The sequence below is a fragment of the Lepus europaeus genome, chromosome X (assembly GCF_033115175.1).
Source record: "Lepus europaeus isolate LE1 chromosome X, mLepTim1.pri, whole genome shotgun sequence".
NCBI lineage: Eukaryota > Metazoa > Chordata > Mammalia > Lagomorpha > Leporidae > Lepus > Lepus europaeus.
Window position 1 is genome coordinate 130,774,900 of NC_084850.1, and position 110,306 is coordinate 130,885,205.

A 110,306-nucleotide genomic window follows, 5' to 3' on the forward strand; every position below is an offset into this window, starting at 1 on the left:
AAATAAACCTTTTTTTTAAAATAAATCAAGTATAAAATATATCAATAATTGACGCAATATTCTAATTTCCCTAGCATCTTGAAGCCTGTCAAATGGTGAGTTGCTAGGACCTCTTGGAGAAGATAATCATCTTAGCTTGGGTACCTCCATAAGCTGACCTAGACACAAGGACTCAGGTGCACGTAGCTGATTGGAAGTAACACCGAAGGGAAGCAGGAAAGTGAAACAAATGAGGGAAGGCAGCTAATAAGTGATATGGTTTGAAGCCAGTTATCACCGTGGGCCACTGGCGTTAATTCCCCAGCTCTTCCTGCCTGCCACACGGGAGGGCAACACATACCTTGATGGCTAGAAAAAGCAAAGAAATAGAAGTTTTGGCAAGTGGAAGCAGGCTGGGGTGCACTGAAGTGGTAAGGAGGGGAGGACATAGGCTGAACGGTGATAATGTTGACGGAATAGTCTGGGCCTTTGAAGTTGTTGATAGGGCTGCGCTTCTAGGGACCAGGTGTCATCTTACAAGCCGTACTGACAAGCAGCAATTCTTCATTTTCCAAATCATTTAGGTTGAGACAAATGTGATGGTTCCCCTAGAATGGTAATTGCATTTTCCTGGAAATCAACACAGGTTTGTTTATGTCACTTACAAGTTGCAGCACGTAGCACATGCAGATCTTGAACATCTTGAAAAGGCAGCACAGGGACCCAGCACAAGTCTGTTCCCAGACCTGCCCAGCAGATACCAAATGGCATGTTATTTCCTCCTCTCAATTGCATGTCACCAACAAAGGAATCCTACATGCTGGAAGTGGTGCTTTTTGAAGATCTTGTAGCAGGCTACAGACATGAGATTTCTGCCAGTAGAAGGTCTGGCATCCTTTCTGCAATGTGTCAGTGGCACGGATGAATACTATTTTAATTTACATGCTCTTGCTACCCGTTTTGGCTGGCTTACCCAGAATGCCCCAGATACCTATTTGAATGGGAAGTGTTCCATATTTGCAAGACAGACCATCTTGTGGAAGCTGGTGTTTTGTCACTCTCCTGAACAGTGTGAAGTTAGGAAAATGGCTTGTGTGTCTTATTTGTGTTATAGAATTCTAGCATTTTTCCCTCTCTTTCTTTCTTACAGAATTTTTCTCAAGGAAGCTGAGAAAAGCCAAAAGAATCCTTTTTACCATTTTTTCAGAACCATTCAACATGAAAAATGTAACCTTCTGTTATATATTAATTATTGTTTGCAAAAAATATAAGTAGTTGTATGCCATGATTTCTATATACTACTCAAACTGCCCAGTAGAAATTTGAAAGCTACCAAAATTCATTTTTGTTTTTGGGAATGTCTTCTTTTTATTTTTCTCTTGGAATATTGATATATTAAATAAAAGTAGTCCTTTGTCCTGGGCCCAATATGATGCTCTGATTTATTTTAGGTATTTACTCTTAGAAGCCATATAATTCTTTTATATTCTAACTATTATTTTATGAGATATTTCTGTGCTTTACTGAGTTATCACATTTTTCAATTTCATTTTGATACAATGAATTTTGTTTATAGAACACTTCAATTGTCATATATAATACACATGCATATTTAAAATGATAAAGAGAAGCATTCAAAATTCCAACAAGAGTCTCAAGTAATTGCAGTGATGTAATATACTATAATGCAATAAAAATGCTATTTATCCCAAGGACATAGTTGGCAGAATACAAAGGTCACTATTTTCTGACCTTAATTGTCAAACTACTTTCTGACATTTACATTGTATATCATTAAGAGCAGACACAAGTGTATCATGTCTTTGGGGGGCTGATTTTACATAAATTATGTTTCTCTGATTTGTGTAGATGATGGGGTATCCAGTCTATATTAGTAATGTCACATAGAGCAACCCCCATCACAAGAATGCTGGAAGCATGTAAATGAGAGGAGAGACTGGAGAGCCCTTCTGAAGCATTCTACAAGGATTCAAGAGCAGACTTCCAGCAATAAGACCCCTGAGCTCATGTGTCAGACACCTCCTATTACTGACATGTAGGATTTCTGGGGAAAACATACCCCCAGAATTTAAATATATAGATGAGTTCCAAACAGGGAAATAGGGAAATTCCCAGGTGCTGGGGAAGAAAAGAATCAAAGGCAGAGCAGTGAGACCCAACAGGTCCCATGGGGCCATGAAGAGTGCACAGCCATCAACAGGCGCTGCAGGCTGGGCTGGAGCTCACCTGCTGGTGTGGTACAGGACAGCAGGCCCAAGCCCTTGATGGTGCAGAGGAGCTAGCCTCTTAGGAAGCTGTCCCTTCTAGGTCTAAAAAGGGAACTAGAAGGGGAGCTAGGGAAGCAGCTCTGACCCAGGGAAGTTATAAGGAGGCCCTTGGGTTGGAACAAGTCATCTGCAGAAAATTCAAACCTGGGATTGCACTCCTAGAACTTGAATTTACTCTACTTGTATGGCGTGGGAAATCCAGGCCAAACAATTCACATAACAGCAGATCTAGAACCTTTGAAACTTCCCAGCTGAAGCAAATGCAAAATCACTCTGCAGGTCTGTTTTTCACAAGCAGTGACAAAGACTCCTCCAGCTTAAAAAAATAACCTGCTAAAGTTCACAATAAAAAAATTATAAACGTATAGAAAAATGCATCCATCTTGAGGGACAGCTAGAAAACTCACCAATGAAAGGAATTAGTACCCAAATCTGGATGTAATAATCTTAAAGAGACAATAATATATATTTTAAATGATTGAAGAGATAACAAAAGCCATACCCCAAAACAATATGAAAGAAAGAAAGAAATCGGAAATATTCAAATAAGAACCAGAGTTTCTAGCAAAGAGGAATAGAGTCTTGGAAATTAGTGGACAAGTTAAACAGCAGTCTAGACAAAGCTGAGAAGAAAATGAAATGAGTGAACTAGATGATAATGTGAGGAAAATGTCCAAAATGTGGCACAAAGGAAGAAAGAGAAATGAACTACTAAAATGGTTTGGTGAAAATTCCAACATGTTTAATTAAATTTGCAGAATTAAAAACTAAAGGGGTATGAGAGAGAAGCAATATTCCCAGAGATAAAGGCTGAAACATTTTCAGGACTCTAAAAGGACATGAATTTTTATATTAAATAAAGCCTATCATGCCTCGAGCAAGATAAACTAAAATGAGTCCATACGCAGATAAATGTGGTAAAACTGCAAACATCATAGAAAAGGAGAAAATCCCCCAAAATGAACCAGAGAGGAAAGAAACAAATAACCTGCAAAGGAACCATCCTGGATATTGGATTCAGTCAGGCAGCCATACTAATTATAAAAGAGGCTGGGAAATCAATGTATTCAAGACGATGAGACTGTGTCTTTCGCAGACTAGGTATGTGAGAAAACTTCAAAAAGTTTGTGGAAAAATGGAATTAAAGATAAGTTTACTTTGACACAAAAAATTGAAATCTATTTAATTTTCTCATAATATGCATTCCACGAACCTTTTCAAGAACCCCTGTATACATGGGTTTCAACATTTTTGCACCAAAATAAGCTGAGTTACCCAACTTAGCCCTGGTTGATGCCACCAGAATAAGGAATGTGTCATTTGTGAGTGCAACATAGCGAGAATATGCTAAAGCCAGTTGAATCCATTCATTGATTCTTTTACTCATCAGACATTTGTGGATGGGCACACCACACCATTGTTCTAGATCTGCATTGTCCAATATGGTAGCCATCAGTCACATGGGACTATTCAAATTTAAACTAATGAAAATTAGAAATTCATTTCTTCAGTCACACTAGCCACATTGTAAGTGCTCAATACACACATGTGGTTGGTGGCTACGATATTGGAAAGTACCAGTATAGTATATTTCCATTAGCACTCTAAGTTCTATTGGACAATACTCTTCCAGGTGCTATAGAAATAGCAGGGAACACAATACACAAATTTCTTGCCCCAAGAAACCTTTTTTTAAAAAAGATTTATTTATTTATTTATTTATTTGAAAGTCAGAGTTACACAGAGAGAGGAGAGGCAGAGAGAGAGAGAGAGAAAGAGAGGTCTCCCATCTGATGGTTCACTCCCCAATTGGCCACAATGGCCGGAGCTGGGCCAATCTGAAGCCAGGAGCCAGGAGCTTCTTCCAGGTCTCCCACGTGGGTGCAGGGGCCCAAGGACTTGGGCCATCTTCTACTGCTTTCCCAGGCCATAGCAGAGAGCCAGATCAGAAGTGGTGCAGCCAGGACTAGAACTGGCGCCCATATGGGATGCCTCTGCTTCAGGCCAGGGCGTTAACCTGCTATGCCTAAGTGCAGGCCCCAAGAAGCCTATTTTTTATGGAAGGAGGCAAACAATGAACAAAGAAGTGAGTTAACTATGCAGTATGTCACATGGTGGTAAATCCTTGGAGAAAGATAAAGCTGGAGTGGAACCTGGGAAGTAGATGTGGATGGGCAGGGGAGGTATTTGCAATTTTTAAATAAGGCATTCTGGGAAGATCTTACCGAGAAGATGACTGTGTTAGATAATGTAATGAGAGCTGATTTAAAAAATAAGGCCCCAAATCTCAGCGACTGAGCACAATATTTTGTTTCTTGCTCCAATCACTGAGTTTGGGGAGGAACTGTGGGATCATGAGGTGAAATCTGTTCCATGTGGTCATTCAGGTTCACAGGCTAATGGTGGCTCTGCCATTCTCAACATAGAGCTTCTCAAGTTGCCCTGAGTGTTAACATCAAGAGAACAGATGGGAGAAAGAAATAATGTGGGACTGCTCAAGAGGCTTTCACAATCTATGGGGCACATCTGGAAATGGTATTTTCTCCCCCAGTCACTTGGCCAGAATTCTGTCACATGTAGGGTGACCAACTTCACAACTTTACCAGTTTGTCAGTTCCTGAGATGTGGAACTTTTAGTTCCCAAACCAAGAAAGTTCCAGGCACACAAAGATGAGTTAGCTACCTTAGCGTGTGTCTTCATCTCAATGCCATGGTAAATAGGCGACTTTCTAGAAATATTTCTACTATATGGAAAGGGCACATGAGTCTTTGGTAGACAGCTCGCTGTCTGCCATGGTAACATTTCCCTCCAGGCAACGAGGAATCCAGCATGCAGATGTGGGGGAAGGGGAGAAGAGCAGTCAAGACAGAGGAACAGCATGTGACAAGGCCCTCAGGCAGATGTGTACCTGGTGTGGAGGTAGAAAAGCAAAGATGTGAATGTGGCTAGACTGGAGTGGGTAAGGTAGCAAACCCAGAGCACTCATTCAGGTTCCCATTGGTCCACCAGCAACCCTCATGAGATGTGGTTGCTCACTTCCACCCAACTGGTAATAATTTGGTCATAAAGAAATGATGACAGTGTTGGTTAACTCCTTTGCTAACACATCTAGATACTCAGCCCATGACTGTTCCCTGATTTAACAATTTGATAGCCCTGTTGAAACAGTAAACAGCATGGGCAATGATGGGTTCACAGTGAAACTAATGAAGCAGGCATCTAGGCCCTTCGCCTGCACAGAACCCTTCCAAGCCCCTGAAAGAGTCCCAGCAAAATGTTCACATGCAGCATGTTTTCCCACATTTTTCAGAAATAACTTATTCTGTCCACAATCTGTTAAGTCCTCTGTCTCTTTCCAGTTCTGTTTCCCCTCCATCACACCTCCCTTCAAATATGGTGGTGGTGTGTAGCCAAGGACATTTTTGAGATCAGACTGAGAGGAATTTAAATTGACAGTACTTTTAGTTTACAGTCAGTGGGAGATATTTGTGTGGCTCATGGTCATGTATGCATATAGTTAACTTATTGCTAGCCATCCCAGTTTGGCTTGTACTCTGAAGTCCTATGCACTGTGCCAACACATTCAATATTGTGACTCAAAGACTTGGGATACATGACTCCTAGCCTTACTGAGATGTCAACTGCCCTATGGTACCCAGTACGGGAAATGTGTACATAGTGGAGGAGCAGCAAGATTTGAAAAGTACAAAGCTCGATGCTCTACAAAGCCCTCCCAAACTAGAAATTTGCAGGATTCCGTTCTCCTAGATGCCTCATCAGTAAGGAAGTTCCCTCCCCTCTTTGATGCACTGGGTTGAATAGTGCCCCTCAAGATTCATGTCCACCTGGGGTCTCGGGATATTGACTACATTTGGCAGTAAGGTTTTTGCAGGCAAAAGTAAGTTAAGTTGAGGTCATACGGGACTAGAGTGGGCCCTAAATCTAATAACTGGTACCTTATAAGAGGAACAGGGGCCGGCGCCGTGGCTCACTTGGTTAATCCTCTGCCTATGGCGCCGGCATCCCATATGGGCGCTGGGTTCTAGTCCTGGTTGCTCCTCTTCCAGACCAGCTCTCTGCTGTGGCCCAGGAAGGCAGTAGAGGATGGCCCAAGTGCTTGGGCCCCTGCACGCATGTGGGAGACCGGGAAGAAGCATCTGGCTCCTGGCTTCGGATCAGCGTAGCTCCGGCCGTAGCGGCCATTAGAGGGGTGAACCAATGGAAGGAAGACCTTTCTCTCTGTCTCTCTCTCTCTCTCACTGTCTACAACTCTACCTGTCAAAAATAAATAAATAAAAAGAGGAGGAGCAGGCTCCAAGACACATGGAGACACATGAGTAAGGATGGAGGTAGAGACTGGAGTGCTGCAGACGCAAACCAGGGAAGGCCAGGGAGCATCAGGAGCTGGAAAAGGCAAGGGAAGATTCTTCCCTGAAGCCTTCAGAGGGAGCATGGTTTGGCCAATACCAAAGTGTCAGACTTCTGTCCCCTAGGACTGTGAGGGAATACATTTCTATGGTGTAATGCCACCCAGTTTGTACTCATTTTTATGGCAAGCCCTAGGTAACGAATACACCTAAACACAGCATTTTTTTAAGGCCCCAATGTGTCGATTTTCTTTTATTAATTGGAAGACAAAGAATTGCTCCAAATTCCTATACTTATAGGCACAAGCTTGCAGTAATACTATAAGCAATAAGGACAGCTCTGTAAAGTTGCATATTATGTGCATTCCAGCTATCAACAATAAAACCAAGATTTTCAGTCATCCATGATGGACATAAGGATGGATTATTTCTATAGAAAACAGTATTACAAAGTTTTTGGGGTGGACATTTGTTACAGTGGTTAACTTGCTGCTTGGGAAGCTCACATCCCATATCAGAGTGCCTGGTTTGTTTCATTTTTGCTAAAATAAAAAACACATATATGTTATAACTTTCCCTTGTAATATAAAATATATCCTGCTGTGTGCCTTACTTTTTAAAACTTTATGATATTCCGTATCTTTTTTTAAATAAAAAATTAACTTTATCTAAGAGACAGGGAGACAGAGAGAGCTCTCATTTGCTAGTTGACCTTAAAGTGTTTGCAATGGCCAAGGCTGGGCTGGGCCAGAGCCAGGAGCCAAGAATTCAATCTAGGTCTCCTGTGTGGATAACAGCGACCACTAGCTGAGCCAGTACCTGCTGCCTACCAGGCTCTGCATTAGGAGGAAGCTGGCATCATGAGTTGGAGTGAGGTACTACACTGAGGTACTCTGTTATGGGATGTGGGCATCTTAAATGCTAAGCCACAGGCCTGCCCCATCTCTCACCCTTTTTGCAACTGCATAGTACTCCACAGTGTGGATGTACCATGGTTTATTCAACTGTAAACCAATGAGCATTAGGGTTGTTTCCAACTCAAGCCAAACTGAATAATCTTATATATGTAGCTTTTGTATATATAGAGGTGTTTCCTTGGGGTGAATTTGTGGAAGTAAGACTAATGCATCAAAAGACAAATAGAAATGTAATTCTGTTATATATTGCCAAAGCCCTCTCCAAAGTGCCTATGTCATCTTTTACTTTAACCGTAACTATAGGAGACTGCCTGTTTCCCCACTGTCTAGCCAGCAGAAAATTTTATTAAACTTTTGGATTTTGCCCTAAAAAAAATGAAAATGTGATATAAATTTTAACTTATTGCAAATGAAATTGAGCTTATTTTCTTATATTTAAGAGTCATTTGTTCATCTTTTCTGTGGACAATCTGTTTCTATCCTTAGTGCATTTTTTTTCCAGTGTCTTTGTTTTTTTTCTTCTGTACCTTTGAGACTCTTTATATATGTGAGAATAAGAGTTGTTTATATGTGTGAGAGAGATTAGCCCAGGAATAGGTTTTACTGAATCGAAAAGGAAGTGTTAAATTGGGAGAGAGAAAGACACAATCAAGGAAAAAGTTGAACAGTCTGTGCTACCAAGGAGGAGGGACCATGAGGATAATTAGGTGAAATACAGACAAATACTTTCACACGAAAGTATCGTGTGACCTGTGCTTTACACGATGCATTATGTAAGGCCAAGGCTCCAGCCAAATTTCAGATGCAATGGACTTTTCGTGGTGGGCTTCCTGAAAGTAACACCTGCGGCTGATTTAGAGCAGATTTGCCCACCACTCCTTTTCTTAAGAACAACATGGTGATGTGGTCTCAAAAAGAAAACTTCCCAAGAAGAAAATGTATTTTTGTTTTTTAAACATGTTCACTGGAGGCGCGATTAGAGGACAGCTATTTAAGTATCCAAAAAGCCAGGTGTTTCATAGCTCACAGTAACACTCTTTTGGCCTCGATTTGAATTTTAGAAGTATGTTTAAAGCAGAAAATAGCCATGGAAAGCTGTGGAAGTCAAGCTATTGTCTCTAGATAAACGTCTTGCAGCAATGACAACTTGGGAACGTTCTGAATTGCGAGGGTTTGAACTCAGTAATGCGATTGTGTAGAGTCTGCACACGTGTTCTCTTTGATGGGGCTTAAAAAGGCAACAGGAAAATCGATCAGCCACTCTATGCCAAGGCAACTTGATTCTTCTTTTGAACCTTTGTGGTGGCTGAGGCATTCTCCAAGAAGGGCCTTGGGTGAGACAGGTGCTGGAGAGGTTGTTTCAAGTTCCATTCTGAAGCTTAGAAAGAGATAGTGACAGCCATGGGGGCTGCCATGTGAAATGATAAGGAATACCAATGGCTGCTGGGCCAGCCCTGTCTGGGAAGAAGACAAGACAAAGGGATGCCCAGGATCCAGCAGTGAGAACATTCAGGCCTTGGCTGTAGAGGCAAGGGAGGTGGATGTGTGTTGAAGTCATGAAGTCTTTTCAGCACTGCGGTAAGCTGGTTCATGTTCTCCAGTACCCTGGGGCAAGCTGCTGATGTAGGAGAAGGGACTTCTGGGGCAATTCCTTAAGCAGGCATGTTGTGTGCCCTGTGTAGATGGCTAGGGCCCCGCCCACAGAGGGGTCCTGCACTTGTTCTTAGGCTTTCTTTTGTCACTATCTTGCAATTCTTCCTAAATTCATCTTTGTAAGTGCAGTCTGAGCTTCTGAGCTCCAGGCCCGGGGCCTGCCTCCCTCCACCTCCCTGTGACAGGTGCTTGGGCACCTGCTCCCCAGGCCTCTAGTGCCCCAAGCCTTTCCTGGCCTTCTGTTGCTTCGCCCTGCCCCATGAGCCCACTGCCCTCTCTTGGGACAGCACCTAGCTTGACTTGGTGGGGAGAGGGAGTAAAGGCCCAGTTTCCATTGTCATCCTTCACCTGCACTGGAGCCTGGGCACAAAGGGCATGGGGCTCAGGTGCACATCCAGGGGCAGCTCAAGGCAGGTGTGCTGTGGCTGTCCTACCCCGGTTTGCCAGTACCTGGGCCTATCTGTGCAGCTTAATGGAGACTATACCTTGGCAGGGCCAAGACCTAAGCCCACCCTAAAACCAGGTACCTAACATGCAGAGCTTTATAGACCCCCGAGGGTCTTCCAGCTGCTAAGGGAAGCTGGACTTGACATACTCAGAGCCACCCCACACCTCAAGGCAGTAGGTTGGTGTGGCCACATGTCTGCAGAAAGCTTGACACCAAGAAATGAAACCTTTCATTTTGTCCTTTACCTACAACAACATTAGAAAGCAAATAAAAGTGTCATGATGAGAAAGAGAAAGAGAGAGAGGTCCTGGGAAAGGAAAAGGCTTATATTCTTTTTTTTATTTTTTTTTAATTTATTTTTTTATTTATTTATTTTTTTTTTTAGACAGGCAGAGTGGACAGTGAGAGAGAGAGAGACAGAGAGAAAGGTCTTCCTTTGCCGTTGGTTCACCCTCCAATGGCCGCCGCGGTAGCGCGCTGCGGCCGGCGCACCGCGCTGTTCCGATGGCAGGAGCCAGGTGCTTCTCCTGGTCTCCCATGGGGTGCAGAGCCCAAACACTTGGGCCATCCTCCACTGCACTCCCTGGCCACAGCAGAGAGCTGGCCTGGAAGAGGGGCAACCGGGACAGGATCGGTGCCCCGACCGGGACTAGAACCCGGTGTGCCGGCGCCGCAAGGCGGAGGATTAGCCTGTTGAGCCACGGCGCCGGCCGGAAAAGGCTTATATTCTTACACATTTTTTTAAACCAAGGTGCCCCGCCTTTTCATTCTGCCCTGGACCCCACAAAATAGAGTGCCAACCCTGCACATCATTAGAACTTCAAGTCGACTAAATGTCATCTATGTGCCAGGCACAGCATTGCTTGTTTTCACATAAACGATCTCATTAGATTTCCTGGAAATTCCACCTGAATGACTTTGTTCTTCGAACTCGGGAAGCATGTCCTTGGGGAAGCAAGATGTTTAAGGAGGCAAGGAAACAGGTCTGCCCATTTTCCTGGACAGCACCTTGAAATCTGACAGCTAGCAGAAATGATACAGTGCCTTGAGGTGAGTCTTTATCTTGACATTGTAGCCACTCATTCATCTCTAAAGAGTTGGGGTTTTTTGATCTTGCTTTAACACATGTGTGTTTCCAAAGTTTGTGAGGCAAGAGGGCTTTTGCAGGTGGCATGGTGCTGCCAGATAGAGAATGCCTAGATGTTTGTGGTAGGATAAGAGACCCTTGCTGCAGCCTGAGGGGTCCTGCCCGCCCTGCTGGGGAAGCCACCAGCTCCAGCACTGCATGTGAACATCACAGGCACTCTGTCTAGCCTGTGGTCTGGACTGGAAGTGCCTGGAAGATGAGCAACGCTAGCAAGTATCTGCTGTGCCCACACTGTGGCCAGCACTGCCTGAGGCTCGGCATCTTGGGAGGCACATCCAGTCCCACTCTGGCAAGAGGCCCTGTCTGGGTGCCAAGTATGACATCACCTTTATGATCCAAAGTGTGGACTTGGCTTCCTGGCGTCCTTGATTCTCTAGAAGACAATGCCTTTACACCTAAGCACCTTCTCAGGTCATCTCAGGGAGAGACCTGCTCATCCTGCCAGTAGCCCCAGAGGCTGGGTAAGCCTGAGATTCTCTGCAGGAGAGGCTGGCCCCACAGCCAGGCATCATTTGTTGGCTCAGGGCTGGGTATGTGTCTCAAGACCTAGACCCAGGCAGGGCCATTGGCATGGATATGCACCTTCTGATTAGAAGGGCCCCATGCTTGGTTTACTGCTTTGCTGTTGGTGGCTTGAAATTCTTAATTTTTAAAGAGAGCTGCGTTTCCATTCTGCACAGCACCTCACAAATTGCACAGCCAGGCCTGCAAGTGAGGATGAGATCCAGGGCACAAAGGAGGGTTTATCCATAGTAGAGAAGGGGAAGGCACAGATGCGGGCAGCTTGGTGGATGCAGTGGTGGGAGCCTGAGGGAGTTCTCCATGACTGCTTCTGCCTTTGCAGTAGCATAAGAAACGAGGGCGTTGGTTGAGGGTGAAGAAGCGGAGCGGCAGTGTCTGCAGTTTGCTGAAACAGGGTCAAGTGTGAAATAGTGAGGCTGGAAGCTGGTGGGCTGCTTCCCAACATGTGGATAACTCATGGGCCCCTTAGGGGGCACTGAGTTTACCTGGTGTTTCAGAGGGCCAGCTAGCCTGGTAGGACTTCTGGCTTACTCAGTAAATGTAAGCTTTAACAAACAGATGCACCTAACTAGTGTAGGAGCTGGCTGAGCTGTCCCAGCAATCCCCACTAGTCCCCAAATGGGAACGGAGTATAGCCAAAAATAAACCACAGAAACTGCTGTTATCAAGAATGCTAGTGGGCCGGTGCCGTGGCTCGCTAGGCTAATCCTCCACCTGCGGCACCGGCACCCCGGGTTCTAGTCCCGGTTGGGGCGCCGGATTCTGTCCCGGTTGCTCCTCTTCCAGTCCAGCTCTCTGCTGTGGCCCGGGAGTGCAGTGGAGGATGGCCCAAGTGCTTGGGCCCTGCACCCACATGGGAGACCAGGAGGAAGCACCTGGTTCCTGGCTTTGGATCGGTGCAGTGCACCGGCCGTAGCGGCCATTTAGGGGGTGAACCAACAGAAAAAGGAAGACCTTTCTCTCTCTCTCTCTCTCTCTCTCTCTCTCTCTCTCTCTCTCTCTCACTGTCTAATTCTGCCTGTAAAAAAAAAAAAGAATGCTAGTGACTCCCATGTTGCCAAATCCTGTTCTCAGTTCTTAGTTCTCATCCCACTGGACACATCAGCAATAGTGACACTATTGACCACTCTCTTCCTTAAAACTCCGTTTGCTCTCTAAGACACTGCCTTTTCTTGGTTTGCCTGTTTCTTTACTGATTTTTTTTCCTCCTTGCTATCCAAAACTGGAATTCCTTATCTTCCTAAGCTCTAAGTTTGGAGTGCCCCAGACTTAGTATCCCTGTCTCTCACTCCTTCTCTGATTTAACCCAGGCCTGCATCTGAAAGCAGCCTCTGTGTACGGGTGCTTCCCAATTGTGAGTCACTAGTTCAGACCTCTCTTCGAAACTCCATACCTGCACCACCTCCTGGACCTGAACTATACTCTCGACATCTTTGCAGGAAGGTGTACCACACATCTCAAACCTAGCATGTCTAGAACATAACTACTAATCTGTCTCACCAACCCTCCCCCCACCCCACCCAGTTAAGTGGCAGCTGCACTTTTCCGAAAGTAGCTTAGACAAAAATCCGTGGAGGTATCATTGATGTCTTCCTTCTCTCATTCTTCACATCCTATCATCCATCAACAGATCCCAGTGGCTGTACTTTCAATGTCTAAACTCTATCATGCCCATTGCTGCTGGAATAGTGCAAGCCACCACACTCTCTGGCTGGAATTATTGCATCCACCTCATAAATGACCTCAGCTTTTCTACTCTTGTCCTCCTATAGCTCTTTGCTCACCCAAAAGCCAGAGTATCTTTTTTAAATAGAAGGGAGAACATATTATCCTGTTCAGAAGTTTATAGTGGCTTCCCAGATCACTCAGCATAATAACGTTCAGTCCTTACTATTCTCCCATAAGACCCTATGTGAATGCACATACCAATCTCTCTCACCCTTCGGTCATCTTCTACCACCATTCTCATCGCTTATTCCATTTGACCCAATGATCCTTCTTGCATTGCTTTGGACACTCCAGGCAAGCTTCTGCCTCAAGTCCTTTTCTCTTATCTTTTCCTCTACTTAGAACATGAATTCCCAAATATCCAGTATGACTGACTCCATTTCCTCATTCAGGTCTCTGCTCATAGCACTTTGTCAGAGAAGCTTTTACTGATCATTCCTCATCATTCTTTACACCTCTAGCCTATAGTTGTCTTTGTGTTCTTGTCACCACCTAAATATCATAATTTTTATTTGTTTATTGTTTCTCTACCCAGACCAAGATGTAAGCTTCTTCATCATCATTATGTCTAAATCAGTGTCTGGCACCAAGTAAGTGTCCAGTAAATATTTGTCACTTCCCTCTTAAATACTGATTCACAGAACCTAAATCAAAGGATACTGGGAGAATAAATTCTGGTTTTTACATTGAGGAGGGAAATTCTTCAAACCTAGGATTTCTCAAAAGTTACTAAGCAGTAGCCACAGCTTACAATTTCTTCTTATTTGTGAGGAAATATTTGTGTAGATTCCTTCTTGAACATTTTGATATCTATCCAATCTTTTACAGCTGAATTCACTACATCCTACCCAATAGCCCTTTGTTTTTCTCCCAGGAACTTGTCTGAAGTCTAGGCCACATCTAATTAGATCACAGATTTCTAACAGCAACTGTAAAGTATAACCAGGTTTGGTAACAAACTCAGTTCACCCTTTGCTAAATATACAACTTGATCAGTGGGGATAGAAGTATTCTGGCACCTTAGAGAAGAGCCCTCTTGCCCTGAGCAGTTGTGGGCCCTAGGCCCACAGTGTTGTTTCCAGCGGAGAACATGGGCTAATCAGGTGACTCAAGTAAGTGGAGGCTCTTATGTACTGCCCACCCCTATGCTCAGGGCAAAGCTGGTTCTTTTCTCTTTCAGAACCCCTTTTGTCAGCCTATTGCCTCCTAGAGAATAATTTGCATTTCCAGCTCAGTTCTGAAACAATCAACCAGCAGGAAGCACATTTGGGTGGAGAAATTATATAGTGTATAAAATGTATCTTCTGTGAGTCAAGGAGGGCACTAACTAAAAATTAGGATGTGACAATAGGTATAAAACTTGGGCTGTCTGTCCTGGCAAACCGGGACATCTGTTCACCCTGATACATGGAGTGCTCATGCAGTGTCAGTTTTCTTCAAAGCTCCTGGGTAGGCTTGTTGGGATTGTTAACATGGTAAGTTTTGCTTATCGTATACCATATGGGAGAAGGTAAACAGTTTTGGCTATGATACAGTAGCATTCAGAAGAACACACTGCCTGGGTTAGACATATGGGATAATAAAATCCTATCTGGTAAGACTCTGTCCCATAGCTGGAAAGCCAACATCTGGTTCTGGTTCCAAACCACTGAGTTCTGGTATGTATGTACTCAGACTGTGCCAACCCAAAGAATTGGAGGGTGATGGATACCAGTTTTTTATGCTTGAAAATGCCATAGCCTGCAATTGCATTGTGTATTGTATAACTCCCAAGATTGATGAGGTGTACCTGGACCAATGGTTTGAGTCTTCCCAGCGCAGGTGCCAGATTATGTGAATAAGCTTTCAGATAATTTCAACCTCAACCATCTGCAGCCATCTGGGAGCTCCTGGACTAAAAGTCGCCCAACCAAACCAATCCTGAGTTCCTGACCCATAGAAACTGAGAGATAATAAATGATTGTTATTGTTTGAAGCCACCAGGTTTATGGGTGATTTGCTATACATTAATGAATAACTAGAACAGTTACATGGGATGTCTCAACAGAATGTCCAATAATCAGTGGATTTTATGAGTTAAAACTTTAAGGGAGTGATCAATGCTGTTGATGATAATCTGGGGAAGAATCTGCATATACATGGTATTTTAAAGGACCAAAGATGAAACCAGAAGCCAATGAGTTTGTTTAAAAGATCAAGGAAGGATGGCCAGGGTTAGGTCCTGGTTTCCAAAACCTTGCTTTCTTGTGGCTCTCCTCTACCTCACTGGCCACTGCTTCTCAGTGTCTTTGCTGCTTTCTCCATGTTTCTCTGGCTTTGGAGCCTGGGAAAATTTGGAGCCCCAGGGCTTGGAGTGAGGCTGCTGCTGCTGCTTTTTTTTTTTTTTTTTTTTTGACAGGCAGAGTGGATAGTGAGAGAGAGAGAGACAGAGAGAAATGTCTTCCTTTTTGCCGTTGGTTCACCCTCCAATGGCCGCTGCGGCCGGCGCATCTCGCTGATCCGAAGCCAGGAGCCAGGTGCCTCTCCTGGTCTCCCATGCGGGTGCAGGGCCCAAGCACTTGGGCCATCCTCCACTGCCTTCCCGGGCCATAGCAGAGAGCTGGCCTGGAAGAGGGGCAACCGGGATAGAATTCGGTGCCCCAACCGGGACTAGAACCTGGTGTGCCGGCGCCGCAAGGCGGAGGATTAGCCTGTTAAGCCACGGCGCCGGCCAAGGCTGCTTCTTTTCTGTATTTGTTCCTTAGGTAATCTCATCTAATAAACCCATTATTTAATATTATCTATGTGCTGATGGTGCCTTGATTTAATTCTCTACGTTTAACCTCTTTTCTTAATTCCATACTCATGTATCCAATTGCCTGCTGCTCTGCATATGTACTTGAGTATCTAATGGGGAAATCTCAAACTCAACCTGTTCAAAATCAGACTACCAACTTTCTCCCCAAACATGCTACTCTTGCAGTCTTCCTCAGCTGAGGAAGTCATAACTCCTTCAGCCAGATGGCTCAAGAGAAACCTTTTATTTAATGTTTTATCTGTCAACAAACTATTTTGTTTTGACCTTCAAAATACACATAGAAGCTGCCTACTTCTTACAATTTCCATCACTTCCTTCCTAGTCCAAGTCACCATTGACTCCCATCTGATAGATGATATCAGTGGTGAAGAGACATTGTGACTGGAACAGCCAGAAGATAATGATTCTTAAGGCAGGAGCTTTCATTTATATTTTTATTAAATTTAACATTTTATTTCAGACAGTGATAGGTTCACATGAAGTTAAGAAGTTCAAGAGGGGCCAGCACTGTGGCACAGCATGTTAAAGTCCTGGCCTGCAGTGCTGGCATCCCATAGAGTCCCAGTTCGAGTCCCAGCTGCCCCACTTCTGATCCAGCTTTCTGCTATACCCTGGGAAACAGCAGAGAATGGCCCAAGTCTTTGGGCCTCTGGACCCATGAGGGAGACCTGGAAGAAGCTCCTGGCTCCTGGCTTTGGATTGGCCCAGCTCTGGCCATTGCAGCCATCTGGGGAGTGAACCAATGGATAGAAGACCTCTCTCTCTCTCTCTCTCTCTCTCCCCACACACACACACTCTCTGTAACTCTTTCAAATAAATAAAATAAATCTTAACAAAAACATAAAAGAGGTCCCATATATCTTTTATGTAGTTTATGCTCATGGGGATATCTTGCAAAACTATAGTGCAATATCACAACAGGATATTGACATTGACACATTGACATGTAGACCATTTCCATCACCACAACAATCCTTCCTGTTGCTCTTTCATAATCATGCCTACCTCTCCCCCACCCTTACCTCAGCACTAACCACTGGAAATTTCCACTGTGTTCTCAAAGTTCTGAAGTTTTGCCATTCCAAAAATATTATATGAATGGAATCATACAATTTTTAATCTTTCACAGTTGACTTTTCCCCCCCACATGGCATAATTCTCTGGAGATTCACCCAAGTTTCTTGTGTCTCAATACTTCATTCATTTGTATCACTGAGTAACACCATAGCTTGTTTAACCATTCCCCTGTGGTGGGACATCTGGGTTGTTTTCAGCTTGGGGCAATTATGTATAAGGGACTATGGACTTTCATGTACAGGTTTTTGTGGGAACATAAGTTTTCATTTTTCTGGGATGAGTGCCCAAGAGTACAATTGCTAAATCATATGATAGTTGCATGCTTCATTAAAAAAATAATTGCCAAACTGTTTTCCAGAGTAGCTGTGCCATTTGACTTTTCACCAGTAGTATAGAAGCAATCCATTTTCTCTGTGTTCTCGTCAGTGTTTGCCAGCATTTCCTGATGTCACTATTTTTTATGTAAGCTAGGTGTAGTGGCATCTCATTGTGGTTTTCACTTGTATTTTCCTAATGGTTCATTATGTTGATAACTTTTTCAAGTGCTAGTTCACCATCTGTATATACTCTTTGGTGAAATGTCTGCTCATGTCTTTTGTGCATTCTATATTGAATTGATTGCGTTTTTCCTGTTGAGTGCTGGGCATTCTTTCTATATTTTAGGTACTAGTCCTTTGGTGGAAATGCATTTTGTAAATATTTCCCTTCAGTCTGCAGCTTGCCTTTACTTTTTCTCACAGAGTTTTCACAAAGCAAAAACTGGGTTTGATAAACTCCAATTTTCCCTTTTATGGATCAAGTCTAAGAACATCTTGCATAGCTCTAGGTCCCCCAAATCTCCTGCTATTCCTTTTTTAAAAGGTTTTACAGTTTTAGATTTTTCATATACGTTTATGATCCATTTTGGGTTAATTTTTGCATGATGTGTCAAGTTTAGGTTGAGGTTTCTTTCTTTTTTCTTTTTCTTTTTTTTTTTAGGATGTATAGTTGTCCCAGTATCCTTTGTTGAAAAGGCTAGCCTTCTTCTTTGGAATTGTTTTAGCATCTTTGTTGGACATCAGTTGAGAATATTGATGTGGTTCTGTTTGTAGGTTCTCTGCCATATTCTGTACCACGGATCTATATATCTTTCTCTCCACCAAACCACACTGTTCTGATTAGTAAGCACTAATATTAGGTAAAGCTATTCTTCCCACTTTATTCTTCTAGTTCTAGTTCCTTTCTCTTTTCAGATAATTTGTGGAATAATCTTTCCTATAGCTACAAAAGAGAACTTACTAAGATTTTGACAAGAATTGCATTAAACCTGTGTATCAATTTGGTGAGAATTGACATCTTTTAAATTTTAAGTCTTTCAGTCTTGAGCATGGTATGTTTCTCTTGAGCACATTTTATTTGATTCCTTTCTTTAATGTTTAGCAATTTTGTGCATACAAGTCTCGTATATTTTGTTAGATTTATACATAAACATATTTTTGGTGATTGTAAATGGTATTATATTTTTAGTTTTGGTACTCATTATAGAAATATAATTGACATTCACATGTTTTTCTTGTCTCCTGCCACCTTATTGAATTCATTTATTCGTTTTAAGAGTATTTCGTAGAGTTCTTGGGATTTTCTACATAGACAATTATGCCATCTGCAAATAAGGACAATTTCACTTCTTTCCAATGTTATTGTCTTTAGTTGCTTTTTCTTTTCTTATTACATTGGCTAGAACTCCTGGTACTACATTGAATAAGAGTAGAGAGAGCAAATGTCCTTGCCTTCTTCCAGATCTTAGGGTGAAAGCAGCCAATCTTTCATCAAGCATAATGTAAGCAGTAGTTTTGTGGTAGATGTTCTTTATCAAATTGAAAAAGTTCCTCCTCTAGTTTTAATTTTAAGACTTTTATTTTTATCATGGTTGAGTGTTGACTTGTCAAATGCTTTTTCTGTACTGGTTGATATGATCCTGTGATCCTTCTCTATCTTTTAATTATGGTGGATTATGTTGATTGATTTTGAATTTGAACAAGCCTTACATCATCAGAATAAGCCCTATTTTGTCATGGTGTATAAATCTTTTTATATAATAGTGAATTTATTTGATAACACATTATTAAGGATTTTATATATTTATGACAGATATAGTTCTTTTTTTGGTACTGTCTTTGTCTGGTTTGCTGTCAGGGCAATAGTAGTTTAACGAAATGAATTGAGAAGTATTTGCTCCTCTTCTATTTCCTGTAAGAAATTGAAGAATTAGTGTTAATTCTTTAAACATTTGGTAGAATTCTCCAGTGAAACCATCTAGACCTGGATATTACTTTTGGGGGAATTTTGAAATTACAAATTCAATTTCTTTAGTAGTTGTAGGGCTATTTAAATTATCTATTTCTTATTTGATGAACTGTAGTAGTTTGCATTTTTTGAGGACTATATTTCATCTAGGTTGTCAAATTTGTGTATGTAGAGTTTTCACAGTATTTTTTGATTAATCTTTTGATGTCTAAGGGTCTGTTGAGATAAATCCTGTTTAATTTCTGATGTTGGTAAGTTGTTTCTGCACCCTTTTTTTTGTCAGTCTTGGCAGAAGAAAATTGATTTTATTGATTTTGTTTTAAAACATGACTTTATTTCATTGATTTGTTCATTTCTTTTTCATTGATTTTTGCTCTTATTGTTTCCTTCTTCCTGATTGCTTTGGGTTTATTTTGCTATTCTTTTTCTAGGTTCTTAAGATGAGTATTTAACGTGATTTCAGACTTTTCCTCCTCACTAATGCAAATATTGAGTGCTATCAATTTTCATTTCAATTTTAGCTTGGTCTCACATATTTTGATATGAATAATTTCACTTTTATTCAATTCAATTTTTATTTTTCTTGAGACTCTGGGACATAGACTATTTAGAAGCACATTGTTTTAATTCTAATTGTTTATCTTAACTGACTTCTAGTTGGAAATCTCTGAGGTTGGAGAACACATTGCATATTACCTGTATTTCAATTCTTCTGCATGAGTTGAAGTTTGTTTTATGGCCAAGATATTATCTATTTTGGAATATGATGCATGGGCACTAGAAAAGCATATGTATTCTTCTGTTGTTGGGTAGTGTATAATATAAATGTCTATTCCATCCTGTTGGCTGTTGATGTTGTTGGGCTCTTTTATATTGGCTCAATTTCCTGTTCTAGTTGTTCTATCTATTGTTGATAGATGGATATTGTAGTTTCTAAATGTTTGTGGATTTACCTATTTCTCCTTTCAGTTACATATTTTTTGTTTCACATATTCTTCAACTCTGTCATTTGATACATATACACTTAAAATTGCTGTATCTGCTTAGTAGGTTGACCTTTTTATCATTATGTAATGTGCTCCTCTGGCAATTTCCTTTGTACTGAAGTCTAATTTATCTAATATTTGTATAGCTACTTCTATTATTTTTTACTGATATTGGCGTCATATATCTTTTCATAGCTTTTTACTTTCAACCTACCCCTATCATTATATTTGAAGTTAGTTTCTTGTAGACACCATATAGTAGTATCATATTTTTAAAATTCACTAAGCCAATTTCTGCCTGTTAATTGGTGAATTTAGACCAGTTACATTTAATATAGTATTGGTATGTTAGGGCTTAAGTCTTCCATTTTATAATTTTGCTTTCTATTTTTCCTCTGTTTAATATTTCTTTGTTTTGCTTTTTCCCTGCCTTCTGCTGGTTACTTGAACACTTGTTAGAATTCATTTTTGATTTATCTATAGTGTTTTTGAGTTTATCTCGCTGTGTAGCTTTTTTAGTGATTGGTCTAAGTATTACATCATATATACATAATTTACCACAATTCACTAGACATTTTATCAGATCAAGTTAGTATAGAAATCTTACCTCCCTTTATGTCTCTTTGCTCTTTTCTGTTTGCTATATAATTATCTTAAATATTTTCTCTACATACATTTTTTTTTGACAGGCAGAGTGGATAGTGAGAGAGAGAGACAGAGAGAAAGGTCTTCCTTTTTGCCCTTGGTTCACCCTCCAATGGCCGCTGCGGCCAGCGCATCTCGCTGATCCGAAGCCAGGAGCCAGGTGCCTCTCCTGGTCTCCCATGCGGGTGCAGGGCGCAAGCACCTGGGCCATCCTCCACTGCCTTCCCGGGCCATAGCAGAGAGCTGGCCTGGAAGAGGGGCAACCGGGATAGAATCCGGCGCCCCAACCGGGACTAGAACCCGGTGTGCCAGCACCGCAAGGCGGAGGATTAGCCTGTTAAGCTGTGGCGCCGGCCCTCTACGTACATTTTTAAAAGATTTTTCATTTATTTGAAAGGCAAAGTTACACGGTGAGGGTGGAGGGGGTAGATATTTTCCATCTGCTGGTTCATTCCCCAAATGGCAGCCATGGCTGGAGCTGGGCCAAACTGAAGCCAGGAGCCAGGAGCTTCTTCCGGGTCTCCCATGTGGGTGCAGGGGCCCAAGGACTTGGGCCATCTTCTACTGCTTTCCCAGGCCATAGCAGAGAGCTGGATCAGAAGTGGAGCAGCCGGGACTCAAACCCATGCCCATATAGATGCAACTGCTGCAGGTGGCATCTTTACCTGCTACACCACAGTGCCAGCCACTGCATACATTTATAAACACACCAGTGATAATTTTTGCTTCAAACATCAAGTATAATTTAAGGCTGAATAGAAGAAAAAATGTGTATACAGATATTTTTAGTCTTTCTGTTGTTCTTCCTTCCTTCTTAGTGTCCTAAGGTTCCTTCTTTGATCATTTCTGTTTAATGAGCTTCCTTTAGTCATTATTCTAGAGTAGATCTTCAGGCTATAGATTCTTTTTCTTTCCTTCGTTGGAGGTTGCCTTGATTTCTCCTTCCTTCCTCATGGATACGTTCATTGCATATAGAATTCTGAATTGACAGTTCTTTTCTTCTAGCAATTAAAAATATGTGCTGCTTTTTTTCTGGCTTCCATAGTTTCTCATGAGGAATCTTCTGTCATTTCAATTGCTTTTCCTGGAATAGGTGATGTGTTGTTTCTCTCTCATTGCTTTCAAGATTTGTCTTTGGCTTTAGTTTCCAGAAGTTTGACTATTAGATGCCTTGGTATGGATTTTTTAAAAGATTTATTTGTATTTATTTGAAAGAGTTACAGAATGAGGTAGAGCCAGAGAGAGAGAGAGGTCTTCCATCTGCTTGTTCACTCCCCAAATAACCACAATGCCAGAGCTGAGCTGATCTGAAGCAGGAGCCAGGAGCCTCTTTCTGATCTTCCACATGGGTACAGGCACCCAAGGACTTGGGCCATTCTCTCCTGCTTTCCCAGGCCATAGCAGAGAGCTGGATCAGAAGTAGAGCAGCCAGGATTCGAACTGGTGCCCATATGGGATGCTGGTGCTGTAGGCCGCGGCTTTAACCTGCTGTGCCACAGCGCTGGCCCCCTTGGTATGGATTTCTTTATTCTTTTCGGGGTTTGTTCAACTTTCAGGGTCTATGTATTAATGCATTTTACCAAATTTGGGAAATCCATTATGTTTTTGAACACATTTTTCAGTCCCATTCTCTTTTTCCTCTCCTTCTAGGACTTCCATAATCCAGACATTAGATCTTTTGTTATAGTTTTGTTCATTTATTTCTGTTCTTCACATTGGGCAATTTTTATTATTTGTTCAAGTTCACTGGTTCTGTCCTCTTTCTTCTTGATTCTGTTATTGGGTGTATCTATTGAGTTTATTATATTAGTTATCATAGTTACAACCCTATAATTTCTGTTGGATTATCTTTATATCTTTATTTATTTTTTGATATGTTCTACTTTTTCATTTGTTTCAATAATGTTATTAATTGTTCATTAAAGCATTTTTATGACGGCTATGTTTAAAACTTTGTTGTATAAGCCTAACTTCTGCCATCTCAGCATTGACATCTATTGATTGTCATTTTCATTCAAGTTGGGATTTTCCTGGTTCTTTTCATGACACGTGATGTGTTATTGAAACCTGGACACCTATTCTACGAATCATGGGATCTTCTTTGAGTCTTCTTTAGCTGAGTTCTTCTGACACTCAGGAGAAGCAGAAGTGACCCTATGTATGCAAACTGAGAGTCAAAGCCCAGGTTCCCCACTCAGCTCCATTGCCAACTAAGGGAAGCTCTGGCTCAGTGCAGGCTGCACTGACCCTGACACTCTGGGCTGATTGCTTCACTATTGTTGAGAGTGAAAGTCCTGACTCTCCACTAGGCCTTCTCTGATACCACCCAGAGGGGAGGGAGAGGAGTGCCTAGTTACTGCCAAGTAGGGGATAGGAGTCCAGGCTTCCTACAAGAGGAGTGTGTTTGTTACCAGCGAGCAGGGATGAAAGGCCTGACTCCCTACTCAGTCTCCTCCGACACCACCCTGGAGGCAGTGAGGCTTCATTTTGGCCTTTGTAGTAATCTAGGAGGGTGAGGCCACAATTCTTTCTATGGTGTTTAACTGGAGTAGAGTAGAGTAGTTATTTTCTAAAGTTTTGTCTTGTTAGGCTACTTTATTAGTACTTCCCTGGAGAGAGAAGCTTTTGTTTGGGCTTTTTTGTTTGTTTTTGTTCGTGTTCCCAGATTCATAGCTTGTTCAGGTCCAAGACTGGGATATAGGGGGCAAAAAGAAAACCTAGGGCATTCATCACCCTATTGTTCCTCAGGTCTGGTGGTCCCTAGCTGGTCTGCCTTCTTCTCTCCACTTTTCAAGGTCTTCTTATGTTTGTTGTCTAGGGTTTTAAGTCAAATTTAGCAGGAGGAATAGGGAAAAATGGGTTTACTTCATCTTCCAGAACGGGGAAGCTTAGGAGGTTTTTATATATAAAACGTGGGAGAAGGACAGGTGGATGATGAGGATATGATGAGGATAATCTCCATGAAACCCAGCAGAATAAACACCATCCGCCTAAGGGAGCTTTTAGAAGCAGAGCTTCATGGAAGATCCAGATTTGAATTAACACTAGATGATGGAGGGATGGGAGTGCTCAGGACTACTGATGACAGAAAGGAGAGTGGGAGTTCCAGGAGACACTGTGAAAAGAATTAGGAGGGCCAGGAAGGACAAGAGGGGTGAGAATCAGAACGAAGAAATCCTTGGCTTGGAGTTTGAAAGGGGAGAGTGGGTTTATGTTTGATAAGTGACACAGGTGTGATAAGCAGGATTGACTGCTTTAGTAGAATAGATAAATTTAGTCACATCAAGGCCTGAGCACAGTACACTCCTTGCTTCCTTGTGACTGGGAAATGGCTTCTGGTACAATGGGGTGCAGGTAGGTAGGAATAGAAATAAAGTCTGCAAAATTTGAGTTCCATTTTCTGAGCGGCACACCCAACTCTGATACAAATAACCTCAAATGAAGAGTTTAATTTCCAGAATGTTCTGGGAGAGTAGTGGACCACTCATTCATGAAATCCTTACCCCTTATTTTATCATTCTAGTAAGGGTTTCAGACAAACCAGTATGATACGTTTTTACCTAGTTATTGTGGGGCATAAATTTTTGGAATATTTTAATATCAAGGTTGTCACCTTAAAACAAATTGTTGCTCCAATAATATAATAATAAATGTATTGAGTGCTTATTAGATGTCATGGACTATTCTAAGTGCTTGACATGTTTTAAATCATTTAATCCTTTCAGTGACCCTATATGGTAGATGCTAATTATTGTATTAGTTCCATTTTATGCATGAGAAAATTTGAGATGTGGCAAAGGAATTAGAAATATGTTCAAAACCTCCATTGAATTAAAAACTGGCATAGCCATCTTCTCTGTTACCACATTCATTACATGAGAATCACAAAGAATGATGTTTTCCAATTCTTTCCCAAATAATTACTACAATACTGCTCTTGTATTTATTTCAGTTGCCAGGGTAAAAAGTAATGGGTGCTAATCTGATTCTTTTCATCCCTGGCAATTCACTTGATCCATTATCCCTATTTTTCCTGCCTTTAAAACTGGGGCAGTCATACCAGGCCACCACCCCTCTAGCCACAGAGAACAAAAGCAGTAAGATTTTATTGCAAAACATTTTGAAAAACTTAGACTTGTGCTAATTTATTATTCAACCCATAGGGAGTTGGGTGGTGGCTAAAGGAAAAGAAGAAAAGCAGGAAATGGGGGTGGGGAACAGAGAAGAAGAGAGGTTGCCTAGCGAGGTGGAACTGAAGAGAACAAAGGCCCAAGGAACCTCAGCAGTGCCAAAGGTTGGTTTGCCACTTGACCCACTCCCAGTTGGGTCTAGGCTCCATCAGGCAGGCCTGGGGACTTATCTCTGTGCCTTACCAATGGCTACATCAATGTCAAATAGTGACTTGAGTCTTCAAAAGAGCTTCTTTGGTCTGTTTCCAAAGAATTTGCCCTTGGCTCTCATCTCCTCTTTCACCTGCCCTTCCAAAGGCTACCGACAGATGGTTCTCAGGTTCATCCACACTGATTTTGCTTCATGTCGAAATGTGCTCCAGCAGCTCTCTCAGAGCAGAGCCCCTGGCCAGTGCTCAATGGTGTGTGCATGTGCCTGTGTGTCCTCAGAGAGTACTTCTCTTGTCCGATATCTTCTCAGAGGGGCGGAAAAAAGAAGACAATTCAACATGACCTTATTATAAGCCATGTTTAAACATTGAAAATTCCCCCTTAGTGATGCACTTCCAGGGTGGAGCAAATCTGGATCATTTTTTGAGTCAAAACTATAAACAGAAGATTCCTCACTCCTGGGTTGAAGGCCATCACAGATGAACTTACTGCCTGGAAATCCACTGATTCTCCCATCAAGTTGGTGCAGACTGGGAGAAGACTTGAGGAGTTCTATGCTGTCACTTTTGAGGAAAACTTGAATAATGGAAGACTCAAGCTCTGACTCCACTGTGTACCTGCCTTCTCTCCCATGAGGAATGCCAGCCTGTGCTTCTCATCCAACTGTAACCCTTCAGGAAGTTTGTTCTCCTCACCTCTGTTTGGCATACAAATAGACATTTTAAAAACTCGAATAGACTCCAAGCTCTTACATGGCCTCTCTGCACCCATGTCTTCCCCGACCCTGCACCACACCATGGATTAGACTGATGACAGATAAAGTTTCTTTCGTGCCATGACACTCACTACTCAAACACATTCAGCGACTCCCATCTGCCTACAGGATCAATTCCAAAATCCTTTACATTCTTTTCCGCCACTCTTTTATTGTATAGCCCCTTCACTTCAGAATCCTCCTAAGCATGGCTCCCCCCTTTCCATGCTCATTTCCTTCAATGCCTTCTTCATGTTAACAACCCTTGACATGAACTTGTACTGAGTTATTATTTAACCCATAGGGACTGTTGAAGGCATACACCCTCTACGTATCTAAAATCCTTCAGAGAAGTGGCTGTCAAAATGTGGTCTCTGGACCCCCAACCTGACATCACCTGGCATCAGGTTAGAAAGGCAAGTGCTGAGGCCCCACTGCAGACCTGCTGACTCAGAGGCTCTGGGGGGTCAGAAGCCACACTCATCTCATAGCCCTTCCACGTTTCAGAAACCTTTTGAATTCTAATGACACCTCTTCCTTGATGCTTCGCTGACCAGCACAGCTTGTGTCTAAGTTATTGATGCGCTTCCATGTTTGCCTACTTCCTTTGAGAATCAGCACATACAGCCAGTCTTATTTGCAGTTAGCCGCCTTTTAAGGAAGTCAAGGATGATTTCTACCCCTTCTTTCTTTTCTTCCTTCCTCCCTTCCTTCCTTCTTTCCGTCTTTGTCCTCTCCCTGCCATCTTCCTTCCCCCCACCCCTGCCCTTTTCCTGCCTTGCTAATGCATCACAGGCCTTAGCATAGACACTCAGTTGGCAGTTGATCATCAGCTGTGGTTAGGGGGCAGAGCGGAGTTCACATATTTTGGGAGTATTTTTCTAGTCTTGAATTTTGCAAACTGTGTCCTTTAGTTCTCATGGCACAAACAGAATTACCAGGCTGATGGCTCAGACCCTCACTCTTCTAGCATGTTTGGAAGCTTAATATTCTGGAGACATAAACGACTGATACACATAACCAATGAATAACCAGGTACCAGAAAACTGTGACTCAGCAAATGTTGTTGGCTCAGTCTGGCTGCTTATGACAAAGGGCCCCTAAAGGGTGAATCAGAAAGGTCAGTCTGATCAACCAGTAAGTGCTTGTGGCTCTCCACCACCTTCCCTCCCCCACTCTCGGGGGAAGCAGGATGCTCACAACACGATAGAACACCATGGGAGGAGTCTCATCCTCTCTGAATCCACTGGCAAAATGAGGCCCAAGAATGAGACTGTCAGGGCCAGACCTTTTCAGTACCATATCCTTTTATCACTTATCTCCTCCTTGCCCACCATGAACCCTACACTGTGACATTTTCATAAATGAGACACCTGTTCTTAAATACCATCATACCTGCAGAGAAATTAAGAAACAGCCAGGTTGTTAGCAGTCTGATAAGAATAAACACAGAAGGGCTGGTGCTGTGGCGTAGCAAGTAAAGCTGCCACCTACAACACCAGCAGCCCACGTGGGCATCGCTTCATGTCCCAGCTGCTCCACTTCTGATCCAGCTCTCTGCTAATGCACCTGGGAAAGCAGTGGAAGATGGCCAAAGTGCTTGGGTCCCTGCACCCACATGGGAGATGCAGAAGAATCTGGCTCCTGGCTTTGGCCTGGCCCAACCCTGGCTATTGCAGCCATCTTAGGGAATGAAACTGCAGATGGAAGATATCTCTCTCTCTTTCTCTCTCTGTCTCTCCTTCTCTGACTTTCAAATCTATCAATAGATGAATCTTAAAAAAAAAAAAAAGAACAGAGGCAGACAGTCCTTTGTAAGATACTTGTGGGGGAAAGGGGGACTTATGGTTCTTATTCCGTGATTATACTCAGGCTTGGGGGCTTTCAACAGGATTTGTTAGTAGTGCTCATACACCATTCTGAGATTCCACCTCCCTTTAGAGGAGTGAATTCCAAAACTTTTTGATCCAGGCACCTATATCACTAAAACTATATTAAGCATGAACCACTAATCCAGTTATATTTGTTTCAAATTATATTTATGATTGCTCTATTGTATTATGTGCATAATGAAACACATACACAAAAATGTTTTGAGGATGAGGATGAGGAAAAGCTAAAGTGAATGTTTTTAAGCGGCTTTCTAATTGTGATGTCTTCCTACTATCATTTTCTAACTGCTCCAGAAGCAACATGCAGTCACAGCAGGTTCATCGCACTGGCACTCACTGGCAAGTCGTGACTGATACATTCTTGGCTGACCCTAGAAGTCATTTGTAGGAGGCTTCCCTATTAGCCTGCATGAAAACACTCTCCAACTATTATTTATTTCATTTAAGATACAACAAATAGAGACATCGTCCATCCATTAGTTTACTTCCCAAATGCCATCAATAGCTGGGACCAGGCTTGGCTGAAGCCGGGAGCTGGGGACTGGGAACTGAATCCAGATCTCCCATGTGGATGTCAGGGACTCAAGTATTGAGTCTTCATCTGCTGCCTCTTAGGGTGTGCATTAATAAGAAGCTGGAATTAAGAGATGAGCCAGGACTCAACCCCAGGGCACTTGACATGATATGGACATCCCCAGCAGCATCTGAAAATGCTGTGCCAAATGCCCCTCCCCCACTTCTCTAGCTATTAATGCATGTTCACTATTCATGGGAGAGGCCTGAACTGTTAGAGACTTAATATGTCAAGAGTGATTGCCAACCAATAAGGAATGGGAGTGAAGGGGTAGATTCTTCAACTTCCTCATACCCAAAAGGACAGTTAGGTTCCACACAGTCTCTGAGAATCCCCAGCAGCCTGGAGTCCTGAATGCCTGGAGGAGTAAGTCCTCTCTTTAGTATACCCTTTCTTGGCTTTCTTGCCTTTGTCTGTCTAAATAAGATATTTTCACGCGAGTCCTTATCTCGGGATCTATTTTGAGGGGATCCCTAGCAAAGATAATTGTTAATAACATATTTGCAATGGTAATTACATGCGATAATTTCTGCTTTAAGGTAATTGATTAGAATGTCATTGTTTTCTTGATATAGCTTCTGCTGAGCTACAACTAGGTTAGGAGAATTGTCAGCATTACCATTTTCTTCTGGTTTCATATGCTTGCATTAATGGCACTATCTTGATCTATGGTTTCTTTGAAGAGAAATTGTACGTTGTGTATCCATTTTTATATGGCTATTAGTTACAGCTGAATAACATAATTTGTAACACCACCCAACCAGGAATACATAAACTGCAATACTTTGCAGTATGCTGAAAGGAGCTAAGACCTGAGGGCTCCATTCTCAACCCTCCCCAGTGTGGAACATTCCCTCCTTCCCCCAGGACACCTTGAAAACCCCCTGGAGTTCACCCCTGGAGTATAATCACCTCATTCTGGAGACCACTGCTCTAGAGAATCTAAGGCGCTGTCCAAACAGCCAAAGCCAAGTGGAAAATGTAGGTCAACAAAGAATGGACTAGCTCATGGAGACTCACTTGCCATGAGTCCTCAAGCTTTCTAATTCTGTATCTGAAAAAAGAAAGAGGAGTTTAGATGCATGAACTGCAGAGGTGGATAAGGCTGGAGAAATTAGAAATGAGGACAAGAGAAGACGAGATTGTCACGCTTGCCTGATTTCATGGCATTGTTTTGATCCTCAATGGAGAAAAGTAATGAGACCCAACATGGACAGGGCCATTTCATGAGACCCTTTGCTGAGAGTGAACACAAGTATTTTTGCTTTGAGGCTCAGGTGACAAAGAATATCACACAGTGGAAAAGAAAGACATTCCCTGGATGACTTCCCAAAACAGAATGTCTCTCTGCAATTGCATCATGGACTATTTACAGAACATGGCAAGGCAGTACACTTGGTAGGGAAGTTGGAATTCTCATCATCAGCAGTAACACTGGGCAGAGGCGTTTGCTCCACTTCTGAGCAGATGATACTGACAAGGGGAAGCCACCACAGGAGAGGAGGAAATTTTGAACGCAGTGAATATATGGGGCCTGCAGCTGCCATTCTGGTTCATGAGCTCCCTCTGAAAGCCTGCCTAGGACACTGAGGGATACTCAGTTGGGACAGGGAGGACTTTTCCAGAGAGCTGATTACTCTGAACAAGCAGATGGAGTTAAGGGTCAGGAAGCTTGGATTAATTTGATCTCATTCACACATTCTCAGGGAAAGATTCAGTGACAGTAATAATTTGGGTTCTTTTATTATCAAGTAGGCAAATGACTATTTAGTGTCAAATAGTTTCTTTACTTTGGCACTGCACATCTGGCCACACTGCAGATAAAATAAGAATGAGTTTTTACTTGTTCTCTGCGCATCAGGGCAGTATTTGGTGGAGAGTATTCTGATGATAGAATGATAGTTGATGATAGGATGTAGAAGAACAAATGAGGAGGAGAACTAGTTATAATCGCACTTCCTTTAAGCAGGTTTGCAGGGACAGATTACTTGCTGTTCCTCTGAGTTGCAGAATTACAGATGCTAGAGCCTGCCCTGAAAATGAGCGCATCATTTTCCTTGGTGAAGCATGTGTATATTCCATGAATGATATCTTGTGGACCTGACCCTTACATTCTTCCAAGTTGTGTAATAATTTATATTAACAAAGTAGTTCTCGTGCTCGTAATTTATAAACTTGATCATTCCCACCCAGATCCTTGCCATCTCACCTCCTCCACACAGTCATGATTTAATAGCTCAACTGGGAGGTGAGGTCTCAAATTACCAAACCATCATAACTTTCACCATGGATACTGTAAGACATGCCAGAGGAAATGAAGATCCTTGAAAACGACTTACACCTCAGGCAGAAGCATCAGTTAACTACAAAACCAACAGATTTAGAAGCCGGTTTGCATTCTCAGGATATTGGGAAGCCATTTCACGTGCTGAAGGAATTTTGGGGTGGACGAGGAAGATTGCATTTTAACATCTTGAAAGTGTTAATGAATTTTCTAAGGACACCTTAATTTATTTCCAGTGAGTAGTTTCCCATGGTTCAATAGAACAAATAATCACTGTCCAGTCATCTTTCTTGTCTTGACTTTCTTTTAAAAAAAAGGATTATCCCTTGGAAAGAAAAATCTAAATCCATTATATTTGTATATTTTTTTCAGGGTCATTTTAGAAATCTAATGAAAGACTCAAACACATTTAGTCAGAAAGTGATCAACTTTAATCTGAAATTCTGTATATTCTACTGACAGCAAAATGTTTAATTTATATGGAAGTGACCATGAGCAAATGAAAACTTAGAGAAACTGTCACGACTAAATTCTAGAAGTCAGAATATTGAAAAAAGGAAGACATAAGTAATAAATTCACAAATGCATCCAAATGCCACTAATCAGTCAATATTTTCCTTCTAAGAGTAAGCCCTCAGGGCTGGCCCTGTGGCATAATGGGTAAAGCTGCTGCCTGCAGTGCCGGCATCCCACATGGGCGCCGGTTCAAGTCCCGGCTGCTCCACTACTGATCCAGCTATCTGCTATGGCCTGGGAAAGCAGTGGAAGATGGCCCAAGTCCTTGGGCTCTTGCACAGGAAGAAGCTCCTGGCTCCTGGCTCCTGACTTCAGATCAGCTTAGCTGTGACCATTGTAGCCATTTGGGGAGTAAGTCAGCAGATAGAAGATCTCTCTACCCTCCCCCCCACCTCTCTCTCTCTCTCTCTCTCTCTCTCTCTCTCTCTCTCCCTTTGCCTCTGCCTCTGCCTCTGCCTCTGCTTCTCTGTAACTCTGCCTTTCAAATAAATACATCAATCTTTTTTAAAAAAGAGTAATTCCGTCACTTGGTAATTATCATCTCAAAATGAAGGCATGAACATTAATTAAGTACCCTCTAAGCAGCATGATTAAGAGGCAATTAATAACAGATATTTAATACTAGTAAAATTTAGTAAACATTTGTTTCTTTTGAAACTTTTTGTCACTTGCCAGATAGGCAAAAGTTTCCTTCACTGTTGCAGTATATCTTCTAGCAAGTGTTGTGTTTGGAGCTTGAAAGCAATGCCCTGGGAAACAGTGTGCTGTTACCATGGTCTTGGAATGTCATAATCCTGAATTCTGCAACCATCCTGCAGCCAAATGCCCAAGCACTTTTGGACAAGCAACCTAATGCTTCAGATCCTCTGGTTTCTAATCCCATCATAAAAACAAATATAATAATAACCCTGCTCAGCTTCTTAATACTCTTGCCACCCTTGGCTTCAAGGCTGTTCTTCATAATCTTTCTAATATTTCCTTTTACTTTGCCTACTCTTAATGGCATAGCTACTATATTTGATACCTAGAACAGATACTTTTTTAAAAAAATTCTCGTTCTTTCCATGCCAAAATTATTTTTAGTGTCAACCATATAATAATCATTGAATAATAATCTTAAATATAATAATCTTGAATCATTCCTGGGTTTTAATACAAGCAACTAACAATTAAAATGAAGTTTTGGCCTGGACAAGATGGCTTAGACCTGTAACTCTCTGCTTCTCTCTGATAAGTACAAACTATAAAACCTGGGAAAAACTCAAGAGACAATCAAAACAGTAGTTTGAAAGGTAATAGAGGAAGGTGAGCTGATTTGGATTCCAGGACTGGAGGATCAACCAGTGGCTTGGTGCTTAAATCTCCCCTACCCAACTGAAGAAGGCAGCAAAGACCTGGCATTTCCAGACCCCAACCTAGCAACACAAGGAAGCTCGGGTAGGCTCATTTCTCTCCCAGATCAAGTGGTAGTCAGTCTGACAATGCCAGGTAAACCTGCAACACTGGCAGGGGGAGAAGAATCAGGAGTACCATTAAAAACAAGCAACTAAGGCAAGTTTTCTCCTCCGTTTCCAGACCCAAGACATCCATCTCCTGCCAAGACACCCTGAATGGTAGGTTGGTAGTAGCAAAAGGGAGTCTGCAACACACAAGCTGCCTAGCCCAGAAAGCATTCTTCATCCCTCTTTCCAAGAGATTCTCTTCCTCTACCTTGGAATACCAGGTGGCCCTGCATGGAAAAATCCCCTTGATCACCTCATGTGCACCACCAGAGGCCAGTGGGAGCCCCAACATCTCCAGATAAACCAAGCATACCAAGAAACACTGCAAAGGCCTTTTAAAAAGTCAAACTGTTATTGAAACCAGAGTCCACAAAAGTAGATTAGGACCTGCATGCTAAACCTAAACAGAGTGATTGCCTGCTAGAATAAAATATTTAAATGGGACCTGGAGTCTCCTAATAGCAACAGTGTACAGAATATAATGCGGAATAACCCATTCTATCAAGAGCCAAGGAAAACACAATCTGAATGAAAGAAGATAATCAACAGATGCCAATAAAGAGATGAGTCAGGTGCTGCAATATCATATAAGCAACTAAGTTCAAAAGAGCTGAAATTGCACACTGCATGTTCTCTGACCATAACAGAATCAAACTAGACACCAATAACAGAAAAAATAGGAAAATTCCCAAATACTTGGAAAATAAACAACATAATTCAACAACAATGCTTCGACAAGCCATGCAAATTCTTCTGAAATAAATGGGGGAAAAAACCAGAAAATCTCAGAAAATAAATACAAGTATAATGAAGAATGGAAATTTTAACACTGAAAAATACAATCCTCAAAAGTTAAAAATTTATTGGAGGGGCTGGTGCTGTGACATAGTGGGTTAAAGCCCCAGCCTGCAGCACCGGTATCCCATATGGGCACCAGTTCAAGTCCTGGCTACTCCACTTCCGATCCAGCTCTCTGCTGTGGTCTGGGAAAGCAGTAGGATATGGCCAAAATCCTTGGACCCCTGCACCCACGTGGGAGACCCAGAAGAAGCTTGGTTTTGGATCAGCTCAGCTCTGCCCATCATGGCCATTTGGAGAGTGAACCAGTGGATGGAAGACCTCTCTTTCTCTCTGGCTCTTCCTCTCTCTGTAACTCTGTCTTTCAAATAAATAAAATAAATCTTTAGGGGCCGGCGCTGTGGTGCAGTGGGTTAACGCCCTGATCTGAAGCGCCGGCATCCCACATGGGTGCCGGTTCGAGACCCGGCTGCTCCACTTCTGTCCAGCTCTCTGCTGTGGCCCAGGAAGGCAGTAGAAGATGGCCCAAGTCCTTGGGCCCTTGCACCCACGTGGGAGACCGGGAAGAGGCTCTTGGCTCCTGGCTTCGGATAGGCGCAGCTCCAGCCGTTGAGGCCATCTGGAAAGTGAACCATCAGATGGAAGACCTCTCTCTCTCTCTGCCTCTCCTCTCTCTGTAACTCTGACTTTCAAATAAATAAATAAATCTTTTAAAAAATAAATCTCTAAAAAACTTTATTGGAAAGACTTGATAGCAGAATAAATACACCAGCAGATAGGACCAGTAAACTTAAAAGAAAAAAATAGTAAAATTTACTCAATCTGGAAAACAAGAGAGAAATTAAAAAAAAAAGTCTCTCAAGGACCTGTGGACTCATTTTAAAAGATCCAACATTCCTATCATAAGAGTTTCAGAAAAACAGAAGAAAGACAATGGGACTAGAAGAATATTATAACTAAAAATACCCCAATTGTGGAAAAAGAAAACATACAGATGGAAGAAACTGGGAAAACTGAAAACAGGATAATTCCAAAGAAACCCTTTTCAAGATACATCATAGTTAAACTTCTGAAGACTGAAGGTAAATATAACATCTTGACAGCAGCCATACAGAAATGATGTATTATCTATTATGGAGTAGCAGTTCAAATCAAAGTGGTTTTTTCATCTGAAACCATGAAGGCCAGAAGGATATAGTACAATGTATTTCCAGTTCTGAAAGGAAAGAATTGCCAATCCAGAATATCCTTCAGGAATGAAAAGAGAAGTCAAGAATCTGCTGTCAGATTTACCCTTAAATACTGGCTAAAGGAAATTCTTCAAACTAAAGAAATAATAAAAGAAGGAATCTTGGAGCATCAAGAAAGAGGAAAGAACAACAGGAAGAGTAAAAATATGGAAACAGACTACCTTTCACCTCACAAGTTTTCTAAATTGTATTTCATAATGAAAACAAAAGTTGTAACACCATCTGATACTCCAGACAATGATATTTAATCCGTGAGATTAAATGAGGTAAATGCAAGTAAGATTTCTACACTTTTCTTGAAGTGGCAAAATGTTGACACCAATACACTGTAATACATACATATCTATATTATAATACCCTGAGAAACCCTCAAGGAAGCTATGCTAAGAGATACACTCAAAAACACTGTGGAGATTCAATATGGATTCCTAAAAAAATAAAGTAACCTACAGGAAGGCAAGAAGAGAGAAACAGAATAATCAGAAACTGAGGAAGCAACTACAAACAAATAAAAAGAGTAGGCTTAGACTCTAACATATTAATAATTATCTTACATATAAATTATTTGAATATACCAATAAAAAGGCAGAGACTGGCAGAGTGGATTTTTTTTTAAATGACTCAACTATATGTGGTTTACACACACACACACAAAAAAAAAGACCCTCCACACACATTCAATTAAATAGGTAGGTTAAAAGTAAAAGGATGGAAACTGATAATACAACATAAACATTAATAAAAAACAATTAGGAGAAGCTACATTAACATAAGATAAAGTAGACTTCAGACCAAAGAAGATTACTAGAGACAGAGACATTATCATTAGAAATGATGTAAATATGCATGTTCTCAACAACATAGCCACAAAATGAATGAAGCATAAATTAAATTTATAGTTAGGGACTTCAAAGCTTCGCTCTCAGCACCTAGTAGAATTAGGAGACAGAAAATCAAAGAGGATAGAGAAAATCTGAACAAGGCAACCAACCAGAAGGATCCTAATTACATGGAGAAAATAGCCCACTCCACAATGGCAGAATCACATTTTTTTTTTCAACCATCCATGTAACAATCATAAGATAGACAATATTTTGAGCCATACACTGGTTTGTGTCCTGGCTGTTCCACTTCCGATCCAGCTCCCTGCTAATAGCCTGGAAAGGTGTCAGAAGATGGTCCAGGTGGTTAGGCCCTGTACCCATGTGGGAGATCTGGATGAAACTCCTGGCTTCTGGTTTCAGCCTGGCCCAGCCCTGGCCATGGTGGCCATCTGGGGAGTGAACCAGAACATAGAAGATCTCTCTTTCTTTCTATAAAAAAATTTTGATCAAACCTCATTAAATTCAAAAGAGCTGAAATTGCACACTGTATATTCTCTGACCATAATGAAATCAAACTAGACATCAATTACAGAAAAAAGGAATAGGAAAATTCCTAGATACTTGGAAAATAAGCAACATACTTCTAAATAATCCATATGTCAAGGAGGACACATATAAGTACATTTTTAAAATATATGAAAATCAGTGAAAAGAAAAATACAACATTCCAAAATATATGGAATGCAGGTAAATCAGTGCTAAGAGGGAAATTTATAGCGCCAAAAACTTAACATTAGAAACAAGGAAGCGTCTCAAATCAATAACTTAACTTGCTACCTTAAGAAACTGGGAAACAAAGAGTATAATAAACCCAAAGCAAACAAAAGGAGGGAAATCATAGCAGGAATCAATAAAACTGAAAATCAGAACATAATAGTAAAACAATGAAAAAAAGCTGGCATGTCAAAAATAAAATTGGTAAAGATTTAGTATAAATTGTAAAAATAAAAACAGGGAGAAATAGAACACCAGTATCAGGAATGAAACATGATTTCACTGCAGATTCCATAGCCATTAAAAGGATAATAAGGGAATACTACAAACAGTTTACACTGAAAGATTGAACAACTTAAAAGAAATGGACCAATTCTTCCAAAGCCACAAGCTACCAATACTGAACTCAGATGAAATAGATAATCTGAATTAGTGCAGTAACCACTAAATAAATTGAATTTGCAATTTAAAAATCCTTCATAAAGAACTCTTGAGGCCTAGACAATTTTATTGGATAATTCTATGAAACATTTAAAGAAGAATTAATATAAATTTTAGGACATATTTTGCAGAAAATAGAAGAGGAGAGAAAATTTCCAATTTGCATTATGAAGAAAATACTATCTCAATACCCAAACAAAACAAAATAATACAAAAAACTACTACTGCATACATAACTCGTGAACATAGGCACAAGACCCCACAACAAAATAGGAATACACCATGATCATATAGAATATATCCCAGATATGAAAGGTTGAGTCAACATTCAAAACTAAATCAATGTAATTCATCATAACAGGCTAAAGAAGAAAATGAGATAATCAATATTAATTTATTCAGAAAACACATTTGACAAAATTCAACATTCATTCATGACAAGAACTCTCGAAAACTTATAACAGAGGGGAATTATCTCCATTTGGCAGAGTGTTTGCAGTAAACCTATAGATAACATCATGCTTAATAATGAAAGATTGATTTCTCCCCCATATTAGGAACAAGGTAAGGCTTTCATCGCTTATTCTCAACATTGTACTAGAAATTCTAGCCACTGAAATAAAGCAAGAAAAAGAAATAAAAGTTATACATATTGGAAAGAAAAAAAATAAAAGTGTTCCTATTTGCTTATGACGTGATTGCCTATGTAGAAAATCCCAAGAAATCTCTAAAATTGAGTTTAGGAAGGTCACAGAATACATGATGAGCACAAAAAATTTTTATTTTTGTATACTAACAACCTATGAAAACTTAAATTTACAGTTATTCCAAAGAAAATGAAACATTGCCAAACATAACAAAATCTGTACAAGATTTGAGGACTGCAAATCACAAAATGCTGATGAAATAAATCAAAGATCTTAATAAATAGTAATACATTTCCAGGATCATGAATTGGAAGACTCAACATTACTAAAAATATCTCTTCTCCCAAATTGGTTTGTAGTAATTGATTTAAAGCAATTCCTCTCAAAGTCCCAGCAAAAATTTTTGTAGACAAAGACAAGTGTAATCTAAAATTTACACAGAAAGACAAAGGAACTAGAAGAGCTAAAACTAACTCGAAACAGAGAAGAAAATAGGCAGACTCACTCTACTTGATATTTTTTTAAAGATTTATTTATTTGAAAGGGTTAATAGAGAGAGAAGGAGAGGCAGAGAGAGAGGTCTTCCATTCGCTGGTTTACTCCTCAGATGGCCGCAACGGCCAGAGCTGCGCTGATCCGAAGCCAGGAGACAGGAGCTTCTTCCAGGTCTCCCACGCAGGTGCAGGGGCCCAAGGACTTGGGCCATCTTCTGCTGCTTTTCCGAGCCACAGCAGAGAGCTAGATTGGAAGTGGATCAGCTGGGACTCGAACCAGTGCCCATAGGGGATGCCGGCACTGCAGGTGGCGGCTTTACCTGCTATGCCACAGTGCCGGCCCCTCTACTTGATATTGATGCTTGCTGTATAGCTAGAGTTATCAAGGCATTAAGTGAGCAAAAGGATAGACAAATAGTGCACTAGAATAGACCAGAGATAGACCCACAAAACTTACTTTGGATAAAAGTGCAAAAGCATCTCAAAGAGGAAGGATAACCTTTTCTTTTCTTTTTTTAAGATTTATTTTATTTATTTGAAAGAGTTACAGAGAGAGGTAGAGATAGAGAGAGAGGTCTTCCATTTGCTGGTTCAATCCCCAGAAGGCCACAAAGGCCAGAGCTGCACCAATCCGAAGCCAGGAGCCAGGAGCTTCTTCTTGGTCTCCCATACGGGTGCAGGGTCCCAAGGACTTGGGCCATCTTCTACTGCTTTCCCAGGCCATAGCAGAGAGCTGGATTGGAAGAGGAGCAGCCAGGACTAGAACCGGTGCCCATATGGGATGCCAGCCCTTCAGGCCAGGGCTTTAACCCACTGTACCACAGCGCCTGCCCCGAGGAAGGATAACCTTTTTAATAATAGTGCTATAGCAATTTGGCAACCACAGACAAAAAAAAAATAAAATAAAACAAAATATTTTGCTCTGTGAAAGACCATCCTTTTCAAAAGAGAATGAAAAGATACAGAGAAAAATATTTGCAAATTACATATCTGACAAATGATTAATGTCTAGAGTATATAAATAACCTTCAAAATTGAACAGTTACAAAGCAAACAATCCTGGGCTGGGCATGTGGCATGGTGGTAAAGACCCCAAATGGGATGCCCACATTCCATATTAGAATGCCTGGGTTTGAGTCCTAGATCTGCCTCTAATTGCAGCTTCCTGCTAATGTGTACCCTGGGAGGCAGCAGGTGATAGTTCAAATAGTTGGGTCCCTGCCACCCACATGGAAGAGACCCAGATTGTATTCCAGGCTCTTGGCTTTGGCCTGACCAAGTTCTGACTATTGTTCGCATTTGAGAAGTGAACCAGCAGATAGAAGATTTCTAAAAATGAAGCACACAAACAATCCAGTTATAAAAGGAGCAGAATATATGAATAGCCATTTCTCCAAAGAGGACATATAGAAGGCAAATAATTATCTCCAAATTAAACACTTTATTAAAAAATAGAGACAGAGCCACAAAACAGAACTGACAGCCCAGAAATAGAATCTATTAATTATCAGCGTATTGTTTACTAAAATAGAAAGCACAAATCAATAAAGAAGTGATTTTTATATAAAATAAATAGTGTTGGACAACTACTTGAGGGAAAATGATACAATTAGAGTTCTACTTTACAACAGATACTCTAAGATTCTAAATGAATAAAAATGGAATAATTTAGGGTATATTCAGTTTTATCCAAGTAATTGACATCACAACAGAGAAGATGGATAGATTTAACTTTACAAACTTTAAAACTTATCTATATAAAATAATGGTCAAAACTTGGAATGAAAGGAAATGGAGTTATATTTATTGCCATTATGACATATATTTATTTTCCATCATATAAAGGACAAGTACACATGCACATGCACACACACACACAGAGTAAGGTGCAAACACTGTTACTTGACCAGAAAGTGGATGAAGGCATTAAACTAACAGTTCCCTTAGATATACAAGTAGAGAGATAGGCACAAATGAAAACGTCCAGCCTCTCTAGTAATGAGAGAAATACATTTTAAAAAAATGAGACAAATTTGTTGAGATTGGTGAGTACTCACGAGGCAGGTGTTCTCTTACATGTGAAGTGGTAAATGGAATATCTTTTTTTTAACATCAGTTTGGCAACATGTAAATGTTTCTGTGTCTGCCCTCAGGAATATTACAGCTTTATATTTATTGTGAGAATTCTTTATGAGGAACCTTGATATTACAAAGATAGTAATTGTTGTGTTCTTTGTAACAGCAAAATTTGGAAATAGCCTGCATTCCCCATAGTAGGGAGAAAAACGAAGTGTGAGCATGTGGTGATGAAGCCACTTAACAAAATTGCATACAAGCATTGAAAATTTCTATTATGATTATGTATTATTATTAGAACACTGTGTGGAAATGCCTGTTTGAAGATACCGACAGATAAAAGCAGGACTAAATTTATATGATATTATTTCTGTTGAGTAAATACTATAAAGACAAACACTTGAATGAAACATACGGCTTGTTGAAGTAGCTATGATTGAATGTTTATACTAATGCTAGATCAGCTTCCATTTGATTTTAAATGAATATTATAATGAATAACTCACTTTAAAAAGAATCAGTGACATGTATTCTCCAGTATTTCTACATAATTGTGAACCTTTTCTAAAACAATAACATCACATTTTTCAAAAGGTCACCTCTATTACATTGAAAATGTTTCTTCTTCAAAAAATAAGAACTCATCTAATAGAAGAATTGAGAGATAATCCAAGATGATGGTGATCTGCAATTTATGCAAGATTCCTGTCAAGTTTTGGGACAGTTCCTTTAAGGCAGGATGCCACTGAATGAGAAACCAACTTGATCTCATGTGCATAGACATGTGGCCATCAGAGATGGATGGGGACACTTCCGTGAGTTGGGTGGGGAGTAGTGGAGATAGGTTTCCAATGGAAGGGTTAAAAGTTCTGCAGAGAATCAGCCCCAGAATCCCAGTTCCATGGTGAGACCAATGAAAGAAGGGATCATGGAGCTGAGGACTGGGAGTATGTGGTTCCCTGGCTGAGCTATGCCCAGTACATTCTCAGGAACATGAGGAGCTTACATGAGAGGAGCTGGCCTCATATCAGACCCCAAAACACTGGTGGGCTGGCTCATAAATTGAGTGAGGATAATCCTAGAAGTGTAGAGCTTCAGAGAATTCAAGGGTGAGGGATGGAGTAAGCAGGGGCTGGCAGGGAGCAATCTTGTGAGAGCACTTAAACATGTTGACCTGGCACCAAGAGGCCACAAATACAAAGCAAGGCAATTAAAACTGCTAAGCTGCCCAGACAAGAGGTTTTACACCTGCTCTCTTCTTCCTCTATAAAATTCCATAATTTGAGAAATTCTCCCAGGTAAAGAAAAATGAAATTATTCAAGTCCCTTTTGTACACATTGATGAATAAAATTATTCAAGTCCTTTTTGTACACATTGATGACCTGTTCCAAAATGAACGACCTTGGAACTTCTCTCATGCCTTGAAGTTATAGCAACAGACACCTTGCCAGTTACATTGGGGGGACCTGCACTACATGAATTGGGACAAGCCTGACATGTCATGGACACAGCTCAGTGTGCTAGGAGCATGCAGTGCATGTTGTGGCATAGGCCACATTCTCATCTGCTTATGAAATATATTCTTGCAAGGTCAGACAGGCTGCCTCTATGGGGAACTGATCACTTGTAATAGCTGAGGGGTTTGATGGGTGAGAAAGGCCTCCAAGTTCTTCTCCCAGTAGGCCATTGCAGAGATAGATTCTGACACTCAACACAGTGCCTGGCGCCAGGGGGTTGTGGTTTTGGGCGATTGAGGATATTTGTGGATCACTGCTTGTTGTCCTCTTTAACAATAAACACCCTTAGCTTGAAGTGTCTTGGCAGTTATGTTTTAGTATCTGCTTTGGATAATACTCTAATTCTTAGTGATGGCTACTCTGGGGCAATTTTTACTAAGTTTTTTCTTCTTGGAAATAAATCTGTCTCATTTGTGAAAGATTTTTTTTTTTTCTAAACTTACCTTCCCAAAGGCCCCACCTCCCAACACTGATGCATTGGGGGTTGTGTTTTCTTTTCTTTTTTTTGACAGGCAGAGTGGATAGTGAGAGAGAGAGACAGAGAGAAAGGTCTTCCTTTTTGCCGTTGGTTCACCCTCCAATGGCCGCTGCGGCCGGCTCATCGCGCTGATCCGAAGCCAGGAGCCAGGTGCTTTTCCTGGTCTCCCATGCGGGTGCAGGGCCCAAGCACTTGGGCCATCCTCCACTGCCTTCCTGGGCCATCGCAGAGAGCTGGCCTGGAAGAGGGGCAACCGGGATAGAATCAGGAGCCCCAACTGGGACTAGAACCCCGTGTGCCAGCGCCGCAAGGTGGAGGATTAGCCTATTAAGCCATGGCGCCGGCCGTGAAAGATTTTTTTTTAAGTGAGGAAAAGGTAAGTCTGATACCTGGAGAGGGAGCAGGCCTTACCATGTGTAAAGGGATGTGTGTGTGTGTCTGGTTCTTCTGCATGTAACTTTCTGAGCCTCAATTTCCCCATAGGATGGCTGGTTTCTGCAGGACCATCTCTGAGCAATCCCATTCCTGTTCGTTTATGTATTTCAACAGTATTTCAACCACACTCGTGCCACAGTTGGCAGATAGTCTGTTCTGCAAGACTTCACTTTCCCCACAATGAATCTGGATCTATTCTTCCCTTATCTAAAACCCAGTGCCTTGTTATTTCATGCTCCTGACTCCAGCTCTCTATCCTAGCAGTTGTTTTTCTGATCCTTCCCTGGTGACTTATATGGACTCTGCCTTGTGCAGCCTGGCGTCTCACTTGACTTGTGCAGGACTCTGGTGATTTGGACAAACTCTGTAGCCTCAGGTAGCAGTCACATGAATCCAGTCCAGTCTGTCCACATCCCCCTTCTACATGGAAAAGGAAGTTGCACTTGCTGGTTATAATACTTGCAGGAGACAATCCATCCCAAAGCTCCTTAGGAATAGGAGACCAGGCACAAACGTAGAGATAGTAATGACTTTAACAATTACTTATCGAAGGCCTCCTACTTGAAGAGAACTAAAGCAGATGCTGTGAATCCTCCCTTTATGTTTACAATCAAGTCAGGAGGCCAGGACCTAAGGGGAAAGGTGACTACTGCTGTTGCAAGGAATCTAAGTCTCAGAGAGAGAAGGCATCTTGTTCAAAGCCACTCAGAAAGAGCACTGACAGAGCAGGAGACTAACTCCTGACTCCTGATAGAGTAGTCTTTTCCCTTTTGTCAGACGTGGGAGCTGCCTTTAATATGTTGCTAGAACACAAATGACCCCGCACACAGCTGGCCTTCCAAATTCAGCAGGTTCTAGCTTACATCATTTCCCTCACTTGTCTTCACAGTCAGACTCTGATACCAATTCCTGAGCTACTTCTTCCCTACACTTGTTTCTCTTCTAGCTCTTGACTCCAGAATGGTCTTTACCTCTGGCACTGAACTCAAATGAAACAAAGCCAACCCTGTTACTGCATGTGTGGCTTAGGATGGCTTCAACTGTAAGTAACAGAGACCAGAGACTCAAAGGAGCTTAACCTACAAAGCAATGCACTAATTTACATAACAGGCAGTGCAAGATCAGATCTGATGGTTCTAGTGTTAGTTGTGCTAGCAGTTTAGTAACGTAGTTATGGTCTCAATTCATTCTCTGTTCTTGTTTTACTGCCTTGAACATCCAGCTCCCTCCAAGATCTGGTTCCTAGCATCATAGGACCTGCTATCCTGGTTTGCTGGGAAGACCCACTTTATGCCTTTTCCTGACTTATTACCTAGAGAGCAAGGACTTAGCCATGAGCCTCCAGCAAATCTCCCCTCTTATCTATTTGGTACAAATTATAGCAGAAGGGATGCAATTTTTCTCAGATCAAACAGACCCACCCTAAAGCTAGGATAACATTTTAAGGTACGTAGATTTTTGCAAGCAAGGGATGGATATCTGAATATTAGTGTTCTGTTAGCAATGAAAACTGTGGCATACAGAATGGAGCAGCCACTAATGAAGCCTTTTATAATAAGCCTCCTTCTTGCTCATGACAATTTCTCAAAAATCGCTGTGAAATGAAGTGCTCACTGATTGTGAGACTAGACAGAGCTACAGCTGGACCACGAGACACTTCAGTGCAGGGCAGGGCTGGTACTTTATTCTTCTTTGTGTTTTAGCATGGAGCTCAGCACGGTAAGGTAACAGCTCTTCGGTATATGCTGCTTCATTGCTTAACTGAAGGACTAACCCACATATCCTTTGATTCGGTCTTAACTCACTTTATCCAGTGCAGCTAATACAGTTCATGTGAAGTCCCTTCCGTGTGCAGACCTCACGAGCCAGCTCTGATCTGCCAAAATAGCAAAAAGAACAATCCCTTTCCCTTACATTCTACAGGCAAAAATGTCCTTTTCATGGGGCGATTTCTCTGACTGCTTTCAGTGGAAAGTCTTTTCCTAAGTCTGGGGTAGACTTCAATCCTCTGTGCTTGACTTACGCGTTCTCTTTAGCACTTACCTCTATGCATTGCTTTTTCAGCATTTATCTTTGTTGCATTGTGATTATGTTTTCCAACGCCTAGCTCATTCAGTCACTCAATTCCTCAGTAAATATCATTACGAAAATATTTGAAAAACAAAGTTTCAACTTTAAATGCATTATTCAACTTCAGTAAAATATACCTCCTCCCTCCCCAACCTCCCAACTACCACTACCACCTCTAAGAACCTCTTGAAAGCGACAGGCCATTTTGCCCAGACACATTCACACCCACAAGAACAAAACTGACATCTATCACTTCAGGGCTTTCAGGGACCCCTCTAGAAACCCATGTCTGATCACGTGGGTCAAGATGAATCACTTTGGTGCACTCCAGGGTAACACACTCAGCTACCAGCTCAATTTGCATGTCTACTGCAGAGCTCAATACCCAGGGGTTCAACCAACACTCAGGGCCTAACAACTCCAGCATCTAGCTCTCTAGCCCAGATTCTGAACTCCAGACCTACTCTTCCAAATCCCTACTGCACATCTCTGTGAGCATACCCAACAAGCACCTCCAGAACTCCTGGAGCAGACAGCCACGGTGCTCTAGCCATCCCCCTTGATAGCTACTATTTTCTTTTTTTTTTTCTGTTTTCTATTTTTTTAAGATTTCTTTATTTTTTAATTTATTTTTTAGGAATACAGATTTCATAAGTACAACTTTAGGAATATAGTTATTCTTCCCACCATATTTGATAGCTAATATTTCCAATGTGTTCTGTAGACATTCAGCTGCCAGGATCTCTTACTGGAGAAAGACCCTCCACCTGTGCTGGGTGTCATGTGGGAATTGTCAGAAAATCAGTTCCTCCTGGACAGCCCTCGACTAGCTTCCTCATCTCTTGAAAAGGTGTTTTGTATCATGGCCCAGAGTTTGTCCATTGGATGAAGCTCCAGTAGCCAATGGTGGTAACTGGCTCTGGTAATACGCCCCCACTGGTTACCATTCCTCCACCTCCCTTCCCCCATTCTCCTACCATTGCTTCCTTCACTTTCAAAATCAACTTTTCTGCACTCAAATTCTTGTCTCAGGATCTACTTCTGTGGGAATGTAATGACGTTCATAACCTCCAGCCCCAAATCTGTTCCTCTCCTTAGGGATCTTTATCTCAGTGGCCATAACCCCAACCACCCTGAGCCAGAAAACCAGGCACCAGTCACCCTAATTCTTCTTTTAAAAAAAGGTTTGCTTTTTATTTATTGAGAAGGCAGAGTTATATATAGAGAGAAGGAGAGACAGAGAAGGAGAGCTTCCATCTGGTGGTTCACTCCCCAGATGGCCACAATGACCAGGGCTTGGCCAGGCCAAAGCCAGGAGCCAGGAGCTTCATCTGGGTCTCCCACATGGGTGGCAGGGACCCAAGGACTCGGGCCATCCTCTGCTGCTTTCCCAGGCACATTAGCTGGAAAGTAGATCAAAGTGCAGCAGCCAGGACACAAACTGGTGCCCACATGGGATGCTGGTGTTGCGGGCGCATAACACACTGTGCCACAGCACCGACCACCACTATCCTAGCTCCTCTTGATTCCTCCATCATGACTCCCTATTTATCCTGCCTCCTGAGGGCCACTTGACTCAAATTCCAGCTCTTCAACTCTGCTGGCACAACCTTGATCCAAACCCTGATCACTGCAACAGCCTCTCTTACCTGGTCTCCTTGCCCCCAGTCTCATCTCACTCCATACTGATCAACAGTGATCATTCCTCAATCCCTTCTTAGAGTCCTTCAGTGGTTCCCACTGATTACAAAAGTTCCTTTCCAGGACAGTCCAGGCACTATTCCTCACAGCCTCTACTCCAGAGTCACAAAGTATCTGCCTGTGGTTCCCTTCGCTTCTAATGCCTTTCCCTTACTTTGAGAAGTTCCCATTTGTCTCCAGCACTCATCAACTGCCATCATCTCTCTGCAACCTCTTCTGACTTCCCTGCCTCGTGCTATTCCCCACTCCTTTCCAGGACCGTGATAGGCCCATTCCTTAGGTATTCACACAGCCCATTCTGTAACCCAGCCTGCACCTCACAGCATCACATTGCATTATTATTGATTTACTCATCTGTGAACAAGTTACGGTTAGTAACCACATGAACCATCTCTCTAACCGAAGTCCTCAGCTCACTACCATGCAGTAGGTGCTTAATAGAAGTTTATTGGATAAATGAACTCATTACCCATCCGGCAAACATGTGGAAACTAGGTTATAAAGAGATGCTGTATTAGAGAAACAGGATATAGATCAAAGAATCAGATTTCTTGGGTCCTTATTTAAAATTACCAAATACTAGAATTGCAGGTCTCAGAAATCACCCTGCCCCACCCTGGAAGATGTTTTGTTGTTTTTTCATGTGGTTTGGTTGTGCCCTTTGTCCCTTCCATTTTCTCAGGTACCCCTTTAACTGTACGAGCGTACTTCACACACACGTTCCATTCTGTCCCTGCCCCCTCCCATGCCCACATCCAGCCCTGCCCTTTGTGGACTCCTCCTGTTCCCTCCCTTCTCCAAGGGCAGCCACAGTGAAAATGAAGAAGGTGTCATGTATGTTTCTTTGGAAATGGGGGCCATCATGCCTGATTATTATGCATTAATCTGAGGCAATATAATCTTTTCTGAAAACAGAAGCATCTCAAAGGGCAGCAAATATGAATCACAACTGCCAGTGAGAATCAAACATTAACCCAGGGTTGTGAGGAGGCCAACAAAAGTAGCAGGCTAGTAATTGCCTTCCAGGATATCAATCCCTACCTTAGACACACACAAAACCTTGATGGATCTTTCATCCATGAACTTGCCCAATTATAATTGCACAGCTGTGTCTTTAGTTGCAGTCATGCTAGATCCTGGCAAGCCAAGGCTCCCATACCTGACTGAAGGACTCTGAACACTTTGGAGATCTATAGAGGAAGTCTTTGGTTACTGAAGTGGCTGAAAACACATCCCCGGACAGATATTTCCACGGGTCTCACTAAGGGCTCGGGGCTGATTTCAAACCCCCCATAGTCTAAGTGAAACGAGCAGGGATTGCTCCTTGCTGTTGGTATTTGTTATTATCAATTCCTAAACTTGTGGTGTGAGTCGTTCTGCCTCTGTGTCGATTGAGTACTTCTTAATTTAGCTCTTCTTTTTCGGAAGAGGGAACTCAGCACTAAGGCATGGTACCATCACCCATGGGAGACATGGTGCCTGGGGCCCACAGCACATTTTAGAACCGACAGAAAGCTTTTCATTTCATTTATGATCAGAAGAAAAATGATCTCTCAGGTTGAAGAAAATGTTTTAATATATAGCACTAATATAGTCATCTTTGCACCCATGCAATGGTAAAATATAACTTTTGCTATCTTTTTAGGGAGGAAGGAGTCCACAGAGGCAAAAGTGCGCTTGAAAGTCGGAAGGTGGCTCTGGTTGCCCCCAGGTTCTGCTTGCAGCACATGGCGAGGACAGAACCTTTCAAGCACACGTTTGGGTTCCTGTGCTAGTTCTAAACTGGCCAGGCTGCTCTCTGTGTGACCATCCCAGATCCTGCAAGGGGACACCCACGGTGGAGACTTGAGAGGCTATGAGCATGCAAAGAATGGCTAGATTCATGCTTTGCTCTGCTCTGATTAACCTCTGCTCTGCCATGCTCATAAATACCTCCATTCCACTTGGATTAAGAGAATTTTTTTACATTTTTAGAGATGAAACCAATATAGCTGCTTCCTTCGCTCTCTTAAAGCATTTTAAGGATTTAGGGTGTGTGTGTGTGTGTGTATTAAGAGAATTGAAATGGATCAATGGTACCACTGACACCTACTATTGATTTACTTGTCGGCAACCACATATTCATCATCTCTATAACCCCAGTTTTGAGCTCAATGTCTGGCAAACACTGGTGCTTAATAAATAAATAAATGTTAGATTAACATGCGAATCGCCCCTTGAATGGAAATGAGATTATGTCGGTAGACTAACTTTGTCCTTACTAATCTCCCACCTTGTGAGAAGGATCTTTGAGCAGTATCACAATAGGCATTTTAGGGCCGTCACTGGGTCCTTCTCGTGACCCCTGCCTCCAACCGTCAGCAGCATCCACCCTCTATTCCTCTCTGCTCTACATCCTGGGGTCTGGAATGGTCCCCAGCCCGCCGGGAAGCAGCAGGGTTCCCGCTCCTCGGGCCCTCCCAGGCGCACCCCCCTCCTTTCCCCGGGTGCCCCTTCCTCCTGCCACCCTGCACCGCCCACAGCCACGCCCTCCCCGTGGGCGAGATCACCTGTCCCTCCTCCGCCGCCGCCTCCTCGGGTACCCTTTCGCCCCCCTCGCGCTCCCCCTCCTCCGCCGCCTCCCCCAAGCCCTCCCCTTCCCCGCCTCCTCCCACCCCTTGGTGTATATAGTAAAGGCCGGGCGCCGCACGCAGACACACACTCACCCGGACACAGGCGCACACACGCTCACGCACAACCGGCAGCGGCGGCGGCGACAGCGGCTCGGTGACAGCGGCGACGGCGGCTCCCACCGCTGCGCACCCCCTTCAGGCGGCCGGCGGCGAGGCCAGACCGGAGAGTTCCCACACCCGCGACCACCCCGCGGCTTCCTGGAGGCGGCGGCCGCGATTGCGAGGTAGCGGCCGCGGCGTCCCAGTGCGGGCCGGGGTCACCCCCGCCCTCTCCAAGCGGACCTGCCACCGGGACGCAGGGGGCGCGCCGGGCTGGGCGCGCCTGGCGGGGCCCGGCGCCCGGGGAGGGGCCTGCTCCCGGGGGCAGGACGGCGCCCGGAGGCCGGGGCCAGCGGGGAGGGCCGGGCGGGGGCGGGGACGCGGGCCGAGGCCGCCACCCGTGTGGCGCGCCCGGGCCCCGCTCCTGCTCCCGGCGCCGCGCACTGGCCGGCGGGGCTGGGGACAGCCAGGGAGGCGGCGCCGGCCGGCGGGGCGGGGGCCCCGAAGTGGGTTTCGGGCCGCCACCCGCGCTGGCACCAAGCGCAGAGGGCGGCGCGCGGCAGATTCCGCGCCCGGGCACCACACCGGGCCGCCTCCGGATCTGCCATTCTGCCCCGGCCCGGAAAACCCGGCGCCTTCCAGGCCCTTCGAAAGATGGATTCTGTTGACGTATCTGGCGGCCCTGGCGAGCCGGGTGGAAAGTTGGGTTTTGCCAGATCGCGCTGGGCTCCTCTTTGTGACGCTCGGCCAGCCCTGCATCCTCCTGGAGCCGGGTGAGTGTGCGTCGGCGCCCGGGGAGCCCTGGTGCCCCCGAATGCCCAAACCCGGGGTGGCCGCACCAGCTCGGGCTTTCTGCCATGTTAGGCACGGAACAGCGTCCTCGCTGCATTTTTGCGTGCGTTTCGGTGGCGCCTTTCGCTGCGGAGGGAGTTACGGCTCTTCGCCGCTTTGCTGCTTTTCGGGCTTGGGGTTGTGCTCTGTGTGTTGGTTTGTTTGCCGTTTAAAGCCCGACTATTGTTCAGGCTAAGCTCCGCCTGGGTGGGGAAATGGCATCCCCCCCCCCCCCCAGTTGCTGGCGAGGGGTAGAGATGTTGCTTTGTGTTTCCCTATCAGAAGTCCCTGGAGTAGGTTTGGGGTACGACGGATGGATGAAGCGAGCGGCGGGGCACGAAGGAAGAAGGTGGCTCTGCAGGGGCGGATTGTCACCCACCCCGGGGCAGGCAGACAGCCTCCCTTCTGCCTGCCAAACTTTTATGAATATTCCTTTTGTCGCAAGGGGAAGCTTAATGAATCTGGCCCATTTTCTAAGGGAAAGCAGCCGGGCTTTAACAATGGTTTGGGAACTTAATCAATGAGAAAGGCAGGAGAGGAGGAGGGGGCGCTGACACCATGTCGGGGAGGTGGCTGCTGCTTGCAGAGTCAGGTAGGGGAGAGGTGGGTAGGGCAGGGCGCAGCGCCTGGGTGGCCGCTCCTCTGAACTATTGGTAGGTCTTACCTGTGCCCACGGGTGCCACCCACTGTCGTGCCCCCACCTCCTGGTCTGCCCAGAAGCTGGCAATGGGGTTTGAGGGGCGGGTTGCGGCAGTGCACGGCCGGCCCCCCTCATCTGGCCTTTTTAAGGATGTGTAAATATTTTGCTGAGGATAAGTGACATCAACAGAATGATATTCCGCAGAGCCCGGGTGTGCAGCAATGATAAATAGATACGGCCAAACAAAGTTTTGATAACCGAGTATTCTCATGGCTCGCTCTGTCTCGTTTGGGTCTTTGTTTTTGTTGGTTTAGCATTATCTCGCATCCTCTGGTGCGATCCCTTTATTTAGCTGATTCTCTCGGAAGCTTCTCTTTGGAACCGAGAGAAAAGCAGCCAGCGGGGAGAACAGCAGTTCTGAGCCTTGCCTGCGTTGGGCAAGGTTTGCAGTGCTTTTCCCAGGGACTCTTTCCCACTGTTTGCCCCACATCTCTTCCTCCGTTTGAGTCATCAGAATTGTTTGATGGTAAACCAAGAGACTTCTGAGAACTTTGAGAATGCCGTGTGGCCATGCCTTTGTTACAGTGGAGGGGCAGCTGTGCGGGAGGGGGGCAGTAGGGAGGCTAGTGGGCGGGGAGCTGCTCACCAGCACAACACCGGGCTCCCACCCACTGTTTTCTCTTCCCGTTTTCTTCCCAAAGGGGGATGTGAGGAGCTATGTCACTTGCAGAAGCTGGGGGTGCACCAACGGCACAGAATCATAAGTCTGCTGGCATCCTAGTTTCCCTGTCCATAGAAGCGCACAGAAGCCATAAGCCCACCCCCCACCCCCAACACAGTATTCTGCCAATGGACACTCGCTTCTCATCTGATAGATGTCCACTAGAGGCATCCCCAAGGCAGCCTGGGCACCGAGAGCCAAGTCAGACTGGAACTTGGAGGTAGTGGTTGCTTTGGCACTGGCCCAGGGGACCATTCAGCCACCCATGGGGGGCGTTCTTTGTAATGCAAAGAAGCCCAGACTCCAGAGGTGAAGTTTGGCCCAGGGAAACCTGCTCAGCTGAAGAATAAATGAGAGAATGGTTTGCCAGGTGAAGCCAGTTGCCGCTGTGAGAACTTGGGAGGAGGGCAGTTGGGCAAGAAGGGTAAAATCCATTTCAAAATCTTCTATCTGGAAAACAAATCCACTAAGACAGGGCATCTGAACGACAAGAAAGAAAAAGAAAGGCTGGGAGGTCTGTGATCAGGTGTGACCAGGAGTGTACTGGCGCCAGTGGCCAGAGAGCCCTGGCTGCGATGACCCAGAAACTGAGGGTGGGACTGGCCCTCCAAATCCGCTAACCCAGATGCAGGTGTTCTGTATGTGCAGATAGCCACGCACAGTATGTTCTGAATCCGCAATAAGAAATACCAAGGTCTGTCCTCTGGCTCTTCCTCTGCCCTTAGATAAGGGCTCTGAGGCTCAGAGAAATTTCCAGTAGTGTCTGATTCCAGACTTTGGAGATTATGATTTAAAGGAACAAATGTCTCTTCACCCTTCCTGCCAGTCTGTTATTTAGTTCTCCCAAAGACCATGGTCCTCAGCCCATCACTCTTCTTTAAAATACGGTACCTAAGTGGGGTGTGTTTGGGTGCTGCCAGTAAGGCAGCATCGTCATCACAGTGCAAATTGATAGATCCAAAGTAGTCCCTAACTATTTCACATGGATGGATGGTGCCTTTCCATCTGGAACCCCCCAAACCCCACTGTCGCTTAGTTAATGAGAGTTGAGTGAGCTGCTGCAGTGAGTGGTGGTGGGGAGGGAGCTGTGTATCACTGTCATGGGAGACCCAGTAGGGAGAAACCTAGGGCTTTACCTTTGGTTGGGGAGCTGAAGTTTCTGGTGCCATGCTCTAGTTTTAGCCCTTGATTTAATCCTTCCAGTATCATGTGAGATGTCGAATATATTCCTGTCTTGCAGATGAGGAAACTGAGGCTCAGACAGGTCACATGATTAGCTCAAAGTCCTTGGTGGGCCCAAAGGGTAGCTGAAATACTTTGGACTTGTAACCATCTGAAATAAGCAAACACGAAGTAAAAATAGGAGGGGACTTGCTATGCAACACGTCATCAAAGCAAATTCCTTAGCCCCTTTCTAACCAGGTGGTAGCCTTCAGCCCCCTGGAAATTCTGGAGCCACTGTGAGAGAAGGGTCCGAATCCATATATGAGGTGCTGCTGGCTCCGCTGCTCCTCTTTCAATCAGAACATGAGGGGGACCTCAGAGAATGAGGCTTTCCAGGAGGGGAAGGAAGGCTGATTGGACTGTGCCCATGCACAAAAGCCTGTGTGGGATTCTGAATTAAGCTTGATTGAGGAAGCGGGGTGACATCCTGGCTGTAGAGTTGGCAGCTCTTTGGAGAATGTCTCTGATTACCACTTCTCCCTCCCACCTGGTTGTCTGCCAGGGTGGCCATCATGTAGTTCATTGCAGACTCAAGGCCTGTCCTTCATGGCTCACAATTTTTGATGTGCCTCTTGAGTGTGCTACTGCCCTGTGCTCTGATGGCAGCTGGAGAGGTGAGTTTGGTGGCTATGTTAGCACTTCTAGATTTCACACGTGACCCTCCTTCTCTCTCCAACCAAGAACGCATACACACAAATATGCATGTACGTGCAGACACAGGCACACATAATTTGATCAGATTTCTGTATCTGCTTCACCAAATTAGATTCCAAACTCAGAATTGTTATGGAAAGAAATATGTGACTTTGACGATCTTCTGTCCCAATCCCTGCCCTGAATAGCTGAGAACGGCTAAAATGGAGGTGGTTCAGCCGGCAGATGCCTTCAGCAAGAATCATGCTCCCTGGCCTTCCACTGCTGTGGAGTAGCCTCCACACAACACAGGCATAGTCTGTCTTAGTCCACCAGGCTGCTGAAACAAGATACCATCAACTAGGTGGTCTGTAGATAGCAGAAAGTTATTTCTCACAGTTCTGGAGCCCAGGAAGTCCAAGATCAAGGTGCTGGTGGATTCCATGTCTACTGAGGGTCCTCGCGTGGTAGAAGGAAGGCTGCAGTGAGGGCTCTGCCTTATGAACTAATGGGATTACTGCCCTTATATAAGAGGCCCAAGATGGCTCACTGCAGCCAGTTGATGGTATTTTGACCCCCAAGTGTTCCACCTCCCAATACTAACACCTTGGAGGTAGGGCTGGGCTCCTAGAATACCCCAATCCTTGTAGTTCCGATTCCTGTGGTAATTATTAGCTCTATCAACTCACAAATTGTAGAGAATTTGGGAATAGTCCCTGCTCAGACCTGTCACTCCTCTTCCCATAGCTTTTTAGTCTTTGAGCCCAGCTCTGTGTAATAGGGACTTTCTGTGGAGATGGAAATGTTCTGTATCTGTGCTGTCCCACACAGTTGCCACTAGCCACATGTGCCTGTGGAGCACCACTAGTCCACATCGGGATGAGCTACAAGTGGAACATGCACTGGAATTCTAAGATTTCATACAAAAAAGGGATGCAAAATAGCTCATTAATAATGTCCATATTGATTACATGGTGAAATGACAGTATTTTGAATATATTGGTTAAATAAGATAGAGTAACAAAACTAATGTCACCTGTGTCTTTTTTGTAATGTTTGTTCTCATTGTTTTATTTGAAAGGGAGAAAGGGGGGGGGAGAGGCTCCAGGCTGAAGCTAGGAGCCCAGAACTCTATGCAGGTCTCCCATGTGGGTGGCAGCAATCCAAGTACTTGAGCCCAGGGAGTGCATCAGCAGGAAGCTGGATCAGAGGCAGAGGAGCCAGGATTTGAACCAGGTCCTCTGCTATGTGATGCCGGTGCCTCAAGCAGCAGCTTAACCCCTGTGTCAAATGTCCCCTCCCCCATTTGTAAACTTTTTTTAAAATGTGCCTACTAGCACACTGTCAGTCATAGGGTGCAAGCCTCATAGCGTCGCCAGATGTGCTGGGGGCATACGCAGCCACCATCTCCATGGCACATGGGAGGCTTGGACTGACTCAGTGACTACAGCAGCCTGGCACCAGGTGATTTTGATTTGTAATGGCTAAGGTGCCATTTGGGGCTCCCCCATCAAGCCTACCCATAATAATGTTTGCTCAGTCATTCTGTGAGGAGCATGGGCTCCAGAAATCTAAGGGTGAGAGCAAGGCAGAGGGTGGCAAAGGCAGGCCTGGCTTAAACAAAATGGCTCCTTGTTCTGCCTTTCCTCACATGCAGTCCACCCTGGGCCTGTGTCCTCATCCATTGGAGAGATGCCTCCTGCCTGAGCCAGCGATTTCCATGACACCTGCTCCAGTGGCAGCCTAGAGTCATATCCTTTCCAGGGACTTGTTCTTGGAGTGTAATGTCCCAAGTAGATCCCCTCATGCTCAGGATGGACCCTGCGGTTCTGGGCCCAACCTTGAAGAAGAGAGGAGAGAAGCAGAAGCACTCATTTCCTGACAGCCTCCTGAGAACCAGAGCAAGAGCGTAGTTAAGTTTTGTGAGCGAGACAGAATACAGGAAAGGAAGCCCACTTCCCACATCCTAGTGTCACAGATGGGGAAACCTGACCACGGGAAGGTGCAGGGGGCGGGGGAAGGAGCTTGACTGGCATTGTGGTCTCACAGAGCCACAGTCACGCATTCCTGGGCCCTTGCTGGGCACTGGGCATGGCACGAATAGGCAGAAAGGGATGGGCTCCCGCACTTGGGAGCACAGTAATTTATAGGTCAGGCGCCTGTGGCTCTGGCTTCTGAGGGGGCTGCCCCCACAGGGGACCCTTGGCTGACCTCCTTGGGCTCCTCGGAAGGAGCGGGTTTTGTTTCCCATGGCAGAAGCAGACTGTTTACTGGAGCACAGGAAGAATCCGACATTCTGGCGAAAACGGCTTCATTAACAGCCAGGGTCTTAGCAGTTCCCTGGAAAAGCTCGTCCAGCTGCACTCTAGCCACTGCTCTGTTTCAACAGCACGATCGGGCCTCGCTGGCAGCCACCACTGGGTGTGTCTGAGCGTTGTTGTTGTTGTTGTTGTTATTTTTGCCTTTGTACGTATGGCCACTTTTGCCTTATAATTCAGAGAAAGGAGTGGAGGCCTGGAAGGGTCGAAATGCTGCAGCTGTCAGCCATTCTTCCCTTCGTGGTTTAAGCCTGGAAGCTCTAGGCAGGCTCTAAAAACATAGTTTGTTTCTGACCAAAGCCCATCCCCAAGTTGGGGGCGCTGCAGAGCCACATAGAATGTTCCAGAACTAAAGGCATGTCAGGGAAGCACAACACCTGCTCTTGAGATCCTCTGAAAGCAGTTGACTGAAAGATCTCCTCCGCCCCTGCTGAGACAGGCAGACACACACACACACACACAGCATAAAGTCCTATCGAGGCTATGTGGAATTCTTTTGCTTTACTATTAATTGGCACTGTGGGGCCCAAGTATGTGATTCATCATCCCAGTTTTGAGGGCATTTGGAAAGCCAGGCAAGCATAACCAAGAGAATGGGCTGCATGTTTTGCTCTCGAAAGAATGATTGAATCTACAGTAAATAAAACGGAATGATTCAGGAAGCTTTTTATGCTCTGGAAAAATCTGCTTTCAAAAAAGGTTTTTGTCTGCTTGTTTCTTTTTCAGTGCCTCCTACTCTGAAGTGTGGACCGAGCTAGCAAGAATTGGGAGGGAATGGCATTTCCTTGCTTTAGTTTAGTTTTTTTTACACTCTAATTGCAGGTTAAGTAAGATACAATGTATTGATTTTGGTTTGGTATGGAACATAACTAGATAATCATTTTATTTTATGAGATATTAATTTCCATCCACTTAGACTGATGAAATATGCACTTAGAATGCACTATACCTACCCGCACCGTTATCACAGTATTTCTTTCCTGTTCCCAGATTTGGATGAAGAACTTATTTCATGTATGTGGAAGAGGAGCCAATGCGTCCTTGGTCAACATACGTGGAAAGCCACGTTAGAGTTTTAGGGAAATGGGGTCTTTTCCTTTTGGTAACTGCTAAAATGATATGTGTTCAAGGTTACATGTATTTGGCTTTATTTATCTCGAGCAGTTCCTCCACACTGGCCCTGTTGACATTTGGGGCCAGATCATTCTTTGTCGTGCGGCTTCTGGATGTACTTCAGCCTCCCTGGCTTCTACCCACTACATGCCAGTGGCAATCCCCCCGCCACCCCAGACCTTGCCAAATGTTCCCTCTGGGACAAAATCACCGTGGTTGAGAACTACTGGTCTAGACCAAAATGTAATAAGTAATTTGTGGTTTTCAGAAAATTCAATTTGAAATAATAAAAGACAGAGTCTCCCCCTCTGACTTTTAGATATTCAGTTCATGGGGGGTGATTAATTAACAGTTGGAAATGGGTCATGTGTCTGATTTAATTCTCAGGTTGGTGGGAGGGTCTATGGGATCGCAGAAGTGCGGAGATGATTTTTAATGCTGGCAACTGAATAAGTCATAGGTAATTGGGGGACACATTGTAGCAACTGGCGGCTTCTCTGGTTTCTGATCAAGAGAACAGGCTTGCTCCTTCCTAATTTCTTTTTCATGCACACCTGATTCCAGGCAGGACTTCAAAGCCCCCAGGCATCTTCCTCCACACCCACTCCTTCCTCACCGTCATTTCTCCTGAAGCATCTTAAGCCTGAGCCAATTAATTTAGCCCTTTAGTGTACTTGTGAGAGCTGTGTCCCTGACATTGTAACTGACTCAGTGCAGACTGTGGCAGCCCTGTTACCCACCACTCAATGCTGTGTTTGCCAGGACGATGGAGAGAGAAAGCTGGTGATGGGAGATGGAGCATTTTTCACGGTTACTGGGCACTCACATTGAGGTGGCTTCCTCAGCCATCCCTCCCCATTTTGCTTCCTCTCCCACACATTTGTTTCCTTGCAATAATTTTGCTTGGGCAACTTGTCCAGGAAAGAGATACCATCACGGCTCCTTCAGGCAGCTAGAATCAGGTAATGCCTACAGGAGCAAGGGCAGATGGAATGTTGCCACGAGGACAAGCCCACAGCCGTCTTCCTGGCAGTCCTTTGAAACGCTAGAAAGGGAGGGTCATGTGTTCCATGGGGAAGGTGTCATGGGGGCAAACCCTGCTGTGTCCATACATGGAAACAGAGTGAGCATGTGGCACTGGGGAAGGGCACAGAAGCAGATCACCCATTACACAGGCCAAGTGTTCCCGAGTCACCACTCCCTGCGGGTGTCTCTGAGTGGGATGGGCGTCAGGGGCTGCTGGTGGAGGGCAGCGGCAGGTGCTCAGTGCAGACGTCAGCGGAGGCAGCTTCATTCTGCAGCCCGGCAAGGTAGGCTGACCTTTTCTACAGAGCGTCTGCAGGAGTTCAGAGTGCCAGCTGCAGAGGGACTCCCTGGCAAGCTTAGCCAAAGAGGAAAGATGGAAAGGTGAGCATTTTGGGGTTTGCCAAGCCAGCTATCTGCTTGCCTTGGTGAGTTCCAGCCTCACTGGAAGAGCAGTGGGAGTCTTCCTTGTGGTCATGAAAGGAGAGGCACTAAGCTGGCAGAGATCCACAGTGTGCTGGGCCCAGGCAGATAAATAATTGATTTGTAGCACGTGACACTTGGTCATTCTAAGTTGCCAGCCCCTTGCAGGCCAGGATTCGGGTGATGGTTGCAACACTGGGAGAGGAAACAGGATCATAAATCTAGGCTTTGGAGGCCAGTCTCGTGGTGCAGAGGCCACGGGGGCCACCGCTGTGTGCTGCAGAAGCAAACAGACAGGTCCGAGTGGTATGTTGTTCCTCAAAATAATGGCAATGGAAATGGCTGTGAAAAACATTTAGACCCTTGTCATAAAAATGCAAACAGTCTTCCTGCTATAGGGAAAAGCTAAATAAACTCTATTGCAGCTGTATTAAGTAGAAACAGATTTGAAAATCGAGTTTTTTTTTTTTTTTTCTGAGACACTTATTTATAGCAGGTTGGGCAAAGGCTGCCACTATCTTTTGCGACTCCGGAAGAGTGTTTTCCAGATGGTCCTGGCTGTTTTTCTCTGTATTAAACTTAGCTGAGCACGGCCTTGCTTGGAGAGGGTCATAGGGACCATTGTCGGTTTTTTTTTTCCAGATGACATTGGCCATTGATTGGCTAACAAATCAATGGATGGGAATGGACCAAGTCTGTGCCAGTGAATTTCCTTTTGCATTTTATAAATAAGAAACATATCAAGGAACTCCCCAAATAGAGGTGCTCTTTTGAGTGCATACAGCAAAACTTTGAAAACCACACAGAGCTACATTTCCCATTAATTTACATTCATTTTTTGGTAAAATAATGCTCTTCTCTTTGCTAAAAGTCTGCAATGTTACCGTTTCCTTTCCAACATCTAAACAATGTCCAGATACATTTCAGATTGAGCAATTAGCTCTGGCTGCAATTTCCTTTCATGAAAAAAAAAATCACTAACCCTGTAGACTAAATATGAAATTATTCAATGTGAAAATATCAGTGTGAGACTATTTGTTCTAAGATCCTTTGTGGCTTATCACTTGCATTTGAAGGTTAGGAAAGGCCAGCTCTGCCTTGTGCTTCCATGGTGAAAACTTTGTGCTCTTAGGAGCTGGGCTGCCGGATTGGAGGTCATCATGGCTGAAACATACAGCCCAAACCACACGGGGAACCATCTTGGAATGTCACAGAAACCCATGATTCCCTCAGGCCAGCCTCGTAGCCTACTGCCTGCATGGGACTTCCGTCTTTTTCACAGGGAAATGGAAGAAACATGAAAATGCAGTAAGTTTACTTTAAAAAACAACAACAACAGGCCGGCGCCGTGGCTCAACAGGCTAATCCTCCGCCTTGCGGCGCCGGCACACCAGGTTCTAGTCCCGGTCGGGGCACCGATCCTGTCCCGGTTGCCCCTCTTCCAGGCCAGCTCTCTGCTGTGGCCAGGGAGTGCAGTGGAGGATAGCCCAAGTGTTTGGGCTCTGCACCCCATGGGAGACCAGGATAAGCGCCTGGCTCCTGCCATCGGAACAGCGCGGTGCGCCGGCCGCAGCGCGCCTACCGCGGCGGCCATTGGAGGGTGAACCAACGGCAAAAGGAAGACCTTTCTCTCTGTCTCTCTCTCACTGTCCACTCTGCCTGTCAAAAATAAATAAATAAATAAATAAAAAACAACAACAAACCAAGCTTTTCCAATTTAATACAACTGCCCTTGATTTGAAAATAGTCTTTTCCACTTTTCTTGGTATAAAAGTTTCTTCTGTGACTGATCAAATTAGTACACAGCATTCACCAGTTAGCATCTTTATTGGGCAGAGTCTGAAGTTGTCCAACTCATATTGGATCTTCCAGTTTTTAAAATGTTACTTATCTGGGACACTAGAAAGTCTAGGATTCGCCTACAAGGCCTGTGTAGATAGGTAAGGGGAACCTCTGTTATGATTCCTAAATGGGAAACACCAACCTGAGCAAAGGTCCTGAGGCTGTTGTCCTGAGTGCTTTACCCACATCTTCTGGTCAGTCAGCCATAGCCAATGTGAAGAATGGAGATGCTTCTTCAGAGGAGTTGGAGGGGAAACTAGGCAACTGAAAAGCAGTTTCAGTGCTGAGAACCTTGGCCTCTCTCCCATGCTCTTGATGTTAACACTGCCAGTTCTATTGGGCTTCATCCTCTCTTCAGCCCTACCCCCAGGCCTGCTGCCATGAGCGCAGGTGCCAAAATAGCTCCCCTGCTGTGGCTCCAGTCTCCTCAGTGCTCTGATTGGTGCCACTGCTCCCCCAGCCGCTGCTCTGCACACCTGCACCCGCTTCCTGTTGCTAAAGCACCTCTCTAGAGTCATCACCTTAGTTCAAGAACATTCAATGACTCCCTGTTTCCTAACCAGCAAGAATAAAACCCCACAAAAGAAGCCCTTTCTTCATTTCCCAGCCCATTCTCCTCCTCCTGGATCCAGTAGAGCATGTGTTGGCTTTGCTTGTTTTCTCCTGTGGAAGGAGGTTGACAAGAAGGTTACCCTGTCTTTTGGGCATCTTTCTAGGTGAGGAAAACTGAGGTCTCGTGTCTAATGTGAAGCACCATTCCAGGCATCATGACATTAGTGGTTGAAAAAAGCAAAGACAGGGGCTGGCACTGCAGCTCACTTGGCTAATCCTATGCCTGCGGCACCGGTACCCTGGGTTCTAGTCCTGGTGCTGGATTCTGTCCCGGTTGCCCCTCTTCCAGTCCAGCTCTCTGCTGTGGCCCGGGAAGGCAGTGGAGGATGGCCCAAGTCCTTGGGCCCCTGCATCCGCATCAGAGCCCAGGAGGAAGCACCTGGCTCCTGGCTTCAGATCAGCACAGCGTGCTGGCCGTAGCGGCCATTCAGGGGGTGAACCAACGGAAGGAAGACCTTTCTCTCTCTCTCTCTCTCTCTCTCACTGTCTAACTCTGCCTGTCAAATAAAAAAAAATAATTTTAGCCTTCTTACAAGCCTTTTACTACTCTGGGCTCGGATGCCACCTTTCTGTCTTGCCAGCAAGTGGGTGTTGCTTCAGAATGGCACTTGTGGCTTGTGCTATGGGCAGCAGAGCCGCTTACCCAAGTTCTGGAATTTGCAATGGGAACATAGTGGAAGGAGCTGGTCCTAGCTGGTGCAGATTGTTTCCTTAGGAACGGTCTCCAATGGCTACTCATCACATTGTAAATGCAACAATGTTGCCTGACTTTTGGAACTCCTGCTATAGGCTGGAACAGGTGATTTTCATATTTTGTTTCTAGTTGCATGACAAGCACATGAGGTGGGTGCGTCTTATCCACTCCATTTCACAAAGGAGGAATTGCAGGCCCAGAAAGGGGGTTCGTAACTTACACAAGCTCACGCACAACTTCCAGAAGGTGGGACTGGGATTCTTTTTTTTTTTTTTTTTTGACAGGCAGAGTGGATAGTGAGAGAGAGAGAGAGACAGAGAGGAAGGTCTTCCTTTTTGCCCTTGGTTCACCCTCCAATTGCCGCTGCGGCCAGCACATCGTGCTGATCCGAAGCCAGGAGCCAGGTGCTTCTCCTGGTCTCCCATGCGGGTGCAGGGCCCAAGCACTTGGGCCATCCTCCACTGCCTTCCCGGGCCATAGCAGAGAGCTGGCCTGGAAGAGGGGCAACTGGGATAGAATCCGGCGCCCCGACCGGGACTAGAACCCGGGGTGCCAGCGCCGCAAGGCGGAGGATTAGCCTGTTAAGCCACGGCGCCAGCTGGGACTGGGATTCTATACAGCCTAGGTCAGTAGAACTTTCTGCAATGATGGAAATATCAGGACTGCCAGTAGAGTAGCCACTAGCTACGTGGAGCTACTAAGCACTAGAAACGTGGCTAGTGTGAATGAGGTCTGGATTTCTCAGTTTGTTCATTTTAAATGTAAATTGGCTCTCATGGCTAGGAGCTGCTGTGTTGGACAGCTGTCCTCTAGAATGCACTAGTGTCAAAGGCCCATCCCGCCCCGCTCTCTCCTTGTGTGCTGCTGTCCTTGGGCACTGTTGCCTGTACATCTCTCTTCCTCCCTGCCTCCTGACTCAGCACAACTCATTCCTTCCTCAGAGGCCAGGAGTCAGGTGCTTCTCCAGCCATAGTGTGTGGCAGAGTTGCCTCCTGGACCGAAGACAGCAGTGGTCACCGGCTCCCATAAGCTGGGAGAGGCTTGCTTTCTGCTGCTGTCCTGGGGAGCTGTCCTTCTCCCAGACCGAGCGTCATCTGGGCGACAGTTTGAACATGGGGCTCCTGGGAGCCAGTGGAGAACCAGTCACAGGGTGAAGGAAGAGGCATGGACTCCAAGGCCTGCCTGACCACCCTGCCTGTACTGCTGTCCTCTGTAATTAAATGGGGGGGGGGGGAAGGGAGAGCACACAAGTGAGGCAGAGGATGAAGCTCATTCGCCCCCTGCCCCTTATTGCTTCACCCTGGTTAAAATCTCTGCCCATGGGGAGGGCAGGAGCCAGCTGCCCAGGGACAGGACCAGGGGAGAGGGCAGGCATGGGAGGCTCCCTGGAGGAGGGGCTGCTGCATGGGCTGCCTTGACTCCACATTTCTTCAGTGCTGGCAAGGTTGTTCTGGTGCAGGTGGAAGAAGTAGCTGAGGTTACTCATGAAAGTAGCTGTTCAGCTGTTTTCCTGAATATTTGTAAAATGCAAGAGCAATGTGGAATTGCTTTCCAACTGTGCACCAATTTGCGCTTTTTCCCACAAGACCTATGCTTTTTTCTTTTCTCTCTTTTGTTTTTGAGTGCAGAAGTCATGTGTCTTTTTTTTTTTTTTTTTTTTGTGGCTTGATCTCAAATCAACATTCATTCTCTTGAGCCAGGCAGCACTTCCTAAAACTCATTCTAATCACAATCTATGACAATCCAACCCTCCTCGGCTCCTGGCAGTGTGCTCCATTACACTGAGATGCTGATGATATGTTGAATAAAAAAAGTGCAAACACATAAGTTTCCCCCAGTCTGTCTGTTTCCCAGAGCAAGTCCTCAAAGGCATGAACTCAAGGTCTCATTTCTAGTATTGTAGCGTTTCTGCCCCCATCAGTCGCTGGTGAAATGGGCAATTCTTGTGCTTCAAGAACTCCATCTTCCTGCCACTTAGCTCTGTGCTGGTCCACCCAAGAGAGCTCAGCAACTGTGAGCCGACCTGTGAGTTGCAGAGCTGGGTCCTGTCATCTCTGTCACCATCTTTGTCACTCTCGAGGAGTCCAGGCCTGCCTTCCGGTAGCCAGTTCTGCCTGCCCTTGGCTCCGTCGTGGCTATTTGGAGCATGAATCTCTTCATCTGTCATCTCTCTGGGATATTTCTGCACTTCTTTCAAACCTCTCGCGTGCCCCGTGTTTCTATAGAGAGGCCCCTGTGGCTGAAGGTGAAGGACCCCACGTTCTCTAAATCCAAGATGGAGCTGAAGCGCCTGGCCAGGGACTGGCCGTGTGCCCTTCCCTTTAAACCACGTGATGCTGTTTCCATTTGCAGATGAGGAAACAGAGGCAGCAAAAGGGCAGGTTCCAAGCCATGAGCAGAAAAGGTGGCCAAAGACCAGATCCTAATGCATCTTGTCAGCCTTGATAAAGAACTTGCACTCCATCAAGGGCAGTTTCTAGGCAGCCAGTGCCATGATCTCATCTGTGTGTTCAGCCTTTCCTTTGCAGCCAGGGGTGGCTGCAGCCCAGGCCAAGGGGAGTGGTCAGCAAATCTTGGCGTGGTCCATGTTCTGAAGAAAACGTGATGAGCATAAATGAATGGGTCTGAAGAGCCTTTTAAAATCACTTTGGGGGGAGGGAAACAAACCCTGACAGACATAGGCAACAACCGGAAGCACCTTCCACCAGCAGCCTTACCCTCACTTGGTAAATACGTACAATGTGAGTAGGTCTGAATCTATAAGCAGTAGGAGCATGTGGCTTAGGCCCGGCTGTGGGGGGAGAGGAGATTTGCCTAGTTTTGACAGGCTTCCTGGGATATGGCCTTTTCATTTTATTCAATTTTATTTTTAAGGTGTGTTTGAAAGGCAGAGCTACAGAGAGAAAGAGAGATCTTCCATCTGCTGGTTCATTTTCAGAATGGCCACAACACTCTGGGCTGGTCCAGGCTGAAGCCAGTCATCCTAGTCTCCCGCATCTTGGAAGGACTCTCCTGCTGCCTTCCCAGGCACATTAGCAAGAAGCTGGACCAGAAGCAGAGCACATGGGACTCAAACTGGTGCTCCAATAAAGTGTGCCAGCATCGCCAGTAGCAGCTTAATCCACTGCACCACAATGCTGGCCCCATACTTTCAATTTTAAACCCTGATGGTCCTGGTCAAACTGAAACAAGCTGGTCACCTGATCTGCCAGGGGAGGTGTTGTGGCCTGGGCAGCCAAGCTGGTTTGGGCCAAAGCAGATGAAATTCAGTTCAGCCACAGTGCCACAAGGGGGTTTGGGAATAGAAAAGGCACGAATACAGTGCAAAAAGCCTTTCGCTTAGCTTCTGTGGTTGCAAATGCCATGCTTCTCTGAAAATAGGAGCCTGAGAACACCCCTCTGCTCTCCTGGAAACGAGGCTGCACCGTGGCCTCCTTATTTTCCCAGCTATCTGAAGTCCTGTCCGGACATTTCAGGTGGATTTCAAATGAGCCAAGGAGTCCGTGGGTCCTGCCCAGATTTGGGATTTGCAGCTGCTTAGCAGGAGGCAGGAATCTTTAAAAATTGGGACCTGACTGAGAGAGACAGTTTCTTTACATAATGCATTTCCACATCCTTACACTCCTGATTGGAAAAGATAATTCACCACTATCATCACTCAGACCTTGATTTGCAAAGCAGTTGTGTCCCTCCATTCTCCAGAACTCTTTAGAAACCGAATTAAATGTTTAGGTCTTCGAAAGCATCCTCCTCCCCCCCCCCCGCCCCCCAAAGTGAATAAGGAGTAAGGCGGAGAGGCAGTCTTGGAACACTTCAGTCCAGGGAAAGACAGGAGAAGGGGTGAAAAAAGCAAAAATGAGATTTCCGTGGCTGCATGGGTCAGAGAGTGAAGGAGCAAGAAAGGTCCCAAATGGGACTTGGGTCTTTGGAAAAAGTCCCCAACCGTCTGCTGGCCTAAAATGAGTGTGTGTATGCACATGAGCTTTGCCATTTATTCCCGCCCTTCCTTCTGCATCACTGTGGGAGGAGGGGCCATTAGAGCCAAATTGCGTCCCATCCCGTAGCTTCTTTCCCAAGCATAGAGGACATGGTGAGTAAAAGCCTAAATCATAGTATCAGCATTTTGAAAAGGTTTTCGATTTCACATGCACTTTCAAGAGGTCAGAATTTGTCAGCAGTGGGGCGACATGGGTTTTACTTTTCTGGATAATGGTGGGTTTTGAACGCCAACTGTAAGGACGGGGCAAAGTCCTCAAAATGATCCTTCCCAGATTGTTCTTTGTGGATTTTTGCTTAAAATCCTAACATCCACACAGAAGAGGATGTGTTATGAACTGTGTAGCTGAAAGAATTTTCACAAAAGTACACCCATGTCACCAGCACGCCGATGGAGATCTGGACCCCAGGAGCCCCTTGTCACTCTCACAGGCAGTAGCCACTGTGTTCCAGCAGCAGATTCGTGTGTCTCATTCGGTCATTTTTAAAGTGTAGCTTTGTGTCTGAGCACCAACCATGCGAAACAAAGGTCCTTGTGATTTCGGGGCGGGGCGGGACAAGGCTAGGGTGGGGAGCGGAAGGGTCAGAAATGTTCTGAGGGTTCTCTTGCTCTGGCTGCTCTGAGACAGGCCTGTGAAGCAGGAAGTTTCCAAGCTGGGTGCTTGCCGGGATAGCACTGGGTACAGGCTGACCTATGTGGCCCAGGATGACACCCAGGCAGCAAGCCAATCACCTGCTCTCGCCACCACCTCTGCCAAAGGCAGCCACCAGGCTTGCCTTATCTGCCTTATTCAAGCCCCTGCCAGGTCTTGCCAATGTCCCGAAGCACTGAGGACAGGATGACAAAATGGCTGATAGTCCCCCCAGAACGGATCAGCCTTCTGGAAGGTCAGGCCAGGCACAGCCGCTGGAGCTGCATCTCCAGGCTGGACATTTTTCTGCCACTTCCAAATGAGGGGATGATTGATTCATTTCACTTCCTCGTAGGTTTCGGTGGTATTGTTCTATGTGGCTCTGCCCCCTTTTCTTTCTGCTGCAGGAGGCAAACTGTCCGAAGGCAGGCGTGGAGCTCTGGAACATACATCGTAACGTGTCTGGAGCGGCATCAGAAAAGGACTTATTTGTTCTCCTGGGCTGTGCAGTGCCGAGTGATTGAATGCTCGCCAAGCTGTCAGTTTTATGAAACAAATTCCCTAACCCCCTTGGCCCAGAGCTTTGCTCAGCCTGAGATGGAAAAGAAATAACTTTTAATAGAAAACTCATTGCTCAAATCGAAGATAAGATTTCAGAATTACTTCTCTCCTAAGAATAAAATGAAATATTGAAGCTAGCATTTGATGGGGGACTCTTCAGGAACCTTATTCTCGGTTCTTGGTTAACAAACTATGTTAATAAAAATATTTAGACTTTCGTGATGCATAATGCATTTTTATTCCTAGGGAGCTGGCCTGTTTGTATACACAGATGTTTCCTGTGCGCCTTCCATCATTGCTTCTATTTTTTCTAAAACAATATTTTGTGCAGGAAACAGAATCTTATGTTGAGATCCTAAGCCCCTCACAGACCCTGTTAGTTTGAGTGAGGATATTTTCACTTCTAGATTTAAGAGTTTGGGGACTGAGGGGGCATCTTTGAGTCAGGCGTACAGAGAATCTGCTCTATGGAGACGTTAGATGGTTCTTCATGGCCTTCTAGATTCCACCTGGCCGAGTCTTCCAGGGATGCTCTTGGCTGAGGGGCTGCATGGCTTTTCTGTCTCCTTTGTCACTATCACAGCCCCCCAGAGTAACGCCTGCCCTCTCATCTGAGCCTGAGGTGTGTTTCAGCTGGCTTTCACAGGTTTTCCAGTACCAGGAACTCTGGGGCAATACAGATCACCAGCTCAGTTTCTCTGCCCCTCTCAGGAGTGCATAAAAATAAATTACAAATAAAACCCACAGGCGAGTGTGCTAAGGGAAGAAATGAGGCTTTACACATCAGCATTTTTCAGGAAAAATATATAAAACAAAACAAAATGATGAACCTGTCTTAATTGAAAAATGGCACAATGCCCTCGTGAAAACTTGGAGCTCAGAATTCAGTCCCTGATATCTCAGTGCTGAGTGTATATTTCCTCCCGTGGCTGCCCCTGTATCAGGCAGTGTGTTGAAATGAGATATCATTTGGTGTGACTATAGGAGTAGGCCTTGCCCTGGCTGTCTGACGCAGAGCAGCATCCTTTGCTGGTTCCTTGGGTTTTCGTTTGTCGTCTTTTTGTTTGTTTGGTTTTTTAGTCAATTTGTGTTTTTCTATGATCATAAAAGTAAGGTGTATTTATTTAAAATTACAAATATGGAAAGATGACAAGAAGAGAGTACTCATTCATCACTCTGCCACCCAGAGGCTACCTCTGTCAGTGTTTTGGGTTCATGTCCTTGGAGTCTTTTTTTCTGTACATATATCCTTTATTTTCTGTGAGTTTGCAAAGTATGTGCCACAATTCAAAGTCCTGGGTTTAAGTGGGTCCCCCCCAATAAAAACCTGTTAAAATACATTTCTCTTACTATTTTTTAGTGTATTTATTCCTAATCTCCCACTGCCACATCTCCCCAGCACATAGAACAGCTCCTGGCACCTTGCAGCTGCTTAATAAGTATTGTTGAATCAATGAACACATGATGACCATTTATCCTCACATCACTGCCTGCAGGTGAGCATTGGCTCCCGAGGCCAATCGCTTGCCGTCGTCCATTACTGCCTCTCCTGAGCTGTCAGATCAAGTCACGGGTAACTCCTCCCCCCACCCCGCACGCACACCTCAGCTCTCCACTGCATCTGCTCTTCCTGATTTTCCATGTATCTGGGGCAGTGAATGGCAGCAATGGAAGGGTCTAGGCTTTGGAGACAAACAGATCAAATTCAACTTCCGCCAACTGCTACATGATGGGGTGAATGTCTTAATCTTTCTGGGCCTCAGAGGTGTCATCTATACAATGGGGAACAGTGCTGCATACCTGGAAGGATGCGTGACAAGAATGCATGAAGCCTAGTACCCAGGAAGAGTCCCATATCTGTAGCTACCAGGATTTTTTCCACTTTCGTTTTTCCAATGACAGCCGTGGAGCATTGTCTTTCTCTTTGGATTTTAGGTCTTTTCATCTCATGAATATAGACAGATTTCTTTCTTTCTTTCTTTTTTTTTTTTGGACAGGAAGAGTTAGAGAGAGAGAGAGAGAAAGGTCTTCCTTCCATTGGTTCACCCTCCAAATGGCCGCCTCGGCCGGCATGCTGCGCCAATCCAAAGCCAGGAGCCAGGTGCTTCCTCCTGGTCTCCCATGCAGGTGCAAGGGCCAAGCACCTGGGCCATCCTCCACTGCACTCCTGGGCCACAGCAGAGAGCTGGACTGGAAGAGGAGCAACCAGGACTAGTACCTGCGCCCCAACCGGGACTAGAACCTGGGATGCCAGTGCTGCAGGCAGAGGATTAGCCTAGTGAGCCACAGTGCCAGCCTGTAGACAGATTTCTGATGAGTTTCTTTATGCTTCTGTGCCAGGTAAATCCGAGAAATAGCAAAGAATTGAGGGGCCTTTGTAATAATCAGCCGTGGTGTGAGCTTCCTGCACTTCAGGTGCCCCGCTACACTGTAACTGCATTCACGTGACTGACCCCCTCAGCCTGGGGCCCACAGTGCTTGCAATTGAAGAATCACTCCATGTATGTTGATCGAATAAATGAATGAATGAATGAGGGAATGAACAAAAACTATATTGTACACATCTTGCCCTTTTCTCAGCCACACATGGGAACTTTCTGTAATCTCCTGAATGACAAAAGCAAGCTAAAGTGTAGCATGACATCCGTAGCCCTCTGAATCTCTACTAGAAGCCTCTGATAGACACATGAGTATTGGTCCTGCAATGTGCCCATTTATGGAACAAAAGGATGTTTCCTCTTAGTTGCTATGATTAAGTCCATGGATTCCCTGGTCACAGGTTCTTCAAGGCAAGAGGAGTGAGAGTGTATGCCCAGTACAGCTCTTGTCTGCAGCTTTGCGTTTGACTTATGTGTGTGTTGGCATCTCTTTCACACAGAATCTGATGAGCTGGCATTTATTTTTGACAGCATCTCAAATTTTGTGAACATCGGAGACGAGGACTGGCATTGTTTTTAGTAATATCTCAGGTGGTGGCAGGACAACCTTGATAATATAAATGAGAGTCTTAAAAAGATGTCTTCTTAGAGTTCTTCCAAAAAAAGAAAACTAAAATTTCAGCAAAAAAAGACCTTTTGCACTTTCTAAAACAAAGGCTTCCTTGAGCATCACCTTTTTGCAGACTGGACACAAATAAACACAGACAAACACACACAGTCAATGAGATGTATTTCCTTCCCTAAGTCCCTCTGACAGTGATTGCTAGTTTGTCACCCAAACTTGTTTTGTTTATCTTCCTATGCACCCAGCTGGGACTACATTTCCCAGCCTCCCTTGCAGTTATGTGTGCGGCAATATGCCTGAGTTCTGGCCAATGGATGTCAGTGGAAATGACATGTGCACCTCTGGTCCAACCATAAATCCTTTCCAGGTTTTTCTCCAAGTTCTTTTCTTATCCACTGATTCTCAGGATGGATCAAATCCCTTGGAAACCAGGATTAAAGATGGAAGACCTTCTTTTGCCATCACTGCATGGAACAGAACTGCTTGATGTGGACCCTGCTCTCTGGACTGTTAAACAAAATCTGTGCTTCCATTATTTAGCCATCATATTCTGGAACTATCTGTTATGCATCTTAGCCCACTTTAACTAAGTCATACTCCTTTTTATTTAGGTAGATGGCAGTTTTCAAAGACCTTTTATGTGCCAGGCATTATAATAGTCTTTTCAATAGCACTGCAAAGGCACCCTCATTTTATTGCTATATATACAACTCCAAGTGGGAAGGAGGTAAGTACTGTGTCCACCATGGTCACCTGGCACAGAGGAGGCATTGAGTAGGGCCTTGGTGAGGCTTGTTGGTGATGGAGGAAAGAAAGGTTCAACAAGGCAATAGTACATGCCTAGGGCCCTTAGCTTTAATCCTGATTTGCCTGCCTTCAAGGTCCAGCTGCCTCTGAGTAGCAGTGACCCAAGTCTGCAAGAAGAATGGGTAGGGAATCAGTGAAGGGCACTTGGAAACATTTTAAAAGTAACACATGTTTTAAAATGAAACAGAAATGTAAAACAGAAAGGAACAATCTCTTGTAATCTTATCAGAGATAACTCCTGGTACATGTTCATTTTTTAATTTTTTTAAAGATATCTTTATTTGAAAGAGTGACAGGGAGACACACACACACAGAGAGAGAGAAAGAGAGAGAGAGAGAGATCTTCCATCCACTGATTCACTTCCCAGATGGCCACAACAACCAGGTCTGGGCCAGGACAAAGCCAAGTGGCAGGAGCTGAAGTACTTGGGCCATCATCTGCTGCTCCCAAGGTGCAATAGCAGGAAGCTGGATCAGAAGCAGAGCAGCCTGGATTAGGACTGATGTTCTGATGTGGAATGCTGGTGGATGCTGGTGTTGCAAGCAACAGCCTAACCCATTACACTGCAACACTGGCCCTCATGTTTGATTTTTTTCTTTTAATTCTTAACACATACTCAACAAAACTTAATTCATGTTACATATATAAAATGTACATTCTCTCCTACCATGTGACTTTTTCACTTATTTTTCCCATAAATAATTTCTTTGGGCATTTCTTTTTTCTGTGTCAGGGCATACTAGTCTGTGTCATCCATTGCGACAAGTAGACAATATTCTGTGTGATAATCTATGATAATTAACCCAATTCTTTCTTGGTTGATATGGAAGTTGCTTCTCGGGTTTCTGGGATAAATGTGCCTAGGTCTTTGGGGTAGATTCCTGAGAGGGAAATTGGGTGCACTGGCAGGCACTTTTTCATTGTCCTGTACACATGGAGACCTAGTTCTGCAGAAAGTCCAGGTGGTCAATAAATAGGGAAATGGACTCAGAGGATTTAGTTCTTCAAGCTAATGTAGCAAAGAAAGGGTTTCCAGAATCTCAGAAGGCTGCAGGTGTGCACGAAGCCATGGCAAAGGCTAACAGTGAGGAAGTGCTGGCATCCCTAATGGAGAGGGTGGCACCTTCCAGATGTTGGCTGGTTTCTCTGTGTCCTCCCGGCAGTGCGGTCAGCTGGAAGGTCAGTGCTGATCTCGGCCTGGGGAGGACACTGCTCCACACTCAGAAGTGAGGCGAGGCTCCTCACAGAGGAGGGGCGGTGCCTGGTAGGCCTGAGAAGGAGGAGGAAGAGGGTGCCTGGACCTAGTTGCAAGGTTCCCACTGGCACTGACACTCAAGGCTGCAGGACACTCACTCTTCAGAACCAGGCATAAACCTGATGTGCCTGGACAGCTTTCAGGGCTAGCAGGCGGCTCCAGGCAGATGTCTTTGTCTGTGGGCACAGCTGTGTACTCTCGGCGATGTCCCAGTCCATGAGGGATGTTCCTGTAACGACGGCGATGATGATAATGGTGATGACAGTGGCTGTGGTTGGCAGCGGGAGGAAGGAGATGATTGCCGAGGCAGAGCTGACCCTGTGTATGTCAGCCTGTGTGCTGTGATCACGTGCAGTGTGACGAGGTGTGCATGTGAGTGTGCTGTGTATGTGCAGTGTGTAGCGAATGATGTGCACAGTGCTGTGTGTGTGACTATGTGGCATGTGTTAACAGCAGTGCTGTGTGTGCTCTGTTGTGCATATGTATTGAAGAGGTGCAAAAAAAAAAGTCCCCCAGATCATTCATATCATTCATGTTGCCCACAAAAGGCTCTGTGCTCATATTACATTTTCCCTCCTGTCTTCCCTGTTTGGTGTGGAAAAATGCTGGCTCCTCCCGTGAGAACCCTCCTGGCGTTCTTCCCCTCAGGAGGCCAAAGTCTAGAGAAACGCTTCAGTTTCCCCTTGACACAATTAGAGGGAGGCAGTGTTCTCTACAACCATTTTATTTTATTTTATTCTTACTTTTACCGGTTATTCTCTTTTACCTTTTTATTGAGGTGTATATAACACATGTGGTAAAGTACAGGGTGTTACACAAATCTTAAGTGCTGATGGGCTTTAAGTGCATGTGTGTTGATCCACGTATCATCCCCAGATCAAAGTACAGCACAGTTTCAGCACCCCAGCACAGTGCCCCTGAGCCCCCTTCTAGTTGGTATCCCCCAAAGACAAACACTGTTCTGACTTCTGTCTCCATAGATTAGTTTTGTCTGTTATGGAATTGTAGATAAATGGAAGCATGCCGTGTGTAGTCTTTTGTGTCTGGCTGTTTTCACTTAGCATAATGCTTATGAGATTCCTGCATGTCGCTGCTTGTATCAGTAGTTGCTTCCTTTTTATTGCTGCGTAGTATCTTATTGTATGGATGGATCACACAGTTTGTTTATCTGTTCTGCTGATGGACATCTGGGTGGTTTCCAGTTTAGGGCTATTGCAAATAAAGCTGCTACGAATATTCTTGAACACGTCTTTTGGTGGCCATATGTAGAACTGTCTTAATGTTGCCTGTGATAGCATTTGACAAAGATAGAGCTGGCAAAAAAATACCCCCCTGCCAAAAATCAAACAGCAACAACAACAAAACCCCACACTCACCCCCAGCAGGCTTCCCGGGAAGAATGAAGCAGGCCTCTCTTGCATCTGATTACTCCTCTCCCCTGGGACAGGAGCACATTGCACTTGGGAGGGTGGCAGGCTTGCCATTATTCAGAGCTCCTAAGCCACACACACCTCATCTCTGCGGAGTTCGGCATTTATGAAGCCAACACGTTTCCCAGAGAGCAAATTACTTCTGGAGGTACAGTGAGGTCTTTGGAGGGACCACTGGCTGCTATGGCACTATGGGCTGTGATTTAGGTGTTCGTTGCAAGATTTACCCACTGATAGCCCCAGGAGGTTATGTGCAGGTGACTTCTAAAGACACTCAGGGTGCTTTCTAGAAGCTCAGACTTTGGCAACATCCTGCCTGTTGCCTGTCCACAGGACACCAGGAAGGACTTCAGGGGTGAAGAAAGAGGGTGCAGCAAGCCTGCTGCGTGCACTTTGCTGCTTTGCAGACTTGGCTGCTGGCAGCACCTAGCCCCTTGCCCACCCCTCTCTAGAGCAGAAGCTAGTGGGGCAGCGCCGATGTCCCTGGCTCTCACCTCTGCCACCTGTATGCTTACTGCGTACCCCTGCGGCTCTCTGCTCCAACATTTCCATACTGGCCCTGGTAGCATGCTTAGCCCGGGTGTGGGGCAAACGAGACGCTCTGGGGCTTATGTCCCCAGACACAGCCCTCAATCGTGTGGCAATGGAACTGGAAGGTAAATGCCCCAGCTTCTTCCTTGTTGGTGAAGAGAACCCTAAGGTTAACTCTTGGTTAATGGAGCATTGGCTGCCTCCCCTGCTGCTCCCCCTACCGGTGCTGCCAGGGACGCCCCCCATACACCATGTGCACTAAGATCTTGGTCTCAGCATCTGCTTTGGGGGGACCCCAAACCCAGCCATGCCCCTCCCCAAGGGAAAATGCTCCCTGGCAAATACATTCTTTTCAGCTGGGGATTTTGCGAATTCCACACCCTTTGCGTCACCCAGTGTGGGATTCAGCCAAGGCCCCTCCAGCTAGCTTTGCTGTGGAGAAGTTTGTGATTGGGAGCTGGCCCAGGGGAGGACAATAATAAGTAGTATTTAATTTTCAAGCTGCAGTGAAGGCAAACAGCCTCGGTCCTGTTGTTCCCCGTCCGCGTCGCTCCCAATGCTGTGCACGATGGATGTGTAACTGCAGAAAGCTGTGAATAAACGCAATCACTTGAGACATGAGGTGGCGGAAGTGAGGGGCTGGGGGAATTGCTATTGAAATTGAAGGAGATTCTGTGCTGCTCTGCAGCCCTTTGGAAAATGGCTTATCATAAAATACAGAGCGAAAAGGAAAAGACAAAACTGATTCCTCCGCTGTGATAGGTCGTTCCCTTACAAAAACGAAAACAATAATATCAAATAAATAAGTTTGATTTGTCAGGGGCCTAAGACTCCCTAATGAATATGTTCTCTTTGTTGCTGTGTTTCCAAAATGCACTTGTAATACGTAGGCACGGACAGTTGTGAAATTAATTCCAAGCTGAATCCTTTTGGGGAGAAAAATCCTAATGCAAAGAGCAGTTTGTCCACTTTCCTTTTAATCTTTCCTTAGAGGGGTATCTTCCCCCGCCGCTTAAGCAAGGGAACAGAGCAGGAGTGGGGCTTGGGGCCAGGGATATAATTAGCTATACCATTGTGTGATTGGAGTGTGAGTTTATGATTGTGGGAGGAGAAGCACACGGACTGGCTCAGTGGGGCTGGGCCGGGCCACAGGCCTGCAGCATTCAAAGGGACAAGGTGTCAAAGTGCACAGCCAGATTTTGCTTCGTCTCCACACAGGGCACCATGGCAGCACCAAGAGAGAGCGCCGAGACCCAGATACACTGAGGCTAGGCAGGCCTGCGCCTGGGGCTGGCGAGCGTGTTTGGGGTTTTGCAGGACTCCCTTTTGCCCGTCCCTCTCACCACCTGTGAGGCCAATTGAGCAGCACAGCAGCTGTTTAACTTACCGTCTATTAACCTTTCCCCAAGGGCTGTCTCCGCCTGCTCTGAACCGGCACAAGGCTGCACACATTTTCTAATCGTTTTTGCTGTTTCACTGATTGCAGAATTAGAAGCAGCCACTGTCTGGCAAAAGTAGGTCACGGAAGTTCCTGACTTGGCTGCGTTGCAAATAGATTTCTGAATGGCAGCATCCGGGGCGCCCAAACGTGACATCTACGCAGAGCGACAGTGGCGCCAAAAGGGACACGGGTCGGGGAGGGCTCACCGAATGCAGGGGCTGGAGAGAAGTTGATGAGGCCCCGAGATGTCCATTTGAAAGCAAGTAAGTGCTTTTCTTGGGGCCTCAGTCTCCAGGTGTCCCCTTTTTGCAGCTTTCTGCCATTAGCCTTTCTCCTTACACCCCTCTGCTCTGGGCTGCCACAGACACCGGGGCTGCCGCTCCTTCTATCCCAGGAGACCCTGTACTCGCCCCCTTCTCCCCGCCTGTGGGCTGCCTTGGAAGCCACCGTCCCTGTCTTGCCTCTCCTACCCCTCCTGGTAGCTACCTCTGGGTGTTTCATTCTCTTCCCATGTTGTTCCTGCTTAAGTGTACTGTCAGCCTCGCAGAACCCAGAGAAAATGAAGCAGCAGGTCTTATAATCAGATAGGCCTGTAGGTCGCCCCCAGCAAGCAAAAGGAAATTGAGTCAAACGGTAAAGACCTAGACATTGCCCAGCTCTTCATATGGGCATTGCTACTGTCATGTAATTCTTTAGATAGGACTTGCTGTAGACACCTCTCTCTCTCCCTCCCCCTCTCCCCTCCTCCTCCCCTTCCCTCTCCCCCTCCTCCTTCTTTTGTAAAATTATGAACAATTTTGTTTAAATCACTTCTTTCTTCTAGCTCCAGACAATGGCCATCATATTTGTGTCTGGCCAAAACATATTGCTTGCGTGTGTTCATGTTTAATTTGAAAAACGACAACAGTGATTCTTTAAAGTCTCATACTCACACAGAGCTACCCCGCCATTGGGTGCTCTAGAATCCAGAATTTCCTAGAGGCAGAGAAAGAATAAATCAATATAAAATGATGTAATAAAATCCTCTTCAATAACAACCAGGTAGTAAATTAACATATACACGACCTTTGAAATGATCATGTATGGAGCAGTGGAATCCAGCAAACAGCTGGCTGGGTGCCTGTCCTTGACTAATAGGCTGAGAGATACAGCTGCTCGAAAGATATTTGAAAGTGTCCTAAATGCAGAAATCTGTCTTTTATATAAAAAATAATAAAAAGCACACACATCAGATCCTTCATTTGACAAACCCTAATGTCATGGGGATTGACAGCATTGCCTTTGTCGGGCATACATGGAGCAAATGAGCTTGAACAAGCACCCCACTCAGTTTTATCTAATTTAATTTGACAGCCAAAGCAGGTAGCTAGAAGAATGTGCTCACGGAGGAGGGAAGAATGCTTTCCCTGGAGTTAAATGACATGACTTGCTGCATCAGACTTCAAGCAAGTATCTCCTCCATTGCTTCTGGAGTTTTGTTGTTTTTTACTTTTTAAATTGGGGTCTAAAGTCGAGTGAGCTCATCCTAGGTGTACCAGTTAATACATTTGTGCCACTGTGTACATTCGTATGACTACAACTCCAATCAAGATACTGGACATCTTTTTGTCCCTGTAAAAAGTTCGTTTCCTAGGCTGGGCACTGTTGCGTAGCAGGGTAAAGCCACTGCCTATGATGCCAGTATTCCATATGAAGCCCTATGAGCACAACTTCAAATCCCAGCTGCTGCACATCTGATCCAGCTCTCTGCTAATGCACCCCTGGGAAAGCAGCTTGGGCCCCTGTACACACATGGGAGACCCAGAAGAAGCTCTTGGCTCCTGGCTCCTGGCTTTGGCCTAGCCCAGGTCTGGCTCAGCCTTGGCTGTTTCAGCTATCTGCGGATTGAAGATCTCTTCCTCCCTATCCCCCTGTAACTCTACCTTTCAAATAAATAAATAAATAAGATTTTTTTTTAATAAATAAAAAAACACAGAGAAAGAGAGAAAGAGGTCTTCCATCCGATGGTTCACTCCCCAATTGGCCACAACGGCTGGAGCTGCGCTGATCCAAAGCCAGGAGCTTCTTCAGGCTTTCCCACACAGGTGCAGGGGCCCAAGAACCTGGGCCACCTTCTACTGCTTTCCCAGGCCATAGCAGAGAGCTGGATTGGAAGCGGAGCAGCCGGATCTTGAACCAGCACCCATATGGGATGCCAGCGCTTCAGGTCAGGGCGTTAACCTGCTGCGCCACAGCGCTTGCCCCAATAAAATAATCTTTAAAAAAAAAGTTCACTTCTTAATCGATACAGCCCCCTACTCCCCCCCTCAGGGTAACCACTACTCTGACTTCTGATAGCAGAGATCAGTGTTGCCTGGACTTGAACTTCATACAAAGCGTATCATAGGGCATGGACATCTCTGTTTCTGTCACTCAGTGTAACATACTCGAGACTCATCTGTGTCATTGTGTGTGTTAGTGGTTCATCACTTCATATTGCTTTGTGATGGTCCATTATACAGGGCCATGGCTTATATGTCATCAGTGGATGCTCAGGTTAATTCTAGGTTATGTAGTGATGGCCTTCACTTTGAGCCCCTATTTCCTACAAAATCCACTCAGTGCTGCGTGAGCATGCCTTCTGGATCTAGTGCAGCAGCATTGTCTTAGGGTACCTTCCCCCAAGACTCAAGGCAGTTCTGTGTTTTCTTCTCAGGTCCCCAGCAGAATTGTGGGGAGGGAAGGGGTTTCAGCGGTGCCTAACTTCCTTTCAGCCTGAGATGGGGTCAAGAGAGGTGAGCTAAGCAAACAGATGGGCAGGTGGGCCCTGGTGGCTTTACAGGCAGCCAAGAAAGGGGAAGACGGGACTCTCATCTGAGTGCACAGGGATCTAACACCATGCCCCTCTTGGAGCAGACTAGGGGAAGCAGATGGAATTTGAATCTGGGAAATAAAGGAACCAATGCTGTCTCTCAGAACTGACCAGACAGCGTGACCAGGCATTTGTTACTGAGCAGAAACCAGACACAAACGGATGCCACCTCAGAAGGCTGCCCCTCCCTCCAGCGCACACACGGGTGCAACAGGGCCGAGAGCTCCTGGGAGCTGAGGGACACATCTGTACACTGGATCTGATGCTGTGGCAATGGAAGGAGAAGGTCATCTGCTGACGGGGCCTGCTGGGCCAGTGAAACAGCTGACTGTTCTGGGATTGTCTTGGTGTGAACACTGATGGATTTGGGCCTGGGAAGGCCCCCAGTTCTGGGCAGACTGGGACAGCTGGTCCCCGTTAGAAGAGGGAGCCCTTTTACTCACTTATGCATGTATTTACTTAACACTACTGTGCTTCTGTTACAGACTGGCACCTTGTAAGGTCTAGGGGATAGAGCACTAATGGTCAAGGCTGTAGACACTTCCGCAGGACAGGCAAGATTTAAGGAAGCGGCTACAACACAGTGCAATGCTGGCTTTAATAGGGATGACAAGGCAATAGGGGCTTCATCGGGAAAAGACCAGAGGCTCTGCAAGCAGCTGGGAAAGACCATGCACTACAGGGCCTTTGTCTCCTTAGCATATCCACAAAGTTCTCGGGCTGCTCGGGAAGCGATTGACAGGCAAACTTGGAAGTACTCACCATGGCTGCGGGACAAGGAAGGTGGGGTAAGAGTGATAAGGAAGCAGAAACATTTGGGTCTGTAGATATAATGTCTTTGTGCCGCTGGGATTTCCAATCACATTGCCACATTTCTCCTCCTCAGAGTCCCCCATTGGGTGGTGCAAAGCCCTCAGTGGGTAGTGAACAGGAGTCCTTGGCATTGTCCTTGCCCATAATTTCAGACTGACACGTGTGCCCTGGCAAACCTTTTACATAATCCCAGATCATGGAGATAAATTTGGGAGAATGGCAAGGATGCTGTTCTGTGGTTCATCCTACAGGCCATTTGTAAACAGGGCTCCAGTGTGGACAAGTTAGCACCAGGTTTTCTGTGTGTTGTGTTGTAACAGAACAGCATGTACTTCTAAGTGTCTGAGGCTCAGACACTCTTGCCTAAGAGGCCCAGTTATTATTGGTTTTTAAAATCCCTTTTGTATGCACCAGGAATATACAGCAGCTGTTGTGAGAGCTGAAAGGCCAGCACAATACAGATTGATAGATATCTATTGATATTTCTGTCAATCTTATCTCCATGAGAAGGTCCAAACATTTAGTCCAGGGCTGGAAGCACAGCCAAGCAAGATGAGTTTGAATCTTAGAGTCTGTTTCCTTCTCTTCATCAGCCTAGAGGGTGCTAATGCTGTTTCGATAAGGTGTGACCTTTGATTCCTGTCTAGAAAAGACGAAGATGGACACTTTTGCTAGAGGGGTTGTTTTCGTTGTTTTCATCATGTGTTAGAAAGAACACAGAGTCATTGGGTTCGTTCATTTTTATTTTTTCCCTGCCTTGGACATCATGCAATTCAAACAGAAATCTTCCCAAACTCTCTCTTTTTCTGTCACACGAGAAGCCACACCCCACTTGCCTGCTCTGAGTTCCAGCCCTCTGGGGCTTCCCAAGTCTCATGCAGCTCTTTGCAGTCTAGCTTGTGACAGGCCGAGGAAGGACAACAGCACCCTTCCCTGGGTGACTTCTGAGTTTTCCTTTGCGAGGAAGCAGTGATGGAAACTTAACCAGGAGGAACCAAGTGCCTCTTCCCCTCACAGTTGGATGATGCCTTCCTTTGTAGCTTGCTCAGCTCGGCCTGGCCTGATTTACGGTTTTTTTGCCATCTGGTTTATTTCTCTTGTTGTGTTGCATTGTTTTAAATCTGCTCGAGGCCATCTTTAACTGAGTCTTTTTTTTTTTTTAATACAAATTAGAAAAGCAAATCATAGGAGTGTCATTTGAAGGTTATGGATGAAAGAATAGTTTAAATAGGACCCTGATCTTCCCTGTGAAGTCCAGTAGCTAAAAATAAAGTCCCCTTTACTCTGTTGGTTATGTAATAGAACATGTTCTCCTATGTGAACACTATGGAATGTTGCAGTTTTTCAGAGAAATTTTGTTTGGATCGTCTTAAATGGGGTTTGAGAACTCTGTGAAATACCAGGATCCATTCTGTTAGTAGCTGAGTACCTGCTGGGAGCAAGCCACTTTGCTAGACACTAGTGCACCACTTTGTGATGCTGGAGAGTTGGAACTATTTTAGCTAGAGGCAGGCCTTGCTTTTCACTTGGTCTAACCTCAGTATTCATTCTATTTAGCTAGTTACTCTTGCTGAAGAAAAAAATAGTGTAAGAGGAGAGTAGCAAGGGAATCCTTTTCAAGAAGAAGTGCTGGTGTTGTGGTGTAGCGGGTAAAGCCGCCGCCTGCAGTGCCAGCATCCCATATGGGCTTTGGTTCAAGCCCCAGCTGCTCCACTTCTGATCCAGCTCTCTGCTATGGCCTGGGATAGCAGTGGAGGATGGCCCAAGTCCTTGGGTCCCTGCACCTGTGTGGGAGACCCGGAGGAGGCTCCTGGCTCCTGGCTTCAGATCAGCACAGCTCCAGCCGTTGCAGCCAACTGGGAGTGAACCAGCAGATGGAAGACCTCTCTCTCTCTCTCTCTCTCTCGCTCGCTCTCTCCGCCTCTCCTTCTCTTTCTGTGTGACTCTGACTTTCAAGTAAATAAATAAATCTTTAGAACAAAAAAGAAGAAAGGAGGGAGCTGGTGGCAGCGCTTTTTGTTTTAAAAAGAGAAGTACTCTCTGTGTACTGGGTGCTGTCTGTATTCTGGGAAGCCATGAAATATCAGTGACCTGGATAACTATGTTTAAACCATGTCCTTATTAAAACCAGCAGTCCTGGCTTTCTCAGACAAAGAGGTTCTAAAACAATTTTGGAAATACATTCACAAGAGTGGAATTCATAAATGGAACTGTACAGCCATCAGCTGCACTGTTTGGACATAAAGTTGGATGAGCAAAAGGGGAAATTTACAAGTATGGATTCCAAGCTTTTAAATGAACTTACCTAATTGGTAGTAGTGATGTAGAGCATCTTGCTGGAAAGAAAAAAAACCTCATATCTAAAAATGTTCTTTGATGTAAAAGCAAATATAGTTTCGAACAATGTTTGGTTAAGGGTTTGGGAAGAGACTTGAGGATCGGGAGCTAGTGCCTGGCACTTGGTAAACTGCTTTGCAGAATTTAGAAACCTCATCCAAAAGTTCCTAAATCTAACCAATCTTCAAAGCCACGTGGAGAGTTTTGGAGGTGCACGTTCCTGGGCCCATCAGATGTATTGGGTCAGGCTTTTGGGAGTCAGATTGAGAATCTGTGGGTGTTCTCACGTGATTTTGATCATTATCCTGGTTTGAGAACTGCTGTTCTGGTCCATTTCTCTGGACAGGATCTTGTCCACACCATCCTAGATATTTTTTTGCAACACAGATGGGCATGAACTAGCATTTCAGCTTACGCCATTGACTCTGTGTTGTGTACTTATTCATTAATTGAAGCCCAATTTTAAAATCCGATCAACTGTGATTCCTTCAAATAACTACAAATCAAGTCACACCCAGTGCTTCTGTAGGTTTATTTTTGTTCATTCTTATTCTACTGAGTGCTCAGGACATCTGACTGTTCCTGGATTGGTAAGCTAGAGGCATAAATAGCTTTTGGAACCCTGAGTGTTGAGATGGTCAAAAGGATAAATGGTGATAAGAGACTAAAAGGATGAACAGCAAGTGAGTAAACAAAAATTCGATAAGGCTCAGCTCTAATCCACATGCAGTGTAAGGTCCTTTCCCAAACTCCCCAACAGAGCCTCACAGCATCTTTATTAGGGTGTCTCAAACCCCATTTCACAGGATGATCCTAGGCCAGAGAGCTTGGGAACAGAGCTAACGATCAGGTCTAGGTGTTCAGGTTTTGCCACACCACTGAGTTCTGCCACTCTCTTCCACCCTGAATTTAAGTTTTTCTTTTTGTCATCCATAAATATCATTCTAAATATGGGGGTTGGGGAGCTATGCCTGGGACCAAGCTTGGAGAGCTGGTCCAGCATCAGCTAATCTATTTGGAGGAAGAACACAGTCCCACTGGGATTTGGCATGTTGGAGAGGAATCAAAGACAGGACCGTTCATTCCTGAATTATACATAGGTTTCCCTTCATCTCTAGAATGTAATTAAGAAAAAGGGCTCGAGGAATACCAAATTCCAAGCCAAGAGCATTAAGAAGCTGCCAGAGGAAGTGGGTATTAGCAGCCTCTGCTGTGTGCCATGTGGGCTCTCAGCTTCTCGGCAGGAGGGAGCTGCTACAGTTCCAGGAATCAGGAGACAGAGGGAGGAGGCAGGAAGGTCTGTGTCTCATCCCTGTGGATTTTGTAGAGGTACAGTGGGTTCCAGCTGGCAGTTCTCACAAATTTGCAGATGGATCTGCCCTTGATGGCCTTACCACCATTTCTATTAAACTTCTGGAAGGTAGTTGCTGAACCAAGGACAGGGTGACTCACCTTTAGCTCTACTGACATTTGGGGACAAATTGCTCCTTGCTTCAGAGGGCTGTGCTGTAGGATGCTTAGTAGCTTCCATGGCCCCCACCTGCCAGATGCCAGTAGCACCTCCACCCACGTTGTGACAATGAAAAATGTTCCTAGATAATGCTGTTCCTAATGTTCCCTTGGCATTAGGAACAGACTTGAACCAAGTTGGGAATTGCTGACTAGAACTGGTAGAAACTGGAAGGGAAGGGGACAGGTTTTCAGCCTAGTGGTTAGGCTGCGTGTGTCTTACATCTGAGTACCTGGGTTCAATTCCTGGCTTCCACTTGTGATTCTGACTTCTTCTTAGTGCAGACTCTGGGAGGCAGTGGTGATGGCTCAAGTAATTGGATCCCTGCCATCCACATGGGGGATCTGGATTTAGTTCTCAGCTCCTGGCTGTGGTCCCACCCCACCTCAGCCCAGCCTAGTGTTGCTATGCCTGCATTTCAGGAGTGAACCAGCATATGGAAGTTGTTTTCTCTCTCTCTCTCTCTGTCTCTCTGTCTCTCTCTCTCTCTCTTTCTCTCTCTCTCTCTCCTCAAAATAAATAATCACGGGAAAGAAAGTGGAGATCTACTGCAAGAGTAGCAGCACTGAGTTGGAAATGATGGCAAGATGCCCAAAGTTCTTGCCTCCCCACCTGCACTCAGCCCACAGAGCTAGCACTAGGAAGTGGGGTATAAAGTGTGTATAACTGGGGTGGGTGTTGTGGTGCAGTGGGTTAAGCTGCTGCTTGGGAGTGTTGGTTGGAGTCCTGGCTACTCTGTGCCTCTTATATAGCTTCCTGCTAGTGCATCTGGAAAGCAGCAAAAGATGGCCCAAGTAATTGGGTTCCTGCCACCCTTGTGGGAGACCTGCATAGAGTTCTTAGCTCCTGGCTTCTGTTTGGCCTGTTCAGCATAGTCCTGGCTGTAGTGAGTATTTGGGGATTAAACCAGTGGCTGAAAGATTCTCTCTCTCTCTCTCTCTCTCTCTCTCTCTTTCTCTGTCTCCCTCTCCTTCCCTCTATCTCCCTCCCTCCCTCCCTTAACCCTGCCCCCAACCTGCTGTGTCACTCTGCCTTTAAAATAAAAAATAAATCTTAAAAATCCAAAATGTATGAGATGTCACCACTCAAGGTTCCCATAAGAGGTAACTCCCCAACATTTCCTTTTACTATTTTTCTATGCCACCATCTCTCCCACCTACCCTTGGTACACAGTGCTGGGGTCCTAGAGGCTAGTGATTACAAGCAGGGACTCTGGAGCAATAGCTACAAGTTCAAGTGCCGGTTCTGCCACAGAGTAGGAAGTTCTCTATTGTTTTCAGGCCTCAATTTACTGGTTTGTGAAGTAGTGATAATAGTAACATCTCCCTTGTAGGAGGATTGAGTATTTGTAAATATTGAGAAGAGTACCTGGTGCATGATAAGCAATTTGTGTATTTTGTAAACAAAATATAAATAGCCTGAATGAAAAGCTCTAAGTAAAGCCATTCAACAAATATTTATTGGGTGCTAAACACCCTTACCTTCTAGGATCTCAAAATTTGACCATGGCCAGTTGCAACTTCTGTAGGGTCTTGAGCTGTGATTCTGTGGCCTTCAAGGTAACTGCAGGGTTCACTCTCTCCATTTCGGCACTAGGGGGTGCTGTGGGAGTAGAGCCAACTGTCCTGACCAGGCTTTCTATATAGTCTGTGTCAAGTACCCTAGATCCCAAAGAACAGGCCATTTGGCTTAGCACCTCCATGCACTGCTTCTTATTCCACATAAGAAGTTGGATGCTACTTTACCCTACATCATCTCAACATTCCAAGTGACAAAGACTCAACTCTGTGATCTTCAGCTATAACCAAAATAAATGGAACCTAGTATTCAATATTTAGTGGCACCTCTGTGAGGAATTTATGGTTTAGCACGAATTGAGAACATTGTCCTGCCTCCCTCTTTCCTTCCTCGTCTTCCTCTAAAAATATTGAAAACCTCTATGAGCCAGGTGTTTTGCTAGGTGCCAGGGATGCAGCAGTAAACATGGCAGACAAAGTCTTTTGCCTCCTGGGAGCTTACATTCCAGATAGGGCGGAGGAGACAAACTAAAAACAGGATGATTGGGAATATGATAGGTGCTGAAGGAAAGGCATACAGAGATTGGTATGAGATGGAGGTGGTGGCCATAGAATCTTCTCAAAACAGGAGAGGGTTTTGGCTTGACACTAAAAACTTGAAAAGGAACCAGCCATGGAAGGGTATTCTAAACTGAAGAAATTGCCAGTGTAAAGGCTTTGAGACAGGAAACAGCTTGGCAGCTTCTAGGAAAAGAAGCATTCTGATTGAGAAGGAATGTGATAAGCGATGAGATTGGAAAGTTTCAAAGTGGGGCCAGATCAGAAACTGCTTTGTAGGACTTGGCTTTATTTTAAAGAACAATGAGGCCATTTGGGAGTTTTATGCAGATGAGTAAAACCATCTGATTTATGTTTTTTAAAAAGGAGGGAGTGGCCAACTGTGGTGAACTTCGCTGAGATGAGTGAGGTGAATCTCTTGGCAAATCTGGCTGCGTGGAGGTCAACGCGACCTTAACAAGAACAATTTCAGTGGAGAAGTGGAGAGCAGCTGCTCTCCCTGCCTTTTGGTTTTAGAACTTATAATTTCACCAAGGAAAAGGTATTTGCACTTGAAGGGATCAATAGTTCAATAACATTTCTTGATACTACTTTGGTCCATTTTCAGGGAATTATTTGATTTCAGTCTCTCCAGTAAAAGGCTCACGGTAATGACCACAATGATGGTCGTGGCGTTGATGTCATCCTTTTTATCTGAGACATCATTACTTGCCTGCTACCCACTCCTTTGGTGATGACAGTACCAGTCCCCACCCCCGACACACACAGAGCCCTTGGACACCTGTGGCATCCATGACCCTTTTTCATTGCAGAATGGTCAGCCGATGCTGGGGGCTGCCTACAATTTAGGAGAACCACCCAGGCCCCTTTAAAATAAGCCAGGCAGGACTCAGAGGAGTGACCTGGACCGCAACTCAGATGGGTGTCCTCCGTGTGGTCTTCTACTTCCAAAGTCCATGCAGCCCCTTAACCTCGCCTGAACTTTTAAGCCTGAGAATGGCAGGAAATCCCTCAGAATAAATCCGTAAAGAGGCATTTGACGAAGCATACATAAACTTACACTTGGTGAAAAGTGACTGTCGAAAAAAGTATGTTTAGCACAAGCTGAAATATTACCGTGCTTTTTATGCGGTCTCCCGCAGCATTTTGGAACCCAGACATTTTTCCTGACTGATTGTTCTCTTTGATTTCCCCCCCATGGCTTTGATTTTGTTACACAAGAATAATATTTTTTCTGGACTACACTTCTTATAAGTGGTCTTACCCAGGGAATGTTTTTAAATTTAAAGATGATTCTATTTTCTCTTAAGTACCAAGCAGTACATACTCATACAAACACATTTAATAGCCTCAGATGGGAGAGTTTGACAGTGGAAAGGCATATTTGCAGCATTTGTTCCCCTTGCTTCCAGTCCCAGCATTTCCATTCCTCTCATAGCAACTCTGTTGCACACTCTCACCTGCTGCGTGGCAGAGGTCTCATCCCGAAGAGCCCCAGTTCTTGACAGTTGGGCTCAGCTTGCCTGATGGTGCCTTCAAGATGGACTTCAAGGGGAATTCATATCATTTGGAGAAGAGGAGGGTTTTTAACTCCTCCAAGGTAAATGCCCATCTTCAGTGTGTTGGACAAAGCCTCAAAATGCTGACAAATTTGTTCTTAGCAGCTGGCAGGATTTGTGTCACACCATTAAACACACAAGGGCATATTTTGCCAGTGACGCATTCTGGGGGTCTGCTGTGGCTCAAAATCAGACACCAGGCACTGCCCTACTGTGATTTTTCTCCCAGCTTCCATGACTGGTTGGCAACACCCTCCTGTAAGCTTTCTTCTATCTCTTATGCTAAGGCTGCTGAACTCTTGAGTCTACACAGTTCTGTGAAAGTCTGTGTGAATCCCAAAGCTTGATGGAAGGAGAAAAATGGGTCTTTCTCAGAGCACTCTCCTTTCACTGTCCCATGGAAGTGGGGCTGCAAGATCATAGTCAGCCTGGAGTGTCCACTCGCTAGTTCTGCAGCCTGCAGATCTTTCTTTAATCTGAACTGCAGGCACTTGGGAGAAAAGCCAGGCAGAGCCTGTATTTCCTTGGGATGATTCCAAGAAGCAGATTTTCCGGGTCAGTAGGTATGAATACTTTTTTTTTTGACAGGCAGAGTGGACAGTGAGAGAGAGACAGAGAGAAAGCTCTTCCTTTTCCATTGGTTCACCCCTCAATGGCCTCTGCGGTCGGCGTGCTGCGGCCGGAGCACCGCACTGATCCGAAGCCAGGAGCCAGGTGCTTCTCCTGGTCTCCCATCGGGTTCAGGGCCCAAGGACTTGGGCCATCTTCCACTGCACTCCTGGGCCACAGCAGAGAGCTGGACTGGAAGAGGGGCAACCGGGACAGAATCCGGCACCCGGACCGGGACTAGAACCCGGTGTGCCGGCGCCGCAGGCGGGGGATTAGCCTATTGAGCCGTGGCATACTTTTAGATGGCCCTCCAGAAAGTTTTTAACCAGTTTGCTTCCTTATCAGTAGACATTTGCTAAGGTGTTACATTTGTTCATTCACTCAGTCATCCAGTTATGTATTCATTCATGTATTGATTCAACTCCAAGACTCTGTAGATCTCTAAACAAATGTTCATCAATTCTTGCTGCTGCTTGGTGGGTTTTCTCTTTGTCTCTGAAAAGAGACTTGAGCCTGTGTGTGGGCATCCTGAAGACCAAGCCACAGTAAGCTCCCCATCCATATGATAGGGAGTGCAGCTCTAGACTCAAGCGTAGGCAACCTCACCCCTGGCTGCACATCAAAATCACCTGGGGGAGCTCTCACAAATCCTGGTGTCTGGGCCCTAGCAGGAAATGTTCTTATTTCATTGGTCTGGGGTGTGGCCTGGGTATTCAGATCTTTTGAAGCTCTCTATTGAATGTCTGGTACAGCCAGAATTGATTGCCCATCCACATTCTTTTATCCTGGGGAGTCTGGCCCAATGAAAACTCTTCTTCAGGTCCTACCCACCACCTCTGCTCTTGACCTTAAACTTGTCACTTTGATTTGATGGTAGTTACCATTCCCCCACGCATGTTGCCCACCGTGGACCATGGGAGGCCAGCACAATGCCAGGCTTATGTTTGAATAGACTAACCATTGCCATGGAAAAACTGCTGAGAAGAAAAATCACCTTCTTTTCAATGTATTATTTATTGTTTCAAATATAATTCTCTCCTTAGTTATTTAGCATTCCACAGTGAGGGTCCTTTGGCTCCCTATTTTTTTTATTATAATAGCAATAGCTGACCCCTACTGAGTGCCTGCCATGCACCAGGGATGGCTGTGAACATTTTTCACATATTAACTCACTTATGGCCCCTTAACAACCCTATGGTGTATATACATACACACACACACACACACACACATATATATATATATATTCTCTCAATGTATATATTGTTCTCTCTCAGACACACACACACACACACACCATTTTTTTTTTATTTTTTGATAGGCAGAGTGGACAGTGAGAGAGAGACAGAGAGAAAGGTCTTCCTTTGCCGTTGGTTCACCCTCCAATGGCCGCCGCTGCCGCCACGGCCACCGCACCGCGCTGATCCGAAGCCAGGATCCAGGTGCCTATCCTGGTCTGCCATGGGGTGCAGGGTCCAAGGAGTTGGGCCATCCTCCACTGCACTCCCAGGCCACAGCAGAGAGCTGGCCTGGAAGAGGGGCAATCGAGACAGAATCCGGTGCCCCGACCGGGACTAGAACCCGGTGTGCCAGCGCCGCAAGGCGGAGGATTAGCCGTTTTACAGATGTGGACACTGAGGCATGGGGAGGTCAAGGGACTTGCTCATATTCACACAGCCATTCAGTGGCTGAGTTGGGCATCTGCACCTTATTAAGCAGTGCCTCTTCTTTACAAGTCAGAAGGACTCGTCTTGAATTTGTTACGACTTTGCTTTGTATTTTTTTCCCAAGTGAAGACTATGGGAGCTGAGTGAGTGTACAGTGGTAAGATCTGCCAGAGTCCCTATGCTTTCACAATGATACAATGGCTTCGGACAGAGAGCTTAGGAAGAGAACCATTCAACAGCATATTGGCCAGCAGTTGGAGTCACCATTGTTGCATCAACTGGACCGAGTTGTCTTGGTCTCGTGGAGACACAGCTTAAGTAACCAAAAGCAGATGGTTCTCACCTGTGCCAAGGGGTGTGCGGCCCCTCTACCATTAGCACTCTCACATTGGCATACTTCAGGAATTGTCCTCAGAAAAGTGAGGGGCGAAGAAAAGGCTGGGCGTGATTCAGAGTCAGCCTGAATTCGTCTGTCTTTGAAAATACGTAACACTTCTCATCTGCTTGTTCTCCTGGGAGAAATCAGAGGCTCTCGGAAGTCAGTAATTGTGATGTCTTGAGTCATAATTTCTGCAGTTGTATCGGAGCCCAGTGTAGGGACGCAAGATGGAAACAGCACGTGGGTCTGTTGCCGTAGATGAGCTGGAGAGCAGAGGGGCCAGGATCTCCTCCTGGAAGGAAGGGATTAGCCGGCCAGAGAAGAAAACAGATTTGAGAAATCCATTTGCCCTGAAGGTTTAATAGGGAATGCAAGTCAGACTTACTCAAATGTCTTTCGTCACGGGTCTCTCTCCTGTTTTTATCTTGTATGCAGCTCAGTTTCAAAAGCAAGTGGGTAGATGAACCTTTAAACCTGTGATATTTCTTAGGGATAAGAATTCTTACCATTTATTGAACTGAAGGGATTGTATGAAAATACATACAAATTATTAATCTACTCAGTTATTTGTACATTAAGGCAATTTTTACTTTGCTTATGTGGTCATAGCACTTAACTCAAATTTCAAAGTATATCACTTGCATATCTTTGACTTTTCTCCCAAGGGTAAATATCACATGTAAGAAAAATTATTTGCAAATATTTACATGGATTTTGACATGGCCCTAAGGAATTTGCCATTAAAGACTGTCAGAATTCTAATTTGGCTTCAGATCATCTTTCTCATGGTAAAGAACTTCTGCTTGGAAGAACACCATTGCAGTATACTGTCACCTCATTACCTGAAAGCCACTCAGAGGAAGTTTGTGGAATTGCAATTACTGGAGGGCCCAGAGGGGCCAAGTGGTGTCAGGAAGATACACAGAACCTTGCGTTCTAATTAGGTACGTGTCCTGGCAAGTCGTCTTTTCTGAGCCATTGTTTCCTCATCTATAAAATGGGTTAGACTTGATAGTCTTTGTAAAATGAAAACGAGAAAGCCATATGTGACCTACTCACTGCCCTTCATTCCTATTCCTCCGGAATTTGCTCACCCCCCCCCCCCACTCACACTCACACTCACACTCACAGTCACACACACTTAACCCCTTCTTGGAGGGTCAGAATGCTGTTATGCAGTACTGGCTCCTTTTCTTTTTTTCTTTTTACTCCCTGCTTTCTCTGGTTGACTCTCTTCTTGGGGTTTGGCACCATCAGGAAGTGTAGGCCACCATGGTGCTGGTGCATGGATAGATGAAGGACCTGCTGGAAGAGAAGAGTAAGTCCAGAGACAGAGTCCCATAGCTGAGTTGAGGGATGGCTTCACAGACACTTATTTTATGTTTCCTATTAAAAATAAAACAAGCCATTTTTAAAATAACACCAAAAAATGGGCCTTGCAATAGAATAATGCCATGAACCAAAGATTATGATTATGCAAATTCTATGCACATGAGGCCCATAAATTTTAAAAAGAATGCTAATTTGACTGGAGGGGATTCCTTCTCCAGCTGAGAGGTTGGCAGAGATGATCCGGAAAGATCCTTGAAGCCAGACAGGATCCTATGTTAAGCATTCACTAGGCATCAGGCGTTCTCTGCCTCACCAGCAGCGGCTATTGTTTTCCCATCGCACAGGCAAGGACACTGCAGCTCACTTCCCCAAGGCCACACAGTTCTTGAGAAGGCAGAAGCAAGGTTGTGCACAGGTCTGACTCACAGGCTTGTCTGTGCCCGGGGATCATGATGCTCTTATTGGCTACTTGAGGGCTGAACATAGTGAGTGTGTGTAACTGCAGCCAACCTCTTATGAGAAAAATAGAAGATTCCTCTCCAGCATGCAAAATAGGACACCTTTGTCTTTATGAAACTTCTGCTTTTCCACTCAGTCGGGGCTTCACTGGGCACTGCACCCCGGGACCCTGAGACCCACGGGAGGTCTCGGTGGCAGCACTCTGAAGTTCCTCCCACAGGGCTCCCTCAGTGGAGTGACAGTTTTTGCCTGAAAGCCAATGCGTTTTGCCTCTTTCTCACCCCAGTACTCCCTCTCTTTTCCCAAATACAAAGCTATCGGCACTTCCTGGAAGGCACTTTTGGCTCAATGTCTGATAATCCATCCCACAGTGTCAGGCCAGCTCTCCTTGGGGCCTCTGTTTTATGTCATTGAGCAGTTGTGTTTGGGGGCTAACACTGCTACTTCTTTTGCACCTGGGAGGGATCCTTGTCCCCTAGCTGCCAGCAGGCCTCTGCTCCATCTCCCTTCCCCACGCTGGGCTCAGGAGTGGCTGAAACCCTGGGTGCACACACACACAGAACCCCGGAGGGGGCCTTGCCGTCCTGCAGCTCTTTGATGGCATCTTAAATGGCTCTGATGAAATCAAGGGGCCCTTATCAGGGAAGATGATTCCTGAGTGGGCAGCGGACTGAGCTGTAACTGTCCGCACTTGTGTAATGACCCTCACAGTCTATGCCCACCCCTCCTCCCCAAACAACTGCTTTCTGCTTTCTAGCACTGGACATCTTTTTGTCTATCTTTTTTTATTTTGTAGCAACAAAATATAGTCGTACGTACCATTTAGGGTCTGGCTTCTTTCCCCCAAAACCGTGTTTGAGATGCACCTCTTGTCACTGCATGTGGCAGGAGTTTGTGGTTTTTAGTACCTAGTGGATGTGTGTGGCGAGGTCTATCCATTGACCCGAGTTGCTTTCAGTTTATGGAAAAGAACTGCTATGAACATCCATCTTTTGGTGACTATATGCTTTCATTCCTCTTGGGAGGATACCCAGGAATGGAGTTACTACGTTCATGGAGGACGAGGCATTTTGCCTAGTTGACAAGATGCTGCTTGAGATCAGAGCGCCCGATCCAAGTCCCAGCTCTGCTCCTGACTCCAGCTCCCTGCTACCATAGACCCTGAGGCAGCGGTGATGGCTCAACTGCTGGGATTCCTACCACTCATGTGGGAGACCTGGACTGAGTTCGTTCCCAGCTCCTGCTTCAGCCCCAACTAGGGACCATTGAAGGTGTTTCGGGAATGAAACAGTGACTGGGACCCCCCCCCCCACGTTGCTCTGTCTCTGCCTCACAAATAAATAGCATTGCTTTGAAAGTTCATGAAAAATATGTACTATGAAAAAAGTTATGCATGGATTTTGCATCAAAATAAATGTATCCTGTAATTCCATTTTTTCTCAAAAAGTGTCTGAAGTACCCTCATTGGGTCGGCAATTAATGAGCTTTCTTAGAAGCTGCCAGAGAGTTCTCTGAAGTGGCAGCACCGTTTTACCAACCCTGTGCAGGTGTTGCCTTTGCTCCCCAGAATACTAGGTTTTGGTGTTCTAGGCTTTTTAAACTTTAGTCATTCTAATGGACGACACGTGGTCGCTTAGTTTTCTTCTTTTTATTATTTTAAAAGACATTTTTCAGAATTCTCGAGCACGCCACTCAGTGCGTGCTCAGATGCTGGAAGGGAAAGTGGGTGTTCCATTTTTATGGACAGGAGGTTGCCGCTCATCATCTCTGCCCCAGAGGCCGAGTCCTTCCAGCCTCAGGGCTGGCTGCGGACTGCTGCAGGGCAAGCTGAGGGCCGAAGCCCCAGAGAGGGAAGCTAGGAAAGGCAAGGGGGCAGGCAAGTGAGTCAGCGTGGGGAAAAGGAGGGGCCCCTGCGCGGGGAGCTCAGGATCGCAGCACGACAGCCACAGGACAAGTCTCGGGCGAGCTGTGCCGCACACGCGGATACTGATAGTCTAACACTTGGTAGCCGGCAGGCACACACCAGTGCAGAAGGCTGTTCGGGGAGTCCCAGGCAGCTGTCCTTTCAGCTGCTCTGACCGCTCAAGGCAGATTTGCCAACATTTCCGAGGCAGATTTTCATTACCTTCCAGTTGGCATAGGCAACTGGAAAGCCTCCAAAAGCGGTCGCCAGGCAGGGGAGCAGTTAGGTGGCAAGCTTCAGCACCATCTCTGAGGGTGCAGGCTGCTGGCTTTTCTGCTTCACCCACCCGCTCCACACAAGGCTGGGGACTGGCTCTGACATAGTTCAGCCAGTCTGTATGTCCTGAATCTCACTGCTTTTCCCCTTTTCTTAAGCCATTAGACTAATTAGTAAGCCATGGATTTCACCATTAAAGAAGCCATTTCTACGATTCCAAGTGCTCTTTAGCCGGGCGTCTAGCATTGCTGCAGATGCAGAGAGAACTGGACCTCTGGTAGCAGCCTTGGGATGGGGCTTCCTGATTGGAACTTGAACTGCCCTGCCCTGGATGCATGCCCTTGGCTGTTGGGTAGAATGGTGGCTGACCGGCATACGGCTTCACCTGAGTTACAGACAGGAAGTGCCCCTCTGCAGGGACTGGTGCATTCTAAGGTAAATTATTGACATCCTAGCCCTGAGGCAAGTAGCTCTGGTGCCGGGGAGCTTGGGCCCAGGGAGATTGGATTAGCTCTGGTTCAGGGCTGCAAGGGCTGGGTTCAAGGCAGCTCTGATATGTATTGCAAGGCTTGGGATGAGACTGGGGTTCCTTATTTGTACAATGGGACCATTGGGAAGGTTACAGAAGATAAGTGGCTGGCACACAAAAGCCCCAGCTGTGCGGAAAGTGTTCTGAGCAGTTGGCTCACTGCAGTGTGGCCAGGACTCGGTGTCTTTAGAAGAACCCGTATTTCTGGAGAGAAAGGCAGAGTGAGGACAAGCACATAGAATAGAGGCAAGGCTTTCTCAGCAGCAGCACTGCGCTAGTCAGTCGAGGGGCGGATACCTTTGAATGGGTGATCTTTGCGTAGAAAATTAATTCTGTAAGCCACCATGGGAAAGGTGGTCCGAGGGAGTGGACCTGTGCTGTGAAGAATCGTGCGTGAAGGAGGAGCAGAAATCTCAGGCCTCCTTGCTCTTCAAGCCATCAAGCCAGCAAAGGAGAGAAAGGGGTGTTGTAGTCCTAGAAGTTTCCTCTAGTGAGGAGCCGGGCGTACCCTTCCCTGCTCTGTTTGCCTGTCAAGTTGTGCCAAGGACCTGCTGCTCCTCCTCCCACACCACCACTCACTCACCAGGCCAGGCAGCTCCCTCGCCTCTGCCCACTCTGTAAGTGCTGATGCAATGGATCTTTCCATGGCTAGTTCTGCAATTACTGAACCAAGGATGGTCCTGACCCCATGTGAGTAAATGGAATCCAGCCAGGAAGAATGGTCAAGGGGCCTTGGTGCTTTTATTGCAGAAAAGTTAGCATGCGGAAGCTCGGAACTGGGCTCTGGACTCTGGGCTGTTTCTTCAGTTCTGGTTTTCAGCAGGTGGATTGCAGGAGGCCCCGCACATGGAGGAAGGAGCAGAGTGGGAGCTCCTGATGGGCAGAGACAAGTTGGCATGCTCTTAGCTCTTGTGCCAGGCGGGTCCCAGGAAGCACTATGGCAGACAAGGTCAAGCTAGCTGCTGTTACTGACAAACTGAAAGTGTCTCATGGTTCCTGTGCAATTTCTCGCTCACACACATCCCCAAATGGATGTACCTGGTGGCAGGTGGCCCTCCTCCAGCCAGGATTCAGGCATGCATGCTCTTCCATCTCGTGGCTCCACTGTCTTGGTGCATCACATATGAAAGGAAGATTCGTAGGAGCCAGGCCTGGCAACAATGCATATCACTTCCACTCCCATTCTGACTGCAGGAGCAGCTGGGAAATGTAGCCCAGAAAGAAGAGGAACTGGTTAGGACGGTGAGCAGCTGGCCAGACAGCCGCAGATGAAATATCCCTGGAAGTGAACATCTGTCTGGGATGCCGGCAAGTCCAAAGCATAGGAAGCAAGAGTTGAGCTTCACAAAGGAAAGGGAGCACTTTTTCCAGGCTGTGTCCTTCAGGGGCCAGAAAACACTAGCTGCAATGGTGATCATAGAGAGGAACACTCAGGCGGGCCAGCCCAGGAAAACAAAGCTGGATTCTGGTCAGAGACAGAAGGCGCTCCCCACTTCTCCCTCCCATCCTGCCCTTCCCCGCTCCCACCTGCCCCGACAAGTGCTACCAGGAACCTTTGATCTATCTTCCTGCTACTTCCCTCAGATCTGCCTATCCTGCACAGTGACAGTTGCTCATGTTCTAGAAAACTTGTCCCTCCCTTCCATGGAAACAACCATTCCGGGGGGGCGGGGTTGTCACAGCTCAGTTCCTGGGGATGGGGCAGGTGGGAGAAGCAGCCATCCAAGAAACCAAGTCACATCAATTTGCTGGAGTTGTCGAGAAATGGAGATGAAAAAATGAACTTAAAATATCTAGCAGGGGATCTGGCACATGCTAAGTCAATTCTTAGCAAATTATTTATTGTTATCATCTTGGGAGTATGTGTGAAAGGGAGTGGGGGCAGAGACAGGGAGGGAGGAAGGGAGAAGGACAGAGGAGAGAGAGAAAGGGACTAACCAAGTGTTGGAAATTCAACCACTTGGGCTTTCCCTCTCAACCCAGTCTTCTCACTATTGAGTCAGTGGTCTCCTGCTCCTTGATGCCCGTGAAGACATCAAAACTGTGTTGGCTGGGTTGGCAATTCTTCAGGGCCAAGATTAGTTGCTGAGGGACTCCTCTGAGCATCCTTTGGGAGAGCCGGACCTCTCTAATGTTCCAAGTACCCTAGTCTCTCCCCCAAACCCTCTGCAGCCCTGGGCTCCAGCTGCCCAGTACATGCCAGTGTTCTTGTGCCTTTCCCCCTGTCCTGCACTTCTGGAGAACTCTTCTATCCCACTGTCTGCCCTGCTGAAATCCTACCCACATGGCAAGGCTCAGCCCTTATCTCACCTGTAGCAATAAAGGTTTGATGACTGGAATTCAGAGTGAAAAATACCAGAGGTGGGTCAGGTGCATGAAAAGAATTGATGTGAATCCCGGTTGGAGGATCCTCCTTGACCATGAGAGAGACATCAGGTGGCTTCATTCCTATTTGGCCCCCGTGTGTGTGTGCATATGTGTGTGCACGTGTGTGTGTATAAGCACATGCATTCCAGAAGAACTCTTCCCCTGGAGAAAAATAACACCTATAATGTTCATTGCCAACAGCCAGATGTTCTGCAGCCAGTCTTTCCCTCCGTATTGTTTATGCTATATTAGTGCCAACCATGATGCTTGCTTTAAGATAAATAGAGTGAGTTTTTAGGGACTTCAGAAGGCTCGGCAGCCCTCAGATTCTGCAGTGTGTTGTTCTGCTCTTGAGAGAGCTCGCCTCCAGGCAGAGGGGTGCTTTAGACAAAACCGAATTCCAGAAAGAATTCTTCCTGTTGAAAAGATGAGCACTCCGCACCGTCTCTTCCTGCATTATCTGCGTACTTCTCAGGTCGAGGTTATTATTATTATTTTTAGTCAGTGTGCAACTGATGAAGTGCAGTAGTGTTTGTTTGTTTATTGTTTTTTGATCCCTGAGTTGGAACACAAGATCACCAGAAAATAAACTCCCTCTCTGAGTCATCCTGGGAACATCTTGCATTGCAGCCAGCACAAATATGATTAAAAGAATTTTCTGCAGGGCTCCTGCTATATTTTAGTGAAGGAACACATTAGCCAAGCTGACCATCTCTCGAACATTCTGCTTTTGCAAAGATAATCATCTCTGGCCTTCTGTGTACCTTGTTGTTTATGGGATCTTGAGTCCCTCTCCTTGCCAGCTGATTCTGCTGTGGTGTGGACATTGTTATTATAACAGAGTGTCTTCTTTTCAGGGGCCATAGAAAATGCCACCCACCGGGGAGCCACCTGGTCAGAGTGGCCTCAATTATTGACGTGTTGGTATGTGTATCATCAGCATTGGAACTTTCCAGCAGACACGGTTGGTGCCTTGCCATGTCCCCTTACTGCAAAGGCCCAAGACTCTCCCTGCGGGTTTGTTTTTGGTTTTCTGTCTCAGAAGCACACTTGGCCTGCATTCTGGGCTGGCTGGAAGTGCCAAGGAATGAACATGTCCTCCAGGAGCTGGGGGTTGGTGAAGAAACAGTTCAACTTCCTAGCCTCTCCCCGAGAGAACTTCGAGGTATGTGTCCCGCATGGTCTCCCAGCATTTCCCAGTGGACTTGGGCTCCAGTTGCACACAGTAGGAGCTTGCCTGCTAGATGGGCTTCCTTTCCTTCCCCTGTCTCACTGTTCACTCCTCTGGGGGTGTTTCCTGGGAACTTTTTCCCAATAAACTACCTTCAGTGCAATCTTTGCCTTGGGATGTGCTTGTGGGGCCGCTGAGCTAACATAGCTGGCCGGTTGAGTTCAGCAAAACCCAACTGCCCCATCTCTTCATCTCTTTCAGCATGTTCCTCACCAGCGGTGTGGACCCCTGAGTCTCCACTGTGGCTGTGGCAATGCCGTTGTGTGTCCTACATGGAGGACACACATGGTCCTTTGAGAGCCCCAGAGTTCAGCCTGGAGACCTGGGAAGCCAGAGAGCTGAGTGTCAGCCGGTGGGCAGTTGAGTCCCAGCACCCTGGGCCATGAGGTCAAGACAACTCTGGGTGCTGCTCAGATCTCTTCAGCCGGTAGGCACATGCTCAGGAGGCTCCTAGTGCGTGAGCAGTAAGGGTTTGCTGATAGAGATTAGAAGGACTGCGGAACCCACTCACATTCCTGTCCTTTCTTAGCACTGAGTGTGGCAGGCTTGGCCTCGTGCCCCACCCTCCCGTGTGCCTTCTAACCTCCGGTGCCTTGGAAGGTCGGCAGTAGATTGGTCGGGGTGGGCTCTTGTTTCTGCAGAGAGCTTTCAAGGCAGCTAGGAAGAGTCTTCTCCATGATTGACGTCTGAAATTCCTCAGTGAGAGTTTCTTTTCTCCGCTCATCGCTTTATCATGAACTGGATCCTGTGGTTGTTACACCAATAAAGGAAACATAATACTGGAGCCGTACCAGTCCTGCCTCTCATTGAGAATGAGTTTCTCAGCTTCTTTTCTGGAAACCCTAATTTTGATGGGGCAAAACCGATTCTTAGTGCCCAAGGAGAGGTGGCCCAGGGACGGTTGGCAAAAATGAAGATAAGAAACACAGGACACTAACTGAAGATATCTATCTATCTATAGAGATATAGAGATATTTTCCTAAAAGTGACAACAGAACCAAGTGACAAGTGAATGCGGTTGGTATAATTTTAAAAGCATGGGAGAAGTCCTGCCAAAATCTGACTGCCTTCCTCAAGTTCCTCTAGTAGTTGTGCTTATGAACGATATTGTATGTTTTACTCTGCCCCCATTGTGCTGAGAAGTCCCAGTCCCAACTCATGCTTGGCTATACTGTGCAGCAACCAAGCTGCTACAGTGAAACAGCTCCCCCTTGTGGCCAGCGGGATCACTTTCATTCCGTGTTTCTCTTCTGGGTTTTTGTGTTCTATCATTCTTCCAATCGAGCCATCTCTTTCTCATTCCGACCCACTCTACCCACTTTTTAAGCTTCTCTTTTTCAACATTTTCTTTGCTTTCTCTTTCCCTCTTATCCTTTCCCTCTTCCTCCCTCCTCTCTTTCTCCCTTGTTTTTGTGAGTGAGAAAATGACCCTAATCACCATTGATAAATAGGAGCTGACAGCTCCGTAGGCCTTATGTAAAGGGGAAGGAACAACACAGATTCGGAAATGAGGTTATGCATAGCCAGGGCAGTAGCCTTGGAACCCTTGAAAGCACTCATAAGTCCACATTCAAGATACAAAAGGCATCTCTGATCACCAGACTTTCAACCTGGGTGAGAAAGAGGTTTCTGCATTTGTTGGTTTTCTCCCCAGCTTTAATATTGTGAGTGTTGTCTTCTGTTTTCATCGCAAAGTTCAGCTCTGTTGTGGGTTGCGTGAGTTTTGGTGGGCTGACCTGAGAACGATAGCCATCAGATGTACCTGTAACATGGCATGCTGTGGCAAGTGCCTTTCCAGTTCCTAGCAACCCATTTAAAACAAACCATTGGACAAACAGGGTTATGAATGTGCAAAACCATTTTGATGCAAAGGGATGTTCCCCAAGATGCTCAGAGGAAATGCGGTCAGTGGATCTGAGAGGGATGAGAGGAATGCCAATGACAAGATGACGACGATGGTGATGATGATGGCAGTGACAATGCAGATTATGAGAGAGATGAAGGCAATAACAATGACAATGACAGTGGCAACAATAATGATGGCAGTGATGGTGTTGCCAGTGACAATGACAATGGTAACAACAGCCGTGATTTACTGAGCGCTGTGCCAAGTTCTTGGATCATCTCCTTGAATCATTGCAACTGTCCTGTGCAATGTTCTTTTGAATCTCCATTTTGCACAGAGAGAAACTGGGGCTTACAACTGATTTGCCCAGGCTCCCATGGCTAGCAAAATGAGAGCCGGAGTTTGAACCCAGGCCTGTGTGGGCTCCAAGCCTGTACTCCTACCCACTCTCACAGGAGCCAAGTGTGCAGGGTGAGGCTGGTGCTGTCTCCATGCCGGTGGGGGAGGCATTGGGGGCTCCCGGGCGAGAGCAGAGGGGGAAAATTGGAACTCCAGGCCTTTGTGCTTCAGGCTCCTGCACCCCTTCCTCCCCATGACCCCTCAAAGGGTCTATTTCTGGCACACTGGTCTCTGGAAAATGTCCTGCTAATGACACAGGATTATAAACAGTCCTTTTCCCAGAACAAAAATTTAACCTTTGTATCTCAATCTAATTACAAGTATTTTCTCTTCCGGAGGCAGGTTTTTCCCCCTCTTTGTTCCATATTGAAGAGGTTTCTTTGTTGCCAGAAGAATCTCCGCAGACCATAGCTCTTTAAGATGATGAGCCCTGGCCTGAGACCCAGGAGCCTGTGCGAGATGAGCGCTGTGGGCCAGGCACCTGGGAGTGGTTGGGGTTCTGGGCACCTGGCACAGGGCACGAGGCCTCCGCTGCATGTGGGGACCTGCGCTTGCTGACGCTCATGGGCCACTGTGCAGCGGAGTGTCCCCTGCCACCGACAGCAGTGCCTCCTGATTTGCTCCAGTGATGCTGAGGTGCACCTGTCACCTGCCCCTGCGGCGACTCAGACTTAAAGACAGAACGTCTCTCCTCTTAGCATCAAGGGCAGCCCTCTTTGGAAAACAAACGCTTCTTCTTTGCCTTAGGGAGGTCCTTGCTCTAAGCTCGGCCCCTACAGTTGTATAGGGAACCTGCCTTCCTCCTCCTTTACCTCTGCCAGTACCGTGGGCCTTGAAGGAGCCCTGCTAGAAGCAGATAACCCTGGGAACATACGGCCTTGGCAGATGCCCTGGGAGCTGAGCCAGGACAGAAAGCAGCGTGCCTATGGAGAAAGTGGCCCCAGGGTGGAGGAACAGCAAGTATATGCCTGGCACCCCACACATGCCCAGATCGCATTTGAAAGAACGAATACCTGGACAGGCACAACTCAAGTTCCGACTGCATTCACACACCCGGGCCTGTGTGGTCTCAGGCGCAACCAGAGAGCCCTTGTGAGCAGGTCAAGGGTAGCCAGTAGTACGAAATGAGATTATAAACACACGGCTGCCTGACACTCTGAGTCCCGGCGGTGTTAGATGGCTGTGCTACAGCCACGGAAAGCTCGTGCGCATCTTGAATCTCTGACTTCCGTGTCAGGGACTGCTCTATTGGGCGTCACTGACTCAAGGGGCCTTTCTCTATCGGACTCTCGTTGACGTTGTAACAGGTGACTGCCGCCATCTCACGTATCCTGCTGTTAGGGGCTGATTGCAGTAGAGGTGTTCTCCTCCCTGTGGGCTGACTGTGCTGACTCTAGCCAGGCCAGCGTCCTCTGACATGTGAAGCAAAGGCAGCGGATCACGTGGAAGGAGCAAGGGTCTGGGAATCGGCGTGCTCTGTGTTGTGTGAGCTTAGGCAAGTCACTTGACCTCTGAGCCTTAGCTTAGTGCTCTGCAGCACGGGAGAGACGAGCCCGGTGACCCTAAGGTTTGTTCAGGCAGGGGAACCCTGGAACTCTTGGGGGGCACTGAGAGCTTTACCTCTCCCTCAGAAACACACCATTTTCCTTCTTGCATTCCCATTAGATGGAAGAAAATGGAACGCTCCCTCAACGCACACACATGTATACACACATATGCATTATGGCAACATATAGCTTCCTGTAGTTATTTATTACATACAGTGTGGAGTAGAAAAAATGGAATGAGGCAATACAATGAACATAAATGAGTTTCATGGCACCTCGGAATGACCTTACCTCCATCTCCCTGGGAAGACTTCGGAGCACCCTGGTGTCCGTGGTCAGTTGATGATGCCAGGCCCCACTTATTCCATTTGTCATCAGTATCTGATGCAAGCTAGCATCAGCACTTTGTCTTGGGGAGAACTTCCCCGTAGCCACCGCCATCCTCACGGAGGTTAGTCCCAGCTGTAGACTGCCGGCCACCCCTGCGTTCGTAAACGGAGTAGCATATTGGGGAACTCATTTCCACAGCTAATCTGGGCAGTCCTAGTCCTTGGGAAGGGCCCTGTATGTCTCCGGGTGTAAAAGGCAGTGGACCAGGAAGCGGGTGACTAGTTTGTGTATTCTTCGCATTTTAACCAATTTGGGAACACATTCATGTGGTGATTATGCTCACAGCTTTGGTCTACAGGTTCTGTGCTGATGTTTAAAGCTCAGAAAATTTGATCACTGGGACAAGGAATTGACAATTATTCCACCCTCCAGAGAGAGGAAAAAACATTTTTTTTGCCCAGTTGGAATTATACCTTAGATATTTAGTGCATCTCAGGTCCTGAATGAAACCATACTCACACTGTAGAAATAACAGAAAGGATGCTTCCCTCATTCAGCTCGTAGTGAGTGGCTGGCATTTTACACAGAATTAGGTCATTGAGAGTATGGTTTAAACACCGGATCAAAAATAGAAAATGAGGGGGCCGGCACTGTGGCATAGCAAGTAAAGCCGCCGTCTGTGACACTTTCATCCCACGTGGGCCCCGATTTGATTCCTGGCTGCTCCACTTCTGATCCAGCTCCTTGCTAATGGCCTGGGAAAGCAGTGGAAGATGGCCCCTGCACCCACATAGGAGACCCGGAAGAATCTCCTGGCTCCTGGCTCCTGGCTTTGGATCGGTGCAGCTCCAGCTGTAGCAGCCATCTGGGGAGTGAACCAGCACATGGAAGCTCTTTCTCTCTCTGTGTCTGTCCCTCTCTCTCTGTAACTCTTTCAAATAAATTTTTTTTGAAAAGTCTTAAAAAAAATAGAAAACGAGGGGCCAGCATTGTGGTGCAATGGGTTAAACCACTGTGAAGTCAGCATCAGATAGCAGAGTGCAGGTTCAAGTCCTGGCTACTTCCTATCTAGCTTCCTGCCAATGTGCCTGGGAAGCAGCAGAAGATGGCTCAAGTACTTGGGTCCCTGCCACCCATGTGGGAGACCTGCACGGAGTTCCTGGCTCCTGGCTTTGACCTGACCCAGACTTGGCTATAGAGGGAATTTGGGGAGTGAGCCAGCAGATGGAAGATCTCTCTCTTTCTCCTCTCTCTCACACACAAACACATACGCACAAACACGTACACACACTGAAGCTCTGCCTTTAAAATAAATCTACAAAAAAGAGTAGAAAGTGAGCTCCCAATAGGGGTGCGGATAGAATTGGGCAGAACGAGAGATGGCTCCCCTGTCCCTGGGGGTGGGGGCACGTGGGGAGCCGCTGCGAGGACCAGTGGCCAGCAAGGAGGTTGTGAGAGTTTGGGCTGTTGCCGGGTGCAACCCCTCGTGTGACATAAGCGGGAAGAGGAGGCACCGAGAAGGTGGGCTGCCCAGCTGCTTTGCGCTCTGGCCTTCCAGTCGCGGGCTCCCGCTCTCACCTGGCTGCTGCCCAGAGCAACTCAATCAGCCTTGGGAGTGGGACCCAGACGTTGGCATCTTTCCAGGCTCCCAGGCAATCCCAACACACGGCCAAGCCTGGGAACCGGCACACAAACCACCTGGGGAGCCGGTGGAAACCACCTAGGGAGCTGAGTGAGCGGGCCTGAATTGTGGCCTAGACTTTACGTTTCTGGCAAGCTCCCAGGTGCTGCTGCTGCTGCTGCTGCTCCAAGAACCCGGCTTTGAACAACAAGGACATCCATAGGCCAGCCAGTGTTAACCAGAAATAACTGTCAGCTGCCTACACGCTCCGGAAGACACGGAGCTGTTGATAGTGTCAATTGGGAAGTGGGTGTCTTGTGAGAACTTTCCGGATCGATTTTCTGTAAGAAAATCTCTGTAGGGGAGATAGCAAAATCTAGAGGAGGCTCGTTTCAGCAGGTGAGGAGAGCAGGTCACACCTGCAGACTGTCGAGGCGGACAGGGGCATCCCCAGGACCAGGGCTCAGGTTGTGGCTCCTCCAGGACACCTGGCTTGGGCGAGACCTGAGGAAGAGTCCAGAGCCTCCTGGCCAGGGGGTGGAATCTACCTGGTGTGGCCCAGGTGGCTCAGGCCGGTGCCCCCGGAGCTGAGCACCCTTCTCAGTAACTCACTCTAGCAATTCTGGGGGCCTCACAGAGCCCTCAAGCAGCAGTGGTCCCAGGATTGGGTTGCTAGGAGACAAACCCCTCCCCACGTCCCCCTACCCCAAGGTAGCCACTCCTGAAGCACGAGCTCAAGAGTACTTGGTGCTGCAGCCCAGGGGCCTTGTGGCTGATTTATTAGCTGTTTCTGTGGTGAAACTGCTTCCAGTGCACGCGAGAGACATCAAATCCCTTTCTAGAAGGCAACGTGGGCCCCCAAGCAGGCAGGGGCTCCCGGCTTGTCCCAGAGTTCTTGTGCAAATTCCCAGCTCAGAAATCCCGCTTGGCCTGATGTGGCTTCAGGGACCCTGTTCTGAGCCACAACCTTTCTGAGTCAGTTTCCCCATCTATAGAATGGTCAGGAAGAGGTTCGAGGAGGTATAAGCTGTAACACCTACGCCTACCTTGTCTGGCTGGGATTCAGCAACAAGAGGGTAAGGATGAGACCACCAGGCACCAATTCTGCCAGGGACACGGATGGATGGAGAGAGACCCCCTCCTGGGGAAACAAGTAAATAGGCAGTTTTTTGGGGAGAGAGGTCAGGGTGATGACAGACAAGGTGAAGTTAGGGCCCTGTGGCCGTTCATGCAGGGTGAGGGTGGATCTCAGAAGAAGCCAGTTTGTGGCTGAGCCCCCCAAAGTCGGACAGATTAGCAGGAGTTGAGTGAGTGGAAGTACCGGTGGGAGAAGGCTCTAGCTCACTTGGCAGACCCTCGGGAGCACTGGCCTGTGAGGGTAACTCAGTCTTTGCAACGACTGAATGAGGGGTCCAGATCACAATTCTGTGGCCCATCACTCTCCCAGACAGTCGGGGCCGGGAGGCCCTCCGCATGGTCTCCATCTGCAGGGCCCGTGGGCTGCACTGGGGCGAGGCCTAGCAGCTGGCGGGGGGGGGGGGGGGCGAGAGAATGAGGGTCTGCAGTGCCCTGCACGCCCAGACTGCCCACCTCCCACCCAGCCACACTTGCCAATGCTAACACGCACAGGCGGAACGGATGGGTGACCTCATTTAAACCCGTGTGAAAATTATGTTTAGCAAAACCCAAACAAAACATTCCCTGCCACCTCTGAAGAAATTCACGCCTCCTCTGCGCGCGAGCACATTAGTCATTAGCCGGTGGCTCCTGTGATGCTCCTGGTTCTAAAGAAGTCCCCAGCCCGCCCTCCTCAGCGTGGCTCAGCAGGGAGGCAGGCCTCCGCCTCCTCTCCACTCATTAACTGGCTTTGCAGCACATCCGTGCCCTGGGGACAGACACTCGCCCTTTGATCCCTCAATTCCTGAGCTGGTTTTTATTCTCAGGGCATCTCTGGGGCTTGCGGCACGGGCTCCTGCCGAAGCAGCGCTCACTGTGCCTGCATGCGTGGCGTGTGCCTGGAGTCCCTTAGCTGCAAGGGTGCCCACTGGCAGGTGGAACAATAAAGGGAGGAGGTGCAGAGGGCCTTTCTGGGAGGGGGGAGCAGAGTTCCTGCTTTCTTCACATGGGTCTCCTGTGCCAGGGGCACCTGCTGGGGCAGAAGGCAGCTCTGTCTCAGCAGCCAGGTGGCTCTCTAGGGAAGGGGGCGGGCGCTCACGGCCCCCACTGGCTGAGCAGTCAAGCAGGGCTGGAGCCGGCTTGCAGGAGGAGGTGTGGGCCAGGGCTGGATACTGCTCCCAATCCCGTACCTCCTGTCTGTCCTGCACCCAGTCAGGCTGAGGCCCTGTTGCCCGAACCCTGCAGGAGCTCCCGGTAGCTCGCGGCTGCTGTGGTGCCCTCCTACCATGATGTGTCTCCGGAAGGCAGGCCGGGGGCAGGTGGGTAACTGGCAGTGGGCTGCAAGGACAGCTGCCTTGGGTTGCACTGTCCGAGGACGCCAGCTCTGGAAATGAGGAGGGCAGGGGAGGTGCCCGGCAGAGGGAACCTCATTCGTGCCGGGAAGGGCTGTCCTGTGCAAGTGCCCTTTCTCGCTTGCCTCCGCAGGCACGTTTACTGGATGTTGGAGGGAGGCCGGGACCACTCTAGCAAGGAGAGAAAATGCATGGCTGGGTGTGGTTCCTCCAGCTCCTGTAGGAAGTAAGAGGCCTGGGATTTGCGCCTGAACTCTAATTCCAGCCTCAGGGTACCCTTAGGCTACTTATTGAACCTCCCTGTAGATTCCATTTTCTCCTCAACCAAATGGGCACAGTTCCAGGACCTCTCTGGCAGGCTTGCTCTGAAGACTGAATGAGGTAAATGCACGTGCGTTTTCTCCCTTGTTGTTTGTGGGAGGCGCCTCGCCCACACTCTCAGCAAGAGGAATGTGGGCGAGTTAGCCGGCCTCGAGCAGGGCCGGGCACGGAGGACAGTGGGCTTTCACAGGCGCCTGAGCTGCAGGGGTGTGCAAGGGACAGGGACGTGGAAGTGCTCCCCCTTGGGAGGAGGCAGAAGGAAACAGACAGGAAGGGAGCAGGCACCTCAGACAGGAAAGGTGGCCTCACCGTTGGATGCCCCTAGCCCCACGGAAGCCTGCAGTTGGCACAGAGCACATCTTGGCTTCTCTACCTTGGCAGCGACCGCACGTGCTGTCGCTCGAGGCAGCTGCCCTTGTCCTCACCAACCCCGGCCCCACCTCCATTCAGCCTTCTCCTACCCCTCCCACCCCGCCTAAGGGACAGTTCGGCTCCTTCAGGAGGAAGCTTGCGTTCTCTGGGCCTTGATGGGCCTGCGATGCTGACTGATGATGTCTGCTGTTAGAACCTGGATGCCATCTCACTGCTAGCAAACCTTGGTCTGGTCCAGGACATGTACCTCCAATGGAATGTAGTCCCCCCACCCCCACCTCCAAGAAGAACTTTGTCTGTCTCACCCATGCCTGCATCTCCAGCCCTCAGCAAAGTGCCAGCATGGCGTGCGCATTGGACAGATTAATGCATCAGATAAATGAATGACTAGTGCACGCAGGCCTGAAGGATATGTTGGAGGCTTAGCGTTTTCTGGGCTGAATCGGGGAGGAGTCATCTCATAAACAACCAGGCCCTTGAGCTTGGACAAGCCCCGCAGCCTCTCTGGGGGCAGGCTGCGTCCCAACTCTGCTGCTGGGGCACTGCACGGTTTCCGGAATGCACACTGCCCACAGGGCAACGGGCACTGGAGCCCTCCTTTGGAGGCGCTGCGGCAGGCGTGGCCACCAATCATTCTCCACAAAGTTGTTTGCACAACATCCTTTCCCTTCCCCGCGCCGCGGCCCCCACCCCACCCTCACCCTCACCCCCCTCGCCGCCTGCCCGTGCCTCAGAGAAACTGCTTGTTCTGTGCATTTGACATGTTTCGATTGCCTGCAAATATCACAGGATTGTTCATTTGTAAAAACTGCCTTCCTGTGGTGAGACGTCATTTGTTGATTTCTAACCCCATGGTGTGCTGGGCCACCTCTCTTTCTTGTTTGGGAGGTTATGTTGGTGATTTAGGGGCGAGACGAGCGCGATGAGATGACCACGACACTGAAGTCTAGACAGCTGGGACAGGTGAGGTCAAGATTCCGAGTCGCCCAAGGCCAGTCCAGAGAAAGTGAGGATTATTGAATTATTATTGAGCCCAAGCAGACTGCAGGGCTGCGCAGATCTCTGAGCTAGACATGGTGCCTGCCTTCTCCATGGTAACAGGGCTAAATATGGACGCGTTTCCATGGAGAGCCATATCGCAGCTGCAGCCCCGCTTCCTCCAGGAAGTGCATGTGCTGGGCTGCTTGGGCCTCTCAGCAGGTGGCCAGAGGGCTGCAAGGGCGCAAAGGACATGGAGAAATCCTCCCTCACCTTTGAGGCTTTTGGTTGCTAGCAAGTGGCCCTCTTCCCCAGCCCCGGACTCGCTGACACTCCCTCCTCCTGGCAGCGCCATACTAGGAGAGACCACAGGTCAGCCAGACGGGTGGACTGGGCGCAGTGCCCGCTCATGCAAGTCATCCCATCCTCACCTTGCTCGGAAGCGTGGCTCTTCCTGTTATCAGAGGGGATACGGCTGTCGTGGGCCATAGGGAGACAGGGAGACGGCTGTAATGACGCCTGTGTAAACGCGCTGCTCTTGCTCTCATCAAAGCTGTCTTGGAAGTGTTATTGTTACAGAGAGTTTCTCAAAAATGCTTTCTGGAATTTCCCATGCTTTTCAAATAATTCCAGAATGACTGCTTAGCTACAAAGGGCTTCCAAAACGCCCTCTCCCATCTTTGTAGACTATCCAAGTGTGACAAGGTTTCATCTGTCCTTAAAGGAAAAGGAACCTTTGCTGCTTGCTGGAATCTGAACAAGTCCAATCTCCATGTATTTTAATTGTCTGACACAGCAATGTGGAAGGAAACCTTGTTTTTATCGAAGCCCGAACCCCTCAGCTCAGTCTCAGGGTTGTACATACCCTGTTGAACCTCACTTGCTTACTTGGTGGCCCCATCATCTGTGTTTATAGCCCAATCGTCTGTTAAATTGGGGCTCTCCCTGCACAGCTGATCATATTAGTGTGTTCCTATAGATGAGGACGTCTCTAACGTCTGTGTATACATAGGGAGCTGGGTTAGCCCTGCTGGACCACGATATGGAAACTGTAAAGCCGTGGAGAGAGCACTTGAAGCGATCGTAAATATGCTTGTATGGAAGATTCATGCCAGTTGTTCTGTCTTGCAGGTCAAGTGGCATCAGAGCCGAGTGATGGACGACCTGCAGGCCCAGAATCTGCCCATGGACATGACCGATTCCCCTCCTGCCTTGGCCAGTAACAGACTGGAGAATGGCATGGCCCAGCTGATCACCACTGAGGCCTGGAACATCAACTCCGCCGACCTGGTAAAGAAGGCCCTGGTGACTGTGCCGGCCCCATCCATTCTGAACCCCCCTGCCGAGGCCCAGAGTGGCATGGCCCTGAAGGTGGCAGCCACCGTGCTGCAGCCCCTGTGCCTTGGGGAGAGCCCAGTGGTGATGCCCATTCACATGCAGGTGGAGGGAAGCTCTGCCCCGGAGCTCAACCCCAACGGCAACGCCACGTATGTCATGACCACGCAGGGCCCCGTGCAGCTGCCGGTGGTGCTAGAGCAGCACGTCTTCCAGCACCTCAACTCCCCTCTGGTCCTGCCGCAGGAGGCCCCCTGCTCCTCCAGTGCCATCCACAACAACCTCTTCCAAGGAGCCGAGGACTCGGAGGCCCAGCCCCAGCTCCTGGACCTGAGGCTCCCCAGCCAGCCGCAGGAGCCCACGTTGCCATTCGAAGCTGTGCTGCAGAATCTGTTTCCCTCCCAGGGCACTCTCGGCCCCCCGCCCTGCCAGCCTCCTCCGGGCTATGCCCCCGTGCCCCCGCAGCCCTTCAACTCCCCTCTGTCCCCACTGGTTCCGCCAGCCACCCTCTTGGTGCCCTACCCTGTGATCGTCCCCTTACCTGTGCCGGTCCCCATCCCCATCCCCATCCCAGTGCCTCAGAGTTCCGAATCCAAGTTCAGCCCCAGTTTCCCCAAGCCACCATCTTCCTTCAACCTGCACCCCTTTAAAGGCACCCAGCCCCCTCTGGAAAAGGACGAACTGAAGCCCTTGGACATCCTGCAGCCCAAGGAGTACTTCCAGCTCAGCCGCCACACAGTCATCAAGATGGGGAGCGAGAACGAGGCCCTGGATCTCTCCATGAAGTCGGTGCCCTGGCTGAAGGCTGGCCAAGCCAGCCCCGCGGTCTTCCAGGAAGACACAGCCCTAGACCTGTCCCTGGCCGCCCACCGGAAATCTGAGCATCCCCTCGAGACACTGTATGACAGCAGCAGGTCAGCCGACAGCCCCGGGCATGGTCACACTGTGATGGAGAAACTTCCCAGCGCCACGGAAACACCCTTTGCCCCTGCCACGCCCCGTGAGGCCTCTGCCACAATGGATAGCCACAGCAGCAGTGGCAGCAGCAGCAGCAGCAGCAGCAGCAGCAGCAGCGCCTCTGCCTCCGCCACCGCCTCCGAGATGCCCAGCCAGCCCAGCCAGCCCAGTGGCGAGGTCAAGGCTGAAAATAACATAGAGCTTGTGAATGAGTCCCAGGCAGCCAAGGTCATTGTCTCTGTAGAAGATGCTGTGCCGACCATCTTTTGCGGCAAGATCAAAGGTCTTTCTGGGGTGTCCACCAAGAACTTCTCCTTCAAAAGAGAAGACTCCGTGCTTCAGGGCTATGACATCAACAGCCAAGGAGAAGAGGCCATGGGAAACTCAGAGCCCATTAGGAAACCCGTCAAAAACCGGAGCATAAAGTTAAAGAAAATGAACTCCCAGGAAATACACATGCTCCCGATCAAAAAACAACGGCTGGCCACCTTTTTTCCAAGAAAGTAAATAATGGCTTTTTAAAATTTTTATGATTATAATATGGGGAAAGGTGCATTGGTTTTATAAAAAGGCATTTAAAACAAATTATCTTTGTTAATTATTTGGGGGATTAGTTGGGAAGCAGAAAAGTGAATTGGCTCTAGAGGCCCTGGAAGCTAGTATGTATCATTTTCTTTTTTAATTTTTGACTTTTCACAAATGAGTAAATAAGAGCAACCTATTTTTCAAGCAGATTGCACATTTTTTGCAGCTTTAATGGAATATTGGGTGAATCAGAGGGGTAAAAAAAGCTATTTTCATTGCCACAAAGTGCTTTGATGATGTAATACCTAATAAAGGATAGGATGACTATTTCACAATAAATGTTTGTTTGCACTAATTGGTTGCAGTATTCTGTCATTTGTAAAATTTGCATTCCTTCACTGGCATCCTTTGGCCAAAACTCTGGCTTATGAAGAGCTGCAAGTGATTTGTGTTTAGAGACCTAAGCTCTTCAAGGCATATTGGCACATATTGCCCCCTGCCCCCATAAAAGGCCGGTTAGGAATTTGTATGCCCTTGATCGAGTCACTCCTGCCTCTAGGTCTCCATGTTTTTTTTTTCTTTCTTTCTTTTTTTCCTGTTGTAAGACCGTGGCAGAGAGAGAGGGCAGGGAGGTGACTTTCCAGTACTCAAGGTCCTTTCCAGGGCGCATAGTTCTTGGATGGGGAGAATTCTCTGCCTACATGTTCCTTAGATAAAAACAAATATCTCTAAAAGGAAAAAAGAGCTTGCTTCTCTCCACCTGCTGCACCCGAGTGAGCTGGAAAGGGCCTTCTATTCAGGGGCATTAAGAGCGTTCGGCTCAATGACTCAAAGTCTTGGAAGTTAAAAGTCTTGGCTGGCACCGCGGCTCACTAGGCTAATCCTCTGCCTGCGGCGCCAGCACCCCGGGTTCTAGTCCTGGTCAGGGTGCCGGGTTCTAGTCCCAGTTGTTCCTCTTCCAGTCCAGCTCTCTGCTGTGGCCCAGGAAGGCAGTGGAGGATGGCCCAAGTGCTTGGGCCCTGCACCCGCATGGGAGACCAGGAGGAAGCACGTGGCTCC

General features: G+C 46.3%; 1 protein-coding gene across 2 annotated transcripts; it reads left to right on the forward strand.

The window, feature by feature from the left end:
• Positions 1-49,041: 49,041 nt before the first annotated feature.
• RAI2 (retinoic acid induced 2) lies at positions 49,042-109,602 on the forward strand. Of its 2 annotated transcripts, none has more exons than XM_062183289.1 (2): positions 49,042-49,105; positions 107,562-109,602. In XM_062183289.1, exon 2 carries the CDS (start codon positions 107,586-107,588, stop codon positions 109,227-109,229), a length of 1,644 nt encoding a protein of 547 aa, XP_062039273.1. In that variant the 5' UTR covers positions 49,042-49,105; positions 107,562-107,585; the 3' UTR covers positions 109,230-109,602. The 2 variants fall into 2 exon arrangements, with proteins under 2 accessions (XP_062039273.1, XP_062039272.1); XM_062183288.1 differs by lacking the exon at positions 49,042-49,105 and adding an exon at positions 49,456-49,693.
• The last annotated feature ends 704 nt before the right edge of the window (positions 109,603-110,306 follow it).

Coding starts and splice junctions, on each gene's coding strand:
- RAI2 (XM_062183289.1), top strand. CDS start 107,586: ATGGACGACCTGCAGGCCCAGAATCTGCCCATGGACATGACCGATTCC.